Raw genomic sequence first — 144179 nt, 5'->3', positions numbered from 1 at the left:
GGACATTTTAACTTCTGCGTGTTATTTTATAACAACACACAAAAACAGGAGTTGCACTTAGTGATATATATATGTAACTACAATGAAGCTGATAGGGGGTGAAGATGAAATATATACAAAAGACTGATATGTAGTATTAAGCAGTCCTCTCTGTTCACTTATGAGCCTTTAACCACTTAAGCCCCGGACAATTTTGCTGGCTTAAGACCAGAGCACTTTTTGCGATTCGGCACTGTATCGCTTTAACTGACAATTGCGCGGTTGTGCGACGTGGCTCCTAAACAAAATTGACGTCCCTTTTTTCCCACAATTAGAGCTTTCTTTTGGTGGTATTTGATCACCTCTGCGATTTTTTTTTTTTGCGCTATAAACAAAAAAAGAGCAACAATTTTGAAAAAAACTCATTATTTTCTACTTTTTGCTATAATAAATATCCCCCAAAAATATATAAAAAAATGTTTTCCCTCAGTTTAGGCCGATGCGTATTCTTCTACATATTTTTGGTAAAATTTTTTTGCAATAAGCGATTTGATTTGTAAACGCTATAACTTTTGCGCCAACCAAAATTGGGGATAGTTTTATGGCATTTTTATTAATGAAACTGTGAATGGAGACACATCAGACTCCTGCTGTGAGCAGCTGCGTTTTCAAGTGTGAACCCAGCCTAAAACTGAACTACACTCTCACTATCTCCCAATCAACATTAACTTTTTTTAATCCTTATGCTGCTAGCATTAGTAAATAGATTAGAATGTATAGTATATTTACTTGTTTTAAACTTTTTTTTTAACATTTCATCAGTGGCCGATTTCTGGACTAGGCCAAAATTATGGCATACATCCCAGGAGTCTTCACGGGATTTTTTTTTTCCTTTCATGTGGAGGTGGGGGGGGGGGGCTTTCTCAGCTAAGCACACCCTCCTGCCTGCATGCCTGAGCTAAGGGTAGATGGATTCCAGGCCCTTATTTATGAAGGCCGCTGCTGGAAATGCTATGGGGTGTTTTTTAAAGTGATCTCTCAACAAAATAAAGCATGTGGACATAGATGGATGTCATATTAAAAATGAAATAGTGCTTTCAGTTTGTGGTGCTCAGACATAGTTATCCTTTGCTTTAAAGGGTTGCCACATATCATTTCTGTAAACAGACTGAAAGAAGAAAATTGGAAACAAAATATTTATCTGCATCTTTTTCTAGACAATTATTTAAAGACTAACTCCAGCTAAACTTTGTATCATTTTTGGGTTTCAGAAGTGTACAGAAGAGCCTGGGAAGTTAGAATTTTATAAACTTCCAATGTCGGCATACAGCCTCCAATTTGGGGTGCTGGTTGTACTTGCACATTTGTGCTGACCCCCCCCCCCCCCCAAAAAAAAGCTTTCAGCATGCCGGGTGTTCTCTCTTTTGAAGAATACAAATGCTGAATTAAGCAAAACCTGCCAAAATCACTTTGGTTTTCCTGTACAGTTGCATTTCCAGTCCCTTGTGCTCTCCCTGAAGACACCCCCCCCCCCCCCCCCTTCACATCTCAAAGGCTACAGTTCTCTTTTTAGGGATCTAAACCTTCCAGGCCTTTTATGTGCTCTTTATATATCTGCCACATTATAACACTATCATAGCTAGAGAGAGAAGTGATCTTCTGTTAAAAAAAGAGAGAAGAGAAGATGGTCAATTACTTCTGCCTTGCTCATTATCCTAAAGTTGAGTAGCCAAAGTATACTCTTCCTCTGGCAGCCTTATTAAAAACTTCAGCTGGTATGCTGAGATGAGAAACAGTTCAACGTAGCACAGGGTTGCCACCTCACCCCTTTAAATCCGAACACATATTAATTACACAGGTTCTGTGGCTATTTAAGGTGGTAATTAAACTCACTTAGTGCCTCACCTAGCTTCAATTAGCGACAGAACCTGTGTAGTTCATATGTGTTCGGGTTTAAAGGGGTGAGGTGGCAACTCTAATATAGCAATAGAGTTTAGCAAACTCCCCAAAAAGTGTCAAGCGCATCTTGTTTTGTCCGCTGCAATATCGTAGAAGTCACTGATCGCTACCATTACTAGTAAAAATAAATAAAAATATCCCAGTTTATAGACGCTATAACTTTTGCACAAACCAATCAATATAGGCTTATTGGGATTTTTACCAAAAATATGTAGCACAACACACATTGGCCTAAATTTATGAATATTTTTTTTTTCACATTTTTTATTGGATAGATTTTATAGCAGAAAGTAAAACAAAATATAAAGTTTTGTTTTCAAAATGGTTGGTCTTGTTGTTTATAGCTCAAAAAATAAAAAACCCAGTGGTGATCAAATAGCACCAAAAGAAAGCGCTATTTATGGGGGGGGAAAAAAAAAAGGACATAATTTTATTTTGGTACAGCGTTATATGACTGCGCAATTGTCAATTAAAATAGCGCAGTGCTGTATCACAGAAAATGGCCTGGTCATGAAGGGGGGAAAATCTTATGAATGTCAAGTGGTTAATAAGTGGTTAAGTGGCTCTTCACATGTATCATAGTAATGAAGATACAATGATACATCGCTTCCAATTCTTCAAACTATTTTACATAGAGGCTTCTTGACCTAAAGTGAACTTCTTTAAAAAAAATATTTTGTAGTTTTGCAACAAATTCACATAAATTTATGTTTTTAACGCTTGTAAATATGAAGACATTTTTTTTTCTGAACAAACAATGGCAAAGTGTAATAAACTATGTGTTATGAATATTGCGGTCACCTGGACTGGTTCATTTAGAAGAACAACGTGCTGGATGAAAACAGATTGTGACGAGCCCTAGTCAAGCACTGGGTGTACAAGATAATTGCAGCCAGACTTCCAGCTTATTATGTTACATACAACCAGGACATTCTGTTACATAACTGGGGAGGGTTTGGCAGCACTCTGAACCTTGCACATAAATATCGATGTTCTTGGCGACTGCCGCATGACCTGGGTGTGACACACACTAGGATGAGGCGTGACACGCGTGTCTGTGGATGATGCCATGGCTTTGGCTCGTCTGTTGTGCCACACCAAGAATCTCCAGGAGTACTGACACACCGTTCTGGCTTTTTTCTCTACACTGACAAAAGAGGAAGTAGAATTGACAGCCACATATTGTTCTTGTCATAAATAACTTTCTTAGAGTCCTTGCTAGAGGTGTCATTTAAAGCCACACGCTCAGAACAGGAAGGGAGAGAGAGTAAAAAAATAAAATAGAAATAAAAATCACATGTACATACAGTAGCTCGCAAAAATGAGTACACCCCTCAAAATTTTGTAAATATTTTATTATATCTTTTCATGTGACAACACTGAAGAAATAACACTGCTACAATGTACAGTACTGAGTGTACAGCTTGTAAAACAGTGTAAATTTGCTGTTCCCTCAAAATAACACCACACAGCCATTAATATCTAAACCGCTGGCAACAAAAGAGTATACCCCTAGGTGAAAATTTCCAAATTGGGCCCAATTAGCCATTTTCCCTCCCCGGTGACTTGTTAGTGTTACAAGGTCTCAGGTGTGAATGGGGAGCAGGTGTGTTAAATGTGGTGTTATCGCTCTCACTCATGCTGGTCACTGGAAGTTCTACATGGCACTTAATGGCAAAGAAGTCTCTGAGAATCTAAAAAAAAAAAAAAAAAAAAAAAAAAAAAAGAATTGTTGCTCTACATGAAGATGGCCTAGGCCAGTGATGGCAAACCTTGGCACCCCAGATGTTTTGGAACTACATTTCCCATGATGCTCATGCACTCTGCATTATAGTGGAGCATCATGGGAAATGTAGTTCCAAAACATCTGGGGTGCCAAGGTTCGCCATCACTGGCCTAGGCTATAAGAAGATTGTCAAGACCCTGAAACTGAGCTGCAGCACGGTGGCCAAGACATCAGTTTAACAGGAAAGGTTCCACTCAGAACAGGCTTCGCCATGGTTGACCCAAGAAGTTGAGTGCACGTGCTCAGCATCATATCCATGTCCATATCCATATCCTCTTTAGAAGAAAGCCTCTTCTAAAGAGGATGTACAAGAAAGCCCGCAAACATTTTGCTGAAGACAAGCAGACAAAGGACAACCAAGTGATGTGGTCTGATGAGACCAAGATAAACTTATTTGGTTCACATGGTGTCAAGCGTATGTGGCTGCAACCAGGTGAGGCGTACAAAGTGTGTCTTGCCAACAGTCAAGCATGGTGCTGGGAGTGTCATGGTCTGGGGCTTCACGAATGCTGCGGGTGTTGTGACATACAGTCCAGCCATTGAATACTGTCCGCTGTGTACTTAGCAGGCACAGAACTTGCACAGTACGGAGCAGAAGGAGATTCAGAAAATCTCCGAAGATGAGCGGCGCCTGCGTCGTGAGTCCAGGTGCAAGCCCCACCATCCAAGTGGACATAGGGCTGCACATATTAGAGGGCCCCTCGCCAGGCTTCCGGCATGGCCTCTCTTCGCTCGGCTCTTTTTATTTTAACTCTATGTCCACTTGGATGGTGGGGTTAGAACCTGGACTCACGGCGCAGGCGCCGTTCATCTTCGGTTATTTTCAGAATGTGCTTGTCCTGTGTACTGCGCATGCAATACCAACATGTACTGTGACATACTGAAGCAGAGTGTGATCCCCTCCCTTCGGAGACTGGGCCACAGGGCAGTATTCCAACATGATAACGACCCCAAACACACTTCCAAGACAACCACTGCCTTGCTAAAGAAGCTGAGGGTAAAGGTGATGGACTGGCCAAATGTCTCCAGACCTAAACCCTATTGAGTATCTGTGGGGCCTCCCAAACAGAAGGTGGAGGAGAGCAAGGTCTCTAACATCCACCAGCTTCATGATGTCGTCATGGAGGAGTGGAAGAGGACTCCAGTGGCAACCTGTGAAGCTCTGGTGAACCCCATGCCCAAGAGGGTTAAGGCAGTGCTGGAAAATAATGGTGGCCACACAAACTATTGAAACTTTGTGCCCAATTTGGACATTTTCACTTAGGGGTGCACTCACTTTTGTTGCCAGCGGTTTAGACATTAATGGCTGTGTGTTGAGTTATTTTGAGGGGACAGCAAATTTACGCTGTTCTACAAGCTGTACACTCATTACTATACATTGCAGCAAAGGGTCGTTTCTTCAGCGTTGTCACATGAAAAAAGGTATAATAAAATATTTACAAAAATGTGAGGGGTGTACTCCCTTTTGTGAGATGCTGTAAGGATTTACAGCCTTTGCTCAATACTTTGTTGAAGAACCTTTGGCACCAATTACAGCCTCAAGTCTTTTTGAGTGAGTATGATGCTACAAGCTTGGCACAACTATTTTTTGGGCAGCTTCTCCCATTCTTTTTTGCAGGACCTCTCAAGCTCCATCAGGTTGGATGGGGAGCGTCGGTGCACAGCTAATTTCAGATCTCTCCAGAGATGTTGCATCGGGTTCAATCTGGGCCACTCAAGGACAGTCACAGAGTTGTCCCGTAGCCACTCCTTTGTTATCTGTGGCTATGTACTTAGGGTTGTTATCCTGTTGGAAGACGAACCTTTGCCACAGAGGTCCAGAGCACTCTGGAGCAGGTTTTCATCAAGGATGTCTCTGAACATTGCTGCATTAATCTTTCCCTCGACCCTGACTAGTCTCCCAGTTCCTGCCACTGAAAAAAATCACCACAGCACAATTCTACCACCACCATGCTTCACTGTAGGGATGGTATTGGCTCGGTGATGGGCGGTGCCTGGTTTCCTCCAGACATGATGCTTGCCATTCAGGCCAAAGAGTTGAAGCTTTGTTTCATCAGACCAGAGAATTTTGTCTCTCGTGGTCAGTCCTTCAGGGGCCATTTGGCAAACTCCAGGCGGGCCGTCATATGCCTTTTACTGATGAGTGGCTTCCGTCTGGCCAGTTTACCATACAAGCCCGATTGATAGAGCGCTGTAAAGATGGTTGTTCTTCTGGAAAGTTCTTCTCTCCACAAATGTTGGAGCTGTCAGAGTGACCATCGGGTTATTAGTCATTTCCCTGACTAAGGCCCTTCTCCTCTCTCAGTTTGGCCAGGCGGTCCACTCTAGGAAGAGTCCTGGTGGTTCTAAATGTCTCCCATTTATGGACGATGGAGGCCACTGTACTCATTGGGACCTTCAATGCTGCAGAAATATTTCTGTACCCTTCCCCAGATCTGTACCTCAATACAATCCTGTCTTGGAGGTCTACAGACAATTCCTTGGACTTCATGGCTTGGTTTGTGCTCTGACATGCACTGTTAACTGAGACCTGACGACAGGTGTGTGCCTTTCCAAATCATGTCCAATCAACTGAATTTACCACAGGTGGACTCCAATCAAGTTGTAGAAACATCTCAAGGATGATCAGTGGAAACAGGATGCACCTGAGCTCAATTTTGAGTGTCATGGCAAAGGCTGTGAATACTTGTGTACATGTGAGTTTTTTATTTATTTTTAATACATTTCCAAAGATTTCAAACAAACTTCTTTCAGGTTGTGATTATAGGGTATTGTTTGTAGAATTTTGAGGAAAATAATGAATTAAATCCATCTTGGAATAAGGCTGTATGTAACATAACAAAATGTGGAAAAAGTGAAGCGCTGTGAATACTTTCCTGATGCACTTTATGCATATACGTGGCAGGTCAACGTTATAGCTCTCTGCTACGCTACTGCATATATGCAAATGACAAGTGGTTAAAATACTTGATTTCTTATGGTACATCACGGGACACAGAGCCATAGTTATTACTATGTGGGTTATAGGCTACCTTCAGGTGATAGGCACTGGCACACCCTAAGACAAAAAGTCCACTCCCTATATAACCCCTCCCACTACTGGGAGTACCTCAGTTTTTTTGCCAGTGTCTAAGGTGTTGGTCAGGAGTAAAGATGTGCTGTGCTGAGTTCCACTGAAGCAATGCTTGCTGGGGCTAGCCATGCAGCCGTATCCATTCAAAGTGTCTTTTAGGCCGAATTAAATGGTATCTGGGCCTCGTGTCCGAAGAAACAAGGTTTTGTCTGTAAACGCTTCTCTTTTTAGAGAGCTGGACCCCAGGCTCCAGTACTTTTGGTATTAAGGTCATAAAGTTTTACTGGCAGTGATGCTATTACAGGCCCAAGATTGAGGTTTCCTCAAGGGTCCCCAGCTCCTGAAGGTTTGTTAACGGCACCCACCGTGAAGGGTGATGATTGGGTATGTTGGTTTTACCACAGAAAACTCTGCGTCAGAAAAGGTAAGTGGAGTTTTCTAAGAAATTTTTGAATTTCCTTTAAATTAGTGAATGGTGTCACCACTGGGGGCTGTATAGAGCACATACCTTCTCATGCTTCCTTAAAGGGGTTGTAAAGGTTCAAGTTTTTTCACCTTAATGCATCCTATGCATTAAGGTGAAAAAACATCCAACAACCCCCCCCCCGTTATACTTACCTGAGCCCGTTTACCTGCTGTGCTCGCCCCCGATGTCCTCTTCGCCGCTCAGCCTAGCCGTTGACTGGCTAGGGTAGATGGATTGAAAGCAGTGCAGCCATTGGCTCGCGCTGCTGTCAATCAAATCCAATGACGCGGCGTGCCCCCCCCTCCCGCCATGATTCGGTGCCTTCCACCGCTTACCGGAGCTGCCGGCAGCGGCGTAGGCGATCACATCCCCCTGGCTCAGTATAGAGACGAGTGAGGGGAGGATGGACCCCACTCGTCTCCATACAATTGCTGGGTAGAAGCGATGTCAAAATGCCACTTCCGCCCAAGCTCTTAAAGGCCCAATTTTTTTAAATCATTTTTTTTTCTTTTTATTGCATTTTAGTCTACATGTGAGACCTGATGACTTTTTGACCTCAGATCTCATATTTAAGAGGACCTGCCATGTTTTTTTCTATTACAAGGGATGTTTACTTTTTTTTTTTTTAAAACAGTGTAAAAATAAAAATAAAAAGGTAAAATAAATAATACAATTTTTTTTTAAACGCACCCCGTCCCGCCGAGCTCGTGCGCAAAAGCAAACGCATACGTGAGTAGCGCCCACATATGAAAACGGTGTTCGAACCACACATGGGAGGTATCACAATCAGTAGAGTGAGAGCAATAATTCTAGCGCTAGACCTCCTCTGTAACACAACACATGCAACCTGTAGAATTTTTAAACGTCGCCTATGGAGATTTTTAAGGGTAAACATTTGTCGCCATTCCACGAGCGGGCGCAATTTTGAAGCATGACATGTTGGGTATCAATTTACTCTGTGTAACATTATCTTTCACAATATAAAAAAAGTGGGCTAATTTTACTTCGGTAATTTTTTATTCAAAAAAGTGATTTTTTTTTCCAAAAAAAGTGCGCTTGTAAGACCGCTGCACAAATACGTTGTGAAAAAAAGTATTGCAACGACCGCCATTTTATTCTCTAGGGTGTTAGAAAAATAATATATAATGTTTGGGGGTTCCAAGTCATTTTCTAGCAAAAAAAAAAACAGTTTTAAACATGTAAACACCAAAATCTCAAAACGAGGCAGGACCTTAAGTGGATAAAGAGATCACGCCATGTTCAGAACAGCAGCTTCCTTTCCTCCAGCCAGCAGCAGACCTCCGGTAAGTCGGGGGGGGGGGGGTTCTTCCTCACCAGACACCCTCCACCTGTGCTATTTTCTCCCCCCTGTGATCCCATAGGATCAGAAGGCCATGCGGGATAACGCTTTTTAAAAAAAAAAGGAGGACGGGGCCCGTAGGCGGAGGAGGGGGCAGGGCTTAGCGCGGCGTTGGTGTCCTCCAACATCCAGCGCGGGATTGTGTGTTTTAAAAGCACCATGTTTACTGCTGCAAGCTGCGGAGGGACGCAAGGGGGACATGAAAGAGGTTGTGACACAGGCATTCCTTTTGACACATTTACTGTTGCATCAGGCTGAGCATTAATAGCATTGGCAGGGCTGGACTATTTCTCCAGCATTGGATGTGTTCCTTCTGGTAGTACCTCTGCTTTGTGCATCGAGCTATGGTCAAAAGGGGGGGGGGTAAAAACACCTGAAAAAGGGGCTCTAGAAAGACTTCTACAGCCACTAGGAAGCCTAAAATCATCTAAAAAAAAGATGGCTTCCTCCCCTGAGTGATATGTCTGGTCAGAGTGAGCCATCAGGGACATCGAGTGTTGCAGCTGCCAAGAAAGGTTGTTGGTACAATCTCTCAATTGAATTGGTCCGCTCCACATTTTTCCTGCCAGTAGCGGAGTCAGTCGATGAGCTCACTTCTTGCTTGGGTTCGCTAAAGCCTCCCTAACCTATTCATGCTTTTCCTATCCATTCAATACTGAAAAAGCTTATGTATTCTGAGTAGGAGCACCCAAACAGATTTTTCCTCCAAAAAAGTTTTCAACACTTTATCCAATAGAGGAAGAGTTTAATAAAAAATGGGGGATTCCAGCAATTGACGCTGCTATATCCTCTGTGAACAAGAACTTGACATGTCCTGTAGACAATGCTCAAATGCTGAAGGATCCAACAGATAAAAAGTTGGAATTCCTATTTAAAAACAATATTTCTCTGGCAGGTTTACTGGTTCAGCCTGCCCTGGCAGCGATCCGGGTATGTCGGTCCTTTAAAGAGGTGCTCAAGATTATTCCTGATAAGCAGGCACAAGATTTGGCTGGGATATCAGAGGCGTTATGTTTTACAGTAGACGCTATGAAAGATTCTCCAAGCCTCATGGCTTATGCTCGGGTTGGTACATGTGCAGAGTTCTATGGTTGAAAAATTGGTCAGCGAAGCGCCATGCAAAAAGCTCTTGGCTAGTTTTCCATTTCATGGTGAATGCTTGTTTGGAGACGATCTATATAAATACATCCAAACAATTTCTAATTGGAAAAGTTTCCTTTTACTAGTTAAAAAGAAGTTTAAGCGTTTTTCTTTTAAACAAGCTTCTTCTCCAGTGCCAGGAGCATCTGTCTCCAGGCAGTCGCTACAGCCTCTACCATCAAATTCAAGAGGTAAACCTCAGGGTCAAAAGAGGCCACGGGGGAGGAAACCCGCTAAACAAAATACTAAAACCTCCTTATGAAGGGGCGCCCTTGCTTGCTCAAGTGGGCGGGGGGGGGGTAGACTTCTGCAGTTCTCAAGGGTCTGTCAAGACAAATGGGTGACTTCCTCGATATCTCTAGGTTACAGACTAGAGTTCCCGAAAGTTCCCGTCTCCTTGTTTTCTTAGATAAATGTTCCCAGAGACCCAGAAAAAAATAAGTCTCTCTTTCTGGCTTTGGATCATCTCTTGTCTCAAAAAGTGATATCGGTGGTCCCCATGGAAGAGTGAGGGTTAGGGCTTTATTCAAAACTTTTTACGGTACCAAAACCAAACGGATGTCAGACCCATTTTAGATCTCAAAGATCTAAACCGGTTTTTGAATTTTTGCATGGAGTCAGTCCGATCAGTGGCCTCCATTCTACAAGGTGGAGAACGGTTAGCGTCAATAGACATCAAGGATGCTTATCTACATGTACCTATTTTCCCGCTCACCAGAAATATCTACACTTCAAAATAGAAAGTCTTCATTTTCAGTTTGGAGCTCTGCCTTTCGGGTTTAGCTACTGCACCTTGAGTGTTTACAAAGGTTCTGGCTCCCCCTTTAACCAGATAAAGGGCTCAGGGAGAACGATTCTGGCTTATTTAGATAATATGCTCTTGATAGATCAGTCAGTAGCCCTCTTAAACCAGAGTTTGGTTACCATAGTCCGCTACGTGGAATACCTAGGTTGGATTCTCAACCTAGAAAAAATCCTCCTTAAAACCATCAAGGAGATTGCAGTACTTGGGCCTGATCATAGATACAGCTCAGAAGAGGGTGTTCTTGCCACAGGCCAAGATCAGTTCCATAAGGGAACTGATTCAGGTAGTCAAAGTAAAGAAGAATCCTTCTATTAGACTTTGCACGAGATTGTTGGGAAAGATGGTAGCTTCATTCGAGGCCGTTCCTTATGCGCAATTTCATTCAAGACTGCTGCAAAACAGTATCTTGTCAATGTGGAACAAAAAAGGTCCAAGCTCTAGACTTCCCAATGCGTCTATCCCCCAAAGTGCGTCAAAGCCTCAGTTGGTGGTTGATATCCAAGAATCTTCAGAAAGGAAAGTTCTTCCTAACAGTTACCTGGAAGGTGGTGACAACAGATGCAAGCCTTCTGGGTTGGGGAGCAGCAGTCCTGGAAGAAGCATCTGTCCAAGGAAAATGGTCCAAAACAGAAATGACCTCGCCCATCAATATTCTAGAGATTCAGGCAGCACGCCTGGCCCTGAACACTCAGATTATGGGATTGTCCTGTCAGAATCCAATCTGATAATGCCACAACAGTGGCCTATATCAATCACCAAGGGGGCATGAAAAGTCATGCGGCTCAGAGAGAGGTGAATCATATCCTATCCTGGGCAGAAGACAACATTCCTTGCCTATTGGCAGTCTTCATTCCGGGAATAGAGAATTGGCAGGCGGACTACTTGAGTCATCAACAGTTGTTCCCAGGAGAATGGTCTCTTCACCCCAACATCTTTCTGTCAATATGTCAAAGATGGGGAATTATAGACGTAGATCCGTTTGCGTCCAGGTTCAACAGAAAGATCGACAACTTTGTGTCGAGGACAAAGGATCCACTGGAATGCAGAACAAATGCCTTGGTTTGTCCATGGGATCAGTTTTCCCTCCTGTTCCGCTGCTTCCACGCCTTCTTCGCAGGATCCAGCAGGAAGGGAAGGAGGTGATTCTTGGGGACCCGGATATTTCGGTATGCAGAGATCGTAAAGATGGCGGTAGGGCACCCATGGATCTTACCACTGTGGCCAGACCTTCTCTCGCAAGGTTTGGTATTCCATCCTACCTTAAAAGTGCTACATTTAAAGGTTTGGCTATTGAGACCCACATTCTGAAAGAACGTGGGCTGTCAGGTTCAGTAGTTTCTACTTTGGTTAGTGCTAGGAAGCCAGCCTCCAGAGTCATATATCATAGAGTCTGGAAGGCATATGTCTCCTGGTGTGAATCCAGGGGTTGGCACCCCAGGAAATATGTCATAGGTAGGATCCTTGAATTTCTACAGATGGGATTAGACATGAAACTGGCCTTGAGTAGTATCAAAAGCCAGCTATTCGGCCTTATCTGTGTTTTTTCAATGACCACTTGCATCACACTGTGTGGTTCGTAGCTTTATTCAGGGGGTAATGCGGATTAATCCTCTGGTTAGGTCACACCAAACCCTTGGGACTTGAAACAGCATTTTGAGCCGATACGAGATATTCCCTTGGTCCTTTTGACAAGGAAATTCGTTTTTTGGTTGCCATATATTCTGCAAAAAGAGTATCAGGGTTGGCTGCTCTTTCTTGTAAAGCAGTGGTCATCAACCCTTTCCTCAGGGCCCACTAACAGGCCAGGTTTTATGTATTACCTTGGGGAGATGCAGACTAGAATACTGCAATCACTGAACAGCAATGCTATCACCTATAATGTATTTCAGTTATCTGGCAAACCTGGCTTGTTAGTTGGCCCTGAGGACAGGGTTGATGACCGCTGTTGTAAAGAGCTATATTTGATTATTCATAAGAATAAGGTTGTATTGCATCTTGATCCTAATTTCCTACCGAAGTTAGTGTCAGGTTTTCATTTAAACCAGGATATTGTTCTGCCTTAATTTTTCCCAGAGCGCGTTCTGCGGAAGAGAGGTCACTACATTCTCTTGATGTGGTGAGAGCAGTTAAGGTCTATTTGAAGGTGACCACTCAGATTCATAAAACAGATGTTTTGTTTGTGTTGCCAGAAGGTCCTAAGGACAGGCAGCGTTGAAATCTTCTTTTCCTAAACGGATTTGTCAAGTGATTGTTCAAGCTTATGGTTTAAAGAGGAAAATTACACCTTTTCATATTAAAGCGCACCCCACCAGGGCTGTTAGTGTATCCTGGGCAGTGCATCACAAGCCTCCATGACTCAAATCTGCAAGGCCGCAACTTGGTCTTCAGTCCATACATTTACCAGGTTCTAACAAATAGCTGTAAAAGGTCATGAGGATATCGCCTTTGGGAGCAGTGTACTGCAGGCTGCAGTATAAGTCCTCTAGTCTCTTAATGCCCTACTTTTGTTGCGTCTCCCTCCCTTCAATTGGTATTGCTATGGGACATCCCACATCGGAACTAATATGGCTCTGTGTCCCGTGATGTATAAGAAGAAAATAGGATTTTTAAAACAGCTTACCTCTAAAATCCTTTTCTTTGAAGTACATCACGGGACATAGAGGTCCCTCCCTTCTTTTTGGTATACGCGTGTATTGCTTTGCTACAAAACTGAAGTACTCCCAGTAGTGGGAGGGGTTATATAGGGAGTGGACTTTTTGTCTTGGGGTGTGCCAGTGTCCGTCACCTGAAGGTGGCCTATAACCCACATAGTAACTACTATGGTTCTGTGTCCCATGATGTACTTCAAAGAATCTTACAGGTAAGCCATTCTAAAAAATCCAATTTTTTCTTTGCTTCTTTTAATTTTTTTAACCACTTGCAGACCGACCACTGTCAAATGACGGAGCAGCGGTGCGGCTATTGTTCTGGGAGGACATCATATGACAGCTCCCAAGAACGGTCACTCTTGCACGCCACCCCCGCTGTGTTCCTAGGACACAGCAGGACCCTGATCTCTCTAAAGAGCCGAAGATGCGGCTCTTTAACCATGTGATCAGCTGTGTCCAATCACAGCCGGTCACATGTAAATGCAGAAGTGCCATTAATAGGCTCTCCTCGCCTCAGACAGAGTGTGTGGCGAGGAGTGGTGATCGGTGTTATCTCCTCGCAGAGGAGAGCAGGGCAGGTAATCAGGGCACTGATCAGTGTCACCAGTGCCCATTAGCAATGCCAATCAGTGCTGCCCTTCAGTGCCTACTCATCAGTACTGCCCATCAGTGCTCATCATTGTGGCATGTTAGTGACTCTTCATCAGTGCAACTTCATCAGCACACATCATTGAAGGAGCAAAAATTACTTCTTTACAAAATTTACTGACAGAAACTAAGAAAAACATTTAATTTTTTTTAAAAATGTCGCTTTTTTTTGAAAAAAAGAAATAAAAACCCAGCAGCGATTAAATACCACCAAAAGAAAGTGCTATTTGTGTGAAGAAAATGATAAAAAACTTGTTTGGGTACAGTGTTGCATGACCGCGCTGTTGTCAAAGTGCAACAGCGCTGAAAGCTGAAAAATGGCCTGGGCAGGAAGGGGGTGAAAGTTTCCTGTATTTAAGTGGTTAAGCAAGTAAATCAAGAAAATAATGTAAAAATGGTGTCTTGCACACATACACTCTACATTATATTGAGTCTTTATTTCTGGTCTCTCAAGGGTCAACTTTGCCCTTAAAAATGTATCCCCCATTTATTTTGTCACATACATTGATGGAGAGCCTGAGAGGACAAGAGACACCCTTCTAACTGATCCAGTTTAACCACTTGGGATCCGCGCTATTGCAAAATGACGGCAATAGCGCGGACCCACATTTTCGGGACTACGTCTATTGACGTAGTCCCGGTTACGAGCGGCCTGCGCGCCCCCTGAGGGGCGCGCGCGGCGCACTCTGTGATCGGCGAGTCCGTGAGACTCGCCTGATCACCGATCCGTGTAAGGGGTCGATCCCGACCCCTTATCACGTGATCAGCTGTCAGCCAATGACAGCTGATCATGTGATAAAACGGAGCCGGTAATCGGCTAGTATTCCTCCTCGCGCTGACAGCGCGAGGAGAAAAAAAAAAAGCCGATCGCCGGCGGCCGTGTTCGGGACATCAGTCCCGATCACGGCCAGCAATTTAAAAGGACACCTGCCCCCTGCCAGTGCCCACCTGCCACCCGCAGTGCCATCCTGAAATAAAGTAAGTGCCCCCCTGTCAGTGCCACCCAGCAGTGCCCATAGTGCCCACAGTGCCACCCAGCAGTGCCCACAGTGCCACCCAGCAGTGCCCACAGTGCCACCCACAGTGCCACCCAGCAGTGCCACCCACAGTGCCACCCAAAATCTGCCTCAGGTGCTGCACCCCAGTGCCGCCCATCAGTGCCCAGCAGTGCCGCCCATCAGTGCCCAGCAGTGCCGCCCATCAGTGCCCAGCAGTGCCACCTATCAGAGCCACCTATCAGTGCCACCTATCAGTGCCCATCAGTCCCATCTATCTGTGGTACCTATCAGTGCCCATCCGTGCCACCCATCCGTGCCACCCATCCGTGCCACCCATCCGTGCCATCTTATCTGTGCCCATCTTTGCCCATCAGTGCCGCCTTATCTGTGCCCATCGGTGCCGCCTTATCTGTGCCTATTAGTGCCGCCTTAACTATGCCTATCAGTGCCCACCAGTGCAGCCTATCAGTGCCCACCAATGCAGCCCATCAGTGCCCACCAATGCAGCCCATCAGTGCCCACCAATGCAGCCTATCAGTGCCGCCTAATCAGCGCACTTCAATGAAGGAGAAAAATGACCCGTTTGCAAAATTTTATAACAAACTATTAAAACATGATTTTTTTTTTTTTTTTTTTTGCATCTTTTTTTGTTTGTTTAGCAAAAAATAAAACTCCGAGCTGTAACTAAATACCACCAAAAGAAAGCTCTATTTGTGGGAAAAAAATGATAAAAAATTCATTTGGGTACAGTGTTGTATGGCCGCGCAATTGTCACTCAAAGTGCATCAGCGCTGAAAGCTGAAAATTGGTCTGGGACTGAGGGGGGTTTAAGTGCCCAGTAAGCAAGTGGTTAAGCACCCCTTGGTAGGACAGAGAGTAAATGAATGCAAGAGTTGCTTGTCTAATGGTTGACAAGTGGCTAGAGGTGACAGAAGATGAGGGTCATCAATAAGAAGAGGTCAGGAAGAGGCTAGAGTCAGCAAGAGCTAATAATTCAGCAGACAGGGTACTAGAGAGGGAAAGGGAAAGTGGTCAGCGGGACTTTAAATGAGGCCAATCACTATATAAAAGGTAAACATGTGGGATATAAAACAGTGTTGCTTTTGTGGGTTCCAACGGTTTTTCAGCATGCCCTGCACGTATGAGATTCTGTGTATGCATTTTTGTGTTATTCGGTATGTTATACTTGATCTCACACTGTATAATAAAATATTCTTTGCTAAGATTGCTTTTTGGTATACACATCTCATCCAAAACTCCCCCTTTTTGTTGGAACCCACAAAAAGCAATACGGTATTTTATATCCCACATATTTACTTTATATAGTGATTGGCCTCATTTAAAATCCCGCTGACCACTTTCCCTTTTCTTTCTCTAAAATTTGGGATGGAGGCCAATTACTTTTGGTGCCTTGGACCACATCATTCTTTATGGGTACCAGAGAGGGAGGCAAGAATCGTAGCCAAAGAACAAGCAGGTAGGGAAGAGGCACAGATGAGTTTGCAAACAGGCCGGGTCTGTAACAGAAATCCAATTTGGATGCCGAACCTCTGAAGTACAGCTGAAAATCTTTCAGCACTGTAGTCTTCCATATCTCAGCCCCTTAAATAGCCTGCTTATTCAATACTATTAGAGGAATATATATATATATACACATATACACACACATACACATATATATACAGTGGGGCAAAAAAGTATTTAGCCAGCCACCAATTCTGCAAGTTCTCCCACTTAAAAAGATAAGAGGCCTGTAATTGTCATCATAGGTATACCTGAACTATGAGAGACAAAATGTAGAAACAAATCCAGACAATCACATTGTCTGATTTTTGAAAGAATTTATTTGCAAGTTATGGTGGAAAATAAGTATTTTGTCAATATAAAAAGTACATCTCAATACTTTGTTATATATCCTATGTTGGCAATGACAGAGGTCAAACGTTTTCTGTAAGTCTTCACAAGGTTGTGACATACTGTTGCTGGTATGTTGGCCCATTCCTCCATGCAGATCTCCTCTAGAACAGTGATGTTTTGGGGCTTTTGCTGGGCAACACAGACTTTCAACTCCCTCCAAAGGTTTTCTATGGGGTTGAGAGCTGGAGACTGGCTAGGCCACTCCAGGACCTTGAAATGCTTCTTACGAAGCCACTCCTTTGTTGCCTGGGCGGTGTGTTTGGGATCATTGTCATGCTGAAAGACCCAGCCCTGTTTGATCTTCAATGCCCTTGCTGATGGGAGGTTTGCACTCAAAATCTCACGATACATGACCCCATTCATTCTTTCATGTACCCGGATCAGTCGTCCTGTTCCCTTTGCAGAGAAACAGCCCCAAAGCATGATGTTGCCACTCCCATGCTTCACAGTAGATATGGTGCCCTTTGGTTGTAACTGAGCATTCTCTCTCCTCCAAACACGACAAGTTGTGTTTATACCACACAATTCTACTTTGGTTTCATCTGACTATATGACATTCTCCCAATCCTCTTCTGGATCATCCAAATGCTCTCTAGCAAACCTCAGATGGGCCTGGACATGTACTGGCTTAAGCAGGGGGACACGTCTGGCACTGTAGGATGAGTCCCTGGCGGCATAGTGTGTTACTGATGGTAGCCTTTGTTACATTGATTCCAGCTCTCTGCAGGTCATTCACAAGGTCCCCCCATATGGTTCTGGGATTATTTCTCACTGTTCTTGTGATAATTTTGACCCCACAGGGTGAGATCTTGCATGGAGCCCCAGATCGAGGGAGATCATCAGTGGTCTTGTATGTCTTTTCATTTTCTAATTATTGCTCCCACAGTTGATTTCTTTGCACCAAGATGCTTGTCTTGCAAATTCAGTCTTTCCAGCCTGGTGCAGGTCTACAATTTGTTTCTGGTGTCCTTTGACAGCTCTTTGGTCTTCACCATAGTGGATTTTGGAGTGTGACTGTTTGAGGTTGTGGACAGGTGTCTTTTATATAAAGTTCAAACAGGTGCCATTAATACAGTTAATGAGTAGAGGACAGAGGAGCCTCTTAAAGAAGACGATACAGGTGTGTGTGAGAGCCAGAACTTGCATGTAGGTGACCAAATACTTATTTTCCACCATAATTTGCAAAAAAATCAGACAATGTGATTGTCTGGATTTGTTTCCACATTTTGTCTCTCATAGTTGAAGTATACATATGATGAAAATTACAGGCCTCTCTCATCTTTTTAAGTGGGAGAACTTGCACAATTGGTGGCTGTCTAAATACGTTTTTGCCCCACTGTGCATATACACACACACACATATTATATTATATTATAATATATATATATATATATATACATATACACACACACACACACACACACACACTGCTCAGCATAAATGAATACACCAACAGATTTGTCAGAAAACCTTTACTTTCAGAATCAACATTTTCTATGGGACACTATACTATAAAATATTCCCCCACAAACGTGGGCCATTTATAGCAAATTAACACATCTTGGATGCAAACAAATTCATTCAAAACCATGTTGCAAAAATGAATACACCCCAATGAAAGTCTTAGGAGTGAGGCCGCGTACACACGCGCGGACTGTTTGCCCGACCTTGTTCGTCAAACAGTTTCGGCAAACAGTCCGCTCAAAATTTGCATGAGCGGACTTGCCCACACACGAGCGGACTGTTTCAGCGAACTGTTTGCCAAACAGTCCGCTCAACTTTTGAAATGAACGGACTCGCCCACGTAAGGCGGAGGCAAATCCGCCCATTTCGAGCGCGTGTACAGGTAGGCGGGGCCCGCGAAGGAGACGTCGCGGGCTCCGCCGCCTGGAATGGGCTTAAAGGGGAACCCCAACGCCGAAAAAAATCGGCGTGGGGGTTCCCCCAAAGTCCACACCAGACCCTTGTCCGAGCACGCTACCCGGCCGGCCAGGAAAGGGGGGCGAGCGAGCGCGCCCCCCCTCCTGAGCCGTACCAGGCCGCGTGCCCTCAACATGGGGGGTGCCTTGGGGAAGGGGGGGCCGCGCGGCCCCCCCACCCCAAAGCACCTTGTCCCCATGTTGATGAGGACAAGGGCCTCTTCCCGACAACCCTGGCCGTTGGTTGTCGGGGTCTGCGGGCGGGGGGCTTATCGGAATCCGGGAGCCCCCTTTAAGAAGGGGGCCCCCGGATACCGGCCCCCCACCCTATGTGAATGAGTATGGGGTACAATGTACCCCTACCCATTCACCTGTGAAATAAAGTACAAAAAAACACAACACAGGGAAAAAATATTTTATTGCACAGCTCCGGGGGTCTTCCGTCTTCGGGGGTCTTCTCGCCGGACTCCTCCGCTATCTGTGTGTAGCTCTTTTACTAGCGGAGGAGTCCGGCTTTCTTCCTCCCCGCCGCCGGCCTCTTCTCCCGACTTCGGGGGTCTTGTCCCCCTCTTCGGTTCTTCTGCCGGGCCACCGCGCCTTCTTGTAGCTCTTTTGCAGGCGGTGGCCCGGTCTTCTGTCGCCGCTGCCTTCCGTTCTTCTGTCGCCGCCTTCGGTTCTTCTGCCGGGCCACCGCGCCTTCTTGTAGCTCTTTTACAGGCGGTGGCCCGGTCTTCTGTCGCCGCTGTCGCCGCCTTCCGTTCTTGTTCTTCTTCTTGTTCTTCTCCAGGAGATGTTGACACGTCGCTCTCTCCGGCCGGAATGCCAGAGCCGCGCTGTGCGGTCACTTATATAGTGACAATGGGGCGGTGTCGGGAAGAGGCCCTTGTCCTCATTAACATGGGGACAAGGTGCTTTGGGGTGGGGGGGCCGCGCGGCCCCCCCTTCCCCAAGGCACCCCCCATGTTGAGGGCACGCGGCCTGGTACGGCTCAGGAGGGGGGGCGCGCTCGCTCGCCCCCCTTTCCTGGCCGGCCGGGTAGCGTGCTCGGACAAGGGTCTGGTGTGGACTTTGGGGGAACCCCCACGCCGATTTTTTTCGGCGTTGGGGTTCCCCTTTAAGCCCATTCCAGGCGGCGGAGCCCGCGACGTCTCCTTCGCGGGCCCCGCCTACCTGTACACGCGCTCGAAATGGGCGGACTTTCCGAGCGGGAACAGTTTGCTCATTTCGAAAGTAGCCTACACACGGGCGGACTGTTCGCTCAAACACAGTTTCAGCGGACAAGGTTGGGCGAACAGTCCGCCCGTGTGTACGCGGCCTTAGTCTACATTTTAGACAACAAAATCCTAATCAACAAGAATTCAACTACAGGTGACCACTGTACTTATCGGCATATAACATGTGCTGGCGTATAACATGCACCCCAAGTTTAGAAGGGAAATTTAAGGAAAAAAAAAAAAAAAAAACTTTTAGGGCCAGTTCACACCAGATGCAGTTCCGTGCAGTTCCATTTTTTTTTCTGCACCAATACAGTCAGTTCTGGTCAGTTTCCGCACAAGAAACTGACTGCATGAACTAGAGCCAATGGAATACATGGAAAACATTGTGCATGCATTTTTAGTGCAGAAAAAAAGCACACGAAACTGAACAGAACTGCGTCTGGCATGAATTGGCCCTTAGGAGGGAAGTTTAAGGAAAAAAAAACTTACATTTTAAATCCCCATCAATGCAGCCTTCCCCAAAATTGCAGCATGTTTGGGTTTTAAATTTAGCGCCGCCGCGATATTCGGCTCCTCTCACCACTGACATAGACCAAGCCGAGCGTACTGTGTATTCAGCTCCGCTTGCAGTCACGCCCCCATCCTGCCCCTTGGCCCGGCTCCTATGATGGACACAACACCGGTCCAATGGCAGGACCTAAAGGCTAGGAGGCAGGACTGGGCGTGACTATGAGTGGAGCTGAGTACACAGTACAATCGGCTCGGTCAATGTTGGCGGCCCTCACAAACGGCGGGGATCGGCGTATCACACACACCCATGATTTTCAGGGGAAAAAAAGGGCGTGTTATACGCCGATAAATACGGTATTTATTAAACAGGTGTCCGCAGACACTTCCATTTCACATTCCATTTCCCATGCTGTCAGCAATGGCACCACATGGAAGAGAAATGGCACAAGGCCTGAGAAAGAAAATGATTTCTTTACACAAGTAAGGTGAGGGCTACAAGAAAATCAGCCTTCATCAGGGTTGGTTCACACTGGGACGACTTGACACCTGACAAGTAGCATCCCGTTCTGTACAATGGAACCGTTCGATTTAGAAAAAGGTTTCTGTACGACTTTGGGGGCGACTTGCATTTACTTCTATACAGAAGTTGTTTTGCAAATCTCCGCAGCGGTCGCGTCCAGGTCACCCAAGGCAGTGGAAGTTGTGCTGCCTCAGTGTGAGCCGGACCTTACTTGTCAGAATACTGTAGCAATAGTGATAAAAAAAAAAAAGTTTAAGGTGAAACTTCAACTGACAGATGTCCACGGGAACTATGCTTTGATTTCGTGAATGAACAATATGGACATTTCCACTTGAGATATGAAGCCAGCTCCATAGATTACTTGGTCAAAGAGCGGGGCGTTAATTTGTATTGGCCGACAAGTGGCTTCGTGTATGCCTGTGGATAGACGATTGTCATCATATATGAGAATACCTGGCTACCGGGATATCACCAATTGAACTTCATTCATGAGGCTAAGTGACGTGTGAGGAGCTCAGGATTATTTAAAAAGCTGCTAGCAGTTCTTGGAAAAACAGCAGACAGCTAAGTATATATATTGATGAACATTGCTACATTTAAATGTGCACGATATTCAAAGTGAAACATTGTGATATACACTATCTGAAAACATCGCAATTGTTTATATCGTGCGAGGAATGATAGGCATTCATCCTGAGTAATGTACTTCGGTCATGATATGAACCTCCTTAAAGTGCACTTTATGCTTTGAAATGAACTGACACCTGAAGAGCTATCTCCAATATACAAGTGTTGGCCAGTCCATGACTAGATAGAGATCAGGTTATTTGAACTGCTTTAGCAGGGGATGCTCTAACTCTGGACTTCCACTATTCCCGGGAAACCCATATGCAGAGATTCCAATTAATTTGTATCATTTCATTATCTTATGTCAGTGATTATTATCTGATTTGGAAACAGATGTGTGATGTCCCAAAGCAAGCCACCTGAGGAGAGGGAGACCCAAAGCAAAACAGCCGCCGCCAGGCGTGAGGACCTATACTGCTGCCTGCAGCACACTGCACCTGAAGGTGATCTCCTCCTGCCATCTTACATCCATTTGATAGAATCTTGTGAATGTATGTACTGACGACCAAGTAGTGGCCTTGCAAATCTGAGCCACAGAGGCTTGGTGATGCACTGCCCATGAAGCAGTGACTGACCGGGTAGAGTGCGCTTTAATCTGAAAGGGAGGAACCTTTCTTTTCAGACCATAAGCCTGACTAATAACCTGACAAATCCACTTAGAAAGACTAAGTTAGACTTACCGGTGACGGTATTTCTAAGAGCCTTTCAGGACAACCCCGGAGAGAGTGTAGCTCCACCTTGTAATTAGGAAACACATGCCCACTTTAAAAACACCTCCTCTTCCTCCATGGCTTCAGTTATTGTGGCCTTCCGACGCTGGAAAACAAAGCACAGAAAGCACAACACCATGGTAGAACTTAATACATTTACTAAGCATAACCTAGGGAGGGAAGTAACGGTTGTCCTGAAAGGCTCTTAAAAATACCGTCACCGGTAAGTCTAACTTAGTCTTTCTCAAATCGCCTTTCAGGACAACCCCGGAGAGGATAACCGAGAAACTTACCCTAGGGCGGGACTACTGCCTGCAGTACCTTCCTGCCGAAGGCCTGATCTGCTGCAGACAGTAGATCTAACCGGTAGTGCCGGAGAAATGTCGAATAACTGGACCAAGTGGCAGCCTTGCAGATTTGTTCAGGCGTTGCACCGGCCCTTTCAGCCCAGGAAACTGCCGTGGATCTAGTAGAGTGGGCAGCAATACCCGAGGGAGGTATTTCTCCTTTTGCTTTATAGGCTTCTGTTATAGCCAACTTAAGCCACCTACCCAGCGTACTTTTAGAAGCTTTCTCCCCCTTGCGTGCTCCAGAAAATATCACAAAGAGGGCGTTTGATTTTCTAAAATCTTTAGTAACTTTCAGAAACTGTAATAGACACCTTCTCACATCCAATGTGTGAAAAACTTCCTCTCCTGCATTTGCTGGGGTTGCAGAGAATGTAGGTAACACTATTTCCTGCGATCGATGGAAAGCTGAGGATACTTTCAGTAGGAATGCTGGATCCGTCCTCAGTACCACCCTGTCCTGATAAATTCTAAGGAAGGGTTCTGTAATAGCTAGAGCTTGGAGCTCGCTGACTCTCCTGGCCGAGGTGATGGCCACCAAAAAGATTGTTTTTAAAACCACCTTCTGTAAAGAAGCTTCTTGTAAGGGTTCAAACGGTGCTCCCGAGAGACCCTGTAAAACTGTAGACAAATCCCAACTGGGAAAGTCTTTAAGGGCTACTGGTCTATTTCGAGCAAGAGCCCTAAAAAATCTAGAAATTAAAGTTTCTTTAGATAAAGTCTTTTCAAAGAAAACTGATAAGGCAGCCACCTGAGTCTTCAGGGTACTGGCTGCGAGACCCTTCTCCATTCCTTCATGGAGAAACTCCAAGACAGACACCGTGCTCTTGACCTTGAGTTCTCTAGAACTGCACCAGGAGTTGAACTTTTTCCAGACTTTCATGTAAATTGCCTGTGTAACTGCCTTCCTGCTAGACAGCAGGGTCTTTACTACTTTATCTGAGAGACCTTTGGCTTTTAATAGGTCCTCCTCAGAAACCAGGCGGTTAGCTGTAGGAGTTCCACCTCTGGATGACTTACTGTCCCCTGGGATAACAGATCTTTTCTGAGTGGTAACCTCCATGGGGGCTTCGAGGCTAGGTTTCGAAGACCCGCGAACCAAGGCCTTTTCGGCCAAAAAGGAGTGACTAGTATTAAGTCTGTCCTTTCTTCCCTGAATTTCCTCAGTACTAGTGGAATTAGAGGAAAGGGGGGAAAGGCGTAGCACAGCTGGTAATGCCAGGGGTGAGCAAATGCATCCAACCCTATTGCTGCATCTCCTCGGTGAAGAGAAAAGAATCTGTCCACCTTTGAGTTCTGCTGGCTGGCAAAAAGGTCTACCTGTGGAACCCCCCAAGCCTCGGAGATCATCAGGAACACCTCCTGATTCAGACTCCATTCTGCCTCTAGCAATTTGCGCCTGCTTAGGAGGTCCGCAAACAAATTCTGAGAGCCCTTCAGATGCACTGCCGATAGTGAGGCTGTGTTCTGCTCTGCCCAGGCTAACAACAGATTGGCCAGCTCCATCAAGCTCCTGCTTCTGGTTCCCCCTTGCTTCATAATGTAGGTAACCGCTGTTGTGTTGTCTGACAACACCTGGACATGGTGGCCTCTCAAACTCTGCTGAAAGGCCACTAATCCCAGAAAGATCGCCTTCAACTCCCTCCAGTTGGATGATCTTTGAGCTTCCTGTTTGGACCAAACCCCCTGAGATGTCTGACCATCCAGATGGGCTCCCCAGCCCCAGGCACTTGCGTCTGTAGTAAGGCACTTGTCCACAGGAAAGGTCCACACCAGGCCCCTTGAGAGGTTTGCCTGGTCTCTCCACCACCAAAGAGCCCTTTTCGTCCTTGACGAAATTTTTAGCTGTTTTTCCAAAGGATCCTGATGGGACCAGCTTGACAGAACCTCCCTCTGAAGGGGTCTGGAATGGAACCTGGCCCACTGAACAGCCGGGATTGCTGCCGTAAGCAGGCCCAGAACTGCCATAGCCGTCCTGACTGAGACTGTCTGGTTGCTCTGTATCCGCTGTACAGCTAGCTGCAACTTTTCCTGTTTTTCCAACGGCAGGAAAACTTTCTGGAGAATCGAATTTAACGTATACCCCAGAAATTTCATTTCCTGTGAGGGGGTCAGGATTGACTTCTCTAGATTTAGAAGCCATCCCAGGCCCTCAAGGTGAGACTGGGCCCTCTGGAGATTGACTAGGACCTGCTCCCTGGAGTCTGCAAAAAACAAAAGGTCGTCCAGGTAAGGGACGACTGGAATCCCCTTCAATTTCAGGGGCTCCAAAGCCTCTGCCATGATCTTCGTAAAGACCCTGGGAGAGGACGAGAGTCCGAATGGCAGAGCCCTGAATTGGAGGTGCCATACCGAACTCCCCACCTTCAATGCCAGGCGCAGGAACTGCTGCGATGCCTGATGAATTGGTATATGATGGTAGGCATCCCTTAGATCCAGGGACGCCATGAAGCATTCTGGGGTCAACAGCTTTGTGATGGAGAAAATTGTATCCATCCTGAAATGTTTGTACCGAATGAACCTGTTCAGAAATTTCAGATTCAGGATTAGACGGTACTTCCCTGAGGGTTTTTTCACCAGAAAAATATGTGAATAAAAACCCCCGCCCTGCTGGTTTACTGGGACTTGAATCAGAACCTCTTGCTGTATCAGCTCCTGTAACAAAAGCTTCATTGCAGAGGCCTTCTACTGATCCCTTGGCAATGTTGTCACGTAAAACCTGCTCGGGGGTAGTTCTGAAAACTCCAACCTGTACCCCTGATCGACAACGCTCTTCACGAACAGATTTGGAGACAGCCTGTCCCATTGTTCGCGAAAAGCTGACAGTCTCCCCCCCACTGGGGAGATATTGTCACTTGCTCTTAGGGGACTGCTCTGGGGGAGATCTAAAGAGGACTCCACCCTTGCCTTTGCCCTTCTGTGAACCCCATCTGCTCTTGCGCTCCTGGTCTTTTTTATGGGACTGCTGAAAAGCACGAAAATTCTTTTTGGCAACCTGCTTTTTCTTAACTGGAAAAGCCTTCTTTTTATCGGCTGTTCTATCCAGCACAGACTCTAAATCGGGACCAAAGAGCAAGTCACCCGAGAAGGGAAGACCACACAGCTTGACCTTAGAAGCAGTGTCCCCAGACCATGTTTTCAGCTAAACTGCTCTCCTGGCTGAATTTACAAGAGCCGAAGACCTAGCGGCCAGTTTAACCGATTCTGCTGATGCATCCGCCATGTATTTGACTGCATTCAGGATCAGTGGAAAGGACTCTAAGAGATCCTTGCGGGGTGTCCCCGCCTCAATATGGCTCTTCAGCTTCTCTACCCAACATTCCAAGCCTTTTTAAGGATGGAGTCAGCTTTTTTGTCCATTGGGTCTTTAAGGATCCCCATATCCTCAAAGGCTAGATCCGTTCGTCTGGATACCTGCGAGAAAGCTGCATCGACTCTGGGTTTCTTGTTCCAAACCTCTGAGTCCTTATCTTCGAAGGGAAACCTTCTTTTGAGAGCTTTAGAGAAGAAAGGGGCTTTTTCTGGGTCCTTCCACTCCTTTCTCACTGAGTCTGAGAGGACCCTGTGGACTGGAAAAACTCTCCGTTTTGTTTCGTCCAACCCCTGGTACATTTTGTCATGAACTGACAGTTGTACTTTTTCTTCTTGAATTTCTAGAGTAGTGTAGATTGCTTTAAGAATATCATCTACTTCCTCTAGTGATAGCTTGAATTTGGAGCCCCTGCTATCTTCTTCCTCTTCCTCCTCCTCAGAATCCCTGAAGGAGATGAGAGTACTACCCCCTTCGTCTCCAGACTCTTCAGTTTCCACCTGTCTGGATGACGACGCCCTGGGGCTGGGCGGTAAGTTCTGAGGCTCGGTCTGTGCGGGAGGGTTTTGTATCAGGATGGACCTGACTGAACTCAAGGAGTTTGTCAGCTCTTTAACCGAAGAAAACAAATCCTTATATTGTTGAGATGTTTCCTCTTCCACCAATTCTCTGATACAATTTCTGCACATTGCCTTCTGCCATGAATCTCTGAGGGGGGTCTTGCAAGAAGGACATTTTCTCTGACCTGGTCTAGCTTTTCCTAGTGATTTTTCCTGAAACGACATACAGGTTTAACTCACTAAAAGCTCTCAACAACCAGTTGCTTAACACCAAGCCAGTGCAGAGACCCACCACCAAACAGACCACTAGTGAGACCCCAGAACTAGGCTGCAAAAGGTCAGAGCGAAGTCCACCTCTGACCTGCAGCGACAGGCCCCCAAGAGGGGGGAACAGACAAAGAAATAGCCCAACAGTAAAGCAGAGGGTGCCAGTGCACCTTACGTACCTGGGCTGGACCGGTGCTAGGGGCGCCTGTCTCCGCCATAGCTGGCTTACACTCTTCCATCGTTTGAGTGAGGCAGCTATCACAAACAGCTCTGTCATTTTAAATTTTCCCGGCTGCCGCGTCATCAGGGCCGGCCGGAAGCGGAAGCACGCGGTCACCTGACCCGCCCCATGATCCCTGCGTTCCAGGCGCTTGAACCACGGCGCCACGCCCCCTCAGAGCGCCCGCGCGTCACCGTGAACGACGCCGTCGCCGCCCGGGACCCAGCGCCGAAAACTGAGCCATGCCGCTGACCTGCAGCGGCCTCCGCCAGCAACAGAGCCCTCCCTGCGCTAACCAGCGGACACCGGGCACCCGACGCCGGCACTCCGAGGGTCCTTACTCCCGTGAGATGGCGGGACCAGGAGCTCCAGGAGTCCTCTCCCCGTGGAGATGCTGCTGGGGGTCAAAAAGAAACAACCTGCAACGAAAGGTAAGCCTTACTCCCCTGCAGAGAGTGTAGCTCTCCCTGGTTCAGGCACATGCTTCCTCCAAGGAGGAAACACAATAACTGAAGCCATGGAGGAAGAGGAGGTGTTTTTAAAGTGGGCATGTGTTTCCTAATTACAAGGTGGAGCTACACTCTCTCCGGGGTTGTCCTGAAAGGCGATTTGAGAAAAAGTAGATTTCGATGCTGCCTGGTCCTTTCTAGGGCCTTCTAGCAACACAAACAAAACATTAGTTTTCCGTATCTGAGCTGTCGCTTTCACATAGGCCTTAACTGCTCTCACTACATTGACCCATTGATCGTACTCAAGGCCAGCTTCATTTCTACTCCTAACTGTAGAAAGGCCAGAATGCTTCCTATGAAATACTTTCGAGGATGCCAATCCTTGGTTTCCCACCAGGTGACATAGGCCTTCCAGACCCTGTCATAAATGGTCCTGGAGGCCAGCCTTCTGGCATTAATCAGGTTGGTTACTACTGCACCTGAAAGCCCCCCGAGGGGTCTCAGCAGTGGGGAACCTGACCGCTGTGCTGAAGGTAGATGGACCCCCCAAAACCCATACTGATGGCTGACAGAGCGGAGAGGAAACAATGCTGTCCGCAAAAGCCTTCACGGACACTGAGCATAACACAGGTGAAGCATGGAATGTTGGAAGCCAGGTATGTTGCTTTTACACCCTCTAGTGGCAAAACACAGGCAAGGCAACACATACTCACAGAAGAAAGTCCAAAAGGGAATTATAAATATACACATACATAAATACATATACACACACACACACACACACACACATTCCTTAGGATCTTTCCGACTTACCTGTCCTGTCGCAAGACTGCTGGAGATTATCACAGACAGATCCAGCCTTCACCCATCACGGTGGGCCATGTCATGACAGACCTTCAAGGACCAGTTCCCCCCTTACGGGGTCCACTCCCTTGGATCTGTACAGCACCCTGCCGGAAAACTCTTTGGCTGTATAGAAATAACCAAGGTGCCGGATCCCAGGGTCTAGCTCTCAAAAGGCCCGGGTACCATCTACAGTGCCTTGCGAAAGTATTCGGCCCCCTTGAACTTTTCAACCTTTTGCCACATTTCAGGCTTCAAACAAAGATATAACATTTTTATTTTTTGTGAAGAATCACCAACAAGTGGGACACAATTGTGAAGTGGAACTAAATCTATTGGATTTTTGAAGCTTTTTTAACTAATAAAAAAATGAAAAGTGGGGCGTGCAAAATTATTCGGCCCCCTTGCGTTAATACTTTGTAGAGCCACCTTTTGCTGTGATTACAGCTGCAAGTCGCTTAGGGTATGTCTCTATCAGTTTTGCACATCGAGAGACTGAAATTATTGCCCATTCTTCCTTGCAAAACAGCTCGAGCTCAGTGAGGTTGGATGGAGAGCGTTTGTGAACAGCAGTTTTCAGCTCTTTCCACAGATTCTCGATTGGATTCAGGTCTGGACTTTGACTTGGCCATTCTAACACCTGGATACATTTATTTGAGAACCATTCCTTTGTAGATTTTGCTGTATGTTTGGGATCATTGTCTTGTTGGAAGATAAATCTCCGTCCCAGTTTTAGGTCTTTTGCAGACTCCAACAGGTTTTCATCCAGAATGGTCCTGTATTTGGCTGCATCCATCTTCCCCTCAATTTTAACCATCTTCCCTGTCCCTGCTGAAGAAAAGCAGGCCCAAACCATGATGCTGCCACCACCATGTTTGACAGTGGGGATGGTGTGTTGAGGGTGATGAGCTGTGTTGCTTTTACGCCAAACATATCGTTTTGCATTGTGGGTAAAAAGTTCGATTTTGGTTTCATCTGACCAGAGCACCTTCTTCCACATGTTTGGTGTGTCTCCCAGGTGGCTTGTGGCAAACTTTAGACGAGACTTTTTATGGATATCTTTGAGAAATGGCTTTCTTCTTGCCACTCTTCCATAAAGGCCAGATTTGTGCAGTGTACGACTGATTGTTGTCCTATGGACAGACTCTCCCACCTCAGCTGTAGTTCTCTGCAGTTCATCCAGAGTGATCATGGGCCTCTTGGCTGCATCTCTGATCAGTCTTCTCCTTGTCTGAGCTGAAAGTTTAGAGGGACGGCCAGGTCTTGGTAGATTTGCAGTGGTCTGATACTCCTTCCATTTCAAAATGATCGCTCAGTGCTCCTTGGGATGTTTAAAGCTTGGGAAATCTTTTTGTATCCAAATCCGGCTTTAAAGTTCTCCACAACAGTATTACGGACCTGCCTGGTGTGTTCCTTGGTCTTCATGATGCTCTCTGCGCTTTCAAAAGAACCCTGAGACTATCACAGAGCAGGTGCATTTATACAGAGACTTTATTACACACAGGTGGATTCTATTTATCACCATCAGTCATTTAGGACAACATTGGATCATTCAGAGATCCTCGCTGAACTTCTGGAGTGAGTTTGCTGCACTGAAAGTAAAAGGGCCGAATAATAAAAGTGGTGCGTGCAGCACCACTTTTCAGTTTTTTATTTGCTAAAAAAGTTTAAATTATCCAATAGATTTTGTGTCCCACTTGTTGGTGATTCTTCACAAAAAATAAAAATGTTATATCTTTAGGTTTGAAGCCTGAAATGTGGCAAAAGGTTGAAAAGTTCAAGGGGGCCGAATACTTTCGCAAGGCACTGTATTTTGGCTTTCAGGCACTTTGGATGGATCCATTTGCACAGCTCCTTGATCCAGTCAGGGATTGCTCAGCGGAGCTCTCTTAGCACTTCATCAACCGTGACAACACCTTAGTGGTGAAAAAACTGAGGTACTCCCTGTATGGAAGGGGTTATATAGGTAGGAGAACTTCCTGTTTTCTGAGTGTACCAGTCCATTCACCTATAGGTGGCGTATAACACATAGTTATTACTATGGTGCTCTGTGTCCCGTGATGTACGATAAAGAAAAATGTTTTTGAAACCGATGGTTTTAAAACTGTATGGTGTCGCAAAGGTGAGTACAAAGAAAAATGCATGGTGCCTACAGTGAAAAATGGTAGTGTCCCTCTATGGGGCTGCATGAGTGCTGCTGGTGTCGGGGAGCTGCATTTCATTGATTGCATCATGAATTCAGAGATGCACTTTTCCAATGTGATAATGATCCAAAACGCACATCTAAGGCCATTGTTGCATTTCCGAAGAAGAACAGGGTCAAAGTGATTCAGTGGCCAAGCATGGTCTGAACCCAATCGAACACCTATGAGGAATTCTGAAGAGACAAGTTGAGCATCCCTCTCCATCCAGCAGCCAGACTCTCTAAGAATGGAAAAAGAAAGATGTTGCAATATGTCACCAGCTTGTTCCGTCCAAGCCTTGTTCCAAAACCTGGTGCTGTTCTTACAAATCATGGCGGTCATACAAAATACTACATGTAGTAGTTTTTGTTGTGGGGTGTATTCATTTTTGAATCAAATTACTTTGAGTAAAACTGATGATTTTGTAATCCAAGTTATATTAATAACTTTACTTTTATGTAATGAGCTAAACAAATGTTCTATAAAACTCAGTTTTGCCAAAAGTTTGGAAATTGTTCTTATGTGCATTGAGATATTGATTAAAATCTTATTTTTCAAAAGGGGTGTACTCATTTATAGGGATCACTGTATAACTAAGAAAAAATAACCCAGCAAACCAAGTAAGAGGGGTGGCAGCCAGCAGTACCTGCCACACAGTGCTTTAGAGTGAGAATGCTTTAAAAAATATATACTATATAACTGATATTTTTTAATCAATTTCCAAAATGCAAAGTAAGCAAAAATCAGCTTTTTTTTTATCAATAAATATTGATTTTAAAATGATTGTGAAGGCAGATTTTTTTTAACACAACAAATATGTCATACTTACCTGCTCTGTGTTATGGTTTTGCACAGAGCAGCCATGACTGTCCCCTTATTGGGTCCTTTTGCGGATGTTCCTGGCCCCTCCCTTCTGCCGAGTGCCCTCATAGCAAGCCTCTTCTTATGGGGGAACTCATGCGTGCTTGCTCATGAGCCGGCTCTGCGTGTCCATAAGTAAAAAAAAAAAAAAAAACAACACTAAAATATTGTGGTTGCATAAGTGTACACACCCTTTTATAACTGGGAATGTAGCTGTGTTCAGAATTAAGCAATCACAATTCAAACCTCATGTTAAATAGGAGTCAATACACACTTACCATCATTTAAAGTGCCTCTGATTAACCCCAAATAAAGTTCAGCTGTTCTAGCAGGTCTTTCCTGACATTTTCTTAGTCGCATCCTACAGCAAAAGCCATGGTCTGCAGAGAGCTTCCAAAGCATCAGAAGGATTTTATTGTTAAAAGCTATTAGTCAGGAGAAGGGTACAAAAGAATTTCCAAGGCATTAGATATACAATAGAACACAGCGAAGACAATCATCAAGTGGACAAAATATGGTACAACAGTGACATTACCAAGAAGTGGACATCCCTCCAAAGTTGATGAAAATACGAGAAGAAAACTGGTCAGGGAGGCTGTCAAGAGGCCCACAGCAACATTAAAGGAGCTGCAGGAATATCTGCCAGGTACTGGCTGTGTGGTACATGTGACAACAATCTCCCGTATTCTTCATATGTCTGGGCTATGGGGTAGAGTGACGAGATGATGGAAGCCTTTTCTTATGAAGAAAAACATCCAAACCCAGCTACATTTTCCAAAAAACAAACAAAAAAAAAACACACCTGGAGTCTTCCAAAAGCATGTGGGAAAATGTGTCTGATGAAACCAAAGTTGAAGTTTTTGGCCGTAATTCCAAAAGCGCAACACCACTGCACATCACTAAAAGAACACCAAACAAACAGTGAAGAATGGTGGTGGCAGAGTCATGCTTTGGAGCTGTTTTTTCTTCAGCTGGAACAGGGGCCTTAGCCAAGGTAGAGGGAATTGTGAACAGTTCCAAATACCAGTCAATATTGGCACAAAACCTCCAGGCTTCTGCTAGAAAGCTGAACATGAAGAGGAACTAAATCTTTCAGCAAGACAACGACCCAAAGCATACATCCAAATCAACAAAGGAATGGCTTCACCAGAAAATTATTAAAGTTTTGGAATGACCCAGCCAGAGTCCAGACCTGAATCCGATTGAAAATCTGTGGGGTGATCTGAAGAGGGCTGTGCTCAGGAGATGCCCTCGCAATCTGACAGATTTGGAGTGTTTTTGCAAATAAAAGTGGGCAAATATTGCCAAGTCAAGATGTGCCATGCTGATAGACTCATACCCAAAAAGATTGAGTGCTGTAATAAAATCAAAAGGTGCTTCAACAAATGGTGTAAAGCCCCATACACACTATCAGTTTTTCTGCTGAGTTTTTCCATCAGATTTATCAAAACCATATAATATGAGGTTAAACTTTAGGAGTTTAAATTTATATGCAATCAGGCAGGCCCTTGTACTACATGGTTTTGGTAACCCTGAAGGAAAAAATGAGGCTTAAGTGTGTGCACGCTTATGCAACAATATTAGTTTTTTATTTTTACTTCCCTCCACCTAAAAAGATTTCAGTTTGTGGTTCAACTGAGTTGTACAGTTTATAGGTTACATTAAAAAGGTGGAATAAGTTCTGAAATGATTTCTTGGTCTCATTTTTTTACATTACAGAAACCTGACATTTTAACAGGAGTGTGTAGACATTTTATATCCACTGTACCTTTTCTGAAGCTGATCCGATCCGATACCACACTGAGCTGTCAGCTGTGCTTCACTGTGTAGGCGGGTGCAGAGGACACAAACCCGACAACGGAAGCCCCAAAGTAACTATGGGTGACATCACTTCCCATTGTTTCACAGCCGTTGTGGGAAGTGTCCTCTGCAGAGCTTCCACCGCTAGAGATTGGGTCGGATCGACTTGAGAAAAAGTATGTATACTCATTTTTTCTTTAGAGGACTAGATAGGTTAGTGTTAGATTGTGGGTGTCTATAGATGCAGGGATTTTAGTTTTAGCATGGACTTCCATTTTAAGTATATGTATATTTTGATTGATTATCCTTTATCGATTGCTCTTATTATTGTTTTATGAGCAACGCACATTATTTATAATTTTTTTTTTTAACTCTACAATGAACGCAGGGGGCAGAGAAGAGTTTCTCGGCCCTATGCATTTGGTGCCCAGAGCCTCCTTTACTGAGCCAAGTTCTGCTACTGCCAAGTAGTGCTTGTGATGGCCTGAGAGGCCAATATAGTAGAAACACACACAAAATAGTGAGGGGGGGAAAAAAAAAAAAAATGTTGACCTTGAGAGGGAGCCCAAGATATAGGTTAATAGTATTAGCAAGGACTACTCAAGAACAATACCCATGCTTTGTCTTTTTTAGATTTTAACCAGATTATCGCCGAATACACAAAAGGTGGCCGGCCTGTCTGGCCCCCAACCGATGTTGTGTGGGCTTAATTCTCCCTTATGCACTATTGTGCTTCAGGAAGTTTAATATTTGGAATCAAGTTATCATCACAAGTTTATTAATGTGCGAGGGCGGACCTGTGCTGACCCATTCATTAATGATATGTACAAGAAATGAAATATATAGATATATTTTTTCATTACTTGATTTTCATAAATTTACAGATATGCCTTATAATTTACACATGGTACCATGCACAGGAGTCCCTACTCCAGGCAACTAATATCCAACAGATGAGTGTAATGATGGTGAGTCTGGGCTTCTGTTGAGGTCTAAGATCTACGACCCCTCAAAATTATTTTGGTTCCGAAGATTATCTATAAGTTCCAAATGATACCCATTGCACTCCCTGCGACTTTTTTTGTAATATTAAGGAAAATAATTTCGAAATTTATATGGCAAAATAAAAAGCCGAGAATTGCGTTTGCGGTACTAAGGAGGGGGAAAAAACAAGGGGGAGTGGCAGCTCCGGACTTAAAAAGATACTATAATGCAGTGGTTCTCTCACGGATGGTGGAATGGGCGAAAGAAGTAAACGATAAGAGATGGGTAGGCATAGAAAACACATTATGTCAAGCACAATTAGGGAGATTAATATGGAATCTGCCACAATACAGGACATTGGGTCCTAACCCACATGAAATAACACGACACGTATTTAAAATTTGGGACCGATTACACACACAAAACAAATGGGGGTAAAATTCACCTTTGATTTTTTTGAAAGAAAATGAATATTTCCCACCGGGACAACAAGAAATAGGGGGAAACTGGATAATAAAAAATAACGCACAATTAAAAGATATTTTAGTAAAGGATAAATTAAGCACTTATCAAGCACTAAGGGAGGACACAGAGCTCATGAGGATTGATGCATGGCGGTTCCTCCAGCTACGTCAGTTTGTTGCAAAGCTGCCCCAACCAATACGAAGCAAAGAAGAGCTTAGACCTTTTGAACAGCTTTGTCAGAAGGTAAAATCAAAAAAAAATATTTAAGGCATTTATCAAAAAATGGGAAAAAGAGCTGGGGGTACAATGTAGCACCCAAATTAGAAAGAAAATATTTAAATTAATTCACTACGCGGGGGGAGGGAACAAACTGATAGAAACGAATTACAAATGTATAGCAAGGTGGTATGCCACCCCTGATAAACTAAGTAGGTTTGGAAATGAACAATCCCCGGACTGTTGGCGGGGATGTAAGATAACTGGGAGCATGGGTCACATATGGTGGGATTGTCCCACAATTAAAGAATATTGGAAGAGGATTATTGATATAATAAAAGTGGTCACAGGAAAAGAAATTAGAGAAGACCCATGGATTGTTTTATTTTATGGGACAGATGAGACAATAAAACAATATAAATCCTCGTTAGTTCCCATATTACTTGATACCGCAAAAAGCTTAATCCCGAGAAAATGGCGAGAGAAGGAGAGTCCTAAAATACAGGAGTGGATCTCTCGAGTATCCGAAATTCAACATCTGGAAGGTTTTGAGGAAGGGGGAGAGGAACCACCCGCAAAGGAGGATAGGGTTGGGAAATGGGAACCCTGGGAAAAATTTAAAAAATCTTGGCGATACGTGGAGGAATTAACACAATAGCAATAAGGAAAAGTAAACACGGAAGAAACAAATAAATAATTAAACTGGAACCCCGCAAGAAACTAGCCAGGAAGGGGAGGGGGTGGCGGGGGAGGGAGGGGTGGGAAGATAGAAGGGTATTTAAGGATTAGAGGAAAATCTGTATAAAATTAAGATAAATTAAGATAATAGTATGAAATGTCTGTAAAAGAGAGGAATGTATTGTGGATTATTCTTTTCTCTGATTTTTTTTGTATATGGATAAAAAAACAAATAAATAAAGTTAAAAAAAAAAAAAAGAAGATCTACGACCCCCACCCCCTTTCCCCCTCCCCCCCCCCCCATTTTCTCTAGTAAATAACTGAAACATAATATGATTGTCATATACATTATAGATGTTGAGCTGCATATATCTATTGATAATAATCAAAATCAACGAGCCATATATCCCTCCCTAGGGGTGACCTGATTTGGGTGAATATCTAAACAAGGGGATATCTTTTCAGGGTTCCCAGGTTGGGCTCACTCCAAGACCCACCTTCCAAGGTAGGGAGTGCGGTACCACACATGAATGTTTTTGAATTTGTGGATGTGCGTGTGGGGGATTGGTTGATGGAGGTGGGGTGCCTCCAGGGGTGGATGATGTGCTTGGGGTGGGTTGGGTTTTTTTTTTTTTTTGTCTGTTTCTGGGGGTGGGTTTATTAACTGTCCAATTCCTTTAAGCGAACCTTGTTTTGAGTCAGTATGGCTATGTTTAAGAGTTTAAATCCTGTATATATCACCTGTAAAATATATTATACTAATCGATATACATTTCTTTCTATACACCTAAGGTTGGATATACTATATTACTTTTTAACTTAATCTGATTCGTCCACTTTCTTGATGAAGCCTTTCCAGTAAAACATGTAGAATTGGTTGGTCGTATAAGTGTGAATACAGTATTTAACTTTGTCTGTAATAGGAACTTGGTGTATATTCCTATGACTTTGTGTTTAACTGTACTCACTATCTTTTTTATCTGTATTTTTCTAATAAAATTTGATATATTTTTATATTACATTTTTTTGATTATAAGTACCTTTAAAGTCCCATTTCACCATTCTATGTTATTTATCTATAATCAGGGATGTTGGTACCGTTATATAATTAGCTTATTTGGAACTTGATCTCTTTCAGTACCTTTTGACCCCTCTCCCGCTACTGGCAAGCTACAGTTTTTTTTTTTTTTTTTTAGCAAACCAGAGTTTAGTACTACACCCAGAGGGGTGGGAAATGTGTCCCTCAAGAAAAGGGTTTTACAGGGAGTATACAAATCCTATTATCTTTCTTGTCAATTGAGGGACACAGGTAGTCTTTATCACAGACTGTGTGCCCTTATAATACTTTGAATATTTCACCTTTCACGAAATTACAGATATTTTTCTGTAAAAATCACAACCTGCACGTCTGCCTTCCTTGCCTAGGCACAAATTATTTCCCCAGCTGTCCAAAGCCTCTTGGGATACTCCTGTCACACATCCCAAAAGGCTTTGTGGCAACTGTGCATGCACCATGTCATTAGGGGACTGGCTGCAAGAATCGAGAAGAGACAGCTAATTTCCAATGATGGAAGTAAAATGAAAATGGTGCCGTGGGGGCCAGTGTGCAGCATATTACAGGATAACACTACATTCACCGGAAGCGTGAATATGTATTTTGAGGATAACCCAGGAAACCATGTAAAGGGGGGGGGGGGGGGGAAGAGAGATAATTTTACACAGGGGGGTGGACAGCCAGCAGTATCTGCCCTACACACACACACACACACACACACACGCTATCATATTATATCTAACACATATGAGGTGTCTCTATAGTGTATTTCTGTAGTGTGCCGAAAAAAAGCCAAGTTTAAAAGTTGAACGTGTCAATTTGAAATATTTTGTAAAATTGCACAACACACCAACAGAATGTTTTCAAATGCTTACTACAGCTTATAGGAATGATGGCCTGTCTCACGCACGTGAGTTTGAGTGCATGAGTTTCAGCGAGGGATGTGAGAATGAATTCCCAAAAGTTAAATCAGTGCTTAAAGACTGTTTTGGACAGGTTTTGAGTCAGTTGATGCTGTATAGAAGAAAAACGGCAGATGTGTTGAAACAGGTGACAGAAATTGATTTTCTCCATACTTTCGACCAATGGAAAACAAGACTGCAGCAATGTATTAATGCAAATGGGGAATATATTGAAGGGGACAAGCATTGAATTTGTAATACAGATGAATAAAGGTGTTATTTAATCAGTCTCCTTTAATAGATACACACACACATATTTATATATATATATTTTATTTTACATATACACAGTGCTATGAAAAAGTATTTGTCCCTTACGATTTTTTTTTTTTGCATCTTTCTACACTTAAATGATTCAGCTTAAACAAATATTATTACACAAAGATAACCCGAGTAAATACAAGATGCAGTTTTTAATTATTTCATTTATTAACCACTTTCAGACCAGACCATTTTGCTGGCTTAAGACCAGACCACTTTTTGCGATTCGGCACAGTGTCGTTTTAACTGACAATTGCGCGGTCGTTCGACGTGGCTCCCAAACAAAATTGACATATTTTTTCCCACAAATAGAGCTTTCTTTTGGTGGTATTTGATCACCTCTGCGGTTTTTATTTTTTGCGCTATAAACAAAAATAGAGGGGCAATTTTGAAAAAACTCATTTTTTACTTTTTGCTATAATAAATATCCCCCAAAAATATCTAAAAACATTTTTTTCCTCAGTTTAGGCCGATACGTATTCTACATATTTTTGGCAAAAAAAAAAATCAAAAAAAAAAAAAAAAAAAAAAAATCGCAATAAGCGATTGATTGATTTGCGCAAAATTTATAGCGTTTACAAAATAGGGGATAGTTTTATGGCATTTTTATTAATTTTTTTTTACTAGTAATGGCGGCGATCAGCGATTTTTATTGTGACTGCGACATTATGGCAGACACGTCGGACATGGACACATTTTTGGGACCATTGTCATTTATACAGCAATCAGTGTTATACAAATGCACCGATTCCTGTGTAAAGGACACTGGCAGTGAAGGGGTTAACCAGAGGGTGGCAGTGTAGGGGTTAAGTGTGTCCTAGGGGCGTGTTACTAACTGTGGGGGGCTGGGCTGTGTGTTAGTGAACACTTATCTCTGCTCAAATCATAGGTCACTTGTTTCTAGGCAGGACAGGGAGATGCCGTTTACAATGTCATCTCCCCTTTCAGCCTCCTCATGAGACGATTGCAGGTATCCCCTCGGCGATCGAGTCCACGGGACCCGCAACCGGACTCACGGGGGTCCCGACCGCTTGCCACACCCAGGACTGATTACTGCCAGACCTGTTGAATCAAGAAATCACATAAATGGAAGCGGACAAAGTGAAGCATTCCAACAGTTCACAAAAAGCCACACATCATGCCACAATCTAAACAAATTCAAGAAGCGATAAGAAACAAAGTAATGTACATGCATCGGTCTAGGAAGGGTTTCAAAGCCTTTTGTAAAGCTTTGGAACTCCAGTTAACCACAGGGTGAGCCATTATCCACAAATGGAGATAACCTGAACAGCGGTGAACCTTCTCAGAAGTGGCCGGCCTACAAAAATTACTTTAAGAGCATGACGACTCATCCAGGAGGTCATAAAAGAATCCAGAACAGCTAAAGAACGGCAGGCCTCACGAGCCTCAGGTAAGATCAGTGTTGATTCAATAAGAAAGACTGGGCAAAAAGGACATCCATAGGAGAGTTCCAAGGCCAAAGCCACTGCTGACAAAAAAACACAAAGGCTCATCTCACGTTTACCAAAAGACATCTTTATTATCCCCAAGACTTTTAGGCATACATTCTGGGGACTGAGACAAAAATTTTACTTTTTGGAAGATGTGCGTCCCGTTACCTGGCATAAATATACGGTAGCATTTCAAAAACATTTCAAAACAAGAACATACCAACAGTCAGACATGATGGTGGTAGCGTGATGGTCTGGGGCTGCTTTGCAGCTTCGGGACCTGGACAACTTACCATAATTGATGGAACCCTGAATTCTGAGCTCTGCCAGAAAAGTGGACAAGGCTGCAATGGTGGACAAGGCTGCAATGGTGGACAAGGCTGCAGATGGACAATGATAAGGCTGCATTGATGGGCATTTAAATGTAAGTTTTTTTTTTCCCTTAAAATTCCCTCCTAAACTTGGGGTGCGTGTTATACACCGATAAATATGGCAAAATCAATTGAGATGCTGTATCATGACCTTACACAGGCCGTTTATGCCCTTCAATGTGGTTGAATTAAAATAATTCTGCAAAGAAAAGTGGGACAAAATTGCTCCACAGCAATGTGAAAGACTCATTGCCAGTTATCGCAAACACTTGATTGCAATTGTTGCTGTCAAGGGTGTCACAAACAGTTATTAGGTTTAGGGGGCAATTACTTTTTCACATAAAGCCAGGTAGGTTTGCACAGCTTTTTTGCCTTAATTAAACCATTTAAAAACTGCATTTTGTATTTACCGTATTTTTCGGACCATTAAACGCACTTTTTTCCCCCCCAGAAAAACGGGGGAAAATGTGCCTGCGTCTTATGGTGCGAATATACGCTTGGCACCGCCCCCCGGAGTGATCCTCGGCCTTAGGATGGCCTAGCTTCGGAGTGGCGGCCATCTTGGTGCACCCGCCGCTTGCAATGTGATCGATCCGTCAAATGACAAAGTGATCACTTGTAAACAAACCAGCGTCATGATGATGCTGGTTCCTCTCTCCCCTCTGTGTACAGATCTGTACAGTGGAGGGGAGAGATCGGATGGCAGCAGCGCTGTGGGCTGCATCTGTAGTGCCCACAGCGCTGCTCTGTGACAAGTGCAGTCACAGCCATCCCTCAATTCCCTGCCAATACTCTGCCATACCCTGCCAATTCTTTCTATGGTAATGGTCACTCTGCATTTCATGGGCACTGGAAAATATTTTAGTACACCATTTAGTCCAGAATAATTTTTTTTCTTGTTTTCAACCTCTAAAACCTAGGTGCGTCTTATGGAGTGAAAAATACAGTACACTGATTATCTTTGTGTAATAATAAAATTTGTTTGATGATCCGAGTCATTTAACCGGTTCCCGACCAGCGCACGACGATGTACGTCGACAGAATGGCACGGGCAGGCATATTGGCGTACATGTACGTCCAATCTTCAATGCCGCCCTGCCATCGGGAGCGCGCCGCCGGCAGCGCGCTCCCGTGCTGGTCGGGACCCCTGTGAGTCCGGTCGTGGGACCCGGGGACTCGATCGCCGCGGGCATCCCCGCGATCGTCTCACGGGACGGCTGAATGGAGGAAATGCCGTGTAAACAGCATTTTTCCATTCTGCCTAGCAACTAGTGACGCTGATCTCTGCTCCATGTGATTGGAGCAGAGATCAGTGTTCACTAAATGAAAGCCCAACCCCCCCACAGTTAGTAACACACCAGTGGGAACACTTAACCCCTACACTGCCACCCACTGGTTAACCCCTTCACTGCCAGTGTCATTTACACAGGAATCACTGCATTTATATAGCAGTGATTACTGTATAAATGACAATGGTCCCAAAAATGTGTCAAAGATGTCCGATGGGTCCCCCACAATGTCGCAGTCACAATAAAAATCGCTGATCGCCGCCTTTACTAGTAAAAATAAAAAAAAATAAAAAAAATTAATAAAAATGCTATAAAACTATCCCTATTTTGTAAACGCTATAACTTTTGCGCAAACCAATCAATAATCGCTTATTGCGATTTTTTTTTACCAAAAATATGTAGAAGAATACGTATCGGCCTAAACTGAGGGAAAAAAATGTTTTTTTATATATTTTTGGGGGATATTTATTATAACAAAAAGTAAAAAATAATGCGTTTTTTTTCAAAATTGTCGCTCTATTTTTGTTTATAGCACAAAAAATAAAAACCGCAGGGGTGATCAAATACCACCATAAGAAAGCTCTATTTGTGGGGAAAAAAGGACTACAATTTTGTTTGGGAGCCACGTCGCACGACCGCGCAATTGTCAGTTAAAGCGACGCAGTGCCGAATCACAAAAAGTGGTCTGGTCTTTGACCAGCAAAATGGTCCGGTCTGTAAGTGGTTAATTGGGTTAAATATGCAAAAAAAAATTACAAATCAGAAAGGGGGCAAAATACTTTTTCACATATATTACACACAGTATCTCACAAAAGTAAGTACACCCATCACATTTTTGTAAATATTTTAATATATCTTTTTATGTGACAACACTGAAGAAATTATACTTTGCTACAATTTAAAGTAGCGAGTGTACAGCCTGTATAAGTGTAAAATTTGCTGTCCCCTAAAAACAACAGCTGTGAATGTCTAAACCGCTGGCAACAAAAGTGAGTACACCCCTAAGTGAAAATGTCCAAATTGGACCCAAAGTGTCAATATTTTGTGTGGCCACCATTTTCCAGTACTGCCTTAACCCTCTTGGGCACAGAGTTCACAAGAGCTTCACAGGTTGCCACTGGAGTCCTCTTCAACTCCTCCATTATGACATCACGTAGCTGGTGGATGTTAGAGACCTTGTGGTTCTCCACCTTCCATCTGAGGATCCCCCACAGATGCTCAATAGGGTATAGGTTTGGAGACATGCTTGGCCAGTCCATCACCTTTACCCTCCAGTGATCCATGTACTTAGTCTGATGGCAAACTGTTTGCGGGCTTTCTTGTTCATCATCTTTAGAAGAGGCTTCCTTCAGGGATGACAGCCATGCAGACCAATTTAATGCAGTGTACGGCCTATGGTCTGAGCACTGACAGGCTCACCCCCCCCACCCCTTCAACCTCTGCAGCAATGGTGGCAGCACTCATAATTCTATTTCCCAAAGACAACCGCTGCATATGATGCGGAGTATGTGCACTCAACGTCTTTGGTTGACCGTGGCGAGGCCTGTTCTGAGTGGAACCTGTCTTGTTAAGCCGCTGTATGGTCTTGATCACTGTGCTGCAGCTCAGTTTCAGGGTCTTGACAATCTTATGCCTAAGCCATCTTTATGTAGAGTAACACATTTTTTTTCCTGATCCTCAGAGTTTTTTTGCCATGAGCTACCATGTTGAACTTTCAGTGACCAGTATGAGAGCGTGAGAGCGATAACACCAAATTTAACACACCTGCTCCCCATTCACACCTGAGACCTTTTAACACTAACGAGCCACATGACACCAGGGAGGGAAAATGGCTAATTAGGCCCAATTTGGACACTTAGAGGTGTACTCACTTTTGCTGCCAGCGGTTTAGACATTAATGACTGTTGAGTTATTTTGAGGGGGACAGCAAATTTAGACTGTTATACAAGCTGTACACTCACTACTTTGTAGCAAAGCATAATTTCTTCAGTGTTGTCACATGAAAAGATATAATAAAATAATGTGAGCGGTGTACTCACTTTTGTGAGATAATGTATATACCTAAATATGGCAGTCGAACATGTTTACTGTCTTGGGGGGGGTCTGATCGATGAAGAAGGAAGTCAATCTTTCTCAACCCCGCCCCCCCCCCGACAGATTCTCGTGTGCGGAGATGATCAGCGGAGAACATGTTCTCCCCCGATTGTTTCATAAACCAATAATTATCATCAGGATCGCAGCTCCTCTCGGTTTCATAAGTGGACAACTTCATTATATAACGTCACTGCCAACAGTGGTCCACCTTTAAATGAGGTTAGTTTTTAGCCATTTTTGATCTACCCATTTGTCTTCCATGCCTGCCGGGGAGAAGGTTTTGCTTCCTAATTGACTGCCCTAGATCGGATGATCCACTTCCAGCCTTGGATGCTGTGACTCCCACTTTTCCCCCCAAGGAAGCAGCTGCCTGCCGTGTAACATGTAGAAATATATCAACTGTGGAACGGTTTGTCATGTGTTTCTATGAACATCTTTTTAAAATCCATTTGAATATCATATCACGTATTTTATATGTATATATACATAAACGCATGGGTATAGCAATGCAGTCTTGTAAGAGTCTTTGCAGACATGATTATATGTGTTTTTTTTAACAGTATTTGTGTTGCAAAGTCTTTAGGGGGTACCGATATAGTCCTTTTCCTCATATACATTTTTTGCATATTATATTTAGGACATTGAATAAAAATGACTAAAGCGCTGATGTGAATGATTATATCAAATTGTGAACCAAAAATTATATTAAGATGAACAAAATGATAGCGCATGCTATTATTGTGTTATGTGCTGATATCACAAATAAATAAATAATATATATATATATATATATATATAAAAAAGTGCTACCATCAACCTTAACCACTTCAGCTCCGGACCAATAAACACCTTAAGGACCAGAGGTCTTTTTCCAATTTCGCACTGCGCTGCTTTAACTGGTAATTGCGCGGTCATGCAATATTGCACCCAAACGAAATTTGCGTCCTTTTCTTCCCACAAATAGAGCTTTCTTTTGCTGGTATTTGATTGCCTCTGCGATTTTTTTTTGCGATATAAATGGAAAAAAGAGCGAAAATTTTGAAAAAAAAAATATTTTCTTCTTTTTGTTATAAGAAAAATCGAATAAACTAAATTTTAGTCATACATTGAGGGCAAAATTTATTCAGCCACATGTCTTTAGTAAAAAAAATGTCAATAAGCGTATATTTTTTGGTTTGCGCAAAAGTTATAGCGTCTACAAACTAGAGTACATTTTCTGGAATTTACACAGCTTTTAATTTATGACTGCCTATCTCATTTCTTGAGGTGCTAAAATGGCAGGGCAGTACAAACCCCCCCCCCCCCCAAATGACCCCATTTTGGAAAGTAGACACCCCAAGGAAATTGCTGATGGGTATGTTGAGCCCATTGAATATTTATTTTTTTTGTCCTAAGGGATTGAATAATGACAAAAAAAATAAAAAATTTACAAAAAGTTGTCACTAAATGATATATTGCTCACACATGCCATGGTTATATGTGGAATTGCACCCCAAAATATATTTCGCTACTTCTCCCAAGTATGGGGATACCACGTGTGGGACTTTTTGGGAGTCTAGTCGCGCACGGCACCCCGAAAACCAATCACCACCTTCAGGATTTCTAAGGGTGCAAATTTTTTATTTAACTCCTCACTACCTATCACAGTTTCGAAGGCCATAAAATGCCAAAATAGCACAAAACCCCCCAAAATGACCCCATTTTGGAAAGAAGACACCCCAAGCTATTTACTGAGAGGCATGTTGAGTCCATGGAATATTTTATATTTTGCCACAAGTTGCGGGAATATTACAAACTTTTTTTTTTTTTTTGCACAAAGTTGTCACTAAATGATATATTGCTCACACATGCTATGGGCAGAAGTCAAATTACACCCCAAAATTAATTCTGCTGCTTCTCCCGAGTACAGGGATACCACATGTGGGGGACTTTTTTGGAGCCTAGCCACGTACGGGACCCCGAAAACCAAGCACTGCCTTCCGGATTTAAATATAAAATGCTACCAAAAAAAACTGTTAGCGATCGCAGGGATCAGGCCTGACTCTGCGATCGCTGCAGTTATGTGTTTAGTGTTTTGTAAGTGACAGTGATCGATCGATACTGCACTTGGGTGGGCTGGGCAGAGGGGCAAAACGCAGGTGCTAGCAGGTATCTGGGCTAATCCCGCTAACAATGCATTTTTTTGGAACCCTGAACTGCTGGGGACGCTAGTATAGATCTGATCAGATATTGATCTGTTCAGATTCTATACCACTACGGGAGGTGTATGCTTTGCGCGTGGGTGTTAGCGGTACTGGCACTAACCTAGCGCTGCCTGGGGCGACGCAGACCCTGACCCTAAAACCTAATTGATATCACCCGCCGGGTGATCAGGGGGTTAAACCTTTATTGGGTAATAAATGGTGGGTGCCCTGATGCTATAAAAAGCAAACTAACCAGAGTCACCCGTAACACTTATACGGTGATCAGTGGTGAAAGGGTTAACTAGGGGCAATCAGGGGGTTCAAATTTTTATTAGGTAGTATATGGGGGTCCCTGGCGCTATATAAAAACCTGACGGGGAACCTAAATAACAAACTGGCTAACCAGCGTCACCAGTGACACTTATACTGTGATCGCTGGTGAAAGGGTTAACTAGGGGCAATCAGGGGGTTAAAACCATTATTGGGTAGTATATCGGGGTACCTAGCGCTATAAAAACCTGGCGGTGAACCTAAAAAAAAACTAGCTACCTAGCGACAGTAGCGACACTGATGCAGCGATCAGAAAAATTATCGCTTAGTGACACTGGCAAAAGGGGGTGAAAGGGTTAACTAGGGGCAATCGGGATGTTAAAACCATTATTGGGTAGTATATCGGGGTACCTAGCGCTATAAAAACCTGGCGGTGAACCTAAAAAAATAACTAGCTACCTAGCGACAGTAGCGACACTGATGCAGCGATCAGAAAAATGATCGCTTAGTGACAGTGGCAAAAGGGGGTGAAAGGGTTAACTAGGGGCAATCAGGATGTTAAAACCATTATTGGGTAGTATATCGGGGTACCTAGCGCTATAAAAACCTGGCGGTGAACCTAAAAAAATAACTAGCTACCTAGCGACACTGATGCAGCGATCAGAAAAATTATCGCTTAGTGACACTGGCAAAAGGGGGTGAAAGGGTTAACTCTAGGGGCAATCAGGGGGTTAAATCTTTATTGGGGGGGTGATAGGGGGCTACCCTGGACCTAACACTAACTGCCCTGACCGTTTTTACTTTTACAACTGACACTGAATGCATTGATCAGTAAAGAAATGATCAATGCAATCAGTGACACTGTGACTGGGGGGGGGGGGGGGGGGTTGTGTACCTATGTGTCAGTGTAGTGTTTTGGTGCACTTACTTTTAGTCTTCTCCTCGTAGTCCGGTCAAAAAGACCGCCCCGAGGAGAATGACATCACTTCCTCCTTCCTGTGTAAACAATACACAGTGGGAGGAAGTTCGTCATTGGCCAGGAGCGATCGAGAGGGGGGTGGCCAAAAACCAACGGCCATCCCCTCATCACGGATCGCTCCCGGAGGGAAACGGACCGCCGTAACCAGCGGGAGGGGGTCCGATCGGACCCCCCACCCGCTGGAAGGCAGGCATGTAGATCTACGTGATTGTGCCTGCCTGTGCCATTGTGTTGACGTATAATGGCAATACGGCGGTCCTTAAGTGGTTAATATAACACAGTGATCCTACAAAAAATATTAAATAAACTAAACATATATGTGTCCAGTAAACCACACTAGATATAAATTGCTGCTCTGCCAAAATGCTTGTAGATTTCTGGAGATACTGGGGAAAGTGTCAAATACCACTCATTTGTAAGATAAAACACAAAAGGACGATACCCAAATGATCAGGTGTGTAGTATCTGATGATGATCACATGTGGTGGATTGCTTTCAATCCTTCATAGATCAATATTGCTAAAACAAAAAAAAAAAAAAATTAAAAAAAAGGACATACCTCATTGTGCAAAAAAATTAACTTAAAATCGACATGTGGGTAATAAAACACAGTTGCACTCACACATGCCCCGCAATAAGATCGCATTTAAGGTGGTCAGTTGCATATATTCAGAGACAATCTCCTCACAAGTCACGTGCCAGTGATGCAACACGTAGCAGGAGCCAGTAACCCCAGTGCTATGTGAGCAGGAACAACCAAGTGAGGAGATTGTCTCTGAATATATGCAACTGACCTTCTTAAATGTGATCTTTTATTACCCACATGTCGTTTTCAGTTTATTTGCTCAGTGAGGTATGTCCTTTTTTGGTTTGAGCAATATCGATCTATGAAGGTTCAAAAGCAACCCACCACGTGATCAGAGACTACGCATCTGATCATTTGGGTATAGTTGTCCTTTTGTGTTTTATCTTACAAATGAGTGGCATTTGACTTTTTTCCCAGTATCTCCAGAAATCTACAAGCATTTTGGAAGAACAGCAATTTATATCTAGTGTGGTTTACTGGACACATATATATGATTAGTTTATTTAATTTTTTTTTTGTAGGATCACATCCTTTATTGGATATTATTATTTATTGAATCACTGTGCTATATTAAGGTTGATGGTAGCATTTTATTAATTTTTTTATATATACACATTTAGGATATGGTGTCTTTGAATATATGATGGCACATTTCCAACAATGATGGGGAAATTTCCTTATGGTGAACGGGAGCCAGCCATATCCATGTTGGGGACAGCCAGCAGTACCCACCAGCCATTACTGCGCTGGGGGACAGCCAACAGTACCCGCCAGCCATAACCGCATTGGGAGACAGCAGCAGCCAGCCATACCCACCTGGGGGACAGCAGCAATCAGCCAAACCCTACATCAATCCTGGAGGAAGAAGTGAAAGACTGAGGTCAGTTTTTAATTAAAATCAAACAGCAATGGGCATATCTGTTCTCTACACTGGTACACTAGCTACGCTGAGCGGCTTTCAAACTTATCAGCAGGTGCAGTACACCTGTGAGTTACCTGCAGTGAGTCAGACTTTTGCTATTACTTGCGGGTTTGGTGCACTTTCAGAAATTGTACCACACCTGAAAGCTATAATAGAAATCTATGGCAAAGGGCAGCTAACCCACAGGAAAGCCACAGGTGCACTGCACCCACAGTGTGGGTAAACTGCAGATCATTAGTGTGAAAGCAGCCATAGGCCCCTTTCACATGATCAGTCCAATTGGGCCCACCTGTCTGTTTTTAAAGCAGACACAAATCGGACCCTCCATTAACCTCTATGGAGCATCAGATGTAAACTGATTTGTGTATTTACAACCACCTACCTCCAATTCGATCTGCTTAAAAAAAAAACACATCTGCTCTTCATATGCGTAGAGTGGACATGGACTTGTCATCTGCCCACTCCGCTCATTGTTGCCCACTACCAGTTACCAAGTCGCTAAAGTGGTCCTTGCTCTTCGAAAGATTAGGCACCTCTGTGCTAAAGGTTTCCTGTAACTAGAGGCCGACAGGTATAACAAGGAGGCCAGGACTTCCACTTCCAACACAGTTCAAGGAACACATTTGGGTGTATAAATCACTCTCCCGGGTTCACATGCAGACTCAGTCTGCCTGCCAATTGTTAATGCCTGGACAGAACACAGCTGACAAGACTGGAACATGAAAATAAACCCAGGATAGGATCCAATCTAAGTTTCTTGCTGTTCGGGTTCCTCCCTGATGATGGATGTACACCAATGTCATGGCTATGTCCACCTGTATGGACGACTCTCCAGTAGGATGGTCAACATACTGCAGAGGCAGCCAGGATCTTGATCGGACTAACAGGCAGATGCCCATCCTCGGTGACAGACCAATCGGTCTGTCTAGAGACTGGGTCAACTTTTCACACAATGAAAGAATGTTGCTTTGTAGAGGTCCAGCGTGAAAATGTGCAAATGAAACTGCCCCAAAAGAGACTCCCATCAGATCTATGATTCTCATGCAAAAAAACGAGTCAGACGGCTCCTGGATTGAAGGGTTGAAATCTAAGATTGTGGAGGGTCAGAAGAGTCTGCTAATGTGTACAGGGTTACTTCAAATGATGAGTCTGTCCCAGTGACTATTTCTTAAGGCTCAGTATCCACTTGAATTTTGAAGTCTGAACCCATACCAACTGTTCTCTTAGAGCTTGTCCTAATCTACAGTGCTTTGAAAAAGTATTTATACTTGAGCCTGGGGCGGAGGTTCACCTTCCAGCAGGAAAATTACTCTAAACAGCCAGAGCTACAATGGAATGTTTTTGATCAAAGCATATTCATGCGTTCGAATGGCCCAGTCAAAGTCCAGACCTAAATCCAATTGAGAATCTGTGGCAAAACTTGAAAATTGTTGTTCAGACACTCTCCATCCAATCTGACAGAGCTTGAGCTAATTTGCAAAGAAGAATGGACAAAACATTTCTAGATGTGCAAAGCTGGTAGAGACATACCCAAAAAGCTCTAATGTGCGGAAAGATGAGGACATGCAACCAGGTCCAGAACAGTTAGTGACATGTGAGCTGAGGGCACGTGGTAAAGCAGGACTGTCCCCACCCCATGCCTGGGATTAGACATGCTGCAACTGCATGTCAGTAAGCCAATAGGCTTAGGGTTAGAAGGGCTCTGGTACTCACAAATCCTGGACAGCTAGTAGCAGGTAAGGGTCAGACTGCCGGAGATAACCAAAGTGGGCCACAAAAAAGGATCAGAAACCAAAGTTCCTTTTTCTCTTCAAACAGCAGCAGGAAATTCTTCCCCAACACTGGTGGAAAAAAAAAGCACAGAAGGTGCATAACACATCACTCAGATTTCAGCAGTCAGATTTCAGCAGTCAGTCCTAGAGTGTTGACGCCTTTAACAGCATGGCACAGGGCCTAACTGGCCTACTCATTAAGTAAGTATTGAGCGATAGGTCAAGCACCAAGGCAATGGCAGAAACTCTGGACCTAGCAGAAACCCCACAGCAAACTTTTTGCAGAATAGCAAGTGGAAAGAGCCCAAAGCGAAACCCAGTATCCAAAAGTCACTTTCAGTCTAGCCGCAACCAGTCCAGTGGGGTTTCAATGTGATATTACAAATGCCAGGCTGAGAACGATCTTGGCAGAAAGCTGAAATTGAAAAGAATGCTCCAGGAGTGATGTACAGAACAGTACATCATAATTTTTTTTTTTACATTTTCTAGCATCAATGCCTTTAAGCAGCAATTAAGCCAGAAGTTCAAAGACTTCCCGTGTCCCTCAATGGATGAGAAAGACAGAAGTAAACTTACCATGTTATCCAAAATGCAAAATAAAAAAGACAAGGACACACACTGTTCTTTTTATATTTTCTTTTAATAATTTTGTACTCATGGTTACCAGCCATAGTCATAACAAAAGTTATTCATAATAAAATGTATCTAAAATAACAATTTTGTTTTCTATCAGAAAAGGAGCTGTGTTTCTATGTTAGAAATAAATAGTTAGCGCTATTCTGAAAATACTTTGGAGAAGGTGGCCACAAGGCGGTCTTTGCAGGCTTTGTCCAGCTCCTGACCTCTACGCGCTGCGTGTGGGTACAGGGGCAGTTCCAAGTCCACCGTTGACAGAGGAGGCAGGTGACGCCAAACAGACAGCCAAAAACAAGGATTACATACATGGGCTGTGAAGCACAGTAGATAAGAGGAGGTTATCTAGTTTATATAGAGCTGACCAACCATGAGCTCTATTCATTTCATGTTAGTGTAGATAAAATGGCAAAACAGCTCATTATTAAGTCAATGTTCTACCATACTTCGAGGGGATTTCTAAGAAAAATGAAAACCCACTATCACCTGGTACCCTTCCTTGTAGGTCCTCACCATCCACAACCACTGTCCTGTTTGCAGTGGTCAATGAACTTGCATCTGACAATTTAAATAAAAAGAAAAAAAGAAAAAAAACACACAAAAAAGTTCAACAGAATATCAGAATTCAGTAGTTGAAACTACTAATCTACAAAACAGGCTCCAGAAAGCCATCAAAACGCAGCCCTCAGAACATTTCTAACATTCACTGAACACTCCTCAATGTCTGGTCCTAAAAGCTTTACTTAGCCAAACTGCAAAATCCACAGGAGTACTTAGCGAAGATCACTCACTGAGCATTCAGAAAACACTCTGGGCAGCAACAGAATTCACCCCAGGACCTCTACCCCTCTCTGTCTGGGAAAGACATTAACATCACAACCAGGACAAGTCAAGTCACGGAAAACAAGTGCTGGGTGTACTGTGCTTGTGTGTATTTGGCAATAAAGAAGACCTGTAAGAATAGCAATATGGGTCCACATGCTCATTTAAAAGTAAAAGCTCAGGGACTGTCAACCTAATCTATGCTTCACAACCGAATGAGCCACAGATCTGGAAAAGAATGCCGGTTGGAAGCACTAAACTTACTGCTGCATGCTTGTTATGGGCCTGTGACATATTAAGGATAACCATACATATTACAATCAGATCATGCAATCTCCTTCAAATTTACCAAAATGTATGCAATGAGAATAAGCAACCCATATCCAATTGTTCAGGGCCTTGTATTATAGTTGTTGCCAGATCTAAATGAGCGTGCACAATGAGGTTGTAAAGGCCTGCGTTAATGGAATCAGATGCTTCTGTAATCCTTCAGAATTCACGACAGGTGCAGCTGACCTGCAATTGATCTGCTTCAAGCGGGTTTTGTGATCCTATATAGGTGTATGAGAAAGTATTTGAAGTGAACAAAAGCTTATCCACGCAGGCCTCACTATGTGTAAGTTAACCCCAAGGAATGAAGCTAGAAAAAGGAGAGTCACAGAACAGTTTCAAAGAAAAAGAAAAAGAAAAAAAAAAAAGAGTTGGAAATAGCAGTTTTCATATATCCATGCTCCAAGGTATTTTTGAATGTTCAAAGCTTGGCTAAAACCTGGAAGCAGAGAGAAGAATCTGTCAAGCTAAATACTATTTAGAGAAGCCTTTGATGGCAGATGGCACTACAACTCCCAGCCTGCATACTAGTTCTGGAGCAGTTGCTACAGCAGTGATGCTGTATCCCTTTGCATTCAGCATCCCTAACACAGCCTTCACTTTCACAAGACTTGTGCACACAGGTCTTTTCAATGCACACATTTGTATTCAGCTTGGTGAACACTGCTGGCTAGCACACAAGAGATTAATGAACACCGTGGGTTGTGCTATTGTAGTGCAGACATCAGCTTGGCATCACTGCCAAAAACAAGTCAATGGTCCTAGTGACAGAGGGTCTGTACTGGAACCAAGTGCCTGTCTACACCACAGCCATCTGTGAAGTCCAGTCAGCTCTGTTCAGTAACATCAATACAAAGTAACATGCATATCACACCAATAATGTCCAGAGAATGTAATAGAAACAGATAAATGTCAGTCAGTCATTGACAGAAACTCAACTGCAGCTTTATTGAAAATAAGGAGGCTGCAAGTCCACACCCCACCAGTGGCCACTGCCCATATACCAGACTAACATCCTCCCAACAAAGCAGAGATGCATCTATCCTGAAAGAAAACATACAGACCAGGATTATGTGAGGCATTGTTCTGCTTAGGAAACCATCCCATGTTCCCAATATCTGCTAAATTCTCTCCAGCCTCCGGGGCTGAAGAAGTGCACCTAGCCAAACAAGACTGGCCAGTGAAATATTTGATTTTTGGCCGATCCTGGAGCAAGGACTGATGCTGTGGCCTCAGTTTATCATACTGGATTCTTCATTGCTAGGTACAGAAAGTGGAGGAAATATATATATATAAAAAAAAAAATTAACACACACACCAGGTGCACTGTGCATGTTTATACAAAGTCTACGAACCCTGTGCAAGCAAGAGGATGTCCTATGGTGGGCAGTTGACTGAGAGAAGCACAAGAAAAATCCCTTTCCTTCTCTTCCTTTCTGCCAGAACAGGTGGATCACAAAAAGATCTCCAAAACAATTGAAAAGCCATGAATATAGACGCCGTCTCCTAGCCAGGACAACCTGAGGAGAAAGGGGAAATTCTTTCAGCTTCCTTAGTTGTCCATACTCCCAACAAAAGCTAGGTCTCCCATGTAAGAAAAAAAAAAAAAAAAGAAAACGCTTGTGTACAAAAGTCCCAAAGAGAAAGACAGTACACCCCTGGCTTTTGGGTACCTTCATAGATAAATGTATTTTTTCTCAAGCATGCATATTAGCGCTACTACACTTTATCAATGGCTATGCTGTGCTGCCCCTCCTCTGTTCATCGGTGGGCTGGTGACTGCACAGGGAGGTGTCCTGTCTGACAGATGCCAGTCCTTGTAGTGGGAACAATTGCTGTTCCTTAGCTTAGTGTGTTTGCCCGACAGAGGTTCCTTCTCTGGAGCGCCTGGCTCCACAATGAAATGGCACACCTTGCCTGTCCAGCTTTTGCATGTCCTGGAGGAGCTTGCTCCTTCCTTCTCACCTCCACCAGGGCTCTGTGCCTCTGTGACCCTTCCAAGTGCATGGTGGGTAAAGCTGTGTGCACCAGCACAGACTCTTCACTAAGCTCCCCCAGTCTTACATGTCTTGGTATTCGGGTAAACAAGAGAAAAAAAGAAAAAAAAAGCTCCTTCCTCAACATGAACTCTTAGCAGTGCTGTGTGTACTTGGATATTAAACCAATAGTTAAAAAGTTATGATAGCTGAAACGAGTATTAGAACGCAGTGGGTGGATGATGTAGTGACGGCCTCGGGGGAGGGGGCGGGGACTGGCGGGGGGGAAAAGGCGTTGTCACTTCCCTTGCCAAGGTCACGGGAAGGGATACAAAATGGCGCCCCTCAGGGAGAAGTGTTTACCAAGCACACGGTCAAATGGTCGATGTTTTGTCTGTTCCCTCTGTAAGAAACAAAAAAAAAAAAAAACACACATAAAGGACTTATTTAGATAGCAAGTGAAAAAAAATACAGTTCACACTGGGAATTTTCTTCAACTTCAGGTAAAACAATGCTAAAACAGATTTAGGAGATTTTCTGAACAGAGAAGTGTAAAGCAATTCCCACATTATCCTGAGCCACCCACCCCTGTTAAGCACAAAGAATAAAATGCCACTTTCCAGAGGAAGCAGTTCTGTAGACTGTCTCTTCCCTGCCTCGAGCCTGCTCTATGGACCAAAAGCAACATCTACTCACTATAGTATTGCTCCCTTGAACACTCCACATTCTCTCACCACCAATTTATAAGGCAGGAATTCCTACTAAAAGGCATATATCAGCTGACATGTCTCATGCCAAACACAAAAAGCTCTGCCAGTAGGCTTAGGCTTCCATTACTTCTAGACTACCACACCTGTGGTGTATCACAAGCTGTCACATTGATAACTATGCATAGGTATTATGGTATGTGCAAGACCTGCTCTGTTAGATGGGGATATGACTTTACTCTTAAGGCATACATGGATATCAACAACACAACACTGTGGAAAAGGCACTGCAGCATAAGTAAACCTTTCAACTACTAGCTTGCAGTCTGCCCTTGAATGTCACCGATAAGGTGTTTGTGTCTCACCCTCCAACGCATGCTCTGTCATACTCAGGCACAAGGACTCCAGCCGGGGATTAATCTCCAAGTCAGCCCCAGGAACTTGGCAGTCTGTGGTAGGAAAAAATTTGTACATGGTCAGTGAAACCACAACAACAAAACCACTGCAGGTGCATAATGGCACGCAACCGAGACTAAAGGATGAGAGATACTTTACAGATGGAAATTGCTTACACCTTTCAATTATGTGATAGCTACCAGTTACAAGAGGAAGTAAAACTATTTACAAGTCACTTTACGAGCTTTGGTGACCATTTAGCCTTATTCACATGGCAGCTTTCTCTACAAACCCCCTGAAAAGTGATCCACGGTGGGTCAGAGGGTGGTAGAACAGCAGATGCCAGGCATTGAAGGAGGTGGCTTGGCTCACAGTTGCAGAGCAGCCACATTTATTGAATGGTTTGTGTCTGCCAGTGTTGCTGCCTGGCGAACGCTACATGGGGTATAATTCTTGCCGTGCCTGAGATGCTTTGCTACTTGGCATGTGTAAGACCCACTAGCAGCTGCATGTTCTCTGAGGTGGTCAAACTGTGGTTCAGCTATTTTAAACCCCCAAGTGAACGAGGCTTTATTAAAGCAACAGCAGTGGCTTGATTAAAAATTAGGATCGCCGTATTGCTCAAGGAAAAGTGGTCACATGTTCTTAAGTGAGCCCCGTTTTGTGCAAAACTAAAGACTTCTCACCACCAAATAGGAATGATGTCAGATGATCAACCAGAAGACTGGTAAATTTAAACAGTCTTCATGGGATTATTACACAGGATTTATATAGATTGTAAGCTCTAACAAGCAGGGCCCTCTGATTCCTCTTGTACCAAATTGTAATGTAACTGTAATGTCCGCCTTCATGTTGTAAAGCGCTGCGCAAACTGTTGGCGCTATATAAAACCTGTATAATAATAATATATAGCACCAACAGTTTTACCAGGAAAAGGCAAAAGGCAGACAACAGTGTTACAATATGATTCAATACAAAGGAATCAGTGTACCCAAGCACTTCATCAGGAAATCTCTGCTGAAGGGAAGGGTCGCAGAGCTCCAATTCGTAGATTTCCCTCACAAGCCAATAACACATGACCAATACCTAGACCTTCTTAAATTGTAGCATTGAAGGGAACAAACAGACCTAACGCCCCTTCATTTGCTTAGCTGCGTTTTTTTTTTTTACTGCATTCTTTATTTTTTTTAAATGGGTGATACAACAGAAGAGGTACACATTGCATTACTCAAGTAGGCCATGCATTCGGAGCACTGTGGTGCGAACGTAGCTCCGTGACTTCACCGCGACACAGCCATTCAAATAGCTGAAGCTCACGAACCCAGAAAGACCAGGTGAAGATGGAACCTCCGTCAGCGGTGACAGCGAGCCACTGGAAGGAACCCTTTCACAGCTAAGTCTCTCATAATGTGCTAGTATGTGATGAATACTAGCACACTATGCCCTTGACTTGCAGGGGTATGTTTTTTTTCCTCCAGACTTTACTACCCCTTTAAAACTGTCATGTCTTGCTGGAACAGTTGAACATTCAGCAACGATTTGACACTTAATTTTGAGGGTATCTTGTTAGAAAAATAAACAGTTGTACCCACAAAAGAGGAGCCTGCATATGCTGATCTGATTAAAAATGGCTGGCTGAAGTGAGTGCAGAAACAGTCCTAGGATTGACAATCTCGTGTGTCCCCTGCAGTGCTTTGTGGTTCTTCCTACTGACTTCATCACTGCTGGGTCTGCGAGTGCTGTAATTAACATAGGAGATCAACACTCCTGGAAGTGTCCGTTTCTGAACAGACCTCAACAGATACGGCCCCTTCAATGGACAGCAAGAGGTGTCAGTACTTGCTTTATCTTTGCAGGAACATCTTTTAGAGATCTGAATGTTCGTAACCATGTTTAACATTTGTGTGGTGGTCCACTTTAAGTTGAGGCATTAAAAGATTGAGCTGAAAGATACTGAGGACACTGGGCAGGCTGATAACAGGTGGCTGCAGAAACCCAGTTGAGATAAAAAAATAAAATAAAAAAAACTTACCAGGAGGAAACTTGAGAATGCTCTGCGGAGAAGTATGTACAGGCAGTGAATGGGTACGTTGCACTGAGCTGTGACTTTGACATGGCATACTGTTACTACCCCCTGGATTGGCAAACCAGAGATTCTGCAGGAAAATGAATGCAGACATTTACAAATCCGTGTTTCATTTAAAATTAGAAGAATACTGTACAGAAAACTAACTGACCTGACGCCCCTGGTTACCAGTGCTTGGGCTGGTAAGTGAATGACGAGGAGAGACACCCCCAATTGATCCAGGACTCATTACGCCAATCCGAGAAGGTGGCACAGCCCTAGGAGGCATCTGAAATGGGCGCTGACCCCTTCGTGTTACAGAGGCACCCACAGATCCAGCTATGGGGAGAGAGTTTGATGCAAATGCCCAGCTGCAGAGAAAGACCGTCAATGTTAACACACCGTATACCAACACACTGGATGACAGCAGTAGCCAACACAACATAAGTGATAACACTTGTGCCTCTGGGCTTTGGCTGAATGCATCACCTTGATCCCCATGTAAAAGAGTCCTCCCAACAGATTGAAGAGTAAAATGGGATTTTTGACTTGGTAGAAAAATCTGATGCCTGGAGTAAAGTACAGTATAAGACACAGGATCTTTAACATTTATAACTGTGTTATATGTGGCTACATTCGGGCAACTGGATGGTGGCAAAAAAGGAGGGCTGCAGGGACATCACCTTCAAAATCCCTCCCACTTCCTTGCTAGCCTCACTTTTGTAGCAAGCAATAATGAGATCACAAGAACAGAGGGTAGGGGACTTGTGTTCCATACCGTACACCAAGAAACAAAATTTACTGGCAGGTCAAAAAAAAATGTTCATAGCCATACACGTAAGCTCCCTATGCAGTTCTAAAGCTAAATGAATACATACCATTATTACTACTACTGTTGTAAATGCCGACGGTCCTCCCCATTACAGATGCATCTGTTGGGGGTTCTCTTGAGAAAAGCACTGGCCTCTCATTTCTCTCGGTCTTGCTGTTTGCAGGATGAGCTGAATCTTTCATTAAACCCCCCCCCCACCCATGGCCTCTCCAGGACCCAAAAAAATGCAAGCATGTGGGGTGTCTCCTTTCATGGCTCTGGCTTTGCTTAGAAGAGGCTGTTCCAAGCCTTGTAAACTCTGCTTGTGCACAGGCTCCTTCTCTAGCTGTGCACACAGCATTTTCAACTGGAGTTTGAATGGGCTGGAATGGCCACTACCAAGCTAAGATGGAACTGGGAGATGTTGCTAAAGGGCACATTATTGTGAAATTCAGCCTGGCCTGCCGTGAAATAGTGGCCAGTGCTTTTTCGGGAGAGGGCCCCAAAAGCCAAAGTTTGTAATGGCAGGACCTACCAACAGTAGCCATGGTAAGTACCATTTTTTGGATCTAGAATTGCATAGGGAGATTTTCTTTTCTATGAACCTACACTTTAAAATATAACTAAAGACAAATATATTTTTTTTTTTTTTTGGATAGCGTGGAGAGGGATTAGAACATCTGTGCGTTTTACTGCCGTCTTGCCCTCTTTACCGTTATCTTTGAAAGTGAAAGTAAATCCCAGATTTTAGACATCAGAATAGTAATAGAGGGGAAATCATCCAAAGGGGACACTTGTTCTGGCGATCCTTATGACACCCCAAGATTCCCTAACTTTGGAGGGATCTCCCCTCACTTCTGATTTTGGCTATGGAACTGGAAGTGAAGAGAAATCTTCCCTATGGAACGTATAGAGGGCATTATAAAAAATAAAATAAAAATGTGACTATCAAAATGAAAAAAAAAAAAAAAAATGTTGCCTTTACACTTTAAAATACAGTGACCAAGAAGCAGGAGGATGGAATACTGGCCCTTTGGCCCGGACAAGCCGCAGAGACCCTAAAGCATCAGTCATGAGTCCTAGTATGTCTGAGCACCACATCTTCCTGAGCCAATTGGATGCGATAAGAATCACCGGAATGTCCTCCATCTCGATCCTGCAGAGCAAATGAGCAAGAACCTGGAGGGGTGGATAGCACGGAAAAGGCTGAATTGAGATCACGGCATTGTCACACTGCAAAGGTCCATGGGAAGCTGGACCTGGCAAAAAAACATGTCTAGTTTGGTGTTTAATCTGGGCGCCAACAGATCCAGGTGTGGCATTCCCCACCTGTTACAAAGGGCTTGAAACAAACACTTACAGATGGAGAGCCCATTCTCCCAGATCCAGAAGCTGATGACTTAAATAGTTTGCTAACCACCGGGACACTCAGCCGTGTTTCTCACAGATGCATGGGGTCCAGCCAAAAAACAGATGAATGTGGCCTTAACTGTACTATTAATCAAGACACTGTCGGTCTATACAATATTCTAAATACAACTGTTTCCCCTTATTGTGGAATGACAAGCAAATGGAATGAGGAAGGCATAGGTTTAGAAGCTATGTCAGATTTTTTAGTCTGTCTCCACTGCACTTCCTGTCCTAGAGACAGAACAGGATATGAGAAGAAAGCTTCCCAAAGTTAGGGGAAATTCCAATTTTAAAATTTTCAAGAAAAATTAAATTTACTCCTTCAGCAAAATTAATACATTTCCCATTACTTGGTCTCAAAAATAGTGACCACTAAAAATAAATAAATAAATCTTAGAGTGTTAATCTCTCCAGTGGGACATGGTCAGAATTAAATATTTGACATGTTCTCATCCTTTCCGAATTTTTCCAAAAGAAATTAAATTGGAGTGGAGTTTTAACAAAGGACTGAGTAAAAGTACTGCTGCCCAATATATATGACCATCACTGAGGTTGGGCCTGTTGAAGCCAATAAGTCATTACAACAATTCAGCTGCACCCGTTCTGTCTCCTGTTAACTAAAAGCAGCCTGTTTCTTCCCCATGCCTTGCATGTCCCTCCATACACAGCCCACCTGCACCCCTTCTGTTGCCTGTACCCCTGCATTTCCAGTAACGCCTTGCGAGGAAACGTCCGGAGCAGTTTTAAAACCTGTTGCTTCCAGGAGAGTATTCTCTTCTTCTGTGTTTCAGTAAATGCCTGCAGAAAGATGGAGAAAATGTTTTGATTACCAAGCTTGCGGAACACTTTTTACAAGACCTACATGGCTGCTACTAGTCAAACTATTTAGTTTATATTTTATTAAGCATTGATATTCGCTTATTTATCATCTAGCCATCAACAAATGGCAGCACAAAATACCTAGAACAGAATCTAACTCCAAGGCTGCAATAAAACAAAAGAACTGCAACTTGCTACTTTAAAGCCTTGTATACACGGTACGATTGTTGGCGATGGATTGTCTGTTGACAGACTGTTGTCCTAAAATCTGTTAGTAAGCTCCTTTTGAATTGCGGTCCAAGTTTCTGCCAACAAATGTTGGATGGCAGGATTGTAAATTTTGGGCGGACAACGGTTTGACGTCAGATTTTCGTATGGTTAGAACACAAATCTGTCACACAAAAGTCGAAAGTAAAAACTAGGGCTGAAACAACTAATCGATTAGTTGTTTCAGCCCTAGTTTTTACTTTCGACTTTTGTGTGACAGATTTTCATACTCGATTAATCGGCCAGCCGATTAGTTGACCTGCATACAGAATGCATTATTTGTTTACATATCAGGAAATACAGTGCAGCACACATACAGTTCAGTGCGCTTGGCAACTTCCCTGGAGATATGTGAACTCTCTCCATAGAGTGTCGGTAACATTCTCCTGCTATGCGAAGAAACCTGCATCCAATTTGGATAGGTGTGAACCCAGTCTTAGACAGCCGCAGTTGCCCCTGCTGAATGCAACAGCTGGTAGTGGAGATTCAAGCTGTTTAGTGTGGATGGGGGAATCCATTGAACTTCCATAATTTAATGAGGCGGAGAGAAAATCAAGCCATGTATGGCAGCCTTTAGTTGCTCTGTAATTAGTAACATGACTGCCTATGTGTTCACAATGCTGCCATTCACAAATTCTTACATTTTAGTAGCCAGTGCAGGCAGCCTTACCATCAGCTCAATCTGAAAAAAGTATTTCAAATAAATGTTACAACAGTTGCTTAAAACATGTACCAAGATACACCTTTGTTTCTCTGTAATGTGGTACTCTGGGGCACATTTTACCATTTTTGCATAGAGAGTCAAATGGCTGGAAATTATTCCCTTGAATTTTATTGAAATCTGTGTCTCCACCAGGGAGATCTTTCCTGACTGATTGGGTACAAGACGACTTACAGATAACAAACACACACGAAGTACATATACAGCAAAGATATGTACTAGAGTTTAAACAAGCAATCCATTATAGTGATTGTAAAAGGTAAAAAAATAAAATAAAAAAAAAAAATAAAAAAAAAAAAACATGGGTGTACTTAACTGTTCTGTGCAATGGTTTGACAAAACAATCCAAGTCCTCCACTTCCCGGATCCCCATCTGACACTCCTGGCTCCTCCCTCCCTAGCAAGCCACTTGATATGGGGCCACTCATACAGGTTCATTCCCAAGCACTGCTCTGTGTGTCCACTGATAGTGCAACTCGGCCCTGCCCCCTTCTCACTAGCTGTGATTATCTGTGTTTATCTTTGAAAATATAAGTTTCTTATCAAAAACTCTTCCCATATAGGATGGATTGCTTAATTAGGCAAGGCCATGCATAACAAGATTATCTCTATATGTTCAGCTAATACTTTGTTTTTCTAGTCTTGAATGGAAGAATTAGGACCTCAGCCAAATTTTACTCATGTCTATAACTCCAGGTTAGAAAGATTTCCCCTCACTTCCTGTTATGGCGACACCATTTCCATCAGGACAGGAAGTAGAGAAACTCTTCAAAAAACACAGAAGACCAAAAAATGGTTTACACAAGTAGGGGAATGCTATAACCATTGTCAGCATTTTAGTTTTGTCTGTTTCCCAATTGCAGATTTTCACACACTTTGTTTAGTAAACACTCACCAGAACAGGAAGTGAGGGAAAATAATTCTCAAAGGATAAGTTCACCTTGGTTCACTTTTTCCCCTAAATTCCAGCTCCCCTATGTACCAATAGAGCATTCATGTACTTTTTTAGCAAGCATAGCAGCGCTTTCCATTTATTCTACATACACTTACTTTACTTGTCCTCATCCATGTTTCCAGATGTATCCATTTGTAATGCCTTACTTCCTGTCAGACTTTAGGTTATGACACAGGAAGGAGTTGACCAACTGACCTCATTAGCACACACCCTGCATCATCCACCCACCCACTCTCAGCTGCACAATTTTTTTAATCAAATGCAGTCAGTCAGTGATCCCCATCTCACTAAATACACAATCAGATTGCATAGTGTATGGCTATATTTATACAGGCGCGTAGAAGGGAGTGGACAGAAACACTCAGCTGTCAAGCCCCGTTCACGTCGCTGCATAGCGGGAACTCGCATTTCCACGTGTCCAATTTTTTTTTTTTTAGCAAGGTGGGGAGGAGTTTTGGAGAATCACACATAAGGGCAGCTTATCCACCTACACTACACACGGCAATTGCGCAGCTTGGAACACTTTTTACTGTGATTTTTGGTGCAGCGCATTTCTGAAATGCCAGGAAACGTACAGATGTGAATGGAGCCTCATTGTTCTTGTGCTAAAGCACCAATTTGACTTTCAGGCCCTATTCACATCTAGCATAGTGGGGTGTACAAACATCCATGGGGACAGTGAAGTGTCTGTAGAATAGAAAGCGTTGATATTTTTGCAAAAAAAATATATTAATGCTATATTGGTACACAGGGGAGCTGGAATTTAGAACAACGGGGAACTTGGCCTTTAAGTTTAATCTTGTATAGCTTTCATTTGGCATGTTGAAGTGTGCGCGAGATGAGATAACAGTCTATGTGGATAGAGTTGTAGTATTGAAAACAGGAGCAGGGTTTCCTGGATTCTGTAAAGTTCATCATACACTATACAATCTAATTGTACAATCTCCTTTAGATCTACCATCAACCATGTAGTGTAAGAGTCGTGCACATGGTTGTGTCTTGGGTAAGATGGCCCGTTTGGAAACACCACTACACAAGATATATATCTTTCATATGCAAACAATATTTTGATGATATATGATGTGTTTTCTCTCTTGATTTGTAGTTTGACATAGCTCAATAGCAATATTATATATATATATATATATATATATATATATATATATACACACACACACACACATATACACATATATATATATATATATATATATATACACACACACATACATACACACATACACACATATACATATATATATATATATATATATATATATATATATATACATATATATATACATACACACACATATACACACAATCTCCTGAAGAAGCGGTAACTCCTTCTGCGAAACAAGTCGAGCGAACAGTTTTTACATGGTATAACCATTCCAATGTAACATGTGTGACTATATAGAGCTGGTATTTTTGTCTTTTTCCTTTTAAAAGTATTTTAAATCAAATGTAAATTTTTTTTTTTTTTTACTTTTTAGACCAATTTTGTTATCCCAAGCTTTTGTATGGTACCATCAAAGTCCATTCAGCCTCCCCAAAAAATTGGATTGGATACACAGTGATTGACTAGATATTATTCCTCCTATTATATAAATCTGGTAAATCTAAAGGAGATTGTACAAAATCTGATTGTATAATGTATGGCCACCTTTATACACCTAAAATTTCTAGTTACGCTTTCAGTACCAATAATTGTTAATGGCACACCACACACAGAAGCAAACACACATTTTGCCATGTAAAAAAATGAGCGGCAAATGCTGCAAAACGCACGGTAAAAAACACGCAACCCACAAAACTCCAAAATGTCCCATTACCCACATGTAGTGCAGCCAATTAAAATCCACAGGCAGCCCTATGCGTATCACAGGAAAAACGAGCTAAAAAACGTGCAACCCCACTATGCTAGATGTGAATGGGGCCTGAAAGTGAAATTGGTGCGGAAACAAAAGAACAATAAGGTCCCATGCACATTATGTTTCACTGCATTTCAGCAATGCGCTGCACAAAACACGCACCAAGCTCTGCTCTAAAAAAAAAGTTCTGAAGCTTCTTTGGGGCGATTCCTGTGTGTAGAGCAGCCCATTCAGGTGGATGCGTGATGAGTGAAAATGCTCCAAAATGCCTCCCCACCCGCCAAAAAAATAAAATAAAAATAAATAAATAAAAAGGATGCATGCAGGAATTAGAGTTCCCGTTAGGGTTGCCTTGATACTAGTATCGGCATCAATACCAAGCATTTGTGCGAGTACTTGTACTCGTGCAAATGCCCCAATGCTTGTGCAGTCAGGGGTGATCGGTGCTGCATATTAGTGCCACTGTCAGGTGACATGAAAAAAATAAAATCTGTAATCGGTGAGTACTTGGAAAAAAAAGTATCGGTACTTGTACTTGGTCTTAAAGTGTTATCGGGACAACCCTAGTTCCCGCTATGCGGACATGTGAACGGGGCTTGACAGCAGAGTGTTTATGTCCACTCCCTTCTATGTGCTTGTATAAAGATGGCCATACACTATGCAATCTGATGATTGTATATTGTATATTTAGAGAAGGGTGATCACCTATTGATTGCATTTCATTTAAAAAACATGCAGCTGGGAGCAGGTGGAGGATGCAGGGTGTGTGCTAATGAGGTCAGCTGGTCAACTCCTTCCTGTGTCATAACCTATAGTCTGGAAGTAAGACATTACAAATGGATATGTCTGGAAACATGGACGAGGACAAGTTTATGTAGAAAAAGTGTTGACTTTTTTTTTTTTTTGCAAAAAAGTACATGAATAACCTATTGATACATAGAGGAGCTGGAATTTAGGAAAAAAAAAAAAAAAAAAGTCAATAAAAAAGGTGAACTTATCCTTTAACCACTTCCCGCCCGTCGTGCGCCAAATGACATCCTCCACTTTGAGCAGGGATATCTGAGTGATGCCTGTAGCTACAGGCATCATTCAGATATCGTTTTTTAGAGCCGACGATTCTGTGCACCATAAGAATGATCATAGCAACTGTTACGCCACTTGATCGTTCTTACGGGAGGCGAGAAGGGACACCACCCCCTCCCGGTGCCCTCTGGTGCGTCTACCGACTCACTGCTACCGTTGGAAAGTTGGACACAGGATCCATGGACCCCGGATGTTCATCAGAGATTTCCGGAAGACCAGATGGTCACCGGAGTCTTTATGATCGGAGGTCGGGTGATGTTATGACGTCACGCCCGGTCTCTGCATTCAAACGAATGTCAATGATTCCAGCATCTTTTTTTGTTTGTTTGTTTTTTGTTTTTTTATTTCAGGCTTCCCAGCCTAGAGGTGAGATGTGGGGTCTTATTGAGGTTTGGGGGGAGTGTCAAGCTAAAATAAAGTAAAATTAACAATAAGAATATATATATTTTTTTTAAAGCACCCATCCCTGTGAGCTCGCACGCAGAAGCGAACGCATACAAAGTCCAGCCCACATATGAAAAAGGTGTTCAAACCACACACGTGAGATGTGAGGTATCACCGTAAACGTTCGAGCGAGAGCAATAATTTTGGTCCTAGACCTCCTCTGTAATTCAAAAGATGAAACCAGTAAAAAATTTTAGACCGTCGTCTATGGGGATTTTTAAGTAGCAAAGTTTGCCGCCATTCCAGGAGAGTGTGCAATTTTGAAGCGTGACATGTTAGGTATCTATTTACTCGGCGTAACTTCATCTTTCAGATTATACAAAAAGATTGAGCTAACTTTACGTTTTGTTTTTTTTAAAGCACAAAACTGTTTTTCCCCCAAAAAAACTAAAACACATTTGAAAAATTGCAATGACCGCCATTGTATTATCTAGGGTCTTTGCTAAAAAATATATATAATGTTGGGGGGGTTCTATATAATTTTATAGCAAAATAAATGATGATTTTTACATGTAGGAGAGAAATGTCAGAATTGGCCCGGTAAACAAGTGGTTAAGAATCCCCCGATAGCAGTAAAACTGACGGAGTTAGAGTTGGGACAAGTAGGACTCCCCAACTAGGAAACAATAGGATTTTGGTTTACCTGCAAAATGTTTTTCTTGAAGTACATAACAGGACACAGTGAAACTAACATTGACTACTTGAGTTATGCTGCCACCTGATGAATAAACCATGGACAAAAAACAGGCAGGTAACCCCACTCAGTTTTATACCAGGCGAAATAAGCCTTCAATGTATGACGACACACTTTCCTGGAGTGAAATTTCTAGTCTTAAAAAGGGTAGAGACTACCCTATCCCTTAGAACGTGGGCTTTAAAAACGATGTGATCACAGCCAGCGACTGTAAAATAGCATGGAATATCAGACCTTGTGACATCGAGTCTCGTCAAGCAGGAAGAGCCCATGACTCTTCTGCCAAGAGCCTTACAATGTTTGCATACCAGGTTCTTATTAGTCAAGCCGGTATTAGAAACCCCAGAATGCCATTCACCTTTACTCTGAGCGAGAGGCACAGAAAAAGCTACCATGGAGGGAAGGCATAGATCAGGGGAAATTGATCCCAAGGAAGTCACTAGACCAGGCTCTCCAGAAAACCCCCCTAGACCAACATGGCATCCATCATCAAAACCATTCAATTCGGAAGGATTTTCCTGTATCCAGCATCTGCATGGATATCCACTATTCCAGATGTCATTAAAGTACCCTGGGTTTTCAATAACCACAGAACAGAAGGCAACATCTTGATAAACAGCTAGGGGCCATGGAATAGGCCATTGGGTAACAACTCAAATTGACAGTGGTGATCTTCCTTTGTGAATTGCAGAACACATTGGTAAGGCTGGAAAATCAAGACGTGTAGGTAGTCATTGCTATCCATAAAAATCCAGGGAGTCTCCTTGATAAAGAAAAGCAATGACAGACCAGATGGCCTCTATCCTGAATTTTCATATTTTCAGAAACTTAAGACCCTTGAATGGTTTCATTGACATCCACTTAGTTTGGGAACCACGAAGAGTTTCGAACAGAAGTTGTGGGACTTCTCCTCTGTCAGCAGAGGTAGGATGACCTCCGACCCCCCCCCCCCCTGGAAAGCAGTCTTTCCAAAGCCACAAAGAAAACCTCTTTTGTGGCTCTGAAGATACCCTTGAGTGCACAAAGCGATGAAAGGGAAAGCAGCAAAACTCCAACTTCTAGCCTCTGGGCACCAGGCTGCAGACCCAGTCACCTGTGACTTTCTGAGACCAGGCAGCCAGCCACCAAGGGCAGTAGACCTCTCGACACACTCACATGTGAGTTGGGGCACTCCTTTATTGTAGAGAGGATTTACCTCCAGAACCAGAGGACTTGAGTCCAGTTTCTAAAGAACCTTTTTTTAAACTAGATTGTTTTTATTAACTTTTTTGTTTTAAACACAGCCACATTAGTGGCACTGTAGACACAACAAACCAAGAAAGGAATGCAGACACACAGTGGACATATCAAGTAATTCAAACAAAGCCAGTAGTAGCTTCCCTAAGAATATGGACACCCATAAATCAGCAGACATTAGCCAATTGGGGAACAAGATAGATTAAAATAACATAAAATTATCGCCATTAATGCACTTATATTTTACAAGTAAAGAAGGCACATTGCAAGAACAAAAACCTGGATCTATTTAATAACCTAAACCTAATTTTCACAAACAGATCAACGTACTTATTGGTGATGTATGGCTTGAATGTCAATAAGACCCCTCCAAGAAAGTAATACATTTGCTAGAAATCTTTGCAAATATTAAAAATAAACAAAAAAATCCCATGTATATACATTTTCATAGCCTTTGCCATGACACTCAAAATTGAGCTCAGGTGCATCTTATTTCCACTGATCCCCCTTGGGCTGTTTCTACAACTTGATAGGAGTCCACCTGTGGTAAATTCAGTAGATTGGACATGATTTTTGAGTTATGAGATTTTTGAATTTTGAGTGTCATGGCAAAAGCTGTGAATACTTATATACATGGTATTTTTTCATGTTTTTTATTTTTAATAAATTTGCAAAGATTTCAAGCAAACTTCTTTCACGTTATTATTTGTAGAATTTTGAGAAACATAATGAATTGAATCCATTTTGGAATAAGGCTGTAACACAACAAAATGTGGAAAAGTGAAGCGCTGTGAATACTTTCCAGATGCACTGTACATCCAAGCCAACATAGAATAGTATAGCCGATGAACCCTAGGAAGTCCTAAATCACCGTCAACTGAATGCAGCCACACATCACTTATCTTGAGAAAAACCTACTACAAAATTCTACAAGAATGTTCCTTTTATGTATACAAAGAGAATAGTAGTTCAGTATAATGGAAGAAAAAAATTACTCATACTTCCTGTAGCGAAGGCACAACATGCGAGGTATAATCTTTATAAAGTGAGGGAAATTCCAATCTTTGACAGTTTTTATCAAAGAGTTGTTAACCATAACCCCGACACCAGTTGAACTTTAAAATTCAGTACTCCTTTGCCCTTGTGACAATGAGGATCAGTAAAAAGGAGAGTGAATTGCCCTCCAGCACAATTCAGACAACAAAAAAAGAACCAGACACATTTAACACTCTATACAAAAAAAGGTTTTGGGTGGAGTTCCATTTTATAGGTATACAATCTCATTTAGATAGCTGAGCATATTTAGTCTTTAATACTTTCACTAAAAGCATTGCTGCCCACTTATCAGTCACCTCATGTGTCAGGCACTTCTCTAACAGTTGTAGATAGCAAGTGATATTCTCCTCATCTGGCCGGGAGACAAGTAGCTGTGTGCAGACTGTAGAGAGAAATGTGAGAAATCAGCCATATGTTCAGAATGGACATACGATGTGTACAAAGATAACAAGGTGAAACCTGCACCCCCACCTTTGCCCAGCACTCTTGTCAGTTGTCCTGGTAGGTCCCCATCTGCTATGGGTGGCACAGATGTTTCCAAGTCACACCTTAGATCGCTCTGCTGTTGAAAGCCATCACCTGTCAGTCCAGTGGGTGGCTCGTTCTCATCTGAGCTTTTGTTGGCTGAATCATGAACAGGCCTATGCTGGGAAGACTGTTCGCTGTTCACAGTCTCTGTCTGATTGGGCCTATAGTACTTGATGGGTGTAATAACAATCTGCTGAAGCTCTTGAAGCGCATTGCGTACATTCCCTCCCTCCAAGATGTCCTATTTAAACAATAAAGAATGTTAGGTTTATAATCATGTCATCATTGTAGACTAACTTAGAGCAGCCTTTTTCAACCAGGGTGCCTTTGCAAAATGCCATAAAATTTCCAGAAATTCTCAACAAAAATCAGTAAGTGGATCAAGGCTGTCTTTTTGTTGCAAAAAGTCACAGGTTTTCATTATACAGCATTAAAAATAAAAAAATAAAAACACAAGGGTTGCGAGTCACTGCCTAAGGCCCCTTTCACACAAACGGTCTGATCGGACCTTCCATTCACTATACGTTTATAAGTTTACTTAGATAATTTTGGCAATACTACCAACATAACGTGTGTGTGTGTGTTTATATTTACTGACAGCAGCAGGAGCTGATGGCTCCTGCATCTCAGACAATCAGGAGGGAGAGACCTATGCGCAAGTGTGTGCGCACACAGCACGTACGTGTCTGTGTGTGTGTGTGTGTGTGTGTGTGTGTGTGTGTGTGTGTGTGTGTGTGTGTGTGTGTGTGTGTGTGTGTGTGTGTGTGTGTGTGTGTGTTACTGTTAAACCTCACAGCACCTCCCCCCCCCCCCCCCCCTCTGTACCATCAGAACTGCTTTTGCAGGGCTGGGTTTGTGAAAGCAGCAAGGACTGCTGCTGCTCTGAAAAGCAATCCATGCACAGATAACTTTTTATAAGCATTTGACAGGCGTTAAAGAGGCATTATGTTGCCTCCTCACCACCTGTTTTAATGCATCACTACACCGAAACCGTGCAATGCACACAGTTGCAGGGTATTTGTAGTGTAGCCCCATTCATCCTGGGTATTCCTCTAGCTGCAGCCACAGCATGTGTACACCCCCAGCTGCTCCTTCTGCATCTAAAGGGGGAAAAGTGGGTGGTAAAAACAGCTCAACCATGTTTTACTGTCCCTCCAACTTGACATGTGAACAAGCCCTTGGTTGACATCTGTGTGGCTGCATGCTGTGTGTAGGGCAGCCCATTCATTTCAATAGGCTTCCCTACCCACAAAAATGCAGGGAAAGAAGTCCCCAAACTTTTTTTTTTTTTTTTTATTGCACTGCACCAAAAGCACCCCACATTTTAAAAATGTATGGCGTACCATTAAGAATTAATGGCACCCCTAAAGAGCAGGGGATTTGTCTGTCAGGAACAAGCGCAATTTTGCACGTGTTCTGCAACAGTAACGTGAACCAAGCCTTGGACTGGGGTGTCTCAAGACTGAAAATACTTTTTAATGGCACCCCGACTGGAAAAAAGTTTGAGAAACACCGCTTTAAACCAATGTGGTGATTAGCTGGAGTGCAAATGATGTCTGAAGATCAGCTTTAATGACACAAAATAAAAAGCAGTGATGTGTGCTAACTTACAATACAACAGCAGGATAATCAGGCCATGAAGGAGGATTTGTGACTGGATGTCCCAGTAATACAGCACTTATTAAAAGGAGAAGTACAGCCAAAGCTTGTCCCCCCCGGAGTTTGTGACCTGGGCTAAAGCCCGCTCTCTGCTGACCTCAAAGAGCCAGTCCAGGGGGAAGTTTGCGATCATATAATCGTGATCCACCCAGGAGTCTGGACCTCCACCTGGCTCATTCTCTGAGCAATCCACAGAGCAGTCCCAGCTCTTTGCCCAAAGCGGCAGGAAGAACTGAGCGATCAGCAGTGTTTGATCACTCAGTTCTCAGCCTTAGCGACAGCGGGAGACAGATGTAGCATTGCATTAATGCTGCATCCACCTAGACAAGTATGATTTAGAAAAAAACAAAACAAAAAAACAAACAAACAATCATACATCTTTTAAATAAAGGTCTGTGTTTATGCTAAAACTTTCCTGACATACATTTTTGCTTACCTTCTCCAGTGCACGGAGCAAACTCTGTCTTTCCCTCAGTTTCTGGATACTTAGAGCTATTTTGTGTCTTGCACCTTTGGTAACATTCTGCCATGGACAAAAAAAAGACAAAAATTTATTAGTGAGGCTCCGATCCCAATGATAATGATTTTCCTTCCAAAAAGGTACCGATTCCCAACCGTATTTGTACAGTCATACTTTGCATTTTTCCTAGCCGGCTGAAGGCATTGCAACAAGCCCTCAGTGGTGACCCAGCTGCAGCAAGTTTATGCTGTTTTCTTAGTACACAGAAGCTCTGACAAAATAAACAGTGACAAAAATAGAACCAAGGACGTTGTAGCAGGTTCACTGCAAGAGAAGACTAAATATGCATAAAGTTCTACTGCAAAAAAAAAAAAATTCCATGGAGGGACACGTTCTGAATGCACAAGTTTCGAATGTGCATTCAGAACTTTATCTTGTGTTGGTTTTTATAGTTCAGGTCAGCAAAATGCAGAGAAAAAAAAATAAAAGGAAAAATATATTAAAATTTCTCTATATATGTCTCTATATTGTCCCTCCAGTATGGCATAACTCTATTAAAGAGCAACATACAACTGTGCAGGCTTCCAAACATACTTAATCTGATATAGGAATTCCTCATTATATTAAGCATGCAGGCTTGCTCTGCTGGCCTCCTACAGAAATCAGCCTCTTGGATATCTCCACTTTCAATAGATTCTTAGCATCTGCACCTCACAGTACAAATTTCTTCTAAAGAAGCCAAGTCCCATTATCAACCAAAGGACATACCTGTAAGAAGAGTCTAAATAAACATCTCTCCCACTGCCTGTGTCACTAAACACTAATCCCTACCTGAGAAATGGTTCTCCAATTCAACTGGGTAACCAACACACATCAAATAGTAATAATATGGAGGCGAACAGGAGGATCCAATAAACAAAAGGAGTCTGCTTAGCGCTAAGATCTTCTGAAGTGGACACATAATTACATTTCTATGAACGTTCAGAAAATGCTTACACTTTATGGGTTCTCTATGGCCATGCAATGTGAAAGAATTAAAAGCAGAACTCCCCTATTAGTACACCCTCCACACACACAAAACACTATACAGTTATTACATTTGTGAAATTCCTTACTATTGGAGAAAAGTCTAATTGAACTTTCAGAAAATGCTCTCTGCAAGTCAAAAAATGCATCGTATTCTGCCAAGGAGCTGTTAGAACAGTGATTACATATCCTTTTCTCTCTCTCTCGAACTACATTTCCCATCATGCTTTAGGAATAGCACTGAAAGTGGGAGGGTGCACTAGGCCTGTACATGTAAATGTGAACAAGCCCACTTCAACATAAATCACGCCCCTCATTCTGCAGCCAGTCCCGCTACTCAGTAACACACAGCAGGATAGGTAGGTTACAGCCACTTATAAATGAAAACCATGTCTATGCTCTCCAGAATAAGGAAAGGGATGGTCGGCACTCAGGGCGACATCCAAAATGGTATTTCTTTATTAAATACATGTACAAAGCTGCAAAACAGCCTACGCGCTTTGGACATTAGTCCTTAGTCATGGCCATTGGCTCGCTTTGTACATTTATTTAATACAGAAATACCATTTTGGATGTCACCCTGAGTGCCGACCATCCCTTTCCTTAGTCTGGTACGTTGGAGGTGTCGGCAGCATTAAGGTCTGAGCACCGGGTGGAGCTTTTATATGGGAAGGTTGCAGCTCCTACACACTTGTTTTTCTTGGATGTCTGTGCTCTCCCCTTCCAGCCACAGCAGGAGATAAACATTTCCCTTACTTTATGTAATTACTGAACTGTAGACATATCACATAATGATATATTATAGACACTGTGCTCTGCTGTAATTCAGTATTAGAAAGATCTCAAAATTGCAGCAGGAGGAGGAATATTTCTAACGGCAATCAGTACTTGTAAGGTGTATGTGAGAACATTCCCTAGCCGCAATACAGAAAAAGAATCAGGACATGCGGCTTTACATCAGCATGTGGCACAAGTAAATGTCAGCATGAGAAAAAAACAAAGTGCAGCGTTAACTTACTAATCAATGACACAATAATGGTGGAACCCTCAAATGTAGGAATCTCTAAACTTTCTAAACAAAAGGGCCAGTCTTTCCGACTTTAGAGGGGCCACACTGTGTCCATATATAAATATAATTTTTTTCTGGCATCAGTGGGAGTAAAACAGTGCCCCATCTTTGGTATTAGGGGGGAGGAATAGTGCTCATTGGTAGTCTCAGTGGGCAGATTATCCCATATCTGTGGGATGAATAGTACCCCAAGGGCCCAATAAAGGCAAAAAGGGCCACATCTGGGCCGCAGTTTGGAGATCTCAATGACATTAAATATCAGTGGGGCTTCATCTGTGCCCATAGGTGCAGAGCAGGGATCACTACTAGTCATCAGCTGGGTGACAGAGCGGAGATCTCAGGCTGTGACAGATCTTGTATATTAAACAAACACCAATCACCGTAACATCCCGCCTCCTAGGCCAGCATTGTGATTGGCAGCACACTGGTCCAATGCCGGCCCAGGAGGTGGGCCGTTATGGTTGTCAGTGTTTCAAATACAAGATCTGTCACAGCCTGAGATCTCCGTTCTGTCACCCGGCTGATGACTAGCAACGATCCCCGTGGATTAGGAGTGGTGCTGGCAGGGAATGGAGGAGGAAAAGGAAAAAGAAATCACCTCTATCGGCAGTACAGACTGGGGGCTGTGAGACCCCTCCGCCCACTACAGCATGCGGGGATGGAAGTACAAGTCTCTGCTCATTGTGAAGAACTACAAGTGGGCAGTGAGAAGACAGGAGGAATAGCAACCAGTGGTCTAACAAACAGGATATATCAGCGGGCAGTAACCGTTTTTCTTCAAAATCAGCAGGCCCTTTGCAGAGGAACTACAGAGCTCAGAAGAACATGGATGGCAGTCAGTGAAGGCAGGAGATCAGCAACAAAGAAAATTGATTTTTCCCCGGAGTTCTGCTTTAAAGAAGACCCGTGTGTCATCACTCCTCCCCAAGCATGTCATAGCAGAAAAATCTGAGACAGAATAAGACAGACAGTTCTAGAGGATTCCTGGCTATACTTCATGTGTCAACCAGGATGTTGCAGTGATAGTGTAAGCATAAGATCAGGGCTTCCTCTGACTCTCAAAGCACGGTGGTCATATTAAATAAATCAGAGTGCAATTTAAAGCAGAACTCTAGCCACAGAGATCTACATAACTTCTTAAGGCAAAAAAAATTGGATCTATGGTACTCATTATAAACTTTTCCTGAAGGACACAGCTCAGATCTTGACATTTTGCTCATAGTGTTATAGCACCACCTTCCACGGTAAGAAGATAGGAACAAAAAAGCATCACCAAGGGCTGTCCCTACTGAGGTAGAGGCAGCTTAATCACAAAATAGTATAAACAATGGCAACTAAGCCCAGACAAAAAACAAAACAGAGGGGTTGATGTGGTGTCCTTGAGTGATTAGAAAGAATTTAATTTAGTGAATGCAAAAATAATCAACTGTAGGTGAAGGATTGTGTGTATATGGGATTTTTTTTTTCTTTTAACTAGATGGACTTGTGTCTTTTTTCAACCTATGTATCCTGGCAGGCTCCTTTAAGAGTTCACCTTATTTCCACATTAGCTGCCATCCTGTCTTAAACTTGAACAAAATAATGTTATTGATTTAAAACAGGCTTCCTTTATACACTTAAATGTACACCAAATAATAGTGCGCTAAACCTCAAATGTAGAATAATAGATTCAAGTGAATACAATAGTAACCAGATTCTATAAATAACATACAAAAAGTCAGCATGAATGAAATAAGTTCTTGAATGCTGACAAAACCTGAATATCAGATTACTCCATTATCTGTGACACTCTGCAGGGTATATGTGCCGAAAATATTCACCACCACCTCAATGTACAATGCCTGCTCCCCTTCAAAGGAAGAACCCCTTGGGTCTATTGGCGCTTTTACTGATAATCCAAAAAGGTCAGCCAGACCAGAAAAGGGTTTCAGCTGTTTTTTCCAGAATTAAAGCTTTCCATCAATTTCTCCAGGTTCAGATTCTCAAAGCAAATAAATCATCGCGCAAGATTGAATCCATTTCTTGCTTTAATTGTAAAATCTTAAACAGGTGCACTCACATTTGAATAGTGATAAAAAAAAAAGCTTCAAACTATTCACAATGGAACAGCCCTCCTCCTCATTACACTTCTATTTCAAGACAACGGAAGTGTCATCACGTCTCCTCCCGACACGTGGCATCACAGGTCACGTGACTTTCTCAGGGGAAATAGACCCAAGAGGGTCTTCCTTTGAGGTGAGCAGGCGTTGCACATTGAGGTGGTGGTGAATATTTTCAGCACATATACCCTGCAGAGAGTGTCACGGATAATGGAGTAACCTGATATTCACGTTTTGTCAGCATTCAAGAATGTATTTCATGCATGTGGACTTTTTGTATATTATCTATATTTATGGAATCTGGTCACTATTGTATTCACTAGAGTCTATTATTAAATCTACGTTTGAGGTTTAGTGCACTATTTGGTATATATTTATTTCATGTGGTACCAGAACACATTCTGAATAGTCACAGCAGATATGGATATAGCTATAGATAGATTATATACACACACACACACACACACACACACTATATACATACGGATTACAAAAATTGTGAAAAAAATTTTTCTTTTATATATATATATATATATATATATATATATAATATACAAAAAAAATTCACAATTTTTGTAATCCATATCAGCGCTTTAGTATCTTTATTGTTCCTTTATAGACTACAGACAAGGTTTGATGTGCTCATTTAATAACTGGAGGTTTTACTAAATGATATGTTTCATTTATCACCAATAGCAGAAAAATGGTTAGCGTAAATGAAGACAGAAAATAGCGCAACCAATCACCTGTGACTCCAGATGCTGCTCTGTCAGTGTCATCATTTCCTCATAGGTCATTTGTGAGAAGAGCGATGCATATTTGTGTAGGCGTAAACTCTTCAGCCAGGTCGGCACGTCTGCACAGGATTCAGGGAACAGGACATATCATCAGATGTGAAAACGGGTAATTAAATAAGAGTATAAAACTTAGAAAATTTGACAAAAGATAAGCTGTATTACATGAAGACCTCTTTTGTACCTTTCCTTTTTTTTTGTTAAGTTTTTTTTGTTTTTTGTCTTTTTAATTGCCTGTGCTCAAAAAGGGTATTGTATTTGTACTGTTTATCACTGCTATTGGTGGCATATCAGCTGTGGAACATGCTTTTCGTGAAAAAGCTTGGCAGGAGAGGACCAGGGATGAGCTCAGGCAGGTTTGGCCACAAGTCCTAATCCGCCTGAGCTGAGGACAGCCAATCATGGGCAATCGAGGCAAGCCCCGCAGCTGTGCACATACACACCCCTTGTTTATGTGCGGCTGCGGGGTCAAATATGCCCCTGCAGCTTTGAGAGCTTCCTGTTGTGTCCAAACTTGTCTGAGCTCACCGGTAGTGAGGACCCCAAGACTTCAAAAGAGTTTTTAACCCCCAAAACAAAAAAGTAGTATATTGCAGCTTACCAGCACTTTGATTCAGTTGCTGCATTGGTTTTCTTTTTTTCAGTCTTTTTTCCTTAATTTTCACCTGGCAATGCTGAAAACAACACTTCCTGTCCCAGGTTGTTCAATAATCCAATGCATCAATGGAGGCAGTCACACATGCTGGACTTCAAACATGTCTGCCCTTGCTCATCTCCATTACATTGTGGCTGATCATATTAGTAGTTTACAGAAGGGAAAAAAACATTGGTTGAGCTTCCTGTTAAAATGATAAAGGCAGTTTTTTTTTTTTTTTTTTAAACAAATATTTTATACTTACCCGCTTTCTTTGAAATGGTTTTGCACACAGCAGCCCCAATCCTCCTATTATCGGGTCCCCCGCCGGCGCTCCTGGCTTCTGCTTGCTCCCAAGCCCTGCCCTGGGTCTAATCACAATTCCTGCTACACTACCAAACAAACCTATTTCATCTCTCATTAACACTTTCATCCAGTCTATCAACTCTTTTCTACCTTTATTACTCTAAAAACATCTCTACCCTATTGAGTTAATACTCACTGCCCAGGAGATTGCCAATCATTTAAAAAACAAGGCTGAACAATTTATGAGGAGGTCTCCACTACCCAAATATCTTTTCCACCTAACATGCCATGTCTACCACCACATTCAATACTTTCCTCTTCTGACCATCCTACAACCGAGGAAGTTGCTAAATGTTTTTTCCTAATGTCTACCTAACCACCTGCCCTCTCCACTGTGTTCTCCTACAACTACTATGGTAACAGTCTTGTTCTATTCTATACTCATATCGTCAGTCTCTCCCTCTGACTTTTCCATCAAGATGATGACAAACTATCAGTCCCCCACATGCCAGGGTACTAGGTATAATCCTGGACCCTGACCTCGCCTTTTGGCCACAAATCCAATCGCTGTGCAAATCTTGATGCCCCAATAACCTCTGTATCATCTTCAAAATATGCATCTTAACCAATAAACCCACAAAGCTACTACTAGTTCAGGCACAAGTCATCTCTCGTTTTATTGCAACTCCCTTCTTGTAGGCCTAGTTTTCCCATAGGCAACATTCCCCCTTCAGTCACTCGTGAATGCTGCTGTCAGGTATATACAGTGCCTTGAAAAATTATTCATAACCCTTGAAATTTTCCAGATTTTGTCATGTTACAACCAAAAACGTAAATGTATTTTATTGGGATTTTATGTGATAGAACACCACAAAGTGGCACATAATTGTGAAGTGGAAGGAAAATGATAAATGCTTTTCAATTTTTTTTTTTACAAATAAATGTGAAAAGTGTGGCGTGCATTTGTATTCAGCACCCTGAGTGAATACTTTGTAGAACCACCTTTCACTGCAATTGCAGCTGCAAGTCTTTTGGGGATGTCTCTACCAGCTTTGCACATCTAGAATTAAATTTTTTGCCCATTTTCTTCTTTGCAAAATAGCTCAAGCTCTGTCAGATTGGACGGAGTGTGTCTGAACAAGTCTTGCCACATATTCTCAATTGGATTTAGATCTGGACTTTGACTGGGCCATTCTAACACATGATTATGCTTTGATCTAAACCATTCCATTGTAGCTCTGGCTGTATGTTTATGGTCTTTGTCCTGCTGGACGGTGAACATCCATCCCAGTCTCATGTCTTTTTGCAGACTAACAGGTTTTCTTGTAAGATTGCCCTGTATTTGGCACCATCCATCTTCCCATCAACTGACCAGCTTCCTTGTCCCTGCTGAAGAAAAGCATCTCCACCACATGATGCTGCCACCACCTTATTTCACGGTGGGGATGGTGTGTTCAGAGAGATGTGCAGTGTTCGTTTTCCACCACGCATCGCATTTTGCTTTTATGGCAAAAACTTAAATTTTGGATGCATCTGACCAGAACACCTTCTTCCATATGCTTGACGTGTCCCTGTATGGCTTCTCGCAAACTGCAAAACGGGCTTCTTATGGCTTTCTTTCAACAATGGCTTTCTTATGGTCACTCTTCCATAAAGGCCAGATTTGTGGAGTGCACGACTAATAGTTGTCCTGTGGACAGATTCTCCCACCAGAGCTGTGGATCTCTGCAGCAACTCCAGAGTTACCATGGGCCTCCTGGCTGCTCTCCTTGCCCAGCCTGCTAGTTTAGGTGGACGGCCATATCTTGGTAGGCTTGCAGTTGTGCCATACTCTTTCCATTTTCAGGCGATGTATTGAACAGTGCTCTTAGATGTTCAAAGCTTGGGACGTTTTTTTTTATGACCTAACTAGGCTTTAAACTTTTCCACAACGTTATGCCTAACCTGTCTGGTGTGTTCCTTGGCCTTCATGATGCTGTTTGTTCACTTAGGCTCTCTAACAAACCTCTGAGGGCTTCACAGAACTATTTATACAGAGATGTTACTATAGTATAATGAAGTATACTTACAAGTAATTCATGAGCAGCAAAGGCTTTTGACAATTACGTTAAAGTGGAAATCCATACAAAATCTAACATCCCTAATTTTTAGACACCAGGGATCTAACACTAACCTTTCTATCCCTGTAAAGACAAAACAAGTATACATACCTTTTTGGAAGCCGTTCTGACCTGCTTTGACTGGATCCCATACTGAGCCGTCAGCCATGGCTTCACTGTAGAGGCGGGTGCAGGGGAGACAGGATAACGGAAAGCCCCATAGTAAGTCTATGGGTGACGTCACTTCCCTGTCATTTCACAGCCGTTGTCCTCCGTGTCTTCTGCAAGTTTATGCAACGTGGCAGTGTTAGCCCTTCTTTTTCAAGACCTCTGCAGTTTGCCCTGGCATGCTGTCAATTAACTTCTAGGCCACATCCTGACTGATGGCAGTCCATTCTAGCATAATCAATGCGTGGAGTTTGTCAGAATTTGTGAGTTTTTTTTTTTCGTTCACCCGCCTCTTGAGGATTGACCACAACTTCTCAATGGGATTCTCAATGGGATGAAGGCCTGGGGAATTTCCTGACCATGGACCCAACATTTCAATGCTTTGTTCCCCAAGCCACTTAGTTTACTTTTGCCTTATGGCAAGGTGCTACATCATGCTGAAAAAGGCACTGTTCATCACCAAACCGTTCTTGGATGGTTGGGAGAAGCTGCTCTTGGAGGATGTTTTTGTACCATTCTTTATTCATGGCTTTGTTCTTAGGCAGAATTATGAGTGAGCGCACAAATTAATGGTCTTGGGATGCTTTACTGTTGTCTTGACACAGGACTGATGGTAGCGCTCACTTTTTCTTCTCCAGACAAGGTTTTTTCCCGGGATGCCCCAAACAATCGGAAAGAGGATTCATCAAAGAAAATGACTTTACCCCATTCCTCAGCAGTCCAATCCCTGTACCTTTTGCAGAATATCAGTCTGTCCCTGATGTTTTTACTGGAAAGAAGTGACTTCTTTGCTGCCCTTCTTGACACCAGGCCATCCTCCAAAAGTCTTTGCTTTACTGTGCATGCAGATGTCCTCATACCTGCCTGCTGCCATTCCTGAGCAAGTTCTGTACTGGTGGAGCCAGATCCCACAGATCAATCAACTGTAGGAGGCGGTCCAGGCGCTTTCTGGGGCACCCTGGAGCCTTCTTCACAACAACTGAACCTCTCTCCTTGAAGTTATTGATGATCAGATAAATGGTGCAAATTGCCATCATAAAAACTGAGGCCACAGACTTCACGAAAATTAGTATTGGCCAGTCTCACAAATTTTGGCCAGGGCTGTATTACTTTAGGCGCTCCTTGGAAGACATCTGTGACTCCATGCACAGGTGTCTATTCAAGTTGTACCTGAACTTGCAAAAGGGTAGTGCAAGAACTACTTTCTTCTTCCAATGCAGACAATAGGGTGCGACTTGTCATGCGATTTGAAACTATCAAATCGCATGACAAGTAGAACCGGTGTGACCGGGGGCTTAATTCCAGGATGTAACCACACAAAATAAAGGAAACGACCAGGAGGGCTGAACGCTAATGCAAAACACAGATGAGGTAGCTGCAGTATTTTGTGGGCCAGGCCACACAAATACATCCTAGAACATATATTATCAATTAATCAGGAACTATTGACATCATTAAGGTGTGAACGGCTATGTACCAATTTTAACTACAAAAATGGCTTCCCTTAAACACCTGCAAACCATATACAAATATACTGCGAGCGGGCGGCAGGTAAATGCACCCTCACGTACATGTACGTCCCTGGACCTCTTCCAGGCTTAAGGAGCGCATATGTGTGTCCCCTGCCGACCCATGCTGTGGTTGGACACAGCACAAGTTTGGCTTCAGATGTCAACCAATGATTTCAGCTGAAACCTGCTGATCAGCTTACAAAACACACAGAACTCTGCACACAGAAACATCGACCTGGCTGCTTTTTCTCCCTGAAAAAAAAAAAAAGAGAGAGGAGAGCCGGTTCCTGGTTTTAACAAGTACCCGCTCCCACTTCTGCTCACCTAGGCGATCTGACCGGACGCTCTCCCCCCGCAGTCATCTGGGACAAGTCACTGGTCCCAGAAGACTGCGTGACCATTCACAATGCACAGCGTTGGATCCTGGGACAGGTGAGTGACTGTTTATTGTGCCAGTACCAGTACAGTGTCAATGTACAGTATTATCACTGAATTAGTGTTACTAGCGACGTCAGTGTCAGTTAGTGACCCTCCCATCAGTGTCTTAGCACCAAATTGACCGCCACCCTATCACAGTCACACTATAAGTTGCTGATCACCACCATTACCAGAAAAGTGACTATAGCTGTGTAAATTCCAGTACACATACCATAGTTTGTAGACGCTAGAACTTTCACACAAACCAATAAACACTTTTTTTGTTTTTGCTTTTACCAAAGACATGATGTAATAGAATACATTTTGATCTAAATTTTTTTGATTGGTTATGTTTATAACAGTAAATATTGTCTTTTTTTTTTACAATTTTCGGTCTTTATTAGTTTAATAAAAACCAAGTGGTAATTGAATACCATCAAAAGAAAGCTCTATTTGTGTGGAAAAAAAAAATTATATAAAAACTTAATTTGCTTATGTAAAGTATTGCATGACCGTACAAGTTCCAGTTAAAGTAGAGCAGTACTGAATAGCAAAAAATGCCCTGGTCATGAAGGGGGTAAAAAACATTCCGGTGGTCAAGTGGTGACTGTTTTCCATCAGAAAAAAAGCATATCAAAAGGAAGAATGCATACATCAGAACACCCATTAAATTAATGAACACCAGTGTTATTCCTACCTTTCATTCCACTACCGTCTTCCTGGAAGGAGTTGCGTCCAGAGAAGATCTCCTCTGTCTGTTCGCTGCCCGATGAGGCCACACTGCTCTGAGGGGAGAGGGGAGCATGGTCTGGGGTGAGGAAGACAGAACGTCCAGAAACCTCATCCGCTCCCATCCAGTCACTGGACGTCTGCTGGGAAGTGGGAATCAGGGACATGGAGCGCTTTAGGGGGCTGGGGTGCATTTGGCAGGAAATCCCTGAAAAACAGAGCTCAATGAATCATTACAGAAGCAGAGACATACTCTGAGATAACCTTACCAACTAAATTATGCTTACTCTTTCTTTTACACTCAGGGTGGTGAGAAGGACGAATCACAGTTCTTATCCATTTTTAATATGTAAATGTCCAAAATGTAGTGAAAAGAACATTAACATCAGACCATTTTCAAGATCAGCTGATCTACTGAAATCATGCATAAATATACACACACCAGCTGATCTAGGTTAGGCATATACTAGCTTGTAATGATTGACAAGTTACCCTCAGCAAGTCTTGTTACTATTATACACTGTGCTCCCAAGGATACACTTGACTGCTTTGCAAAGTGCACCAGAAATTATCTCAGTGAGACCTATTCCCATTTAGATGTTTTCCACTAAGTCAAGGAGCCAAGCACACCAAGGGTACAACCTTGAGAGTTAAGGGTATGAGTCAAATGGTTTTTCCCTTTGGTATAAAGGTTTTAACTAAATAAATAAATGCAGGCCATTGTAAGCAACCTCATCTGTGTTAAACGGTTTGACTCAACCATCTAATTACTACTTATGAGGCACAGCTTGGTCTGTCAAAGAAAGTTAAAAAAGAACAGCAAGATCAACAGGTAACTAAAAAATGAACAGAAAAAGATTGCTTTAATACTTGTGATGGACTGCATCATGTGTCATTTTTGATTTAACGGTGTGACTTGTCATGGTGCAAATCGCATTACAAGTTGCATCCTATTGCCGGTGTCCTATCATATAAGGTCCCCCATCCGATAGTGTCCGCTGTGTACTGCGCATGCGCAGTACACAGCAACACAGATTCCGAAAATTGCCGAGGATGAACGGTGCCTGCGCCGTGAGTCCAGGTTCTATCCCCGCCATCCAAGTGGACATAGAGCAGGAATATAAAAAAGAGCCGAGCGCATCGAGCGAAGCTCGCCCGCGAGGGGCCCTCTAATATTCACAACCCTATGTCCGCTTGGATGGTGGGGCTACCACCTCCACTCATGGCACAGGCGCCGTTCAGATTCTGAGATTTTCCGAAGGTTCGTCTGCTCCGTAGTGCGCATGCGCAGTACGGGACGGACACTATATGATGGCAGGACACTATCTTGCAGAACACCGGCAACTGAACTGTTCAAATCGGTGCAACGCCAACTTTGTGGTTCCGTATCGATTTGAAAAAGTAGTTCCTGCACTATTTTAGGTGATTTCAGGTGCGACTTACATAGACATCTGTGCATGAAATTGCACAGAGAATAAGTTCAGTGTTTGCAACATTTCATAACCAATACCCTCCAGTCCCTTTATTAGCTTTGTTGCCCTTCTTTGTACTTGCTCCATTTCCAGTACATACTTCCAGAGGACTGGTGGCCAGAACTGGACAGCATACTTTAAGAGTGGCCTGACCTGAGTCTTGTAGAGTGGAAGAATTATCCCTGGAGTAAATCCCTTTTTAATGCATGCCAGTATTCTGTGTGCTTTGTTAGCAGCAGCTTGGTATTGCATGCCATTGTTGAGCCTACTAAGACCCCCAGGTCCTTTTCCATCCTAGATCCCCCCCAGAGGTTCTTCCCCCAATGAGCAGATTGCATTTATATCTGCCGCCCAAATGCATTATTTTACATTTTTCCACATTAACCACTTCCCGACCAGCGCACGACGATGTACGTCGACAGAATGGCACGGGCAGGCATATTGGCGTACAGGTACGTCCAATATTCAATGCCGCCCTGCCATCGGGAGTGTGCCGCCGACGGCACGCTCCCGCACTGGTCGGGACCCCCGTGAGTCCGGTCGTGGAACCCACTGACTCGATCGCCGTGGGCATCCCCGCGATCGTCTCACGGAGCGGCCGAATGGAGGAAATGCCGTGTAAACAGCATTTTTCCATTCTGCCTAGCAACTAGTGACGCTGATCTCTGCTCCATGTGATTGAAGCAGAGATCAGTGTTCACTAAATGAAAGCCCAACCCCCCCACAGTTAGTAACACACCCCTAGGAACACTTAACCCCTACACTGCCACCCACTGGTTAACCCCTTCACTGCCAGTGTCATTTACACAGGAATCACTGCATTTATATAGCAGTGATTACTGTATATATGACAATGGTCCCAAAAATGTGTCAAAAATGTCCGATGGGTCCCCCACAATGTTGCAGTCACAATAAAAAAAAAAAAAAAAAAAAAAAAAAAAAATCGCTGATCGCCACCATTACTAGTAAAAAAAAAATAATAATAAAAAATGATTAATAAAAATGCTATAAAACTATCCCTATTTTGTAAACGCTATAACTTTTGCGCAAACCAATCAATAATCGCTTATTGCGATTTTTTTTACCAAAAATATGTAGAAGAATACGTATCGGCCTAAACTGAGGGAAAAAATTTTTTTTAAAATATTTTTGGGGGATATTTATTATAACAAAAAGTAAAAAATAATGTGTTTTTTTCAAAATTGTCGCTCTATTTTTGTTTATAGCGCAAAAAATAAAAACCACAGGGGTGATCAAATACCACCAAAAGAAAGCTCTATTTGTGGGAAAAAAAGGACGTAAATTTTGTTTGGGAGCCACGTCGCACGGCCGCGCATTTGTCAGTTAAAGTGACGCAGTGCCGAATCGCAAAAAGTGGTCTGGTCTTTGACCAGCAAAATGGTCCGGTCTGCAAGTGGTTAAACCTCATTTGCCATGTAGTTGCGCACCCCATTCATTTGTTCAGATCTTCTTGCAAGGTTTCCACATCCTGCGGACAAGTTATTGCCCTGCTTAATTTTGTATCATTCACAAATACAGAGATTGAACCATTTATCCTATCCTACAAGTCGTTAATGAACAAATTAAATAGGATTGGTCCAAACACAGAACCCTGGGGGACCCCACTTTTGATCCCTGACCATTCTGAGTTCCTTTATCTAGATGGCAGCTCACCTCCTTATAGAAGGTTAATAGATTGGTTTGGTAAGAACGATTCTTCATGAATCCATGCTGATTACTGCTAATTATATAGTTTTCTTTGTTAAAATCTTGTATGTAGTCCCTTATCCCCTCCAGGGGCTTGCATACTATTGATGTTAGGCTAACCGGTCTATAATTCCCAGGGGATGTATTTTGGCCCTTTAAATATTGGTGCTACATTGGCTTTTCTCCAATCAGCTGGTACTATTCCTGGTAGTAGACTGTCAGTAAAAATTAGGAACAATGGTCTAGCAATTACTTGACTAAGTTCCCTAAGTACCCTCGGGTGGAAGCCATCTGGTCCCGGTGACTTATTAATGTTAACTTTTTCCAAGTCTATCTCTAATTCTGTCCTCCGCTATGTGTCATGAGGCTAAACACTGCAGTTTTGGTTACTGAAGCGCCCCCCCGATTCCTTTGTGAAAACTGAGGAGATGAATAATTTCAAATAGCTTTGCCATCACCCTATAATTTTCATTTGTAACCAGATTTCCTTCCTCATTCTTTATGGGGGCCAATATGGTCTTTCCTCCCCTTTTTTACGGTTTATATATTTAAAGGATTTTTGGGGATTTTTTTGCTGTCCTCCACTATGTCTTTCCTGTTCTATATTAGCCACCCTAATTGCACCCTTACATTTCTTGTTGCATTCCTGGTAATGTCTGAATGCTGATGATTCCCCAGCCTTGTATTTTTTTTTTTTTTTTTTTTTTTTTTTTAAGGTCTTCTCCTTTGCTTTTATATGTATTTTTACATTGGAGTTAAGTCATCCAGGATTTTTGTTTGTGCTTTTAAATTTATTTCCCAATGGGATGCACTGGCTCATGCCCTTATTTAATATGTTCTTAAAGCAAACCCATCTCTCCTCTGCGTTTGTTCCTAAGATTCTATCCCAATTTAGATCTTCTAGCAAGGTTTGTAGTTTAGGGAACGTTGGCGCTTTTGAAATTCAGCGTTTTTGTATTCTCCTTAGGTTCCTTATTTGTGTGATTTATACTGAAGCCAATTGACCTGCGATTGAGGTTTCCTAAATTGCCCCTTATTTCCACATCCGTTATCAGGTCTGTATTGTTGGTAATCAGTAGGTCTAGAGACGCTCAGTTTCTAGTTCATGTGTTTACCATCTCACCCACGAAATTGTACTGCAAGACATTTAGGAACTGGCGATCCTTAGACAAATGCGCAGTTCCTTTCGCCCAGTCTCTGGATAATTAAAATCCTCCATTATGACGACACTTTCCATCCTTGCTGCTAAAATTGTGATAGGAGATCCTTCTCCCACTCCTCCCTCAGGTTAAGGGGCCTATAGCAAACTCCCAGTATTTTCCCCATAGTTTCATCCTTTTAGAACTCTACCAGTGATGTCACCTATCACATTCACTTGTACATTATTCTTGATATACAGGCATACCCCTCCCTTTTTTACACTCTCTATCCAGGGCTGGTGCGAGAATTTTTCCCACCCCAATTGAAACCTAATTCCCCCCCATTGGCTCCGCCCCTGAATCCAACACCGCCCAAGAATTAATGTGACAGGAGTTGGCGCTAGAGGAAGCATGTGCCTGAAGTAGAGAGCACTGATCATAGAGGCGTGCAGGGGATGTTTGCTTCTGTTACATCATATGTCCTCCAGTGTTGCGCCTCTATAATGACACTAGAGAGCGGCTGCCTGAGTAACATGCAGAGGCATCTCCTGCATGCCCCTAGATGTGCACGTTTTATCCCAGCAGCGTCCACTAGAGGGTATTACCGAGCATGGCTGGGTATTACCGAGCAGGGCAGAGTATTGGCAGGTAAAGTATTGCAGAGTATTGGCAGGTAAAGTATTGGCAGGGTATTGCAGAGTATTGGCAGGTAAAGTATTGGCAGGGTATTGCAGATATTGAGGGATGGCTGTGACTGCACTTGTCACAGAGCAGCGCTGTGGGCTCTACAGACGCAGCCCACAGCGCTGCTGCCATCCGATTTCTCCCCTCCACTGTACAGATCAGTACAGAGGGACGAGAGGAACGGGCGCCATCATGTTTACAGGTGATCGCTCCGAAATGACGGAGCGATCACATTGTAAACGCCGGCGGGTGCACCAAGATGGCCGCTGCCGCTCCGGAACAAGGCCGAAGCCGTGGCCTTGCCTAAGGTCGAGACCGCGGAGCGCTCCGTGGCGTGCCGATCCGTTGCACCCCTACCCAATACTAGCCTCTGAAATATGTTCCGTGCTGACCGACTATCTCTAAAAGTGCTACCAGTAATAGAACCTTCACCTTTTATGGTATGGTATGGTTTACGAAGCCCATTTAATGATAGACTCTAGAATTTCTGAAAATTTAGGAAGGACCTAGAGAGAATTTCTACCAACTGCTGACCTCATAACAACCACCATACTGAAAAACACAAAAATATTGGTTATGACCGGTACTCGCTCCCACTTCCGGTCAGATTGCCATGGTGGCGTTTGGCCCCTCCTCTTTCCCCCTGCTGCCTTCTGGGACACAGGTCCCAGAAGACTGTATGACCATTCACAAAAAACAGCACGACTTGCGCATACACAGTAGTAAACCAGCTGTGAACCTGAAAGGTTTCGCTGCCGGTTTCCCTTACCCAAGATGCTAACGCCTGCACCAGAAGCCAATTGAAGAATCGGCTTGGGTGAGGACATTGCTAGATCCCCAGACAGGCACGTGTCCTTATATTAAAAGTCAGCAGCTACAGTATTTTTTTGGGGGAGATTGGAGCTCCTATTTAAGATACACATATTTACAGGTGGGAGAAATCACACAGAACTAGGGAACACTAACCAAGGAACCAACAATTAATTTTATTGGGAACCTGTGATGATAGAATTTTTCTAAAATTTTCCCTCTATCCTCATGTCAAAAAGGTTATGCCTAATCTGCTCCTTTGAAAATATACACATTTTTAATCCCTGACATCACAGTGCCTCTATCAGGATTCTAGCAGCAGCCTGAGGGGGGGGGGGAGAGATATATAAAAGTCCCGCAGATGTTTCTAGGCAATGAAGGAGGCCTCATATGCACACGGAATGTTTTTTTTCCTCCCTTGGGCACCTTTGTCCTGGGCAGGAAAAAAAAACAAAAACAATAAAAAAATGTGCCTAAAGCCGCCTTTTGCAAACACATTTAGCTACATCAAGCGTTTGGGCATTCATGGATTCCCTTGACCAGAGTATTCCTTTATTCTGCCCATTGTAATGAACGCTCATTCGCTAAATGCTCCTCGCCTTTAAGCTTAGTCTCAGTCGGTTCAGCAGGGTTGGCTGAGATTGGAATCATGCATGGGAAGACTAAATGCACCCAAGTTCATTGATCAACATGGGTACAACAAACATGTCAGATTTTTCATGCAATTATTGCCAGCTATAGCTGCTAGCAAAAATCATGTAATTCTCCCAGCTGAGACAGCCCCCCCCGCAGGGAGAACACAATAGCTCCATGGGAGGTATTACCCCATCAACACAGACTGATTTTTTTCTGCCCAAAAGCTCCTCTACTGATGGTTTCTTTTTCTTCTGAACACACCTCTTCTAATACACCTGTAAACGTCTGTGTGCATGGCCACATATAGGCTAACAGGAGGTGCGTGTAAAGGCTGGCAAGGAAAAAAAAAAAAAAGAAAAAAAGTCAAATGTCTGTGAAAGTAGCATTTTTAAAGTTCAGTTTCCATAAGGCCTAGAGCAAAGCCCTTACTGTCGGGGGTTCTAACAGTGCAAGAAGATTGTAATCACACGGGTATAACATTGCAAAGGAGCGCCAATTAACACGTTTTTCAAATATGTCACAGAGATCACTTTTGTGAAATCCCTTACCCTCCATCTGGGAAAAGTGACCTAATTGGAGGAACACCTTGCAGGTGATGGAAGTGAGTGTCACCCTTTGTTGCACACTCACCCAGGAAGAGTGACTCATTGTGGAGGATCACTCTTCGGGTGATGGGCAGCGACACCAGAGAAAAGAAAAAATTATATATAAAAATAAATAAAATAAATAAAAAATAATATATATATACACACATACACACACACACATATACATACAATCATTCTTTTTAAAAGGTTGTCCCAGCTGGGGCCCACCCTATAACTAAACGCAGAATATAACAAATTATACAGTGCAAGAAGAGTGCTCCTGCTCACACTGCTTTTCATTAACAAAAACCTAAAGTAAGCAAGCACAGGGACTCAGGAGCCAGGCTAAAATCCTTACTGCATGGGAGGTTAGAGCCATGGTAAGCAGATGCTGCTGGGAGAGGAGAGTGCCCCAACTAAACCCCAAGTTAGCATCTCCTACACTGATGCACTTGAAAAGTAGTGACCAGACCAGACACCCAAGAGATAGGAGCAGGCTGTGATGACTAGTACTGATGACAGGAAATAGGAGCCTTGTGACTGCAATAAGGCAACCTACTGTATATGTTAATTTTATGGCCCTGCAATAAAAAACAAAAAACAAAAACATACACTCTGGGAAATCATGGAAAGGCATGCAAACAGTCTGTTTGCCAGAGGTTAGTTTTGCCCAGAGATCGGACTTAAGAATGCAACTTCTGGCACTTGAAACAAGCAAGATGAATGGGAGAGCAGGCTTCATGCTCATCAGTACACCCAGAATCAAGATTCACCATAAAAAAAACAGGTCTGCAATGGCCGCTTATAGCTATATCCTATAGATTTAAATCAGTTAAAAACATTACAGGCACATCAAAACTAAAAGGCGTTTAAAGAGAGCAACAGAAAGCAACAATATCCTGATTAGAGCCCCCACCAGCATGCCGAGGAGATAGAAGTATGAGCTTTGTTGACTGGAGTGCCCAAGCTGTTATTCAGCAGAGTGGAAGTCGGATCTCTACAGAGAGACCAATGCTTCCACGCAGAAAGTCAGCGTCCTTCTCTACAGCGCACTGCCAGGGGGCAGGCTTTTCTGTTCAGGCTGTCACCACTTGGAACACCTTTTGTATTGATGCACCTGGAAATTATTTAACATGGAACTTCACTCTCTCAGTGTTTAAACCTTATGATGCTAGGATTAGTAAAATATATAGGAAATTATATCATTCACTTGTTTTAAAGCTGCTGTTTTTGTTTTGTTTACATTTCTTTAGTTACTTCCTGGTTTCTGACCTAGGCAAAGATGTCATACATCCCAGCAGTCTTCAGGTAATGGATTATAATGAGGTAAAAGAAAAATTAAAATTAACTGTGAATTCTCACCTGGGACCTCCCATTTTCCTGTTCCCAGACTATATGATAATGTAAATCGGAGGAGCTAAAACTGCAGTTTTACAGTCAAAGCAGTTCTATGGTCACAGCATACACCAGAATTGTAATAACACAAATCGTTATTTTTGACAATCCAATACAAGCTTACTTGAAACATTTTCCTGTCTGCTGGCCATCTCTTTCCACAGCTTCCTAAACTCCCAGCATGCTTTGCAGCATCTCCTCTGCTGTTTAATTTCTAAGGACTACATATCCCATGGTACCTTGCTACCCCTGCAAGCAGTGACCCCTTTACTGACTGCCTCCTGAAACTCCTCCTCTCAGCATCTCTGCAATTCAGTAGGCAGGCTCTGTGAATCCTATAACAGCTCACAGGGCATATCTATAAACCAAAATGTCTGATTAAAAATCAAACACTAACAGTGCTAAATGAGTATTAGTAACATCAATACTCTTTCACATAACATATAGGAGTCTCTCTCCTTATGTCAATCTTAAAGTAAAATATAATATAAAATAATAATAATGCTTGGAATGAGTATATGATAAAACAATTAATACAGGATTGTTACCTTTACACGTATTGGTGGACTGGACACTGCTGACTACCTTTCTCCATTTTACATTTGCTAATGCGGACATTGATATGTGATTTATTAATGAATTTTTTATCACACTTGCAAGACGGTTGATTATAAATGGAGATATATATGCATTTAGATTGATAGCGGTCTATTAGATTTGATGCAGTTGTGGATGTATGCATTGTTTTATCATATACTCCTTCTAAACATTATTATTATTTTATATTCTATTATATTTTACTTTAAGATTGAAATAAGGAGAGAAAAACGCCTATATGTTATGTGAAAGAGTATTGATGTTACTAATACTCATTTGGCGTTTTTAGTGTTTGATTTTTACTCAGGCATTTTGGTTTATAGATTTGATTTTTTTTGTATAATAGCAGCTGTAGGTTGTATTTTATCCATTGAGCGCTGGGATCAGGATTACATAGTACTTCTGAATTTCTATATCTAGATCACAGGGCATAGTGAATACGCGTCAAAGTTCAATTATGTAAATTTGTAAGGATCTTCACAAAGTTTACAAACTTCAAGATCATTCAAATGAACAGGAGTAGGATAGAAATTTATGGAAATCTGATTACATTTTGACCTACAGTCAAATACACACATGTCACATATATCTGCAGTATATCGCTGTAGGGCAGTTTCTATCCATAAATTTCCTACCCAGGCACTTAGCTTTGTAACAATCCATGAAGCGAGTCAGAATACATAGATGACAGTAGAGTGATACACTGGGTACTCAGCACTTGGTGTGTCTCCCAAAACCTACCTGTACTACTGCCGACACTCTGGATAGCAGAGGGCACTGAGCTGGATGAATGAAAGGGCATCAGTCCATTTTCTCTGGGTGGCTTTTCTTGCCAACTATGTCCAGAATCTCCCATGCCAGGCTCTCCTGCAGCCTGCCACTCATCAGAGCCTTGCCGTAAGTGCGTAGCAGATATATCTGGTCTTCCATGCCGGCTATAACCTGTGGAAAGTCGTTCTTCCAGATGATTGAGCCACAATGCCAGAGAGTTGCGGTCATCCAGCGTGGTGGCTGGGTGGATTAGTGCATAGGACAAAAGTTGCCGGCTCTCTTCTATGTACTGGTTGCTCTCTGTGGTGTATGCCAGCACTTTCTGCAGCAGTTTCATGTACTCGCATTTTGCTTCGGTGTTTCGGGGCTGAAGCAGGGGCAGGTGAGACAAAAGCAGAGAGATCACCTTCTCCTTGGACTCTTGATGCCATTGACTTATCAGAGCTGCAAACAAAACAAGAAAATTATATAAACGTGCAATTCTTTGTTTTCACATGAACCCCAGTAGGGGACAAAACTATTTTATGTTGTTAGCTAAACAGTTAATTATTCACTAATCTAAACTATCCATATAGGATGTTGATGACTGGGGTGGCCAAAGAGATCACTTCTCCCACTGACTGCCAATGATCCTGAAATGAAACATTTATTTCATGGTAAAGAGACTCAAGCAGGATGCTGATACAATGAATGCCAAACAGATTCCTAGCGATAAAGATTTTGTTGGTTCTGCTCAGTTATACCAAGCAAAATAAAGTGTTTGATCTCCTTATCCCCTTCCAGAACATCTATCAGAAACCTGAGCAATTCAAACTAAGTATATTGTGAAAAATGGATGTCAAAACCACCAGACCATAGGCATTTGAGTTTTCCAGTAGAAAAAAAAAATAAAAAAAAAAATAAGGATTTACCCTGCTGCATAGTGTACCTTTAACGTCTTCGCACCTAAGGGTAAGCCCAGGTTTACACTGCTGCAGGTTAGAAATCGTGCGAGTTCAGCTGGACTCTCACGATTTCAAACTGGCAATGCAGTCCGACTTCCGGGGCGATTTGACAGACATCTGTGCGGGTTCCTGCACAGATGAACATTCAAATCCACTTCGAAGTCACCAAAAGTAGTACAGGAACTACTTTTTGGAAACGGTGCGGAAATAACCGCCAATTTGGTATGCGATTTGACATGTCAAATCGCCCCAATGTGAACATGGGCTAAAATAAATCTTAAATGATAAGTCCATATTAAAAGGTGTAACATATGCACCAGCCCCCGCTTCCCTGTTCTGACAGCTAGCAGGGGATTCCCCCCACGCTTTAGCTGTCACAATCTACAACAATCGTGGCTGTCTGGGGCCCCGGCCGCGTCATCCATTCACCGTGTTCTATGAATAGAAGAACTACAAGGTGTGACAGCCTTTGCGGCTGTCTGCTTTTCCCACTGAACTACCAGGGCGCTGTTGTAGTTCATTCGTGCTTTTCTGTCACAGTAACTTCCTGGCTGTATTAGCGGTACAGAAGACAGATGCACAGACAGACAGATGCACAGACAGACAGATGCACAGACAGACAGATGCACAGACAGACAGATGCACAGACAGTCTGCAGGACTGTGGGTGCAATGCTTTACAGATCCACTACAAAAATAAAATTATGAATGCATTTTTTTTTTTACATGCCAAAAAATTTGCATTTATACGTTTTTTTGTAAATGTGAACTTATCTTTTAAAGCATAACTTCAATTTTGTTGAGGAGAAAAAAAAAAAAAAAAAAAAAAAACATTCCCCTCTGTGTGATCCATGTACATTGCAAGGACTATAACAACCTTTGTTGCAGTTTCCTACCTTTTGTTATTCTGAAAAAATCCATGTGTTTGTCTGTGTCCCTGTGGAAAGTGAATCTAATCGGAGTGGTTTCATAATTATCAATCAGCTCAGCACCTAAAAAGCGCTAACGAGGAAATCTGCTGGGCTTGCATCCCTTTAGTCATGTTCCTATTAGGAGTATCTCACCTAAAATTAAATTTTTATTGCAGGGTGTGCCTGAAATCTGACTTGTATCTTAGTGCAGACTTCTGGGGAAAATCGGTTAGCCAATTAAACAAGCAGGAAATTATGTTTCTGGGGGGAGTTCTGTACACATGCTGTATACAGGACAACTCCAGGTAGCCACATTTCAATCTCCAGCAAATTTTCTGAAAATGCAAAGGAAAGGCAATTTTTTAATAACATTCAATTATAAAATGTCTTGTATCACAATTGTATACACTAGATTATTTCTACTTTATTTGGTATTTTTGTTCCCCACGTAAGTGGAGTTACCCATTACTGCCTAAGCACAATTTAGCAACTTTGACATGTTAGTAAAACTTTACATATCACCACAACTACCGTACTTTGTGCATCCAGGTGGATTATACCGCATTTTTTTCCAGCACAGATTGGGATTTCATTTAGTGGTAAAAATGGTACTGGATATCTCCGGATTTTTTATTAAACAAAGGAATACTGGTCCAAAAAAAAAATATATATATTTTTATATATACAGTACAGACCAAAAGTTTGGACACACCTTCTCATTCAAAGAGTTTTCTTTATTTTCATGACTATGAAAATTGTAGATTCACACTGAAGGCATCAAAACTATGAATTAACACATGTGGAATTATATACTGAACAAAAAAAAGTGTGAAACAACTGAAAATATGTCTTATATTCTAGGTTCTTCAAAGTAGCCACCTTTTGCTTTGATTACTGCTCCGCACACTCTTGGCATTCTGTTGATGAGCTTCAAGAGGTCGTCACCTGAAATGGCTTTCCAACAGTCTTGAAGGAGTTCCCAGAGATGCTTAGCACTTGTTGGCCCTTTTGCCTTCACTCTGCGGTCCAGCTCACCCCAAACCATCTCGATTGGGTTCAGGTCCGGTGACTGTGGAGGCCAGGTCATCTGGCGCAGCCCCCCCATCACTCTCCTTCTTGGTCAAATAGCCCTTACACAGCCTGGAGGTGTGTTTGGGCTCATTGTCCTGTTGAAAAATAAATGATGGTCCAACTAAACGCAAACCGGATGGAATAGCATGCCGCTGCAAGATGCTGTGGTAGACATGCTGGTTCAGTATGCCTTCAATTTTGAATAAATCCCCAACAGTGTCACCAGCAAAGCACCCCCACACCATCACACCAGGTGGGAACCAGGCATGTAGAGTCCATCCGTTCACCTCTTCTGCGTTGCACAAAGACATGGTGGTTGGAACCAAAGATCTCAAACTTGGACTCATCAGACCAAAGCACAGATTTCCACTGGTCTAATGTCCATTCCTTGTGTTCTTTAGCCCAAACAAGTCTCTTCTGCTTGTTGCCTGTCCTCAGCAGTGGTTTTCTAGCAGTTATTTTACTATGAAGGCCTGATTCACACAATCTCCTCTTAACAGTTGTTCTAGAGATGTGTCTGCTGCTAGAACTCTGTGTGGTATTGACCTGTTCTCTAATCTGAGCTGCTGTTAACCTGTGATTTCTGAGGCTGGTGACTCGGATGAACTTATCGTCCGCAACAGAGGTGACTCTTGGTCTTCCTTTCCTGGGGCGGTCCTCATGGGAGACAGTTTCTTTGTAGTGCTTGATGGTTTTTGCCACTGCACTTGGGGACACTTTCAAAGTTTTCCCAATTGTTCAGACTGAATGACCTTCATTTCTTAAAGTAATGATGGCCACTCTTTTTTTACTTAGAATTTGTATTATGGCAAGAAAAAAGCAGCTAACAGTCTATTCAGTAGGACTATCAGCTGTGAACTGTATCCATCTCCTGCACAACACAACTGATGGTCCCAACCCCATTTATAAGGCTTGAAATCCCACTTATTAAACCTGACAGGGCACACCTGTGAAGTGAAAACCATTTCGGGTGACTACCTCTTGAAGCTCATCAACAGAATGCCAAGAGTGTGCGGAGCAGTAATCAAAGCAAAGGGTGGCTACTTTGAAGAACTTAGAATATAAAGACATATTTTCAGTTGTTTCACACTTTTTTGTTCAGTATATAATTGGACATGTGTTAATTCAGTTAATTCATAGTTTTGATGCCTTCAGTGTGAATCTACAATTTTCATAGTCATGAAAATAAAGAAAACTCTTTGAATGAGAAGGTGTGTTCAAACTTTTGGTCTGTACTGTAAATATATATATATATATATATATATCCCCAACTATATTAACTATAATATTAGTAAACAGTGTCAGAAGCATCAAAACTCCTTAGAGGGGTGGGAGCTGTGTGTCAATGAACTCAGAGAAATTGATTTTATGGTAAGTCAAAAAACCCATTTTCTCTTTCGTTCATTGACACAGACAGTGCTTCATTATTCAGAACCATAGGGACGTCCCAAAGCAGTGCCAAACATGAGAGGTGGGACAACGAAAAATCCCACGGCTAACACAAGAGCCAACCAGGTAACAGGATTTCAAAACAAACTGCAGTAGAATTTTGTGAAAGTGTACACAGACTACCAAGTGGCCACCTTTCAAATCAGCACAGCTGGCGCCTGATGGAAGACCCAAGAAGCAACAAGCAGCCAAGCAGAACACACCGTAATGGGGAAAGGAGGAACAAAACCCCTCATGGAATAGACCAGTCAGTCTGTCTGATCCATCTAGAAAGGTCGCAGAAGAAGCACAGACCCTTTTTTTACCTATCCGTGATCACAGCGAGTCTGATCTCCGAAACCACGGACAATGGTGAAGAACCAGTTCACCTTTGTGGATCACCAGGTAAGAAGTATGACATGGTAACGCCTACAGTAGAGCGAGCAGAGGTGATAGCAATAAAAAAAAGCCACCTTCTGGGACAGAGCAAGCAGAGGACCCTCCCAAATAAGAGTCTCCTGTGGAACGAAACACACCAAGAGTAGATCCCACTGCAGTAGAAAAGACCACACAGGTGGAAGCAGATGTCGAACACCTTGTACACGTGTCCGTGTACGGAGCCCGCTCTGCTCAGAAGGGGATCGCTCTGTCGATCCCCGCTGAGCAGGCAGATGACAGGTCCGTCTCTGCACACAGTGCAGGGAACTGACCTGTCAAGGCGCCGCTCTCCCCTATGGGGGAATCGGAAAAAGAACGTAGCGCCAGTCATCACCCGATCCGAGGACAGATGGAAAAGTAGGTTTTTCCTCAGTCACACTTTTTCGGAGCGGGTCAGGGACATGTCCACTGACATCCGACACTCCATAGAGGTCTATGGAGAATCCGTTCAGGTCTGCCTAAAAAACTGGACAGGCGGACCTGAATGGACAGTCTGTCTGAAAGAAGCCTAAGAGTACGCACCAGGGAGTGCAAGACCAGGAGACGCCAAAGAAAAAACGGCCAAGGCAGACACCTGGCTCTTGATGGTACTCAAGGCCAAGTTCTGCACAGAATGGCACGGCTGATTGTGCCCAGCCGTGCCATTCTGACGACGTATATCGGCGTGAGGCGGTCGTTAAGTGGTTAAGTTCAACTGAAGAATGTTTTGATTCTTGGCAGACTGCCCAGTTTTTCTCTTCCTTTCTTTTGAGGGCTGTGGCTTCAGAAGAGCCGAGAGAATTCTTTGCATAGAAAGATTGTGAAACATTTTAGCCAAGATCGCGATAACGATTCTTGACGATTAATTGTGCAGCTCTACTGCTTACTAAACGACTGAGGTTTCCACTTAACTCCTTGGCGCAGAGCGCAATCAAACGTAACTTACTGTGCTCTCTGCTATCAACTTTGTCCTGTTCACTTCTGTAAACTACAAAACACCAAAACAAAGACATCAATTCTTCCACTGACTCTCAATGATCCTGAAATGTAACATTTATTTCATGGTAATGAGAACCGGGTTCCAATTTAAAATTGCAGGTAAAAGCAAAAAACACATTGAGTTCACAGGGATACCCGTGATCGTCTCACAGAGAGAAAGAAGGGGGAAATGCTTATGTAAACAATCATTTCCCCGTTCTGCCTAGTGACATTCACTGATCACAGCTACCTGTAATCGGAAGCAGTGATCAGTGTTGTGTCACACACAGGCCGCACCCCTCAACCCCCCCCCCCCACAGTTAGAATCAGTCCCTAAGACACACTTAACCCCTGCAGTGCCCCCCCTCCTAGTTAACCCCTTCACTGCCAGTCACATTTACACAGTAATCAGTGTATTTTTAATCGCACTGATCACTGTATAAATGTGAATGGTCCCAAAACAGCGCCAAAAGTGTCTGTGTCCGCCATAATGTTGCAGTCATGATATAAAACCGCTGATCACCGCCATTACTAGTAAAAAGAAAACATTAATAAAAATGCCATAAAACTATACCCCATTTTGTAGATGCTATAACTTTTGTGCAAACCAACCAATAAACACGGATTGTGATTTTTACCAAAAATATGTAGAAGACTACGTATCGGCCTAAACTGAGGGGGGGGGGGGGGAATAGATATTTTGTGGGGATATTTATTATAGCAAAAAGTAAAAAATACTGCTTTTTTTTCAAAATTGACGATCTTTTTTGTTTATAGCTCAAAAAATAAAGAAACGCATAGGTGATCAAATACCACCAAAAGAAAGCTCCATTTGTGGAGAAAAAGGACGTTTGTTTGGGAGCCATGTCACACGACCGCGCAACTGTCAGTTAAAGTGACGCAGTGCCGAATTGCAAAAAGTGCTCTGGTCTTTGGCCAGCCAAATGCTCCGGGGTTAAAGTGGTTAAAATGCTTACTTGCAGTTTTTTCCCCTTTTCATAAATTATTTTTATTCACCTGCAATGTGCCTCTAAACTTCTTAGAATATGTGAATATTGCAGAAGAGTCAATTCCCTAGCAGAGCCCCCTCCCTCGGCACATTATGGCCCTTTCCTCTTCTAGGAGTGTCTAATTTCTGTCTGTGCTGACCCAGCATGTCCTCCCATCACCTCTCTACATAACCTTTTATGTAGCTTTACGCAGAGAGGCTAGACCAGCACAGACAGTAATTAGACAGTCACAGAAAGGGAGAGGGTTATAATATTCAAAGGGTGTGTGGACTGTGCTAGGGAGCTGACTCTTCATGAACAAGTCAACAAGCCATCAAGTTCAAGGATAAATTGCAAGTGAATAACAAAAGGCTTATGGAAAGAAAAATGTTGCACGTAAATCATTAAGAATATAGGATTTTAATTTGTTTTATCCTCAGTGACAGGGTCTCTTTAAAGTGGACCTTCAATCCTACACAAAACACACAGACAGACATTCGGTTCCTGCTCTTAAGGCCTGGTTCACATACATGCGGGTTGCAGTTTGCATATTCCAAGTGCATTTTTCGTTTTTCAAATCACGTTTTTGATCCATTGAAGTCTATGGAACCAAAAACCAGAGAAAGGTCACCAACCTTTCCATAAAATGCATAGATGTGAACGTGACCCATAGGAAACCATGTTAAAAAGAACTGTAGTGCTCCACATCTTCCCTATACTGGAGGAACTGTTCCCAACCGGACACTCTCTTCCATATATTATGGAAGTGCGAGAAAACGGCCAAACTTTGGATTGAGATATTCACCATTCTTCACCAAGCAATGGGCCTGAATATCCAACCATCACCCTCATTAGCCCACTTAAATCTAGGGATTGAAGAGATACCCCCAAACGTTCAGAAATTCACTAGCCACTTATTTCTAGCAGCCAAGTTAGTCACTCTCAGACTTTGGAAAACCCAAGAACCACTAAACGTACTTCGTATGCTTGCCACGCACTTCTAATATGAGAGTATGCTGGCACATATTGCTGGAAAACACACGACCTTCCTATCACACTGGCAGCAACGGATTCATAGGTACAAATCCCAGAAAGACTTAGAATGAAACTACACCTATTCAGAATATTATATTTAATGGCTTATATAATTAAACGCTCTACACTACTTTTGTCACTTTCCAGGGATAACATGTCGATCCAAGTTACAGGTTATTTGGTTCTTTAATTCAGGTTTGATGTGGTGAATGCAGACTAATAGAATTGTTATGTTGAATACTGTTTGATGGGCCTAGTATAGGGCAGCTACTGCAAAAATTACACCCAATCTCTGGTCACAGTATGTATGTAAGAGATTACTAGGTTCTCGAGAGGCACTCAAGGTAATGGAATCTATGTGGACATTACACTTCTGTACATATGTAAGCCGCACTCTCATTTGTCCAATCTGCAGAGCGAAAACTATGTAAAACTAAAGTTCACTTTTGTAACCTGAAAAATATGTTTAATAAAAAGTATTTGAAAAAAAAAAAAAAAAAGACTGTAGAGCATTTATGCAAAACTGAAAAAATGCACAAAAAAAATAAAAATAAATAATACATTAGGTGTGAACCAGGCCTTACTTCACCATGCCTATCCCACTGCTGACATTTTTGGCACATGCTCCATGCATTTGAGTTTGGGGCTGACAATTGGCCACTAAAGCTCTAATCAATGCATTGTGAAAGGCAGGAGGAGCTCCACTGCTGAAGGTGTGCAGGGAATAAAAAGTAAGCACCCTATGGTGGCACAGTATATGTATTAGCTTGAATTTTGTTCGCAAAGTACATGTTCAGGTTATCTTCACCAAGCAGACACAGCGTCCTTGCTGACTGGCTCCAATTTTCATCTATGCCTCATGATTTTCTGAATGATCCTGAATCTATGGCTGAGAAATGCATAGCAAATATACTAGTTAATTTGTAATGACTGACCAGGCTTTTTTTTTTTTTTTTTTTAACATATCAGCATGAGAGATCTACGCTGTGATGAGCTCCACTGCTCAGACATTACTGGGGCACTTTATGTCATTCACAGTCTAATGGTAAACCAGTGTTGTAGAACAGTCCTTGCATTACGTCTGCTATTAAAAGTAATAGAAAATACTAAAATCCACTATTAAAGTGGTTCTAGAGGCTGAAGGTTTTTTTTCTCTTAATGCACTCTATTAGGGCTGAAACAATGAATCAATTATGAAAATAGTTGACAGCCGTGGCCATCTTCCCTGCTCTGACACATTCATATTGAGAAGAGCATTGAACCTGTCCACTCAGATAGGGGTTTCTGCCCCCTGACTACCATGATGGTGGGCTCACTTGATTGGGAATCATGGAACAATTCATATGAATTCTACAACATCATCATGCCCTCAGATTATCTATTCCTGGATGCACAGGGCTGGTTTCTGGCCCCTAGATTATTCATTTAAATTGGGGTTTGGGATTGTTTCAAACAAGGATTAAAGAGGAGCTATAGTTTTTTTTTTTTTCTTCTGTTTAGATGTACACATGAAAAAGCTCAGCTTAATGTAAAAGACCGTATGTAATACAGGTTTAAAATCCTTATTTTGTTGATCCTCTCCCTTGGCCTTAGTAAAGTCTGCAGCTTCGGCCTAACTCCGGAGTGGCGGCCATCTTGGTACATCCGGCGGCAGCGGTGAGCTGCACGCTGACGTCATCCCCAGCCACATGTGTTCAAAGTTGTCCAGCCTGTCAGCCACAGGAGCCCAAGCGACACTGACTGGATGTGTGCCCTCATTTAGCAACCATCATTTAAGCAGGTACCTAACTATAATGACAGGTACCCAACTATAATGGGGGGTTGGCTCATGGGGGGGGGGGGGTATTTGTTGGGTGTCTGCGTTTTGGGTCAGTGGGGGTTTAAAAGCGTTAACAAAAAGACAAAAGTTATGTTTGTCTTTTTTTATTGCTGATCCGAAAAAATGATCCGATCGTGACTCTGATGTGAGGAACGATCTGAACCATGGGGGGGGGGGGGGGTGTGGTTGTTGGGTGTCTGCGTTTCGGGTTAGTGGGGGGTTACTGTGATAGTGTGATCTGTCTCTGCCGTGGAATGGGGGTAAGGGAAGGTTATTACTAACCTCTTTCCTTCATCATATTTTTAAGTAATTTAAAAGCGTTAACAAAAAGACAAAAAGTTAGGTTTGTCTTTTTTTTTTGCCGATCCGAAAAAATGATCCAATCGTGATTTTGATCTGAGGAACGATCCAAACCATGAGTTTTTTGATCCGTTGCACCCCTACTGTAAAGAGGTACTGTACATACAATAAGCATACCAAAAATCAATGCAAAGATACTTGTCCCTCTTTCCTGTAATACCATGACTCCCAAATATTCCAGCGGCCATACTAAATTATGACAATGCAGAGCTGGATGGAGGGCTCTGGGAAAGAAAGCCTTCGGAATAACGGATCAAAGTATCTATTTTTAGATATTTTTCTTGTCACTAATAATGTGTTTGGTGACTCAGCAGGATGCCGATACGCTGCCTGCCAGATTCCATAAATAAATATTTTGTTGGCTCTGTTCAGTTATACCAAGCAAAATAAAGGGTTTCATCTCCTTACCCCCTTTCAATACATCTATCACAAACGTGAATTCTCACTAAGTATATTGTGAAAACTAAAATGTCAAACAACCAACCCATAGGCAATTGAAGCGACATACAAACTGAGGTTTCCTGTAGAAAAAAATAGATTTACAGTGCTGTGAAAGTATTTGGCCCCTTTCCAATTTTTTTTCCGCCTTTTTGGCACACTTAAATGATTCAGATCAACAAACTTTAAATATTACCTAAAAATTAATCGGAGCCTATACAAAATGCAGCTTTTGTACATGAGGATTTAATTAAGGCAAAAAAAAAAAGCTGTCCAAACCTGCCTGGCCCTATGTGAAAAAGTAATTGCCCCCTAAACCCAATAACTGGTTTTAGCACACTTGTGGGAACAACTGCAATCAAACATTTGCGATAACTGGCAAGGAGTCTTTCACATCACTGAGGAGGAATTTTGTCCCACTCTTTGAAGAATTGTTTTAATTTAGCCACATTGGAGGGTTTTCCAGCATGAAAGGCCTTGTTTAATCACTTCCCGCATGAGCTATAGTCAAATGATGACTATTATTATTATTATTATGGATTTATATAGCGCCAACAGTTTGCGCAGTGCTTTACAATATGAGGGCAGACAGTACACTTACAATACAAATCAATACAGGAGGGATCAGAGGGCCCTGCTCATTAGCGCTTACAATCTACAGCACGGACTCACATTGCCGGGTTCACTTAAGTTCCAAAGCCTTTGGCCCCTTTCACACCAGCAGACAGATGGGGTCCACTGACACCCACCAGCATCCGATCCGCTAAAAAACAGACAGATGGAGATATGTTTGCCATCCGCCCAGAAGTGCGGATCAGATGACAGCTGGATGGAGACAGACAAGCAGTCCATTTCCATCCGACCACCCCATAGAAAACATTGGGCCGTGTCCATTCTGCAAAGTGGGGATCAGCAGAGAGATCACCCACTGAGCAGACGGATCCGCTTGACTGATTCCGATCTGTCTGAAAGGGGCCTTATAAATGGCTTTGTAACCCTTTCCAGACTGATACATGTCAGTTACAGTTTCTCATCTGTTCTTGAATTCTCTTCGATCGCGGCATGATGTATTTTTTTTTAGATCTTTTAGCATGTTACATTTTAATCAGACAGCTTCTACTTAAAGTGTTTGTTAAACAATCTACACAAGTCTATGCCAGCCCCTCTATTAGAGGCTGGCATAGCACACTGTCATTTGTTTTAAAAAACAAGCACTGTAAATACCCAATATCAGCTGTCTTCAGGTCGGTCCCATCACTCGTGGCTGGTTTCCAGCTCCGATACATGTCTTCTCAGGGAGGGGCCGTGATGTCCCTCTGATGTCAGCCGGGGAGATCACGTGGCCGCTTGTCTCCTCTGTAGAAGCAATGTATCGTAGCTGTAAAGTGGCAGCGTGTCACAGGACTGGCCTAAGGACAACAGACGATTTTAGGTATTTACAGCACTCATTTTTTAAAACAAATTACACAAGTAGGTATAACCTTATGAGTTGGCACCACTAACCTCAATAAAAATCTAAAAAGAGACTACATTTAAAAAAATATAATTATAACAGCTGCCAACACTACTCACATTTCCCAAATGTGACAATACACACCTGATATACCAAAATGTGCAGCGCTAAACAAATAAAATATAAATCTACTAACTCATGCATATATCCTATAACGTGAAAAAACATAATATATCATTAAAGCGCACATGCTTCGTGTAATTCACACAAATCCTCAATAATATAAAAAATCCATTATACAAACAAATAGAGCAAAAAATAAAATCTTATTGGAATGACCAAAAACTATAGATATAGATATAGGGAAAGTGCACATGCTCCATGTATTGCACAAAAAAATCCTTAGTATTGCAACAGTCCAAACATAATAAACCACGATGATAAAGTCTTCATGGAGGTGTGCACACCCCCCACCAGGTTACCCTCACCTTAAGGGCTTTTTAAAAAAGCCTGTGATAAATAATATTTCTTAGCTTGGGAAGATCCTCCTATGGTTCCTCTCCCATGTAGTGGTTAGTAGTTATGGCCAAATGCTGCTACAAAGATCACTCCTTCCTCCTGATCACAAGCCAATTTCCTCCTGGCTGCCAGCGATCTCCTCATACCACACATGTGAAAGACAATGGAAACTTGCAATGGTGTGATAAGGTTTTAAAACAGGTTTATTAAAATCCCACATAGATGTACACTCAATTCCCAGAGGAAGTCACGAGATTGTGACAAAACCGGTAGAAGGAGCTTGATCAGCTGATGATGAAGGAAGTGAGGTGTTGTTTGCATTACAGGCTAAGGATGAGGAGAATGCTGGGAACTGTAGCTGCAGATTCAGTCTCCAGGGGACACTATCACCCCCCTTTTGCTGTCCATAAATATAATCAAGGCTTGTTTATATTGTACATCTATGGGGGATTTTAAGTTTAGTAAACCTGTTTTAAAAAGTTATCACACCATTGCAAGTTTCCATTATCTTTCACATGTGTGATATGAGGAGATCGCTGGCAGCCAGGAGGAAGGAGTGATCTTTGTAGCAGCATTTAAGGCATAGCTAATCACTACACAGAAGAGGAATTATTGTTGGAACTTTAGCAATACTAAGGATTTTTTTGTGCAATACACAGAGCTTGGGCACTTTCCCCTATATATAGTTCTTGGACACTGCATTAAGACTTTATTTTTTGCTCTATGTTTATATCATGGATTTTTTAAAGTGCACGTGCACTTTAATTATATTTTATGTTTTTTTTTTCTTCACGTTATAGGATGTATGCATGAGCTAAATGACAGTGTGCTATGCTAGCCTCTAATATAGAGGCCGGCAGTGGAAATTTAGCAAATTTATTTTACAAGAATAGCGGTGGGGGGGGATGGGGGCCAGGGCCATAGACAGACACCGAGGGGAATGAAATGTAGGAAGGAGAGGGGAGAGGAGAGCAGGGCAGCCTATCACAGAGGGAGGAACTTTGACCACGGTGTTCAGGGCGGAGCTGCCCTGGTTATCGTGGTCTGATTAGAGAGGGCATACAGGAATTGGTAGGTTTAAAAGGTGTTTTTTTTTTACAGCTTAGAGGTGGGCGATTACATAGCACAAACACTGTGCTGTGTAATCTGCTTTAAAAAGGACCAGAATCTGCATTTTTTTGGGTTAACAAACGCTTTAAGTGATTTCTTGATTCAACAGGTCTGGCAGTAATCCGGTCTGGGTGTGGCATTTAACATAGATTTCCAAAATATGTGGTTGATCACAGTTCATTCGTGATTGGGGGGCAATTATATTTTTTCACATATGTCCAGGCAGGTTTGGACAGCATTTTTTCCTTTAATAAATAAAAAAATGTAATAGCTGAATTTTGGATTTACTCATTATCTATGTGTAATATTACAATTTGTTTGATGATCTGAATCATTTAAGTGTAACAAATATGCAAGAAAAAAAAAAAAAAAAAAAAAAAACAGGAAGGGGACAAATACTTTTTTACAAGAGGGTTGACACATATTCTGACTAACTGGAAAGTGTCTAGAGTTGCATACAATGACAAATCACTTGAGGTGGCTTTCACTTAAGATAAACCAGCTTATGGTATTTTTAATTTTTATTTTTTTTTATCATGTTTATATTGACCATAGAGGAGTCGAAATTCAGCCAGTTAGGCAGGGACCAGGTGAATTTTGATCTATGCGTGTCCATGCCTGTTCGATGTAAAATTCTCAATCAGCCAGCAACAACCACTGATTACAGGTACTTATACAGCATCATCAATTGATGTAGCACTATATATATATATATATATATATATATATATATATATATATATATATATATATATATATATATATATATATATATATATATATATATATATATATACACACACACACACACACATATATATACATATACACACACTTGTTATACATTCACCTCAGCCCCTCCCCTCAAGGAGCTTACAATCCAAGGTCCCTAACGCACATTCACAGATACACATAATAGGGCCAATTTGGACAGGAGCCAATTGACCTACCAGCATGACTTTTCCCAGAGTACCTGGAGGAAACCTACACAGAAACAACATGCAAACTCCAGACAGGTAGTGCCATGGTTGGGATTAAAAGCAACGACCCTAGTGCCAGAACTGCACAGATTGGTGTATTCTGGACTTTCTAGGGCACCCTGAAGCCTTCTTAACTGAACCTCTCGCCTTGAAGTTCTTGATTATCTGATAAACGGTTGATTTAGGTGCATTCTTAGTAGCAGCAAAATCCTTGCCTGTGAATCCCTTTTTGTGCAAAGCAATGACTGCATGTGTTTCCTTGCAGGTAACCATGGTTAACAGAGGAACAATCATTTCAAGCACCACCCTCCTTTTAAAGATTCCAGTCTGTTATTCTTATTCAATCAGTATTACAGAGCGATTTCCAGCCTTGTCCTCATCAACACTGACATATGTGTTAATGAGAGAATCACATGAATCACAGACATGTCAGCTGGCCCTTTTGTGGCAGGCATGAAGTGCAGTGGAAAGGTTTTTGTTTTTTGGTATCAAGTTCATTTTCATGGCAAAGAGAGACTTTACAATTCATCTCATCACTCTTTATAACAGTGATGGCAAACCTTGGCACCCCAGATGTTTTGGAACTACATTTCCCATGATGCTCAACTATACTGCAGAGTGCACGAGGATCATGGGAAATGTAGTTCCAAAACATCTGGGGTGCCGAGGTTCGCCATCACTGCTTTATAACATTCTGGAATATAGTTACATAGTTAGTAAGGTTGAATAAAGACACCAGTCCATCCAGTCCAACCTGAGTGAGTGTCTACAATTGTCCCTATCCCTGTACGTTGCACACTCACATCGGTCCCTACCCTCAAGGAGCCCACAATCCAAGGTCCCCATTCATATACTAGGGCCAATTATTTTGGGAACAGAAGCCAATTAACCTACCTGCATGTCTTTGGAGTGTGGGAGGAAACCCATGCAGGCACAGGGAGAACATGCAAACTCCAGGCAGGTAGTGTCATGGTTGGGATTCTGGGATTCGAACCAGCGACCCTTTTTACTGCTAGGCGAGAGTGCTAACAATATATATATATATATATATCCATATATCCATCTTAAAAACTGAGGCAGCAGACTTTGTGAAAATATTTGTGTCACGCACAACTTTTGGCCAGGGCTGCAGGTAAGCCTATAATTACTTTAGATGCAGACTGACACCCCCGATGCATGCGCTCTGAAGGAACGGTATACCCGTGCCATTCCATCAAGAGTCCTGTGCCCTAAACCGCTGTTCCTGTATTCATGTGCAGGAGCGATGTCATCGCATCTCAGGCCACTCACACAGTTGCGAGTCCGCAAATCCAGAAGGAAGACCGGGTGAAGATGGAAGCACCTCCAGCTTTGTTCTAAGGGAAGTTTTACATAATGTGCTGGTATGAGATGCATACTAACACATTATGAATAAAGCCCTTCCAGCGGTGCCCGGTTACCGCTGAGAGGGCCAACATGTGCCCTGGCCTTTCTTCTGGGTTTGCGAGCTTTGGTACAGTGAGTAGCCAGAGCCGCAATAACGCCACTCCAACCCATGCGTGCGAGAGCTCTTGATTCCGGCAAGAAGCGCTGAAGATTCTAAGAGCAGCTGCATGCACGGTGAATATCTCCTAGAGATCGCCAATCCCAGTTGACACCTCGTAAGGGGAAACGCGTCAACCGGAGTCGCTCTTGATGTCATCAAGCACAGACAGCACTGCAGGTGGCCGTGCCATCTCAATACTCTGTGCTATTACATATGTAATGGTCTGTATGTGCATTTTACAAATTCTCCTTTCTTCATGGTAATGCATGACCAGGCCTCCTTTCGTTCCCTCATTTGGTGTGCTTGGATATACTGATCTGGAGTCCCAGAGAGGAATCCACCTGGACCGTGTTCGATTCAGCTGTGATCAGTGATATGCTCATTGACCTGTGGGCTTTGGTAAGCGGCCATTTTGTTACACAGTGGTGATGCATGCAGCACTTTGAAGGCTACTGAATACCATTACATCAGCACTTGTCTACAGTTTATTCTTGGGACTGTCTATCAATTTTTTTTAGCGGTTTGTTTTTCATATAACAACTTTTTTGGACTGTTTGGTCACCATGTCACTGTTGGTTTCTTATACCTGTATAGTAAGGGTGTGATAATATGGTTTTATTCATTTATGCTGTAGCCCTACAGGTGTTGACATTTGAATATATTTCTTTGATGAGTTATATTGCACAGACATTGGTCCCAACAGTTAGTTGCATAAAATGTATAGTTTTGGTTATCACCTATTATGTGGCAATAAGACAGCGCACTTTAAACGTTTTCATCTCCTAAACCAGGAGTCAGCAACCAGTATATCGTCATCTACCAGTATAGCTTGGCAGGGTGACTGGTAGATCGTGGTCTGGGCTTGCCGACTCTCCATCCCAGAGCATCAAAGAGCAATGCAAAGGGACTACTTGAAAAGTTGGAGCTGTAGCAAGAGCCGCATAAGCTGGTGCCCCCTCTGTAGTGTTGGCTGTGCCACGCGGCGTGATACCATCGGCACTCCACCTCTTATCCAAGCTAGCAGTCTCCAGAGTGTTGCCAGAAGAGATCTTCAGGTCAATGTGAAGCAATACACTGGACATAACAGTAAAGGGCTGCTTTCACACTCCTGTACAGCGTTTTACCCACACTACAAGTGTAGTGTACCTGCAGTTTTGCTGCGCTTAGCCATAGACTTTAAATATATCCTGCGGGTTTGCTGCACTTTCTGAATGCAGGAGTTTGGTGAGCTTTCAGAAAGGTGTTTTTTTTACCACCCCCACATCAACCGCAACAAGAGTTATACACCCTCTCATGGTTGGTGGGTGTAGTACTTACCAAGCATGAACCATTGAAGTGAAGGAGGCAAATGTTTTACTACACAAGGTTGCAGGACAAGCAGTTAAAGTAGGCAGCATTGCGTTTCTGTCTCACCACCTGCTTTAAGCCCTTGGACAATGCAGAAGCATGCAATTGCAGGGTGCTTGCATGGGTTGCGATTGGCAGGCAGTAGCACCCACCAAAAGCAACAGGGGTTGATTTCCTGCTGTGGCATGTATACATCTTTGGCTGCTGCAAAAAGGGGTAGGGATTGGGAGTGGTAAACTCAACTGCAGAGTTGTACCATCCCCCTATTTTGTGTGCACGAGACCCAAGGGTGCCACAGCCAAATGCAACTAAGGGCTCATTCACAAGTGCTGCTCTTTTGAAAAGCGATCGGAGTGTGTTTGACAGGTAGTGAGGAAGCGACCTCACTACCTGAATTAAACTCATGATTGTAACATGGCAGTACGGCTTAAACCCGGTTTAGGATTTAACTCAGATGTGAGGAGGAGACGCTGTGTCAGCGATTTTTGACTTCTCCGATGTTGTTCAGGTAGATCTCCACCTTTTTAAGGTTGCCTACCCCTGTCCTAAATGGTGCACATTTAGGAGGTATTCATTTTACCTACAGGTAAGACTTAATATAGGCTTACTTGTAGGGGGGGGGAGAAAAAAAAAAAAAAAAAAAAAAGGGAGCAGGGTTTACAACTGCTTTAAGGTTTTTTACCTTACTGCTTCTTTCCCTGCATTGTCTCCTTCTGCTGTCAGTCAATTCCAGTGAGGCGGGATCAGAGGGCAGGGCCAAGCAGGACTGTGTCTGAATGCACACAGATCAGCTTGGGAGTACTATAGCCCCCATAGCAAGCGGCTTGCTACTGCGGCCTACGCAAAAGAGGGCGAGCCAAGATCGCTAGCGGGGGAACCCTCGACGCAACACCCTTGTGTAACACGTTTTATTATTAAAAAAAAAATTATAATAATAATAATAATAAAATATCATTTATTTTTTAACAAAAAAAAAAAAAAAAAGCCTTAACATCTTATATTTACCTGCTCTGTGCAATGGTTTTGCACAAGCAGCCCCTGATCCTCCTCTTCTCGGGTCCCAATTCAGTGCTCCTGGCCCCTCCCTTCCGTTGAGGCCCTCAAAGCAAGCAGCTTGCTATGGGGGCACGTGAGCTGAGCCGCAGGTCCCTGTGTCCATTCAGACATGGAGTCACGCACCACCCCCACCCCCTTTCTCTTCTCATTGGCTGACTGATTGACAAAAGCAGGAGCCAATAGCGCCGCGTTGCTGTCTCAGCCAATGGGGGGGGGGGGGGGGGGGGGGGGGGGAGTGCTGGGCAGCTGAGACACTCCTGCAACATCGCTGGATCAATATGGGGCTCAAGTGAGTATTAGGGGGCTGATGCACACAGGTTTTTTGTTATCTTAATGCATAGACTAAGGTCAAGATTAAAAAAGGTACTGTGTCCGTCAATGAACAAAAGAGAAAAAAAAAAAACCCTCCTCCAGAAGTAGTTTTTTTTGGTTTTGTAATGGAACACCTTAGGGACACTTTTTAAAGTGCTTATTTATTCATTTTTTCTAATTCGATATTTCCCCTTCTCTTTCTCTACCGCCAGTTCTGGCAATCTGCCATACCCGACTCCCTGTGACCATCAAGCAAATGAAAATTAGGTAAATTCCTGTTCTCAGATTATCATCATATCTGGTTAGCGCCCATTCACACCCCTGGCACTGTTTCACCCATTCGGTTATATGGTTAAAATTACTTGCATGGTAGGTGCTTCCCAGAAATATTGTTGTTCATTCATCCTATATGATTGTTATGAATGTCTGTTCTTTGTACCACTATATCTCCTTTTTCATAGTAAAGGCAAAAGAACGACTACATATACTCTTACTTAATACCCCTGACGAAAGTGCTTAAACCAGAAACACATTAGGTACCGGGGATCATTATATACCAGAGAGTAACAATCTTTTTTGTCATGTATACCATGTAACTCACCGTTTTCTGTTTAGTCTATGATGTCTTGTATACTTTTGAAGCATTTTCTTATGCCTTTTTAATACTGTTCAAATATGATCGAATGTTTTTTTTGTACATTCAATAAAATATACTTTTTTGACTATACATGTGTGTTTTGTTGCCTAAAAAGTCCCAACAAAGGGGGGGATTCCTTTTTCTTAATCGAATACCAGGGATGTGGCAACTACACTGTGATCTGATATGGTGAAACCATTTCTGACATCACTTCCGGTTTACAGAAGCTTTAAAAGCGCCAAAAAAAAACAAACACAACACGACAGTATTCAAAACAGCCAAACTTGGCTATTTGAATGCTTTTATGTGCAAAGGAGGGATTTGGGAATCTTATAGGAGTACCCGTCACTGCCTATTACTATCACAAGAGATGTTTACATTCTTTGTGACAGCAATAAAAAAAATGTAATATATATATATTTATTTATTTTTTTAAGCGCCCCATTCCTCCATGCGAACGCAAACATGAATTTTGCCCACAAATGTAAACTGTGTTCAAACCATACATGAGGTATCGCAGCGATCCTTAGAGCGAGAGCAATAATTCTAGTGCAAGTCCTCCTCTGTAATGCTAAACTGGTAACCTGTAGAAATTTTTAAAGTGTCGTCTATGGTGATTTTTTTAAGTACTGTAGTTTGTCGCCATTCCACGAGTGTGCTCTATTTTAAAGCATGACATGTTAAGTATCTATTTACTCGGCGTAATATCATCTGTCGCATTATACAAAAAAAAAATGGGCTAACTTTACTGTTTTTTTTTTAATCACAAAAGTGTATTTCTTCCAAAAAAAAAATAATAATAATAATAATAATTGCATTTATAAAGACCGCTGTGCAAATTCAGCGTGACATAAAATATTGCAATGATCACCATTTTATTCTCTAGGGTCTCTGCTAAAAAATATAATGTTTGGGGGTTCCAAGTAATTTTCTAGCTAAAAATAAAGATTTTAGTTTGTAACCAACAAGTGTCAGAAAAAGGCATAAAGGGGTTAACAAGCACCTGTCAGAGGTGAAGCAATATTACAATGTTGTTGAGTAGATTTTAATTTTTTGTGTCATTGCCAATAATGACCTGCAGTGTCTGAGAGGGGGGACAAGCGAGACACAAATAAAATAGGATTTGGCTGTCAGGAAAAACAAGTGTTTTATTAGGCTGCATTCACACCTGAGCATTTCGTTTTCAGGCAGAAAGTTGTATGTTTTTACCACGATTTTGTACAGGTCAAAAGGTCACCTATGTAAAAAGCAGAAAATCTTCTGTAATCTGCCCAAAAAGAAGGTCATATAATTTTTTGAGCTTCAGGCATTTTGATTCAGGTGACAAAAATGCTCAGATGTAAACAGGTGCCATTGAAATGAATAATATTTTGCTTGTTGGGCGTTTTACGAGCTGAAAACGCAGCCTTATATTTATGGGGCTTGTGCATTGCATATATTAACTAGATTCACAACTTGTTTAGACATACAGGAACATTTTATGGTTCTTTAATATATATTTATAACGTATTCAGACAGTCGCACACGTAGTAATAACATCATATCATAACATTTCATCTATGCTACCTGTGAAGGCTTTCATTTCATGAATGTGGATTGCCTTCAAACGCTAAAAGGAAACACCACCAAGAGGATATAAATTGGAGGATCGCACTCACCGGCACTGTTGGCCTCTGTCTCTAGGATGTGAATCTCAGAGCAATCTGACAGCGAGTGCTCCAAACACAGTTGCAGGAAACGGGCCTGTGTCCTCGTGATCCTCTTCAGCAGAGACAGGAGAGCCACTGTCTGCTCACATTCATTCCAGCCCTTGAACCACTCGGATAATGTGCTCACCTGGTCTCTGAATTTCATGATGCAGGTGAGAAAAATCAACAACTACAAGCACGGGAGCAATTCTATGACATGGCAAGGGGTGGCCCAACCACAGGATGGCACATGGGGATATATGGACAGCCACGTGAGCACCGCAAAATCCTAAGACTGAAAAAAAAAAAAAAGTTAGAAGACAAAGGAGTAATACATCTAGTACATATATTTAAAAACAGGGTTTGACAAATTTACTTTGAATATAGGAGCCAGCTAAAAAAAGGTTAGGAGCATATGCGGCAACATGTAGTATGTATATAACAATAAGCATTTTAATGTGTAGGCACCCCAACACATGCATTTACGTTTGTACGCGCAAATATGTGAGGGTATAAGTTTATACTAAGTATATACTAAATAAGCATTTTTTTTTTGGCGGGGGGGGGGGGGGGGTTATGTGCTTGGGTTAGAACTGCACAATTCAGGATAAAAAATGAGAATCACAATGATTCTCAGCGTAACAAATTTTCATATTATACAGAAAAATTGGGCTAGCATTACTGTTTAGTGTATTTTTTTCCCCAAAAAATTGCTTTTGAAAGACTGCTGCACAAAGACAGTGTGACAAAGTATTGCAATGACAGCCATTTTATTCGCTAGGGTCTTTGCTAAATTATTATATACATTTTTTTTTTTTGGGGGGGGGGGGGCTGCAAGTAATTTTTCTAGAAAAGAAAAAAATACTGATTTTAACTTGCAAGCAACAAAATGTCAGAAAAGGGCTTAGTCTTTAAGTGGATAAACTGACCTCGTTTGCAGACCAAAGTTTATCCCTTTGATCTCTAAAAGAACACAAGCATACAATGTTTTTTTTTATCACTTTTAGCACCTTGTTGACAAACACTGCTTTTTTTTCACAGGTGTGAGCAGGAACAGCTCTGCACTTGTTACGGTATATGAATTGTGGATATGCAGGATTAAGATCGCAAGGGGGTCGAGTCGAGGTCATGATTTTTAAAAGATTCATTGTGCAGCTCTAGCTTGGGTGTAACTTTTTTTTTTACATGGGGACACAAAGTTCCCAATGTGATGATTGTTTGGTGACAGGTTCTCTAATGAGCCATGCAGGGTCTAAAAGACCCTGCATGTCTCACCTGTGCTCCACTGAACGTAATGCAGATCTCACTGCATTACATTCTTTCCCAGGTGTGTGCTGTGGGGGCATCCACAGAATTTTTTTTTTTTTTAAATCAACCCAATCCTTAACAGGGCTATGCACAATCCCCCATAACGTGATGGCGTTTGGGTCTTGAGACTGACCGCTTAAATGGCAAGCACTAAAATATGGAGACACAGCAAGTGTCATGTGAACCCACTTCTCTACTTATAATTTCTCATATGCAGCACATTTATGGACTTTGCCCCGCATGGCCAAAGTACAGGTACGCTTTACAGAGAATTTCCTAAATTGTTTTATTTATATAGACACATGATGAAATCATCTAAATATAAAACCAATCTCAAAGTGTTGATGCTTTCAGAAGTCTTGTTTTTATGGTTTGTAATATAATTATATACAGTATGTAGCCTGGGGCAGCCACAGCAGCTTATTACTAGGGATGAGCAGAAACCCCTGGTTAGGTTCGCAGCAGAACATGCAAACAGGCAAAAAATTTGTTAGAGCAGAAGAACACTGTTAAAGTCTATGGGACATGAACATGAATAATCAAAAGTGCTAATTTTAAAGGCTTATATGCACGTTATTGTCCTAAAAAGTGTTTGGGGACCTGGGTCCTACCCCAGGGGACATGCATCAATGCAAAAAAAAAAAAAAGTTTTAAAAATGTCTTTTTTCGGGAGCAGTGATTTTAATAAACACTTAAAGTGAAACAATAAAAGTGAGATATTCCTTTCAATTTCGTACCTGGGGGGTGTCTATAGTATGCCTGTAAAGTGGCGCATGGTTCCAGTGTTTACAACAGTCCCTGCACAAATTTACATTTCTAAAGGTTGTGAGGATGAGGCCCTTGTCCCCATCAACATGGGGATAGGGTGCTTTGGGGGGCTACCCCAAAGCATCCTCCCCATGTTGAGGGCATGTGGCTTGGTATGGTTCAGGAGGGGGGAACACTCTTGTCCCCCCTCTTTTCCTGCAGCCTGCCAGGTTGCATGCTTGGATAAGGGTCTGGTATGGATGTTTGGGGGGGAACACCACGCAATTATTATTTTGGCTTGGGGTTCCCCTTAAAACCCATACCAGACCTGAAGGGTCTGGTATTGATTTTGAGGGGGACACCCACGCCATTATTTTTTAACTTTGGTGCGGGGGTCCCCTTAATATCCATATCAGACCTGAAGGGCCTGGTATGGAATTTGGGGGGACCCCCACGCAATTTAAAAAAAAAAAATTGGTTTGGGGTTCCCCTTAAAATTCATACCAGACCCAAAGGGCCCAGATATGCACTAAAATTAAAAAGTCTGTGGCTACAGAGTTCCAAGTGCACTCTGCTTGATAATGATGGGGTGGTGGATTTGTAAAGCTGGTGACGGCAGTGGACGATGCAAGCAACTGTCTTGAATACAGGGTGGATAAAAAAAAAAAAATATGAAAAAAAATTAAAAATTTTTAATAACATGCTTTTGGAGTAAAAAAAAATCTACGTACTGTACACAACAAACTGTATGATTTAATCGGTTTTAGTGTTGCAGTTTTACTAATCTGACAGCTTATAGAAAACCTTCATTTTGTTTGCAAATATTAAAAATTCTACCAGCAAGAATAATGCCTTACATTTAAAGAGCACCTGTCATTTCAGATTCATCATGCCAAAGCCTGTTAGCGGACATCCACTCACCTGTTGTGTCACTGCCGCATCACCAGCTGTCCCCATTAAAGTGAATGGGACTGTCGGCGAGTAAACAGCGGGTTAGAGGAGGAGCCGCTGTGGGAGAGAGATGATAGTTACTCTTTAAAAATTATGATTTAAATTGAGTTGATTTAAATCAAGCCTTTTTACTAGTGATTTAAATCAAATCCACCCTGCTTGAATATGTATTTCAGTCTAGCTTTAGGCATAAACAATTCGTCACCCAGAGGTATGTTTATGCTATGGACTGGGGATAGTAAAGTACATCCACTTCAATTCACACCTTTTTACCCCCTTTGGACAATTTCCGTTATGTGTCTAACTTCGTAATTACACATGATACAGAATACATGTATTTCTTGCGATCCTAAGGTCTTCCAAAAAAAAAAAAAAAAAAAATAAAAAAAAATGTAAAAAATTCTCTGCTTGTTCTATTTATTGTAACACTAAAATTTTAATTTTTGGCACAAAGCATGGTAAAGTTATTTACAAAAGATTTATTTTTTTTTTTACTTTTTTTGCATATATTTTTCTCATAATGCATCAGCCATCTAAACTTTTTGCCGATTTAAAATGAAACAGATACTATATACTCTAAAACACATAATTCTCCACAGGAAACCCTGAAAAGAGAGATATATATTTATATATATCACACGGAACAGGTGATTTTTTTATTTTTTTTTACCTACAGGTAAGCCTATAATAAGAACATCTCCTAAACCTGCAAGGTTTAGGCGGCATTGAGCCTGCATGCAGCTGCTGACGTCAGCAGCGCAAGCATTCTGCAGGTCCAGCCTCTAGTGCGCGTCCGAGTGACATCATTGCGGCTCTGAGGTTACTTAATTCCCTGTGCACAAAATAAACATTCTTCCCGAAACTCCTGCTGTACCATGTACTTGTATGAGAAAGTATCCTGTTCCTTTCTATTGCTTCCTTTGTGTGAAGCCTCTGGTATTCCCGTCAGTCCCTCTGCTTTCCTATTAAACACTGACCACACTAAGCAGGAGAGCACACTGTGGTCAGATCTCTAGCCATGCTGGAAACTCTGTGTACTCATCTCCAATGATCAGACTTGTCCTTGTCCCCCCTCCCCACACAGCCACCTTACCCCTTTTCCCTCAGTACTGATTGCGTTTCTCCCACAGCGAAACGTTTTCTTTTTTTCTCTGACCAGAAGACTAAAAAGCGAGTCGGATGGTACCCCTGTGAGCCAGGTTTAGGAATTCCGGTGAGGGCTGCACTAACCTGCCGCCTCGGAGCTTCTCACAGGTCGCCCCCAATGGCATTTCTGGGCATATTCAATCCCCGCACCATTGCACGCCGCTCATCAGCTCAGGTCTCCTGTCTTCCCTGGTGTGCAGTGGGCGCCATTTTGCTAAGGTCCAAAGGATGCAAGACACCAAGGGGAGAACTTGGCGCGCTCCAAGCCTCATTCTCATGACCCAGGAAGTGGGCTTAAAGCATGGAGGAGACACCGAACCCGCGTGGCTGTCAGAGACTGAAGCTTTCCTAGCTCACCAAAGCTCAGTGAGCTGCAAGGAGCTGAAAGTCTATCTGAGCGCCCCTCCTGGGAGGATAGAAAGACAACACAGGTGGCTGCAGGCAAGAGCCATTTACCTACTATGGGGGGGGACGACCCCAGATTAAGTAGTAATCCCTGGTAACCCCATGCTCTCACCTCCTGGGGATGAAGGCCTGCAGTCATGATACAGTGGGCTGGAAGTGTGACTGTTGGTTGTTCCCTCTTCTCTTGCAGATTCCCCAAGTGGATCTCAGGAGGTCTCTGACAAACCACCTTCTACATCTGATAGAACTTGTGCCAGTAAAAAGTACGGTAACTGTGGGTAAAGAATGTCTAAATCTCACACCAAGCCATTTTGTTATAGATATATTAATAAACTGGCTGGAAAAGAGGCCACAGGATTAATGAAAGATATTCTTAAATCTGTTCAAGGGAACGTTGGCCACTATTCAAACTTTCCACACCTCTGTACCTACACCTCAGGTGGTAAGACTCAGAGAAACTCCCATCTAAAGAGGGTAATGGCCCTGGCCTCCCCCCCCCCCTCCCCCCCTTCCTTTTGAAAAAATGAATAAAAATGTTTGGGATTCCAGATGAGGTGTGTGGGTATGCTACTGGGGCCATACACAGCCTAACTTGGCAGCTCCCTAGTTGGACAGCAACATGGAATGAGGCGATTTTTGGCCTTATGTGACCTTGAGAGAAAAGCAAACCCTGTCGCAAAGGGAAAGACAACAGTGGTGAGTACTTCACTTTTTTGCCTTGGGAGATTAACTGAATCCACAATGGCAGAGTGGTGGTTTCTAGGCATTGAGATAGGACTCTCTCCCTCAATACAGGGTGCTACTATCCTTGGCCTTGGGTCTGGGAACAAATAGCCGAGAAGCTTTAGCTAGACCAATGTCAGAGGGGGGGGGGGGGGGTTGGTACACAGCAAGGGGTACCCTTGTGAACATATTCTCTTTGTGAGGGTTGCTTGGTATGTGTAAGATCTTATCAAGCTCCAACCTATTAATTCCTCCTTACACTGCAGTTATATCTGTAGGTCTGTAAGAGTTAAATTGGGACCTCTTGTGGTTTGGGATACAGCCCACTCTTTGGATGAATTAGAAGAATGAGGCCAGGTTCACCCTTGTTATGACAAACGCTCCAACATTGGAAGCTCACGTCACATGACGTGTGAAAAACAATGTTTCCCTATGGGAGCCATCTTAACTGGTCCGAATTTGAAAATGTTACCTGCACTACTCCGGTCCTACTTTGATCCTACAGCCCATTGAATATCACTGGATCGCCACCCTAACTGATCCAACTTTGGCATGCGACTTGCCCTTCAGGGCACAACTCCACATCAAATTTAAAAAAAAAGAAAAAAAAAAAAAAAGCCAGCATGGGTTCCCCCTCCAAGAGCAAAACCAGGCCCTTCGGTCTGATATGGATTTTAAGTGGAACCCGCACGCTAAAAAAAAAAAAAAACATCAGGGGCTCCCCCCAAAAATCCATACCAGTCCTTTATCTGAGCACATAGCCTGGCAGGTCAGGAAAGGGGGTGGGGACGAGTGCCCCCCCCCCCCCCCGAACCTTGACTCTGACTTCATGCTTTGTCTGGTTGTACATCAGAAACACACAATGTCAGTTATTTTGGTCTTTTCTGTAGAGCTGCACAATTCTAGCTAAAATGAGAATCACAATTTTTTGCTTAGAAGATAGATCACGATTCTCACGGCTTAACAATCTTTCACATTAAAACAAAAAAAATAAAAATAAAAAATTGGGGATAACTTTACTGTTTCTTCTTTTTTTTTTATGTATTGAAGTGTATTTTTTCCCCATAAAACTGTGTTTGAAAGATCACTGGGCAAATACAATGTAACAAAATATTGTAGCAATTGACATTTTATTCCCTAGGGTCTCTGCTAAAATATATATATATAAAGTTTGGGGGTTCCAAGTAATTTTCTAGCAAAAATTATTGATTTTTAACTTAAAGTGGTGTTCCACAGAAAAAAAAAAATTAATGAAAATTCCTAAAAAATAAATAAAATATGTGAATTTTTTTTTTTTTTTAAACTCACCTCTAAATGCCTGTTGCTAGGGGGGTCCCTCGTAGTCTGCCTCCTTCAGTGCCTGGGCTGGTGACACCACTTCCCCTTGGCGCAGGAAGGGCTCAGCTCTGCCTCCTGTCAGTCATGTGGAACACTTGACAGGTCCCAGATGACTGCGCGGCCAATCACGGCGTGCTGCGTCGCTCGCGTATGCGGAGTGGGTTTCCGGCTGTAAAGCCCTAGCCAGGTGACCACAGTTAGAATGCCAGCGCCGACGGGGGGGGGGGGCTTGCGGGTGGTACGATCAGGGCTTCATTCCCCCGCATCGCAGGACCCTGGGACATGCAAGTGTCCAATTATTAAAAGTCAGCAGCTGCAGTATTTGTAGCTGCTGACTTTTATTTATTTTTTCAGGGGAACTCCTCTTTAAGGAACAAGTGTTAGAAAAAGATTTAGACTTTAAGTGGTTAAACCTCCTGCATTTAGACCTTGTTAAAAACTTGGCAGACTGCCTGGATTTTTTTCTTTACACACAGAAGTTTAGCCCTTTGATCTAAGAAGGAAGTTAGTTACAATGTTTCATGTTAAAAATTTGGCAGACTGCCTGGATGTTTTTTTTTTTTTTGACAGCTGAGTGAGCAGATAAATCTCTCCACTTGTTATATGAAAGAATCCGCAAACTGTCAGGGGGGTTGGATCGAGATCATGTTTTTTTAACGATTAATTGTGCAGCTCTACTTTTCCGGTTGTCTTGTTGCTCATCAGAAACACAAAACAGTAAGTGATAGTGTACTTTGATGCTACTAATAAAATACATAACAGAAATGTCGCTAACAACCTTAATGATAATCACAAGACTGTACCCTGTTGCTAAGCAGATATGCACAGCATTGCAGTAGCTAGTGACATCTGTTGCCTATGGCTATACATTGTAGCTAATCACAAATGAACAGCATTTAAAGTGGTTAGCAACATTTCTGTCGATCATAACTGTTGTTAATCAGAAATGCACAGCCTTTAAAGTCGTTAGCGACATTTCTGTTGGTCTTAGGACTGGACTCTGTTGCTAAACCGAGTTTGACGGTGTCTTTCCTGTTATGACCGCGCCGTGTTACTAATCAGAAAGGCACAACATTGAGAAGGTACCTTTTCTGTTTTCATACAAGTCATACGACCGTATCTTGTTGAGCATCAGCAATATGCAGCACTGAAGTTTGTATCCTTCTTTCCTTCTATTGCTTGTCTTGCTACACTTCAGAAACACACAACACTCAAAGTTTGTGTCTTTTCTGTTTTTTACATTTGGCTGCACATCAGAATATGCAATAGTGAAGACTGTTTGCATCTTTCCTATTTAGATTATATAGCCTTGTTTCCATTTTGAAATTCATGACTCTGAAGTTCATGTTGTGTCATTTCTGTGATGGTCCATCTAGCTGCACTTCAGAAATACACAACATTATTGTCTATGGTATTTATATTTGTAATATTAATTATGCATGTATCACTTTTATTTCAGACCTTAATTTTCCTGTGAACACAGAAGGGGCCAGGAATTTTGGCTGCAGAAACCTCAGATGTCAGAAAATTCAGTCACTTAAATTCAAGCATGCCTGAGGCATTCCATGTGCTTGTAACCTGGTAGGGTTGTACGACACTGGAAGGTGGTTATAAAATCACCTTTTTTAGTAAGAACCTTGGTTCATAGGAGTATTACCTATGAAATGATTATTACAGAAATTATCTGCTCCATATACCCAACTCAATAGGTGTAAGGTTCTATATGTATTCTTCATAGCAGAATTGGTCGTAGCAGACCAACGTGAGCTTTCTGCTCCTGCTATAGACAACCTCCTGTAGTAGGGTTCTGCTTAATGTACCCCTCATTAATATCAAAAGGGACCCAATGGTGTTAGAGTGGATTATGGTTTCAGACATCAGATAGAACACCTGATATTTACGGAATAGGTATAATTCAGTGTTTACCAAGCTCCCTTCCGCTTAATGTTAATGCATTTGCAGTCAGGGATATAGGGAGTCTGTATGTAGAGCACTTTCACAGCTGACATGTGAAGGAAGTCATAAGGTTGGTGTGCTTGGGCACATACCTGTCCAGCTTTCTAAGCCCAGGGAATAACCTCCTCTTATTCTACTCCCTTAAGTGGGCCTTCCACAATTGCTAGATGTTTGAGACAGTCAAACTGTGCTAATCTACTATTTTCACAGGTTTTCTGATTCCATTTTTAAAGAGCAATCCACAAAGATCCTGCATCCGAAACGGAGAAGGCAGGGACATTGGTGGAGCAAACCTGCTTATAAGCCTCCTGATCCAGCTAAGATACCCTCATCAGTCATAAGGAAGTGGAGGTAAAACGTGCTGCAGAATTTGGCAGGAAGATCTTGCAGCCAGTGGTCACACCCCAAGGTAGGCCTGCAGATTACTTGATTATCCTCATATGTTGTTGCCCTGGAAGGTGAGGTGATAAAACCGATGGTTACTTACCTATAATGTTGTTTCTACAAAACCTTTTAGGACGGCAGGCCTACTTACCGCCTGTTAAAGAGTGGAAGAGAATGTATACAATAAGTGGTAAGTGCCTAAGTAAGTGTCTAAAGACCCCTTGTGAATCGGTTGGGAGAATTACTTTGCAACAACTGAAGGACAAGGGGTAAGGCGGAGCCTTTTAAATAGCTGTGAACTGATTGCGTTTCCTGTGGGGAGGAGCCTCTCATCTCTCATGTGTTGCCGTCCTGGAAGGTTTCATAGAAACACTGTTATTGGCAAGTAACTTTTTTTTTTTCATTAAAATATGAAAGCAAAATGTTTTGCTTTCATATTTATTTTAAACTGAATGGGTTGTTTTACAAGGTGATCATTTACAAAATCACTAGAACTGCAGCTCTCACAGGCTTCATGTACATGGGACATTGTTCAACCGCTCCTGAAAGATTTAACTTTACAGCTAGAAACAGGCATCTAAAAACAGGCGTTTAGATCTAGAAGCATATGGAAAAAATAAATAAAAAAAATTGTGTTTTTTTGGGTTAAAAATGAAAAACGTCGAAACGAAACGCTGCTAGAGGCGAGTTACTGCATTTAGCGCATGAAATGTCTCTAAACTCAGCTTATGAACCCATTTTTTTGTGTTCCAAAAAAAAAAAAAAGTCTCTAAACTCAAACGCCTAGAAATGACCCTGTGTACATGTACTGATAAGACAGAGGAGAGTTCAGCAGTTGAAAAAAAAAAAATGTCCAACTGCTCCTAAAAGGTCCATTTAGCAGCAGCGTAAATGAGGCCTTACTCACAGACTGCAGTCTGACAGGGAACTGAGGAGATAAGATAGCTAGTGTTACTTTTGGTATTGTTTACAAAATGTTACACTGAATGATCATTGTGATTGGCTGTCACAATAATTATTTAATGAGGAAGGCTTCAGATTGGCTCCCAATCATAGGATTGGGAGCTCCTCTTTCTACAGACACCTGGTCTCAAGGAGCTGTGCATGGGAGCAGGCAGGGAAAAGTAACACGCCAAAAGGTAGACAACTGGTTATAGAAGCACCCCAATAATCAGTTCGTACCACTGTAAGCGATGGTGTAACCTGTCTGATCACTGCTCCTGAAGAGGTTACAAAACTTCTCAGATGCCCATCTAACCAATTGCCCCCGGATCCTGTTCCCTCACAACTTCTATGGTCACCCTCTTATTCTATCCTATGCTCCCTCACTCATCTTCAATCTCTCTCCTCTCCTTCCCAAAAAACATTCTCAGATCACTCCCATACTTAAAAAGCCCTCACTGGACCCCTTTAACCTAACCAACTTTAGACCCATCTCATTGCTCCCATTCACCTCTAAACTTCTAGAACACTTGGTCTACAATGGTCTTAGCTCCTGACTCAGTGAAAATAACCTTTTTGACCCCTTACAACGTGGCTTTCGCTCACACCACTCCACAGAAACGGCCTTACTAAAACTCACTAACTGCTAAAACCAATGGCCACTACTCCATACTCCTACTGCTTGACCTCTGCAGCATTTGACACTGCTGACCACCCGCTCTTTCACAACAAACTGTTCCCTTGGCCTCCAAGAATCTGCTATATCCTGGTTCTCTTCCTACATATCACAGCGCTCCTTCAGCGTTACCTACAACTCTGTTTCCTCCTCTCCATTGCCCCTTTCTGTGGGGGTCCCCCATAGCTCTGTCCTTGGTCCTCCTCTCCATCTACACCACCTCCCTTGGTCACTTGATAACTGCCCAAGGCTTCCAATACCATCAACACGCTGATGACACCCAAATCTGTCGGTCTACGCCTCACTCCTTCAGTCTCCTCTCGCATTACTAACATATCAGCATGGCTGTCACACCACTTCCTTAACCACTTCAGGACCGCCGTATTGCCATTGTACGTCAGCACAATGGCACAAGCAGGCACAATCACGTACATCTACGTGATTGCCTTCCAGCGGGTGGGGGGGTCCGATCGGACCCCCTCCCGCTGTTTACGGCGGTCCGATTCGGTCCAGGAGCGCTCCGTGATGAGGGGATGGCCGTTGGTTTTCGGCCACCCCCTCTGGATCGCTCCTGGCCAATGAGAAGCTTCCTCCCCTGTGTATTGTTTACACAGGAAGGAGGAAGTGATGTCATTCTCCTCGGGGCGGTCTTTTTGACCGGACTACGAGGAGAAGACTAATAGTAAGTGTGCACCAACACTACACTGACATGTAGGTACACACAGGCACACAAACCCCCCCCCGATCTCCCCCCGCCCCCCCTCCCCCCCCAGTCACAGTGTCACTGATTGCATTGATCATTTCTTTACTGATCAATGCATTCAGTGTCAGTTGTGACAGTAAAAACTGTCAGGACAGTTAGTGTTAGGTCCAGGGTAGCCCCCATCACCCCCCAATAAAGATTTAACCCCCTGATTGCCCCTAGAGTTAACCCTTTCACCCCCTTTTGCCAGTGTCACTAAGCGATCATTTTTCTGATCGCTGCATGTGTCGCTAGGTAGCTAGTTATTTTTTTAGGTTCACCGCCAGGTTTTTATATCGCTAGGTACCCCGATATACTACCCAATAATGGTTTTAACCCCCTGATTGCCGCTAGTTAACCCTTTCACCCCCTTTTGCCAGTGTCACTAAGCGATCGTTTTTCTGATCGCTGCATTAGTGTCGCTACAGTCGCTAGGTAGCTAGTTATTTTTTTAGGTTCACCGCCAGGTTTTTATAGCGCTAGGTACCCCGATATACTACCCAATAATGGTTTTAACCCCCTGATTGCCGCTAGTTAACCCTTTCACCCCCTTTTGCCAGTGTCACTAAGCGATCGTTTTTCTGATCGCTGCATTAGTGTCGCTACAGTCGCTAGGTAGCTAGTTATTTTTTTAGGTTCACCGCCAGGTTTTTATAGCGCTAGGTACCCCGATATACTACCCAATAATGGTTTTAACCCCCTGATTGCCGCTAGTTAACCCTTTCACCCCCTTTTGCCAGTGTCACTAAGCGATCATTTTTCTGATCGCTGCATGTGTCGCTAGGTAGCTAGTTATTTTTTTAGGTTCACCGCCAGGTTTTTATATCGCTAGGTACCCCGATATACTACCCAATAATGGTTTTAACCCCCTGATTGCCGCTAGTTAACCCTTTCACCCCCTTTTGCCAGTGTCACTAAGCGATCGTTTTTCTGATCGCTGCATTAGTGTCGCTACAGTCGCTAGGTAGCTAGTTATTTTTTTAGGTTCACCGCCAGGTTTTTATAGCGCTAGGTACCCCGATATACTACCCAATAATGGTTTTAACCCCCTGATTTCCGCTAGTTAACCCTTTCACCCCCTTTTGCCAGTGTCACTAAGCGATAATTTTTCTGAACGCTGCATCAGTGTCGCTAGGTAGCTAGTTATTTTTTTAGGTTCACCGCCAGGTTTTTATAGCGCTAGGTACCCCGATATACTACCCAATAATGGTTTTAACCCCCTGATTGCTGCTAGTTAACCCTTTCACCCCCTTTCACCAGCGATCACAGTATAAGTGTCACTGGTGACGCTGGTTAGCCAGTTAGTTATTTAGGTTCCCCGTCAGGTTTTTATATAGCGCCAGGGACCCCCATATACTACCTAATAAAAATTTGAACCCCCTGATTGCCCCTAGTTAACCCTTTCACCACTGATCACCGTATAAGTGTTACGGGTGACTCTGGTTAGTTTGTTTTTTATAGCATTTTATATTCAAATCCGGAAGGCAGTGCTTGGTTTTCGGGGTCCCGTACGTGGCTAGGCTCCCAAAAAGTCCCCCACATGTGGTATCCCCGTACTCGGGAGAAGCAGCAGAATGTATTTTGGGGTGTCATTTCACATATGCCCATAGCATGTGTGAGCAATATATCATTTAGCGACAACTTGGTGCAAAAAAAAAAAAGTTTGTAATATTCCCGCAACTTGTGGCAAAATATAAAATATTCCATGGACTCAACATGCCTCTCAGTAAATAGCTTGGGGTGTCTACTTTCCAAAATTGGGTCATTTTGGGGGGTTTTGTGCTATTTTGGCATTTTATGGCCTTCGAAACTGTGATAGGTAGTGAGGAGTTAAATCAAAAATTTGCACCCTTAGAAATCCTGAAGGTGGTGATTGGTTTTCGGGGTGCCGTGCGCGACTAGACTCCCAAAAAGTCCCACACATGTGGTATCCCCATACTCGGGAGAAGTAGCGGAATATATTTTGGGGTGCAATTCCACATATAACCATGGCATGTGTGAGCAATATATCATTTAGTGACAACTTTTTGTAAAAAAAAATTTTTATTTTTTTTTTGTCATTATTCAATCCCTTAGGACAAAAAAAATAAATATTCAATGGGCTCAACATACCCATCAGCAATTTCCTTGGGGTGTCTACTTTCCAAAATGGGGTCATTTGGGGGGGATTTGTACTGCCCTGCCATTTTAGCACCTCAAGAAATGAGATCGGCAGTCATAAATTAAAAGCTGTGTAAATTCCAGAAAATGTACTCTAGTTTGTAGACGCTATAACTTTTGCGCAAACCAAAAAATATACGCTTATTGACATTTTTTTTTACTAAAGACATGTGGCTGAATAAATTTTGCCCTCAATGTATGACTAAAATTTAGTTTATTCGATTTTTCTTATAACAAAAAGAAGAAAATATCTTTTTTTTTCAAAATTTTCGCTCTTTTTCCATTTATATCGCAAAAAAAAAAAAAATCGCAGAGGCAATCAAATACCATCAAAAGAAAGCTCTATTTGTGGGAAGAAAAGGACGCAAATTTCGTTTGGATGCAATATTGCATGACCGCGCAATTACCAGTTAAAGCAGCGCAGTGCGAAATTGCAAAAAGACCTCTGGTCCTTAAGGTGTTTATTGGTCCGGAGCTGAAGTGGTTAAACTAAATCTCTCTAAAACCAAGCTGGTAATACTCCCCCATGCCCGTGCCACCCTCCATGACTTTTCCATCAATGATGCAACCATCAATCCCTCTACTCACGCCAGAGTACTAGGTGTAAACCTAGACTCTGACCTGTCCTTCCAGCCCCAAATCCAAACGTTGTAGAAAGCTTGTAGACTTCACCTCTGTAACATCTCTAAAACAAGCCCCTTTTTAACAAATGAAACCACCAAGCTACTGATTCACTCGCCTTGACTATTGCAACTCCCTTCTCATAGGCACCCCCCTCTCCAGTTCATCATGAAAGCTGTTGCCAGACTCCTATCTTACCAATCACTCAGTGTTTGTCACCCTTCTCCGCCAATCTCTACACTGGCTTCTAATTGCTCAGCAAATTAAATATACTAACCACAAAATACAAAGCCATTTGCAACTCTGCCCCAAGCTACATCACCAATTTGGTCTCTGAATATCACCCAAACAGCTCCTCAAGACCTCTTGCTCTCAAGCTCCCTTGTCTCCTCCTCCCATTCTCGTCTCCAGGATTTCTCCAGAGCCTCTCCCATCCTCTGGAACTCTCTACCTCAATTTGTCCAGCAATATCCTACTCTAGCTACATTCAGGCAATCCCCGAAAACCCATTTCTTCGTGAAAGCCTATCACACCTCCAGCTAATCTTTTACCACTTTCATCAGCGCATTCCCCACAGTTACATGTTGTGCCACCTGACCCAACCTTATTAGATTGTAAGCTCTTCTGAGCAGGGCCCTCTTAATCCTCTTGTATTATATTATATCTGTATTGTCTAATAATAATAATAATAATAATAATAATAATAATAATAATCCCTCATCAAATCTCCCAGCTAGTGGTGTCTGCATGTTCCCACAAACATTACGTCTGCAAGATCTGGTGATAATTATCACACGTCTATAGGACTGAAACAACTAATTGATTACTAATCGATTATGAAATTAATCGATTACCATTTTCATAATCGATCAAGCAGTAACATTATGGGGTAAAAAAAAAAAACTAAAATTAGCCCTTTATAGTACAAAGAGCAAATAATCGCTACTGTAAATATTACACTCACTGTTCTACAGTAAAAAAAAAAATTAACCCCTTCCAGTAGTGATTATCTGCTTTTTTTCTACTATAAAGGGCTAATTTTAGTTTTTTTAACCCCATTATGTTACTAAACGTCTTAGACCTGGTTCACATCTATGTGTTTATTGGTGCTTTTTGCAGAAATGCACTACAGTTCATTTACATGGTTTCCTATGGGACACGTTCACATCTGAAAGGGTCAGGGACTTTTAACGCAAAATGGTGCTTTATTGGTTCAATATACTTCAATGGAAAAGGTGCAGAAAAGCACGTAATGCGTTTTTGCAGCAATTTGTGTTTTTTAATCTGCCCAAAAAAAAAAAAAAAAAAAAAAAAAAATGCAAATTGCAGTAAAATCACGTGCACAAAAATCAAAACGTCCAGCAAAAAGCCCTGCAGAAACAGATCAAAAGCAAACTGCATAGGTGTGTACCGAGACTTATGCTGGCCACATGGATCCATTTTCAAATGAGAATATTCAGACGAAAAATCTTTGTACATTCGCTGAAAGAATTTTGTTTGAAATTTTCACTTGTTTTTAACATTGTTTTTAAAATGAATGTCATTTCTGAACAAAAACCACTTACATTGTCTGAAAATTCCTTTGACTAAGAAGTTTTCTATTATTTCCAAATTTTCCCATCACTGTGTTTGAAAATAAACATCAATTTGACCCACTTTTTTTTTTTTTTTTTTAAAAAGGTTATTAACCGATTAATCGAAACAAATCGGCCAACTAATCTATTATGAAAATAATCGTTAGTTGCAGCCCTACACGTCTATGGTTACCTTAACATCACGTGACCGCTGCCACCAGGAAGCTGACACTGCGCAGTGCTAATCGCAGGTAGTGAGACGTTTCCTGATCTCTGCAGCCGCTGATCAGGAAATGTCTCACTGCCTGTGATTAGCGATGCGCAGTGTCAGCTTCCTGGCGGGCTCGGGCACGTGGAGATACAAACACATCTGAGCTCATCCTTATTTAAAAAAGGTTGGAAGCACATCTTTTCATTTGCACCGCACAGATTCTGGCCCCGCCCACCACTAAATTTCCAACTATAAAATTATTACTGTCTAAAAGGTAATATGAAGTTTCAAAAAAAATAAAAAAAAATTAATAATAATGGCCACATGTTCTGACTTGAAGAGACAGGTGACCATAATATCCAAACCCAAAATGTTTAGATTTTCTTTCACCAACAGCAATAATGGTAAAGAGAAAAAGAAGGGGAATCTCAGAGAGGAATAAAAACCTGACTAGTGTTCTAATCTTGCTCTACTATCAAAAACAAAAATTGCTATTAGATATACCTTAATGCAAATAATATACAAAATTACAGGCACATGAAAATAAAATTACAGAATCCATACCATCAAACAATCTTTTAGTGACGAGACTAACCTAAACAGAAAAAAGGAAAAAATATTTTACAGGCAGACGAGGCATATCCATATTACAGAACATTACATAAAGTATAACTAAAGGCAAAACTTTGTTTTTCAGTTTTGGATAAAGGGGAGAGGGGTTAGAACAGCTGTCAGTTTTTATTGCCTCCTGTGCCCCTGTGAAGGAGATTCAGCCTATTTGTCCTGTTATCACTGAAAGCGGGATTCCACCCTAAAGTGGAACCTCCGCTGATCGGATCCCTCCCCCCCTCCGGTGTCACAATTGACACCTTTCAGGGGGGAGGAGATACCTGTCAAAGACAGGTATTTACACCCACTTCCGGGCATAGACTCCCGTGGGAGTCTACGCCATTTCCTGCCCTGCCGCGCTGTCTGCTGGGACACACAAGGGTCCCAGTGACAGCGCGGAGATTTCCTAATGCGCTGCGCGACTCGCGCATGCGCAGTAGGGAACCGGGAAGTGAAGCAGATTCGCTTCACTTCCGGATTCCCTCACCTAGAATGGTGGCGGCAGCAGCCAAGAGCCGAGCGATCGATCGGCCTCGGCATCGCTGGACCCCGGGACAGGTGAGTGTCCATTTATTAAAAGTCAGCAGCTGTAGTATTTATAGCTGCTGGCTTTTAATATTTTTTTTGTAGGTGGAATCCCTCTTTAAAGTGAAACTAAAAGGAAAATCCCCAAATTTTGGGCTGTCCCCAGAAAAGTAAGAGGGGAAATCTTCCAATGGGGACACTAGTTCTGTTTGGCTATGGGACAGAAGGTGAAGGAAAATCTCCTCAATGGGGCAAAGCTGGCAATCATAAAAGAAGTTTAGTTTGCCACCATGGAAGACAGCTTGTAGCTCTCAATGAACTGTGTGGGTGCTCACCAGTGCACCCATAGTCCATGGATTCTTTCTGCTCTTCAGTAACTGTCTGCCCGTACGAGAGGTATGGGCAGACAGCTGAACCGAGTGTCTGCAGGAGCCCAACACTGCACCCATGATCGAATGATGGCAGGTGCAATGCTTTGCAGGCTTCATTGCAAAAAAATAAAAATAACAAATGCATATCTTATTTTGCCTGCAAAATCATGTGCATTATTTATTTTTACAAAGGTGAACTTTGCCTTTAATACTGAAGAGTTTGGATTTCCCCAGTGCCTGTGCTGCTTGCAAGGAATCAGATGGTGGCAGCCACCAGCACTGGATGGAAGTTTTAGCTGTCCTTAACATGCTTCCTTTAGGGCTCATTCACACGGGCGATTAGCACACACTGCAAATTCCAGTGGCTGCGATAGGTGCGTGTGAAAACCTGTGGCTGCTCAGCCCATACAAAACAATGACTGGCCGATAGCTTCTGCAGATATCCATGACTGTTTACCAGCCATTACTTGTGGTTAAAGAGGAAGTAAACCCCTTCAAACCACTTTGACCTACAGGTAAGCCTAGATTAAGGCTTACCTGTAGGTCCAAGCAATATCTCCTAAACCTATATGGTTTAGGAGATATTTGCCCGAAAATGGAGACAGCGGCGTGCAGGCGCACTAAATGCGGCAAATCCAAGAATGGATTTGCCTAATTTGTCGACTCCCGTGCGCATGCGCGGGAGTGACGTCATCGCGGCTTCGCCGAATGGCAGAGGCGGAGCTGCGAGACACGACTCCCGTGCGCATGCGCAGGAGTGACGTCATCGCGGCTTCGCCGCTGTCATTGGTCGGAGCTGCGAGACGCCACCAGCAAGATGGATGCGGCGGACTACAGGGATCAGCGGCGACTTCGCTGGCTCCTGTGTCAGGTAAGTGACACATAATGAGCTACTATGCGATGCATAGTAGTCCATTATGCTTTACCTTTGCAGGGAAAAAAAGAGGAAGTAAACCCATCAGGGTTTACTTCCTCTTTAAGGACAGATTATTGTGGCTGGATGCAGTCTGCCTGTCAGTGTTTTTTAGGAGCCGAGCAGCTGCAGTTCCTTGCATACACCTGTGATTCCAACTGCAGCAATCCGCACATTCTTGCAACTGGAAATCGCTATGTGCGCTAAACACATGTGTGAATGCACCCTAAAAGCTAAGCTCCAACAATATCTTCAGTCTTGCACATGCGTAGAGGCTCCTCTCCCCTACTGAAATTGCTTGTTCTTTCTTCATTGCATAGTGTGAGCTTCTCAGTGTGAATTGGAAGGTGCAGCAAGTGAGAGTTTGACTCGTTTCTTGCCCAGCCTGAACTGTCCCTGGCCTGTCCTTTCAGTTACTGGACTTCACTTCCAATCATGGAAACCCTATCACCAGCCATTTCCCTCCCCTCTTTTTGTCCAATCACTGAGCGCTTTGTATTCCGTGCACCTATTCACAAAATACAAAGCGATCTGTGAATGGACAAGGGCAGACAGAGCAGCTGCTGTGTAGGGGAGCTGCAAGTCTGAAGCATAACAAAAGAAAAACTATGAAAAAAAGTAGAAAGTGAACGTGTAAAAAGGCTGATATCTAGGAAGTAGAAGAAACTTCCTGAGATTTTGTTTACATTTTTAAAAACATTCTGCTATGTCCCCATCCTCTCCTAGGCAAGAATAATATGTCCCTGAGATGTCCCAGTGATAGAAAGCTGGTGGAGCACGATCTCAGTGGCTGGGAGGCAGACTAGGCGACATCATCTGGGAAGAAAGTTACGTTATATAAAGTAACCCAGCAGGTTAAAAAAAAAAATCAAACTTTTTTTCCCCCAGAGCTCCATTTTAAAATCTTCAGTAATGTTTATATCTAAATATGAAGTTTTTTTTTCTTTTAGGTCTCATTAAGACAGGCAAAAGTCTCTAGAACCCCTCTGAAAAATGATCCGCGGTGGATCGCTTTTTAAAGGGCCATAGAACTGTGGCTTCCAGGCATTTAGGAGGAGACCCTGCCACCTCCTGAAAGACAGCTGGCTTTTTTTACAGCCAAAGCTGAACTTTGTATTGGAAAAATGTGCTTCAACACAGGCAAAAGGTTTCGTTTGCATTTTCGGTGCCACACTTGAAAAGTCAAGATAAAGTATAACTACAGGCAGAACGGGTTTTGGATAGCGTGGAGAGGGATTGAAACCCCTGTCAGGATTTTATTGCGGCTTGCGCCCCTAATTTGCCGTGACAGTGAAGAAAGCATTTGTATAGGCAGTGGTGTCTGTCAAACGTGACAATGGGGATGAATTTGCTGCGCCCACGAAGCATACCAGCCACAGTACAACCCCTTCCAGCTGCATGTTATATTTTAGTTTCAACAATGGCTCTGACCAGCTTCCCCGTCCCTGCTGAGGAAAAACAGCCCCACAACACGATGCTGCCACCACCAGGTTTCACAGTGTGAATGGTGTGCTCAGGGTGATGTTTAGTGTTAGTTTTCTGCAACACATGGCATTTTGCTTTTAGGCCAAAAAGTTCAATTTTGGTCTTATCTGACCAGAGCACCTTCTTACACATATTTACTGTATCCCCCACATTGCTTCTTGCAAACTTCAAACAGGACTTCTTATGGCTTTCTTTCAACAATGGCTTTCTTCTTGCCACTCTTCCATAAAGGCCAGATTTGTGGAGTGCACAACTAATAATTTTCCTGTGGACAGATTTTCCCACCTGAGCTGTGGATCTCTGCCACCCCTCGGGAGTTACCATGGGCCTCTTGGCTGCTTCTCTGATTAATGCTCTCCTTTTGCAGTTGGGCCATACTCTTTCCATTTTCGTATGATGGATTGAACAGCGCTCCGTGAGATGTTCAAAGCTTGGAATACCGTTTTATAACCTAACCCTGCTTTAAAAGTCTCCACAACTTTATCCCTGACCTGTCTGGTGTGTTCCTTGGCCTTCATGATGCTGTTTGTTCAAGAAGGTTCTCTAAAAAACCTCTGAGGGCTTCACAGAACAGTTGTATTTACACAGATTAAATTACACACAGGTGGACTCTGTTTACCAATTAGGCGACTTCTAAATGCAACTGGTTCCACTAGATTTTCGTTAGGGGTATCAGAGTAACTGCCCATACACACGATCTGAAAATAAGACGAAAATACAGATTTCGATGCCATCGCACGATATTTGGATGAAGGGAAAATTCTGGAAAGCCGCACTCAAAATCAAATGCCTTTAACGAATCACAGGAGCTGACACGCTTCACGCTTTCAAATGTGCTTATTCATAGCTGAATAGCTATGAATAAGCATGTTTGAAACGCGTCAGCCCTGTGATTCATTAAAGGCACTTGATTTGGAGTGCGGCTGTCCAGAATCTTCCCTTCATCCAATTACCTACGCTTATCCAACACCTGCTGTTCCTGTTCTGAGAGGCTACATTTCCAGAAACCCTTCCTAGAGCGGCATCTCTCCCCCACCATTGTACGATAATCAGATGGTTTGTAGTGCAGAGCTTGAGAGCGCTGAGCACGACAGTTCATCCGATATTATCCGATGGGCCAAGCACAAAAAATTCTCGTACGATACCAGATACGATTTTTGTTTAATCAGTACAGTGGTCATCCAAAAATACAATAGAAGTACACAACAGATGACATCACTTCCGATTTTTTTATTCTGTTGTACGAGAATTTTCGTAACTTTAGTTAACTTTCCATTTTTAATATGCGACTAGCATGCAAAAAACAAAAAAAAACAAAACAAAAGGACGGGGGCTGAATACAAATGCACACCACATTTTTCACATATTTGTAAAAAATTTGGAAAACCATTTATTGTTTTCCTTCTACTTCACAATTATGTTGGTCTGTCACATAAAATTCCAATAAATTACATTTACGTTTTTGGTTGTAACATGACAAAATGTGGAAAATTTCAAGGGGTGTGAATACTTTTTCAAGGCACTGAACAAGAGTGCCTATGACATACAAATTGATGGGCCTTCCAATAGTACAAGGGAAGTTCTATGGCAGGAGTGTACAAGCAGCTGACCACATACAGTCAAAAGAAGTGGGCGAGTCGTCAGGTAAGAATATTTGTGTCAAGACATATAGGGGTCCCCATACACACTATTAGATTTTATGCAGATTTTATGCAGATTTTTGTCTTCAGATTTACCAAAACCACGTAGTGCAAGGCCCTGCCTGATTGCATACAGATTGAAACTCTTAAGCCCAGTACACATGCTCTGAAAATCGCACGAAAAATGCCGCATTAGAAATCGATCGTACAATAATTGGATCGTTAGACAGAGCTTTCGCGAGCCAATCAGGACAGTTTATCTGATATTATTCTATTGGACGTGCATGGAAAATTTTTTTGCACGATGCCAGATTGTATGATTTTTGTTTAATAAGTACAGCGGTCAGTCGAAAATGCAATACAACACATTACATCACTTCTGAATTTTTATTCTGTCATACGAGAATTTATGACTTTAATAAATTCAGCAGATTCAATGTGAGATTAGCATGCAAAAAAGAAAAAACGGACGATGATTTGTCCAATAATCTCATCGTGTGTACAGGGCATTAAGGTTTGACCTCATATTGTATGGTTTTGGTAAAGCTGAAGACAAAAATCTGCAGATAATCTAATAGTGTGTATGGGGTCTAAAGCTGCTTTCAGACTGGGGCATCAGCGTACCGTAGTTTTAGTGGTGCCATGCGGGGCCGTTTTAACCCCCACTTGCAGCCAAAAAAAGGTTAAAATGCTTTGCTGGTGGGTTTGCGACGCTGTCCCATTGTTTGATAGGGAGGGGCATTTTAGGAGCGGTGAATACACCACTCATGTAGCGCTGCAAAAAAAGTCCTGCAAGCACAACGCTCCAGTACAAAAGACCTCAGGCTTTCCTACAGGAGAGGCTCTTTACAGGCGCTATTTTTAGCGAGGTAGTGCCTCAGTGTGAAAGTAGCCTAAGAAACACAACTACACTCAAGATTCATCTCATTCTTAAAGAGGAAGTAAACCTTGATGAGTTTACTTCCCCTTTCATTCCCTGCAAAGGCAAAGCATAATGGACTACTATGCATCGCATAGTAGCCCATTATGTGTCACTTACCTGACACAGGAGCCAGCGAAGTCACCGCTGTCCCCTGTAGTCCGGAGCATCCATCTTCTCGGTGGGTCTCGCTGCTCCGCCGCTGTCATTCGGCGAAGCCGCGATGACGTCACTCCCGCGCATGCGCACGGGAGCTGCCACGCTCAGTGCGCCTGCGCGCCGCTATCTACGACACATGCGCCGTAGACAGCGGTGCCTGTCTTCGGGCAAATATCTCCTAAACCGTGTAGGTTTAGGAGATATTTCTTGGACCTACAGGTAAGCCTTAATCTAGGCTTACCTGTAGGTCAAAGTGGTTTGTAAGGGTTTACAATCACTTTAATGAATTAAAAAAAAAATTATAAAATTATACATACATACATATATATATATAAAAGCTGTGTGAAAAAATGATAAAGAGGAACTCCAGTTTTTTTTTTTTATTCAGCAGCTATATTCAGACACGGAGATGTGGTTCGGCCAAGCCCCACCTCTCTCCCAATTGGCTGAGTTTGATTGACAGCAGCATGAGCCAATGGCACCACTGCTCTCTCAGCCAATCAGGAGTGAGAGTCCTGGACAGGCAAGGCACTCGTGGACATCGCTGGCTAGAGATGGGGCTCAGGTAAGTATTACGGGGGCTGTTGCACACAGAGGGCTTTTCTATCCTAATGCATAGAATGAAGATAAAAAAAAAAAAAAAAACTTCTGACTTTACAAAATTGAAGTATTTTTTTTCTCCACAAATAGAGCTTTCTTTTGGTGGTATTTGATCACCTCTGCATTTTTTATTTTTTGCGCTATAAACAAAAATAGAGCGACAATTTAGAAAAAAAAAAAACGCATTATTTTTTGCTATAACAAATATCCCCAAAAAATATACCAAAAAAATGTTTTCCCCAGTTTAGGCCGATACGTATTCTTCTACATATTTTTGGGAAAAAAAAAATTGCAAAAGGTCTTTAATGATTGGCTTGCGCAAACGTTATAGCGTCTACAAAATAGGGGATAGTTTTATGGCATTTTTATTAATTTTTTATTTTTTTTACTAGTAATGGCGGCGATCAGCGATTTTTATTGTGACTGCGACATTATGGCGGACAGTAATTTTTACAGCGATCAGTGCTATAAAATTGCACCGATTACTGTAAAAATTAAACTGCCAGTGAAGGGGTTAAGTGTGTCCTAGGGAGTGATTCTAACTGTTAAGGGGCGTGGCTATGAGTGACATGTCACTGATCATCGCTCCCGATGACAGGGAGCCATGATCAGTAACAGTGTCACTAGGCAGAACAGGGAGATGCTTGCTTACATTAGCATCTCCCCCTTCTTCCTCTCCATGAGACGATTGTGGATATATCTTTCTGCCAGTAAATACCTTAAACAGCCTAATTCCTGTTTCTTTTCTGGTAAAAAGCCTAGGCTTATGACATCATACACAGCTTTCTCTCTCACTCTCCTGAGAGTTTACCGGAAGAGAAGGGGGTGAGTCATAAGAGGGTCAATGAGAGCTGCAGAGTTGAGGCGTGCCTCTAAATCCAGGAAGTGAACAAGCAGTAGCGTTAGCTGCCCACAGTTAAAACAATTGCAGCCAGACTCAGTGGTGATTTCTTCAGCATATTTGGCAAGTACAGAATCACAGTATATATAAAATATACCATGGTCATGCAATGTTATACACAAATTCAATTTATAGCATTTTTTTTTTCACACAAATAGAGCTTTCTTTTGGTGGTATTTGATCACCACTGGGTTTACTTTTTATTATATAAATGGAAAAAAAAAAAAAAAAAAAAGACATTTTGAACACTCCCCGCCCCCAAAAAAAAAAAAAATTATATTTCCCACTTTCTGCTAGAAAATATTAAAAAAAAAAAATCTATATTTTTCATACATTTAGGCCAATATGTATCCCGCTACATGTCTTTGGCGGGGAAATAATCCCAATAAGCATAGATTGATTGATTGTGCAAAAGTTATAGCATCTACAAACTATAGTACATCTATTGGAATTTAGGTAGCTATCAACACAGTAATGGCGGTGATCAGCAACTTATAGTGGGACTGTGATTGGGTGGCGGATAATATGGCGCTAACAGACAATGGCTGGGAGGGTCACAAACTGACACCGATGTTGCTAATGACGCTAAGAGCCAGCCAGTGTCATTAGTACAGTGACAGAAGCAAGAGAGAAATACCACCCAGCAGGGTGGGACTTTTAGGGCAACAAAAAAAGTAGCGACAGTGTATAGTATTAGCCCTTATCCCTGTATTAGGGCTAGTCTACACTTCAAAACAAGGCTTCGGACAGGCTTTGTTAAAGCTCTCTGAACGCTGTCACAGAATAAATTTGTTAGCTTACAGTCCTGTTTACAGCTGCTTTTGCATCAAAAAGTATATGGCAAGGCAAGCTCGAAGCCCCCAGCAAAAGCAGGTTTAAACAGGACTGTAAGCTAACCAGTTTATTTAGTGACAGAAGCTTTGACTGGCAAGAGAGCTTTAACAAAGCCTGTCCAAAGCCATGAAGTGTAAACTAGCCCTAATACAGGGATCAGTGCTAATACTATACACTGTCACTGTACTAATGACACTGGCTAGGAAGGGGTTGACACCTAGGGGCAATGAAGGGGTTAAAGGTGTGCCTTGCTGTGTAATATGTATAACGTGTGCTGCTTTTACTTTTTGATCTGGCTGTTTTTTCCCTCTCTCTGCTATTCTAGAAGAAGCAGCAGCCAGATCGCTGTTCACTGCACACAGAGTTCTGCGTGTTTGTAAACACGGAGCGCTGCCTGTGATTGGACAGAGCCGTTATGCTGAAATCTTCTGTCAAACTCCTGCTGTGTCCAATCAAAGCTGGGGTCTGGGTCGGCAGGGAGCGCGTGCATTGAACACGGAAGACAGGAGACGACGTACAGGTATATTATCCGGTCTGCCTGTGCCGCCCCACAGGACGAAATCTACCCCAATGACTTCCAACCGGGGGAGGGGGGGCATTCTGATATGCCCAAAAAAGGTGTAGGGGTTACACTGGTGAGTTTGAGGCTCGTAGGGCAGGCGATGATGAGCAGGGTGCCCGCCTCTGTCACACGGGTGTGAATAGGCCCCTCTATTTCCTGTTCTAGTGGGATTTTCCCACCACTACCAGTGACAATCATCCACCAGTACAAATAGAGTGACCCCCCCCCCCCCCCCCCCCAAACAAAACCTGCCAGAACTTCTGCCCCCTCCCTCCCCAGCTAGATGAAGTAGTTGTGCACAGGAAGTGATGAGGAATGGGGTGTAGAGGACACAGATGGGAGCTGTGCTACTGGCAGTGACAGGGTGGACTGGGAGGGGTGGGCTGACACCGCTGTACAGGACACACACCACCCCCCTCCCCCCATTATACCATCCCCCAACCGGGGCTCCCCTTTACCTCACAGCACAGCCCCAGGTCGGTTGCTATGGAGATGAGTTGGGGGTGACTCCTCTGTCCCCCTCCTCCATATTCACTGCCCCACAGCACCGGAGAAGTCCCCAGCGCCCCCCACCCGCTGCCGGAACCCTTCCCTCCGCTCCCCGTTCACACTTACCGCCCGCTCAGGCCGTTGCACTCCCCCGGGGAGCCACACAGGCAACCACCGCCGCCAGCACGTCGCACGTTACGCTCTGCGTTGGAGACTGACGTCACCGCGCACGTCGGAGGGCCCCCCAACACAGAATACGCCTCCGACTGCGGATTGGCCGGCCCGGGCCGGTGATTGACAGCGGCGCTAGTGAGCCCGCCTCCAAGCCCCGCCTTGGACAGAGACAGCGCGGCGCGATTGGCTGAGACGGATTTAATTGACAGGAGGAGAACAATGCAGGAGGGCGTGGCATGGAGAGTACTGCAGAGAGAGAGAAATGTCATGTAGATGGCAGGGATGTGAATGATGGTTCTGGATGACAGGCCAGCCACAGGGACATCAGAGCCCCCCCCACCTCCCCTTTTTATTTGCTTACACAACGTGAGCTTGGTTGCTATGGGTAACTGCACCACTTTTTCTCCAGAATCAAAAACAAATCGAATCCCCCCAAAAACTAAAATAGATTGCAGCTGACCAGTCCTAAAATGTGGTGGCTGGAGATTGTCTTTATTTTACACCTGGTGATCCTGCCAGTTATAGGGTGACAACACTCCCTCACTGTACTGTATGGAGGAGAAGTGTAGTCACCCTAGGCCACTCCCCTGATTTGGACTACAAACCCCTCCCCCTATTCTCATCTTCATAATCACTTAAAGAGGAAGTAAACCCTCCTGCAAAAAAAATTAAATAAAAACACACGCATACTAGCTCATTATGAATTACTTACCCAAGAACAAATCCCCCCGCAGCCATCCTCGTCTCCCCCTCAGGCCGCTGACATGTCACCCGTGGGGTGGCTTCCAAGTATCACAGCTCCGTCACTGTGATTGGCCAGAGCCGCGATGATGTCACTCCCGCACACGGTACAACTGAAGCAACGGCACGTACTGCCATTGCTTCAGTTGGCTTAAGTGCGCATGTGCCGCACGACATCAGCACATGCAAATACAGGGATATCTCCTAAACCGTGCAGGTTTAGGAAATATCCAGTGCAGCTACAGGCAAGCCTAATTATAGGCTTTCCTGTAGTTTAAAGTGGTTGTAAAGGGTTTACAACCACATTCAATACCGGGCACTTTTACCCCCTTCCTGCCCAGGCCAATTTTCAGGTTTCAGCACTCTCACACTTTGCGACACAGTACCCATATTACATTTTTGTCTTCATGTTTTTATTTTTTTTGAGACAGATAGAGCTTTCTATTGGTGGTATTTAACCTTCCTAGCTGTAATCCCAAGTGTGGCTCAGGGTTAAATTTCAGTACCATTAGCGGTAGGGTTGCACTGATACTAGTATCGGTATCAGTGCCGATAACATGTATTTGCACAAGTATCTGTACTCCTGCAAATGCACAGATACCTGGAACCGATACTTTCAGGCTCAGTTCTTTGAGCTGTCAGTGGGTCTCCTCTGTTGACAGCTGAAGTGTTAAAGAAGTCCAGGAATTGGAGCTGTCAAAAAAAAAGCAGCCAAATGTTTATTAATAACATTGCTCAGCTGAAACACTAAAATAAAAATAAACATTGTTTCATTTTGAATCTTTCTGTTGCTTCATTTGCAGATCAAAGGGATGAACAAATGTTCCTCTGTTTAACCCCTTATTAACCCTTAATTTACTCTAATCAACCTTAATTAACTCCCTATTCTCCTCCATTTAATTAATTTCCTGCTTTTTTTTTTTTTTGTGTTCATGTTATTTTATAAACGATAAACAATTAAAACTTTTTTTTTTGTTTGCTTTGTTATTTCACATTGAAAAAGTGTAAAAAAAAAAAAAAATATTTATTTTATTTGTGAATAACTTTTCAATGCTTTGTACCATTGCTGACAGCTGAATTTAAAACAAAACAGTTGCAGTAGGTATCGGCAATTGGTATTGGTGAATACTAAAAACAAAGTATCGGTACTCGTACTCATTGTAAAAAAAAAATGGTATTGGTGCATACCTAATTAGCAGTAACCCCCGAGCCACGCTCAGGATTGCATTGCAGGATCCTGGTACAGTTTACTTAGTTTGTCCCCAGGATTCTGCGATGTCCCCCCTGCTGTGTCCTCTGCCCCAATGCTCTGTGTTTCGGGGTCCTTTCCCTGCAAGCATCGTGATGCATGGGGGGCAGAGCCCGGCAGCAAATTCAAAAAGTACACAAAACATAACACATACAGTACACTGTAATCTTACAGATTACATTACTATATCAAATTATTCCACATCCCTTTAGTCCAGTGCCCTCCCTGCACTTTTATACTATATATACAGTTCTTTCTGCCTGGAAACTGGAGATTGTCCATGGCAACCAAAAAGTGTCTCTTTACGTCAAAAGTGGTTTTAGACCAGCTAGAAAACAGCGATAGTAAATTAAAATCACTTGCAGAATTGAGCAATATTAAATTGGGAAATTAATTTTATTATTATTAAATTATTTTATTTTTATTTTTTTATTATTATTATTATACAAGACTTATAAAGCACCAAACAGTTTATGCAGTGCTTTACAATATAAAACATAGACAATACAGTTATAATACAATAAAATACAAGAGGATTTATAGTTATTTTTTATATTATAATTTATGATTTCATGTTTCAAACTTTATCATACCCGGGATATCTACTAGACTCCTGTTTTGGACAGATTTAAAGAGGGAATCCACCTAAAAAAAAATACTGCAGCTGCGGACTTTTAATAAATGGACACTTACCTTTCCTGGAGTCCAGCGATGTCGGCAGCCAAAGCCGAGCAATCGTTCGGCTCCCAGCTTCTGCCGGCACCATTCTCGGCCATTCTGCGGCTTCACTTCCTGGTTCCCTACTAAGCATGCGCGAGTCATGCAGCGCAATGCGAATGGTCCGCGCTGTCTCTGGGAACCGTGTGTGTCCCAACAGACAGCACGGTGGGACAGGAAGAGGCATAGACTCCCGTGGGAGTCTATGCCCGGAAATGGGTGGAAATACCTGTCTTAGACAGGTATCTGCACCCCCTCCCTGCTGAAAGGTGTCAAATGGGACACCAGAGGGGGGGGAGGGTTCCAAAAAGCAGAGGTTCAATTTTTGTGTGAACCTCCACTTTAAGTGTGTTATTACTAAGAATTACAGGCCTACAATATAAAATGCCAAATTTCTATGCAAAACAATTGTACCGCTTTGAGAGTCAAAAATCTGACACAATCATACTGCCAGGGTGGTTAATCACCACTGGATTTTGTTTTATTTTTTATAAACAAATAAAAAAAATATTATTTTCTTAGTTTGTGTTACAAAATGTTGTAAATAAGTAATTTTTCTTCTTCACTGATGGGCACTGATAGGTGGAACTGATAGGCGGCACTGATGGGCAGCCTTTATGGGCACTGATAGGCGGCATGGATGGGCAGCCTTTATGGGCACTGATAAGCAGCACTAATGGGCGACACTGATGGGCACTGGCAGGCAGCACTAATGTACACTGATAGGCAGAACTGGTGGGCACTGACTGGCACCACTGGTGGGCACTGATTGGCATCGCTGGTGGACACAGGTGGACATCTCTGGGGGACACTGGCAGGCATCGCTGATGGGCCTGCAGCTGCACTGATAATCAATGCACTAATTATCAGCGCCCCCCCCCCCCCCCCCCCCCCCGTGAGGAGAGCCACTTATCAGCTCTCCTCTACTCATGCCCTGTTAGCATGAGTAGAGGAATGGCGTTAACAGCACTTCCTATTTACACTGATCAGCTGTGAATGGACACAGCTGATCACGTGGTAAAGAGCCTATGTCATAGGCCAGTGATGGTGACCCTTCGCACCCCAGATGTTTTGGAACTACATTTCTCATGATGCTCATGCACTCTGCAGTGTAGTTGAGCATCATGGGGAATGTAATTCCAAAACATCTGGGGTGCCAAGGCTCTTTACCATGATCGGAGATGGGGTGTGTCTGGGCAACACATCACACCACCGATGCCTGCACTGCGTTCCCCCCGGGGGAGCGCACAACAGCTTGTTCTGAAGGACGTCATATGATGTCCAGTCGGGACAATGGAGCCCATTCCCAGCTGTCATTCTGCTATAGGCCAGGCAGGAAGATTTTTAGGGAGGAGGGATTGTGAATTTCACAGACCATAGCTGGGAAAGCTGATAACAGTGTTGGAGATGTCATTCCAGTACACAGGACATGACACTTGTCAGTGCCGGGCCAACCATCTGCATGCAGGACATGCCCTGTCCCAGCCCACAGCTGAATGTAAAACAAAGGGGGCGGAGATGTTGGTGACATCATTGCCCTAAACCAGGTGGAACTCAACGTTGGCCATGCTGCAGCGGCTGCACACGCAGCAGAGGGCCATCAATGAGTACCTGTGCGACTATGGCACCAGGACAGGGTCAGGGGAGCTTGTTTTTGTTTTCCCCATGCCAGTGGGCCATGATCAGGGATACATGCACTGTCCTGTCACCATTTGAGGAGGCCACAAGGATGGTGAGCAGTGACAGTGCATGCATCAGTGACACTGTCCCTCTTGTCCACCTGTTGGAGCATACGCTGCGTGCAATAATGGACAGGGCACTTGAGGCAGAACAGAGGCAGGAAGAGGAGGACTTCATTACCTCTTAAGGCCCCCTTTATCCAGATAGTGTTCCTGCTGGCCCGCCGATCACACAGGAAGAGGACAAGGAGGAGGAGGAGGATTGTGTCAGCATGGAGGTGGAGCCTGGCACTCAGCATAAGCAGCAGTCTTTAAGGGATCATTTAAAGTCCCAAGAAACCCGTGGACTTGTATGTGGCTGGGAGGAGGTGGCTGTGGATCATATCGTCCTTAGTGACCCAGAGGACTCCGGACCGAATGCCTCAGCTAACCTACGCTGCATGGCCTCCCTGATCCTGCAAAGCCTGCAGAAGGATCCTCATCTTCGTCAGATCAAGGAGAGGGATCATTACTGGCTGGCAACCCTCCTTGATCCACATTACAAGGGTAAGGTTACGGACCTTATCTTGCCATTGCAGAGGGAGCAGAGGATGAAACATCTTCAGGAGGCCTTGCAGAAAGATCTGTGCAACGCATTCTCAGAGACTGGGAGGTTAGAAATTCCTGGTCCTGGACAACGTGTTGCTGAGGCTTCGGTACGGATTCGGTCTTGAATCACCACCAGCTAGCAAGCACCTGATGCTGATGTAACCAAATAATTTTTTTTGAAATGTCAGATCCCTTCAAGACTATGCTGATGCTGAGTGACTATCCTGTTATGCTGAGTAACTATCCTCTTCCTCCTCAATGATCATGCTGATAGCTTGTAAGAACATTTTTGGTTCTGGGCGCCACCACCAGTGGCTAATGCCCAATTTTTCAGCCCCTGTTTAACAGGGGCATGTAATTACAATTTTTGATACAAAATTTTGCAGGAGGGTTCGTTGCTGCACTCAACTACAATATCTGTGAGTGGTTACAGTGTTGTGGTACCAGCAGCCGTGCCTAAGGCCCAATTTTTCATCCCCTGTTTAACATGGGCATGTAATTACAATTTTTGATGCAATACTTTGCAGCAGGGCTCATTCCTGCGCTCCAACTAGAGTTTCTGTGAGGGGTTGCAGTATTGTGGCACCAGTGCCTAAGGCCCAATTTTTATGCCCCTGTTCACCAGTGACATGTAATTACAATTCTTGATCTAATATTTCACAGCAGGGCTCATTCCTGTGCCCATCAAGAGTAACTGTGAGGGCTTACAGTGTTGTGGCAACACCACCACAACCAAAGGCCCAATGTTTCTGCCCCTGTTCAACAGGTGCATGTAATTACAATTCTTGATATAATATTTCACAGCAGGGTGTTCCAGCGCCCACCAAGAGTAACTGTCTTACAGTGTTGTGGCAACACCAAAACCTTAG

At 42.9% G+C, this 144179-nt stretch overlaps 1 protein-coding gene across 3 annotated transcripts; it reads right to left on the bottom strand.

Moving 5' to 3' along the window:
* Nucleotides 1–50280: 50280 nt before the first annotated feature.
* Nucleotides 50281–138385, bottom strand: SAMD4B (sterile alpha motif domain containing 4B). Of its 3 annotated transcripts, XM_077479915.1 has the most exons (14): nt 138289–138382; nt 115248–115334; nt 112242–112566; nt 91226–91699; nt 81426–81665; nt 75546–75655; nt 70582–70668; nt 68430–68727; nt 68255–68340; nt 59483–59607; nt 56761–56959; nt 56556–56679; nt 54493–54576; nt 50281–53823 (listed from the first exon to the last, which is right to left on the bottom strand). In XM_077479915.1, exons 3-14 carry the CDS (start codon nt 112435–112437, stop codon nt 53795–53797), a joined length of 2052 nt encoding a protein of 683 aa, XP_077336041.1. In that variant the 5' UTR covers nt 112438–112566; nt 115248–115334; nt 138289–138382; the 3' UTR covers nt 50281–53794. The 3 variants fall into 3 exon arrangements, with proteins under 3 accessions (XP_077336041.1, XP_077336032.1, XP_077336050.1); XM_077479906.1 differs by lacking the exon at nt 115248–115334 and having other exon boundaries at nt 138289–138385; XM_077479924.1 differs by lacking the exon at nt 115248–115334 and having other exon boundaries at nt 59507–59607; nt 138289–138385.
* Between the last annotated feature and the right edge of the window lie 5794 nt (nt 138386–144179).

This window comes from Lithobates pipiens, unplaced genomic scaffold (genome assembly GCF_037356315.1).
Source record: "Lithobates pipiens isolate NorthernLeopardFrog02 unplaced genomic scaffold, aLitPip1_a1.2 Scaffold_1, whole genome shotgun sequence".
Taxonomy (NCBI): Eukaryota; Metazoa; Chordata; class Amphibia; order Anura; family Ranidae; genus Lithobates; species Lithobates pipiens.
Note: the sequence above shows the minus strand (reverse complement) of the source record. Positions and strands in the feature narration are given on the sequence as shown.

Coding starts and splice junctions, on each gene's coding strand:
- SAMD4B (XM_077479906.1), bottom strand. CDS start 112,437: ATGAAATTCAGAGACCAGGTGAGCACATTATCCGAGTGGTTCAAGGGC. Junction 91,700..112,241: donor GACAGAGGCCAACAGTGCCG/GTGAGTGCGATC, acceptor TTTTGTTTGCAG/CTCTGATAAGTCAATGGCAT. Junction 70,669..75,545: donor AGCAGCATCTGGAGTCACAG/GTGATTGGTTGC, acceptor TGTCCATGGCAG/AATGTTACCAAAGGTGCAAG.